The sequence below is a fragment of the Cricetulus griseus genome, chromosome 2 (assembly GCF_003668045.3).
Source record: "Cricetulus griseus strain 17A/GY chromosome 2, alternate assembly CriGri-PICRH-1.0, whole genome shotgun sequence".
Lineage (NCBI taxonomy): Eukaryota > Metazoa > Chordata > Mammalia > Rodentia > Cricetidae > Cricetulus > Cricetulus griseus.
The window spans coordinates 152,129,430-152,273,608 of NC_048595.1; the positions used below are offsets into that span (position 1 = coordinate 152,129,430).

At 41.2% G+C, this 144,179-nt stretch overlaps 1 protein-coding gene across 1 annotated transcript; it reads right to left on the minus strand.

Moving 5' to 3' along the window:
* Positions 1-14,641: 14,641 nt before the first annotated feature.
* On the minus strand, positions 14,642-83,163 carry Rab2a (RAB2A, member RAS oncogene family). Its single transcript, XM_027398893.2, has 8 exons — positions 82,887-83,163; positions 61,854-61,925; positions 54,623-54,690; positions 47,094-47,176; positions 46,653-46,745; positions 38,815-38,926; positions 17,672-17,740; positions 14,642-15,948 (listed from the first exon to the last, which is right to left on the minus strand). Exons 1-8 carry the CDS (start codon positions 82,930-82,932, stop codon positions 15,853-15,855), a joined length of 639 nt encoding a protein of 212 aa, XP_027254694.1. The 5' UTR covers positions 82,933-83,163; the 3' UTR covers positions 14,642-15,852.
* Positions 83,164-144,179: the final 61,016 nt, after the last annotated feature.

The window sequence follows — 144,179 nt, forward strand, 5'->3', positions numbered from 1 at the left end:
AACACATGTAAGGTGAAGATACTGTGAAGAGACAAGTGACAGGATGGCCAGATGCAAGCCAAGGAAAGGGAAGCCGCAGCAAAGGAATATTACATAGCATAACGCTCTCCTTTTAAGTCCTAAAGTGCATGCTACCCAAACACTCCTTTCATCTTGCATTGGTTGGTTCTGTGATACAAGCCCACAATCTTCCATCATCACACATTTCCTTCAGAAAGATCTGAGGAATAAGGGAATAAGTAGGTTTCTAGCTACTGCCTTTGGGAGAACCATCAAGTGGTTACAGACCTTAATGAATACCTATACAGCATCCATCTCCAAGATGATGCAAATACGGGTCTTTCCACACACGCTGTCAATCACCAACACAATGCCTATATGGGTACTTCCACACATAGCACCCATTGCTTGAGGGGAAGAGTGGAAGGGAAGGATTATGTCTCAGACCCAGACAATCCCCAGTTATCATCCATCTACAAGGAGGCAGTGGCTGGCTGGCTTTGTGGTCTTTCACTGTATTCCACAATGAGAATTCTCGGTAGCAGTGTTCTCTCTTCAGGACTGTGATGTGGCTATTTTAATTAAAATTAATTGTCAAACATAAGATTACATTGGCCTTCTCCAAGGTGGTTGCCTTGTCCTCCAGCTAGCCATCTCCACTCTTGTCATTAGTGCCTGTGCCACTTAGCAATATTAGGCAGGATCTCAAACAAGAAACATGCCACAGCCCCTTATATTCATTCTTTTTCCTTTATTTCTGCCACAGGATTAAAGTAATTTCTCCATTGCCAATGTTGTTTTCCCTGGACTCATGTGCATTTTACATGGTACCCTACAGTCATTAAAAATCCAAATAACAACAAATGCTGGTGAGCATATGGACAGAAGGAAGCCCTTCTGCACTGCTGATGGTAAGCTAGTCTAGCAGAGCTCAGGAGGAAAGTTTCTTTAAAAATGAACAACAGTGAGCACATTCCAGCCTACAACTCTGGCAGAAGCCCCCACTTTACCAGAGACCACTTCAGTTCCCAGAACCTCAGGGGGCACTCAGAATGCCAGAACCACAATGGAGACATCTTGCTGGACCAGAGGACTCACTGGCCACAAGAACTGCAGGCCATTCAGGCCAGAGACCCAAGAGGAAACAGAAACTAAGGGGGAAAAACACCCACCCAACAAAGGCAAACTCAAAAATTGGTGCCAAAACCTATAACTACCCCAAACCCAGAAACCTAGAGGCTAGCATAAAAACACAATCAACAACAGCAAGGGAAATATGTCGCCACCAGAGCCTAGATATCCTGCTACAGCAAGCCCTCAATATTTCATCATAGCTGAAGCACAAGAAAGCAACTTTGTGAAGATGATAGAGGTCCTTAAAGAGGAAAGAACAAGTCACTCAAAGAAATCCAGGAAAAGAAGAAAAATATTGGAGAAAATAACTAAATCCCTTAAGGCACAAGTATCATCAACAGAATACAAGAAATGGAAGAAAGAATTTCAGGAAGTTGAAGATATCATAGAAGAAATAGATATGTCACATTGGCCAAAGAAAATGTTAAATCAAAAAATTCCTGACACAAAACATACAGGAAATCTGGGTCACTAAGAAAAGACCAAACCTAAAAATAATAGAAATAGAAGAATTCAATCTCAAAGGCCCAAGGGCAGGCCAGTACAAATGCCTGAATACTGACAACTAAACTTTACACATTGATAGTGGAAGACTTCAATACCCTACTCTCACCAATGGACAGATCATTGAAACAAAAACTAAACATAGACACACTGGACCTAACAGACATTAAGAACCAAATGGACCTTACAGATATGTACAGAACATTTTACCCAAGCACAAAAGAATATACCGTCTTTTCACACTATACAGAACATTCTCCAAAGTGACCACATAATCACAAAGCAAGTCTCAGTGTGACTCCCTGCATCTTATCAGACCACCACAGATTAAAGCTGGATTTCAACAACAACAGAAATCTTACAAACTCAAGGAAAATAAAAAACTCCCTACTGAATGACTGCTGGGTCAAGGCAGAAAGAAATGAAAGGTTTCCTAGAATTCAACGAACATATCCAAACTATGGAACACAGTGAAAACGGTGCTAAGAGAAAATTTCATAACACTAAGTGCCTAGATAAAAAAGGAGATTAAAGGTGGCACACGCCTTTAATCCCAGCACTCGGGAGGCAGAGGCAGGCAGATCTCTGTGAGTTCGAGGCCAGCCTGCTCTACAGACCAATTCCCCTCATGAACATAGATGAAAAAATAATACTCAAATACTGAATCCAAGAACACATCAAGATTATTCACCATGATCAAGTAGGATTCATCTCAGAGATACAGAGATGGTTCAACATATGAAAATCAGTTAATGTAATCTACCATATCAACAAACTGAAAGGAAAAAAAACCCCACATGAACATCTCATTAGATGCCGAAAAAGCCTTTGACAAAATCCAACACCCCTTTATGATAAAAGTCTTAGAGAGATCAGAGATACAATGGAGACACTTAAACATAATAAAAGCAATTTACAGCAAGCCCATAGCCAACATCAAATTAAATGGAGAGAAACCCAAAGAAATTCCACTAAAATCAGGAACAAGACAAGGCTGTCCACTCTCTCCATATCTATTCAATATAGCACTTGAGGTTCTAGCTAGAGCAATAAGATAACTGAAAGAGACCAAGGGGATACAAATTGGAAAGAAAAAAAAGTCAAAGTATCACTATTTGAGGATGATATGATAGTATGCATAAGCAACCCCAAAAACTCTACCAGGGAACTCCTACAAGTGATAAACATCTTCAGCAAAGTGTCTGGATCTCTGTGACTCCAGGGCCACCTGGATCTACACAAGATTGATCCAGTCTTAAAGAGAAACATCTCATACAAAGATGATCTCAGCACCTGTGATCAGTTGCCTTTAATCCCAGCATTAGGGAGGCATATAAGACAGGGTCAAGATCTCAGCATCCAGCATTCATTCTCCAGCCACATTGAAGATAGGAGGGATTCATTCTCCAGCCACAACGAGAATAGGAAGACATTGAGTCTCAGGATTCTATAGCCATGCTGAGGAAAGGCAGCGAGATCAGCCCATTCAGCCTGAGGTAGTTATAAGAGCTAGTGGCCCACTACTTTGCTTTTCTGATCTTCAGCTTGAAGCTTGAACCCCAATATCAGTCTCTGGGTCTTTTTAAAAATTTTTCATTTTTTATGCATACAGCATTCTACCTGCATGTATGCCTGTATGCCAGAAGGAGGCAACAGATCCCACTATAGATGGTTGTGAACCATCAAGTGGTTGCTGGGAATGGAATTCAAGACCTCTGGAAGAGCAGCCAGTGCTCTTAACTCCTAACACTCTCCTGTGTTACATGCCTTCCTATATACAGATGACAAATGGATTGAGAAAGACATCAGGGAAACAACACCCTTCACAATAGCCACAAAGCATATAAAATATCTCAGGGTAACTCCAACCAAGCAAGTGAAAGACATATGTGATAAAAACTTCAAGTCTTTGAAGCTGGGCGTTTAATCCCCGGCACTCCGGAGGCAGAGGCAGGCAGATCTCTGTGAGTTCAAGGCCAGCCTGGTCTGCAGAGCGAGTGCCAGGATAGACTCCAAAGCTACACAGAGAAACCCTGTCTCTAAAAAACAAACAAACAAACAACCAAAAAAACCCCAAAAAACAAAAAAAAAACAAACAAATAAAAAACCTTCAAGTCTTTGAAGAAAGAAATTGAAAAAGATATAAGATGGAAAGATTTCCCACACTCATGGATTGGTAGGATTAACAGTAAAAATTTTACCAAAATTTTTACCAAAAGGAATCTACAGATTCAATTCAATCTCCATCAAAATTCCATCACAATTCATTTCAGATGTTGAAAAACAACACTCAACTTCATATGGAAAAACAAACAAACAAAAAAACCCAGGATAGCTAAAAACAGTCCTGTTCAATAAAAGAATTTCCAGAGGTATCACCATCCATGATTTTAAGCTCTACAACAGAGCTATAATAATAAAAACCACATGGTATTGGCATAAAAACAGACAGGTGGATCAATGGAATTGAATTGAAGACCCAGACATAAATCCACATAACTATTTTTGACAAAGAAGCCAAAATTATATAATGGAAAAAAGAAAGCATCGTCAACAAATGGTGCTGGTCTAACTGGATGCCTACATGTAGAAGAATAGATCCATATCTATCATACTGCTCTCAAGTCCATGTGGATCAAAAAATTCAACATAAAACCAGGTGCACTGAACTTATTAGATGAGAAAGTGGGGAATAGCTTTGAATACATTGGCACAGGAGACAACTTTCTGAACAGAACACCAATAGCACAGAGACTAAGATCAACAATTAGTAAATGGACATCATGAAACTGAGAAGCTTCTGTAAGGCAAAGGACACCATCAATAAGACAAAACGACGGCCTATAGAATGGGAAAGTATTTTTCACCAACTCCATGTCTGACAGAGGACTGATCTTGAAAATATACAAAGAACTTAATAAACTACACATCAAAATACAAAATAATCCAATTGAAAAATGGGGTACAGAGCTGAACAGAGAATTCTCAATTGAGGAATTTCACATGGTTGAGAAACACTTAAAGAAATATCCAACATCTTTGCCATCAGGAAAAGGCAAATAAAAACTACTTTGAGGTTCTATTTTACCCCTGTGGGATTGGCTAAAATCAATAACACAAGGGACAATTCATGCTGGAGAGGATGTGGAACAAGGGGAACACTCCTCCACTGCTGGTGGGAGTGCAAACTTGTACCATCACTTTGAAAATCAACATGGCAGTTTCTCAGAAAATTGCAAATTGATCTATCTCAAGACCCAGCAATACCACTCTTGGACATACACCCAAAGGATGCTCCATCCTACCACAAGGATGCTTGCTCACTTACGTTCATAGCAGCTTTGTTCATAATATCCAGAAACTGGTAACAACCTAAACATCCTTCAACCAAAGAATGGGTAAAGAAAATGTGGTACATTTACATAGTGGAGTATTACTCAGCTGTTAAAAACACTGACATCAAGAAATTTGCAGGCAAATGTATGGAACTACAAAAAAAAAAAAAATCATCTTGAGTGATGTAACCCAAATCCAGAAAGGCAAACATGGTTTTTACTCACTTATAAGTGAATAGTAGCTGTTAAGTAAAGGATAATTGTGCCACAATTCACAGATCCAGAGAGGCTAAGAAATAAGGAGGGGTAAAGGAGGAACACTTGGATCTCCTTGGAAGGTGAAATAGAATAGATTTTGTGGGGCAGGTGGGGACAGGAACAGGAGGGATTGTGCAGGGTGGTGGTGGTAGAGACATGGAAGGACAGAGTACTGGAAGAGACCGACTGAAATTGGGGATCACTTGGGGAGCAAAGTAGAAATTTAGTGCAGAGGAAACTCCCTGGATCATGGAGGGAGACCCTAAGGAACTCTCTAAGTAATGCGGGATAAGGAGCCCATGCTAGACATCTTCTATAAGCTGGCAAGGCTCCTAGCAGTGCGACTGGGACATCAGCCCAGCCACAAAACCTTTATTTTAAATCTGACTCTTTTGCCTGCGCTTGGGACACTTTTCCTCCTACTGAGTTGCTACATCCAGCAATGATATGAGAGTTTGTGTCCGGTCTTACTGCATCTTGTTAGACCATGTTTGGAGCTATCTCTAGGAGGCTGCTCTTTTCTTTGCTGTTGTTTTGAAGGGAAATGGGGGAGTTGATTCTGGGGATGGGGTGGGGGGGGCTAGGAGAACTGAAGGGAGGAGAAATTGTGGTTGGGACATAATATATGAGAGAAGAATAAAACTTTAAAAATTGAACAACAGATATGCCATTTCTGAGTATTTATCCCAAAGACTCCAAGTTAACATGTTGCAGAGATTCTTGCCCCTCGGTATGTATTGCTGCAGCACCATTCACAACAGGTGAGTCACAGAACCAACCTAGGTGTCCACCGAGAGAAGAGTGGCCAGAGAAAATGTGCTTTATATACACAATGGGAATTTTTTTCAGCTATAAAGAATAGAAAAGAATTAGACTAGAGATGATCGTGAACATGAGTTAAACCAGTCTCAGAAAAATGTCAGGTGTACGGCACCATATACAGCCTAAGAAGAATTTTTTAAAGCCATGTTTAGAAGGTCCTAAAGACCTCCCATCAAGCCTTTGTGGAGTTGACAAAGTGAGCACTGAATGGAGTGGCCATCAGGGCTCAGGTGGGGCTGGTCCAGCAGCACACCCGTATGACCGCATCATGATGGGGCTGTACTGGCTGCAGCCGCACCCATGCAGTGGAGCTGTTCTTGGGCTGTGATGCTGCCACGCCAACATCATGGCCAAACTGCCTTCCATAGTAACTGCAGACATGCTGGTTTAGTGCTGTCACTAGCATTGCACTAAGGACATACACAAACACATATTCATGCATGTGTGTATGTGTGAAATTTATTAATCACATTTTTTCAGTACTAGGGTTTAAAATCTAGGGACTTGTTCAGGACAGAGAAGTACTCTACCACTTACCTACATTGCAGACCCCCCCTTTAAGCTTCTTTTGAAGCAAGGTCCCAGTCACTTGCCCAGCTGGCCTTGAAGTAGCTCTGTCGTCTAAAGACTCATACTTGTCCTTCTCCTGCTTCAACTTCCCAAGCAGCTGAGATTACAGGTTGGTGCCAGTGGCCTGCTAAGTTCAAAGTATTTAGAAACATAGTTGGCAAGGCATCATGTGTGTGTGTCGGGGCTCTCACCCAGGGCCTGTGTTTACTGGACAAGTACTGTGCCAGTGAGTTACATCTTAAGCCCCAACTTTAGCTGTCTTCTGTTATTGTTAACAGACAGGCTCTTGACAGGGAGACCAGGCTGGCCTTGATTTCACCATCTACTTCTGCCTCCTGAGTTTTGATCACAGGCATACATCACCCTGTCTGGATCAAGTTTAATTTTTAACTATGCAAATAAATTGGTGATACAAACAGCCGAACAAATTGCCTAAGTTAATTACAGAGGTCTATAAAACGTTTTCTGTGTTGACCTTTCTTACACCCAACAGAAGTCACGCATTAGTTTTATGTGCATGGGTAAATATTTTGCCTGCACCGTGTTTGCATACCATGTGCAGGCACTGGCCATGGAGGCCAGAAGAGGGTGTCAGATCCTCTGGGACAGTTGTGAGCCACCATGTTGGTGCTGGGAAGAGTAACCAGTGCCTTTTATCCCTGAGTCAGTGGTGCTCAGCCTCCCTAAGCCTGTGACTCTTTAACACAGTGGTTCTCAGACTCCCTAATGCTGAGATCCTTTATTCCAGTCTCTCATGTTGTGGTGAACCCCCCAAGTATAACATTATTTTAGCTGCTACTTCATAACTATAATTTTGGTACCGTTATGAATCATAATGTAAATCTCTGTGTTTTTTCCTGATGGTCTTAAGTGACACCTGTGTAGTTCAACTCGTAAGTTGAGAACTGCTGCCCCGAGCCATCTCTCCAGCCCCTATTTACTCATTGTTAAAAAGCTTAATAAGGGCTAAAGATGTAGTTGAATGGAAGAGCACTTGTCTAGCATGCCCAGAGCTCTGGGTTCAATTCCCAGCACTGAAGTGTGAGTAGTTTAATAGAAGCCACTGGCTACATCTTTGTATCCCTGAGAGGAGTGCTTGATCCTTCTGGACATCTAGCTCTATGTGTTTTATTGGGGTTTACAGTAATTTTCAAGAGCTATTGAGATGCAAAGAGCCATTTGGGAACTAGTTATTTTTCCTATGCCACACACCTTTTTTTTTTTTTTTTAAATCTGTTCTTTAATCATGCATACATATGACATATGTGAACTCACTGAGATGTGAACATGTGTATACACATGACTTGAGGGGACTTGGCCCTCTTCCCCAGATGGCCAAAGTGGTTTCTGCTGTGTCAGAGCATTGGCTCTTTGTTCATCCTGTTGCCATGTCTACTGCCACCACTAGTTATGTTTCTTCTCATTTTTCCCTACCTCCACTCTCCTCCTCTTCTTATTAACAAGATAACCAATTGTGTGCATCTTAGGGACCCCTCCAAACCAACAGAGGACTAGTTCTATTTTGCATGGGGCACTGACCATTGCATAGCATGGGCTCCAGCTCCTTGGGATGAGAAATTGTTGGTATGGTGGTACATACCTTAAATCCCAAGACAGGGAAGGCAGAGGCAGGTGAGTTCTGTGAGTTCAAGGCCAGCCTGGTTTACATAGTGAGCTCTAGTCCAGCTAAGGCTACATAGAGAGACCCTGTCTCAAATAATAAATATAAATAAGAAATTAAGTTTGCTCATCAGTGGACTTTGGAAGAATTTATCTTGGATTATCTGGCTAAATCCATGAGTATCCTTACAGGGCAAAGAGAGAGAAGAGAGACAGTGTTAGAGAAATGTGGTATGAGAATAGCTTAACTGGCCATCAGTGTTGAACATCAGTAGAAGAAGATATACAAGCCAAGAGATACAGGCTGCCTTTAATTTGGGAAGGCAGGAAAATGGACCAGCCCTAGAACCTCAGAAAGAAACAAAAACACCTTGATTTTAGTTTAATGACACTTTCAATCTGTAGTCCTATGTGTTAATACAGCTTTCAGTCCTACTTTGGTAATTTGTAAGAACGGCAATAGAGAAGGACTGTACTGGATAAAAAAAAAATGATAGGATAACTCATTACACTCTTAAAACGGATAATGATAACAATTTAAAGCTAAACCCTGCTTTAGAAGCTCCACTAGGGGAAGTACTTTGATTACTTGAAGAGAATTTGGAAGAGTTTTCTTTCGTTTTCTTTCTTTCCTTCCTCTCTCTTTCTATCCTTTCTCCCTCCCCCCTCTCTCTTTCTTTCTTGCATAGCATGATGGTGGCGACTGTTTTCAGTTATACTTTGTATCTTCATTGGTTGACATCCCACTGCACAGAAGTGTGGGGAGTAGAGGAGCCCTAGTGAAGGATGTCCTGAATGAATCTATGTTGTTGATATGGCATGGCCATATTAAGGAATCTTATGCCTCAGCCCCACGGAGAGGCCCAGATGACAAATCCTTCCTTGGATCCAAGTGTGGATGTTGGTAGTGTGTCCAGAAAATGTTCACTGTGGCTTTCTTACCCTGGAACTCTATGGCCTGAAGACTGCTCCTACCAAGATTAGTTAAAACTGCTCCTACCAAGATTGGCAAAGTCTTCTCCTATCAAGATTAGCTAAACTCAGCTGTATACAATAACTCAACTTCCCTGTTGAACTACATATAATAAACATTGTGAGCTTTTTTTTTTTAAAGATTTTATTTATTTATTATGTATACAACATTCTGCTTCCATGTATATCTGCACACCAGAACTCATATCGGATGGTTGTAAGCCACAATATGATTGCTGGGAATTGAACTCAGGACCTCTGGAAGAGCAGTCAGTTAAGAGCAGCTCTTAACCTCTGAGCCATCTCTCCAGCACCCATTCTGAGCTTCTTGATACTGTGGCTTCTTCCTCATGGAGCCCAGGCCACCTGGTCCCAGCTTTTGTGTGTCCATGTCTGTAGTGGCTGGTTTTATGTATCAACTTGACACAAGCTAGAGTCACCAGAGAGGAAGGAGCCTCAATTGAGGAAATGTCTCCATGTAATGCATTTTCTCTTTTAGTGATCAATGGAGGAGGTCCCATCGGCTGATGGTCTTGGGTTCTATAAAAAAAGCAGTCTGAGCAAGCCATGAGGAGCAAGCCAGAAAGCAGCACTCCTCCATGGCCTATAGGATCCTGCCTTCCTCAATGATGGACTATGACGTGGAAGTGTAAGCCAAATACACCCCTTTCCCCCAACTTGCTTTTAGTCATGATGTTTTGTTCCAGCAAGAGAAACCTTAAGACATTGCCTGTCTTTTCTTCCTTCACCCACTCCCCAGTAAGGGCAATATCCCTGGAGTGGTGCAAGGATGCAAAACAGGTATTGCTTCCCTCCCCATTCACTGATTCATTTATTTCCATCATTAGAAGCCCACGGGGATTCCTTCCTAGGGTTTACAATCTATTCCCAGCATTAGCTTCTTAACTTGCCCACATTGGCCAGAAGAAGCAGAGACGGCTCCTCCATCCTCGGGCATGCCCCCTTCTCTCTTCTCTCAAACACTTTATTTTTCCTTGACATTGTAGGACATTCCAGGTGTATTTATAAATCTTTATGTCTAGTCCAGGAATATCTTCCTAATGAGCTCTCCTTATTGGAGGATGATATTTAGAGATTGGCATCTGGGCAGGTGTCCTACTGGAATGTCTGTTTCTAGGGCATCCTGGACAAAGATGGGAAATATATATACAAGGTATGTGCTCACTCAGTAGATAACAAAATTGATGCATCTGAACATGAAAACTGCAAAAGCCTTCTACCTTCATGCTGACATCATGGGCTTATTTTTGCCTTTGAATATTTATTTGTCTGAGAAATCACTCACCACTCATGTTTACTTGTTCAACCTTATGTAAAGAAAAGACAGCTCTAGAATTGCCAGCCTACACCACCTCTGTATAGTGTGCATAATTTATTTTGTCTTTAGCTTTATAAACATGAAGCCATGCCACTGTTTTCTATAACCTTTTTTTGGTTGGGTTTACTTCCCTACCCTTTTAGTGTGCCAATCAATTAATGCTCTTTTGAAATGTAGCTAGGCTCATATTAGTTTCTCACCTTGCATTCCTGGGGTGAGCACTGGTTTTAGTTACGTCTGGAAACATGACCGTATTTCCTGCATTATAGGAAAATGTGAACCAAGTGCCATTTCCTCTCCTCTACACTCCAGACCCCCAAGCCTGACTGCACTCCATATGCATCCATTCTTTGTAGAGAATCAGCTTCCAGTTTGTGGAGCTTTTGTACAGATGAGTGGGCACATTTGTATTTTCTTGAATTGCTTTACCATAAGGATGGTTTCTCACCTAACAATGCATGCTGGAAGTCACACTGGTTCCTGGAGATCAAGCGCTACAGCTGTGTAGGGCTCCATTGTGAAGATGCCCATTGCTCAGTCTGTTTTATAGGTCATTTCCACTGTTTGCAGTCATTCCTGGCACCATAGAGTATCTTGTGCATATGAGCTTCTATACTGCTAATATCAAGGTGGGGTCTCAGAAGAGCTCTGGATTGCTAAGACAACAAGAGATGGCTTTATATTGCCATGGTCCCCTTCAGAATGTCATAATTTGACAAGCTTCATGGGAGAAATTGGCAACTTGGCTTGAACTTGAATTTTTAATTTGATTAAAAGGTTTAAAGTACATTTTTGTGTGTGCATGCACATATGTGGTAATCAAAGGATGACCTGTGGGAATTAGTTCCCGACTTCTACCACATGCTACCTGGGGATTGAGTTGAAAAGTGGCAAGCTTGGTGATAGGTGCCTGTTGTGGAATATTTTAACTGGGTGAAGATCAGTTACATTTGTTTATGTAAAGATGTTGTTGTTTCACCTGCCTGCCTAAAACACCCGATTGATCTAATAAGGAGCAAAACAGCCCACAGCTAGGCAGAAAAAGGACAGGCAGGGCTGGTGGGCAGAGAGAATAATTACCAAGTTTTTGTATAGATGAGTGGGCACTTTTGTGTTTCTCTGAATTGCCTTACCATAAGAGGAGAAATCTAAAGAACAAGAAGAGAGAATGAGGGAGAAAGACAGGGAGACACCCAGGGCCAGCCAGCAGACCCAGAGTAGGGCATACAGAAAGGTAAAAAGTCCCAAGCCAAAATGTAGATAAAAAGAAACATTAAAATAAGAGCTAAGATAAGGCTGAGCATTCACAACTAATAAGTCTTCAGGTCATGATTTGGGAGCTGGTTGGTGGCTCAAAAGCCTGCTACAGGTACCTTTGCAAGAAGGTTACATTTTACTGGTCCTCTATCTGAATTAAAAAAAAAAAATCACGTGCACATCAGGTATACAATGTTTGAATGTAATCTCCCCATAATCGCACCGGGAGTAGCATTATTAGGAGGTGTGGCTTTGTTAGAGAAAGTGTGTCACTGTAGGGGCAGGCTTTAAGGTTTCCTATGATAAGGATACTGCCCAGTATCTCAGTTGATTTCCTGTTGTCTACAAGATGTGGGACACTTGGTTACTTCTCCAGCACCATGTCTGCCTGCCTGCCACCATGCTGCTGAACCTCTGAACTATAAGCGAGTCACCCCAAATAAATGTTTTCCTTTAACAGTTGCCATATCAAAGTGTCTCTTCACAGCAACAGAAACCCTAAGATATAATACTAGTAGGGTAAACATGTTAATATGGTGAAGCAAATCAACACATCAACTCACTTTATATTTAAAAACTTTTTTTTTGGGGGGGAGGTCCTAGGGATGAAACTCGGGCCTCACATTTTGCTAGGCATATGCTATACCATTGAGCTACATCCCCACACTCCATGCTTGTATTTAAAATTATTCTCAATTCTTATTATTTTGGTTTTTCAAGATGGTTCCTCTGTGTAGCTTTGGCTGTCCTGGAACTCAATCTGTAGGCCAGGTGTGCCTCTGCCTCCTGAGTGCTGGGATTAAAGGCCTGAGCCACCACCGCCCGGTCAGGTTAAATTTTTTAAAAAATATTTATGTACATCTAAATTGTTGTCGCTCTACCTCAATTCAAAGATATTGTTCTTAGGCCAGGAACACTTATTTTTCCTGAGTATCAGACACATTGTAGTATGGTTTACCCTACTATTTACCCCTTTGGCAAACAGCAAACAAGGCTTACTTTCCTGTTTTAAATTTTTTGTATTGTTTAATTTTACTGTGTGAGAGATGATGGCGGGCACATGAAGCTCCCAGTCCATGTGTAGAGAACAGGGGACAACCATGGGGAGGAAGTGTGTACCATTTCTTTCCACCTGTTGAGGCAGTATCGATATGTGTTACATGTTAGATAGACCATAAACTTCCAGGTAATTCTCTGGGACTGAACATATGGCAAGCAATTTTATCTATGGAGTTATCTTGCTGACCCTACTTTTCTGTTAACTGGTTATTTTAGAATGTCCTTAAAAACAAACTGAAAATGCCTGTTGGTTGTGGTTACACACAACTGTAACTCTAGCTAACAGGGAGGCAGATTATGAGTTAACAGCCAGCCTGAGATACATAGTGAGAGGTTTCAAACAAAACAACTGAAACACAGACTCAGTTCAGTTCAGATGCAACACTTGATTGCCTGGACAGTGCATCTATTGGATGGTACTCCTTCATCCATTTTTCCTTTTCTTTCTTTCTTTCTTTTTTTTTTTTTCGAGATAGGGTTTCTCTGTGTAGCTTTGGAGCCTATCCTGGCACTCGCTCTGGAGACCAGGCTGGCCTTGAACTCACAGAGATCCACCTGCCTCTGCCTCCCGAGTGCTGGAATTAAAGGCGTGCACCACCAACGCCCGGCCATTTTTCTTAAAGTTAGAAGACAAATGGCAACAAGGTCTTCATTGAAGACTGTAATTTTGGAGTGCTACATGTTGACTACTAGAGTTGCATTTGTTTCCATGACTGATTCTTATTAAAATATGATCACATATGCTATAAAAATTGATCAAAGATCAATCAAAACCACGATTATAGTATGATTCAACAGGATCCCAATACTACATTATTTGTAATAGACACAATAAACAAGCTAAGAGTGGAGAGCACAGACAACACTGTTTAAGTCACAAAATGCTCCGCTGTACACTGGTGGTTGATGAGTTCTGTAGACAAAATGGCAGTGAATGGCAGCAGCCTATCGTGTTCTATTGCCTCTGTTTCTGGTGGGGATTACAATACATGAAATACTGGTTCTTGTTTTTAGCCATCATATCAAATTGAACTCAGGAAAGAGTAGTGGTTAGGGGAGAAAGGATGCAAAAAAGTCCTTCATGTTCTGACAAGTTAACAAAGTTGTTAACCTGTCTAAGGGCCTATTCTCTCTTGGAATACAGCAGAACTCAGGCTGCCTGGACTTTTGCGATGCAATAGCAATGAGAAAGCAGCACTGTTAGTCTATTGCTATGCCCACGATGAGGGAGAAAGAGCTGAAATAAAAAAAGCTAACAAAACTATAGGTCCTCATGGCATAATGGCATATGCCTTTACTACCAGCTCTAGGGAGGCAAACAGGGCAGATCTCTGGGAGTTCAAAGCCAACCTGGTCTACAGAGAGAGTTCTAGGACAGCCAGGGCTACACAGAGAACCCCGTCTCAAAAAACAACAAAACAAACAAAAACACCCTCCAAGTTCTTGCTCTTTTATCTGTACCACACACAACAGCCTTCTAATAGCATCTGGTGACTCCCTGTGAGAGCAATAACGAGTCTGTGACAGGGCTGTTGGATCTCCAGGAAAACCGGCAGGAAGTAGAAGTACAGGGTCTAACTTGGAGCCTCTGAAGTTCTCCGGGCACACAGGCTCCTTTGTGCAAGGTGAGCAGCAAGAAGGGTTATACCAGTGAGTCCTACAGCTTCACAAGGGTTAAACATTCCGACCCTCTAGGAAAACATGCAGGAACACATGTACGAGGTGTTAATGGACTATAAAATATATTTAAAAATGTGCTCGTCATAGAAAGGACACTTTTATACATAGGATTTTATTTTGCACTGCTGTAACAATTCCATTCTAGACCAAGGGGGAAAAAGAAAGGATAAAACCACCACAGTGAGTAAACGACTAAAGCTTTTCTACTTTAACAGGATTTTCCATCTGGTAGATTTATTTTCATCATATCCCCTCAGAACAGACAGTAGGCTTACCATATTTGAAAGATTATAGATAGGTTGCACTGAAAGAAAAATTTTACACAGTCACTGTACATCAAGGCTGACAAACTGTCCTGCATGAAAAATATACTTAGAAATCGTGTGAATAGAAGGGAACATTATTGTGTCTAAGGGAAGATTAAAGTGGCATGGCATGCCCTCTCCATGTGGTACTCACTCTTGGAGTCTCTTAGTGTTGGGATTTCTGCTTCCGCCCTTCCCACCCATCACACTGTTTTTACCCAACAGTACTCATTAAGGCAAACAAATCCTTCTGTGAAGCGGTCTCAAGAAATTGTGGACAAATAGCAAACTTTCGGCATTAAAACAGGCTAACACATACACAGCCTTTAGTAATACACAAGCTTATTTTTCTTGGACTAGTGACAAGAAAAGATGAACATGCTCATTAACGATGTCAAAAAGTTTAGAAGTCAGTGTCCAAGCAATTCCTAACAATGCTTCTGTAGCTTCAAGCTCCGGACAGTGTAGAATTTATGCAAATGCATTAGACTTCAAGCTTGGCAAATCACACCCAAGCAGGTTATTAAACTATATATACAGAAAGCAAATGATAAATACAGAATTCAAAGAGTCCTTCTGTCTTTCTTTATATCCTTGAAAATTGACAAACTGTATGAGGACAGTCCTATAATATTAAACATTAGGTAACCACAGGTGTTGGGAAACCTAACTACACAAACTGATTTAAAATACTCACCATGACTTTGTAGTGTTTAATACAATTCAGCTCGTAGTTAAGGGCACAAGACAACATTTAACAAAAATAATCACATCAATTGACCTAGAAATCAAATGCAAATAGATATGAATACAATCTCCAAAATCTGTCTTTTTAAGTGAACATTAACCATTTATTCAAAGGTATACAAGAATCTGAAGGATTAAAGTCTCCTGTGACATAAAGCCATTTCAGATAGTTTCATGTCTCAGCTGAGCACGAGGAAGGAGGGGGACAGAGTGCGTGGTTCCACTGGGCAGCTAGCCGCTAAGAAGGGACTCAACAGCAGCCTCCCCCTGCCTGCTGTCCGCCTTGGTTGCCTGCGTGCGTTGCATTGGTAGCAGCGTGCTGAGGACCAATTTTAATGCCATTTGCCTGAAATAAAAGAAAACAGAATTGTAAATCAGAGCAGATCCAACCTGACCAGCCAGTAGACTAAGTAGATTCTTCTAAAGAATTCATCTAACTCTTAGTGATTTAATTTTGCCAAACTACTCTAAACACTGTTCCAAGTAGATTTTGAAAGCAGGTGGTTCCTTCTGTTAGAAAGAGCACAGAGGAAATGTCCCTGAGAAGAGTCTGACAGGACGTGAAACCTTCCCTCTAGACAGCATTTCTGCTCCATGTTGAATCAGCTGTGCAGGCTCAGAGGACATGAATGCTATGTGTCATCAATAATTTCTATGATCCCCAAAGACATGGCATGTTGCCAAGAACCCACACACAGAGTGGCTCTTTCATTCGTCAAACTCACACTTATGTCTTAACCCTCACTCCCTCAAGTGGATTTTACCTAAAAACACAACACTTTGAGAAAAGTAATACAGTAGCTCCAGAAACTAAGCTCTTAAGGAAACTTTGCGTCACAGTAAATCTCAGATTTATGGTGCTTGGCAGTTACTGTGCAGCAGGAGCAGCCTTGGGGCTTCTGGCACCGGCTCAGTATTGACAGCGGCTGATGTGGTTTCTTTTCGCTCTTTTGACTCCCCTTTAATAAAAAGCATGCCCTATGGCTCATTGGTTCTGCCCCCTCTGGGCTGGTAGCAACTTCTTGAGGAATCAAGAAGTCAGCCTTGGCATCAGGCCAAATAAATAGCATGGCCTGTTGGCTCCTGACAGCACATTACTGTCAAAGCCGCAGAATGCACAGCAAAGCAGTCAGCTACTATAGGAAACCAGAGAGAAACAGCACACGTGCCCTGTAAACAGAGGCCCAATTACTGTTCAGTTTATTACTGAATGGTGTCACCTTTAAATTAACTCAAGAAGTATTGCCATGTAAGTCTAAATGTAAGATTTAAACCCATGAGATTGCAAATTAAAAACAAAAAGCCAAGGCAAGCAGCTGATAGCCTTAAATGAGTACAGGCCAAGAGCATCTCTTAGATGTCTTAATACAAAGTAACAGAAATGCTTATATGAAAGTAACAACATGCTCTATTCACTTAAACATTTTGAAATAAGGATAAGCCCAGAGGGGAATTTAGGTCAAATGATAGCTAGAGGATATTCTCAATTATCTAAAATGCCACACCTTATCCTAATCATATTGATCAAATTGTGCTCAAAATAACACTAGGGAAAGCCATGCCAACTGCTAAATATATGCATTTATTTGGTCTCCTGAAAAATGTGTTTTGCTCTAATAGTCATTTCCAAATCGCGAATTGCCTTCTCTCCTACCAGAAGAGAGTATGTTGCTCAAGTCACAGGACATGCATTCACACACTAGGATATTACTCTCCAAAGCATAAGTACATCTGGATAAATGCCGGTTTTCTTTACAACTGAGGGAATTTACCTTATTTTTCCTTGTTTGCATTGAATAGACAAAAGGGCCATTTACTTTAATCCAATTTCACAAAGTGATCCTCTACTAGAACATGAACACTTTACTGCTGAACTACACTCACCAGGTAACTACTATAATACATGTACCAGGTTTTCAGCTGGAGGATTGCTAACTAATGTGGCAAGAATCATCAACTGACCCATTTTAGGAAAACTAAGTAAATAAACAACAAAATCATGGCTCTAAATATTAAGTAGAAGTTAACTTAAAATTAGTGTTTAGTCAACAGTATTTACATGTACATACCTCATTATTAATGTCAAAGACCCCTTCTTGGATTTTTTCATAAATTTCTTTTGCTGTGTTAATAAATGCCTGAAAAATAAAGTAGAGAAATAGGTCTGGATGACTCAGAATCACACGGAGTAAAAGAACATTATATATAAGCTCTATGTGACTGAAGAGATGGCTTAAGGGCTAAGAGAGTATGTATGCTGCTCTTGCAAAAGACTTCTGGTTCCCAGCACCCATACTGGGTAGTTCACAACCACCTGTAACTCCAACTCCAGGGGATCTGATGCCCTCTTCTGGCCTTTGTGGGCACCCTACTCTAACCATGACAGTGATAGTGATGAATTTTATGTAAATATTATTATGTAAATATTTTATGTATTTTATGTAAATATTACCAGTGCTACAGAGGGCATACAAATTCTGATAGGGTTTTAGAGAAAAAAAAATAGGTAAGAGTATTAATCAGTATTATGTGGAAAGGAATCTTCAAGTGGTATTTGATGGTGATGAGGACTAGAGCTGGTTCAGAGCGTAAAAATACTTGCTTAAAAACTTGACAATCTGAGTCTTATTCCCAAAAGGAGAGAACAGATTCCTGAAATATCTTCTGACCTCTATACACAAGCCATGATGAGCAAACACCACACACACACACCATAATGTTCTAAAAAATATCATAACATTTGGCACATGAAGTCATTTGTATATCCTTAATAAATGACAGAAACCATGATCGCCTCAACAGATGCATGAATATGACAATATCCAACATTTAAGCATGAAAACATTCAATAAAGTAGGAATAGAATGGAATGCTCCTGAGTGATAAGCATCAAGACAGTGGTTCTCAGCTTGCCTAAAACTTAGACCCTTTAACACAGTGGTCCTCAGCCTCCCTAATGCTGAGACCCTTTAACACAGTGGTTCTCAGTCTCCCTAACACTGTGACCCTTTAACACAGTGGTCCTCAGCCTCCCTAACACTGAGACCCTTTAACACGGTGGTTCTCAGCCCCCCCTAACACTGAGATCCTTTAATACAGTGGCTCTAAGCCTCCTTAATGCTAGGACCCTTTAATACAGTTCCTTGTGTCATGGTGACCCCAACCACAAAATTTTGTTGCTATTTCATAACTGTAATTTTGCTACTGTAATGAATTGTAAATATCTGATATGTGTCTCCAAACGGTTGGGACCCTCAATTGGTGATCTAAGAGGAGGCACATCTGACAGCATCCTCACTGGTGAAGAAAGAGTTTTTCCTGTAACCTAAGGGAAGCAAGGGCGCATGCCAAACCTCATTTGCATCATTAGCGTTGTTGTTCAAAACAGCCGGAAAACAAAAAACAACACGAGCTTTCACCCACTAGTGAGTGAAAACTAAAACATGGACTAGTGATTAACAGACACTTAGCCATTTAAAGAACAAAGGTTTGGGTTATAATGTAGATAGCCCTTGAAAACATGCTGCATAAAACAAATAGACACATATAAATCAACCCCATTTCTAGGAAATGTCAGAATGGTCAATGTCCATTTTCATGGGCAGAACATACATTATTGGTTATTAAGGATTTGAGGAGAAAATGAGAGTGACTGATTTCTTTGCAGGGTGATGGAGATGTTTTGAGTTATTAGACAACAGTGATAGTTGTGCAACTCATATACAAAGCAAATATGGCCAAGGAGGGGGGAGAGTTTCCTAGTGAAAAGTATGCACGAGAACCCATGTCAACTAGGTATTTCACATGTGCCAACATGTTTGCACTAGCTGATTTTCAAGGATGATTTCAAAGGACAATGTTCCACATGGCACTTTTGCCATATTCTGTAACCTGAATGACAGAGTCAGAGGCAGGGCAGGTGACGGGGCAGCAGGTCAGAGTGTCTATCAGGGAAGCCTAAGAACCTGAGCTCAATCCCAGGAACCCATTTCAAAAACCTTATGTGTTGGCCCCTGTGCTGGCCCAGCACTCCTACAGTAAGACAGAAGTGAGGGGCATCAGCTGCAAGTTAATGTATGTAGGATAGGAGCACAGTGGCAGAGACTCCTTTGTGTGGTCTCTCTCACACACATATTCTCTCTCAATACATCCTATCCTTACAGAGTAAAAGAATCAGATTCAGATGGTAAAGAGATACTGTTCACACACAACAGTTTTGCCCTCTCCTACCCAGTGTATTACTATATTGTCACAAAATGAAGCCTGTAAATTTTCCACAAGTATCCTATGCTTATGGAGACTATTTAAGGTATTTTATGTAAATATTACCAGTGCTACAGAGGGCATACAAATTCTGGTAGGGTTTTAGAGAAAAAAAAAGGTAAGAGTATTAATCAGTATTATGTGGAAAGGAATCTTCAAGTGGTATTTGATGAAAATTCATAGGTCTTTTCCTTAGCCACCAGGACAGATGTGATGGAAAATTTGAGAAGTAAAGGGCTCAGGGAGAGGAACAAATCACAGCTCCCCTCTTTTCAATACTGGAAACATGTGATTGCTGAAGTTGCTATCATAGCTTTTGTTTCCCAATTGACAAACTGATACCTTTTCACCTTTCAAGGCCTTACCACTTCCCAGAGTAATCAATCTACTGCAGCTCAATTACTGTACCAAGCACACCCCAGTCAGCAAAGGAGATCTGAATGACTGTGGCAGGAACACAGAGGTATGAATATGCATAAATTCTAAGTGGCTGTGTGGATTATCACAGAGGGTCATGAGAATTTGCTGCAAAATAATGAGAAGAATTAATCACTGATGATCCACAAGGCACTTAGGACAAAAGCATGCTTTTCATGTATGTGCTGGCATTGAAGTGAAGGAAGAAATTGGCTCTCAGTCAACTAAGAACGGATTCACATTCTTCAAAACTGGTTATCCCTATAAATAAGTAAAAATTGAACTTTATTTCTAATAACGAGCTAATTACAATAATGGCCTCAGAAACTTGGCTAACTGAATCAAAAGACAAAGACTTGTGAGGTTGCTATTCCTCCTATAGCATACCATATGTGTGCATGCCAACAATGCCAGATGGATTACCAGGTACCATGTATACAGGGCACCATGCGTGTGCACACCAACAATGCCAGATAGACTACAAGGTCCCATATATGTATAGCATCATGTGTGCGCACACCCCTAATGCCAGACAGACTACAAGGTCTCATCATATATGTAGGGCACCATGTGTGCAAGTGCTAACACTGCCAGGTAGACTACAAGGTTCTATATATGTAGGGTGCCCATTTGTGCATGATAACAAAATGCCAAACAGGCTACAAGGTCCCATATAGGTGGGGCATCATGTCTAAGAGTGCAACATTAGTATTGCTATATGGAATTATAAGGCCCCTCATATGGGCTGTAACTTCACAGAAACAAACAGCTCTAAGCCTGACCTAGTATACAAAGACTCTTCCAGTTAAGCAAACTGTTATTTTACCAACTCATCAAGAAATCATTTAAAAACTGGCATAAGAAAGCCATACTAACTTTATTCCCTAAGCAGTATTTAACTACTTTATTAAGCACTTTAAAAAGCATAGTTAGAACACATATTTGGGAAGTACTTCACATCTGGAAGACATGAAATTAATTTTCTTTGAATTGAAATACATAGATGGCAAAGGATTTTTCATTATAATTTGATCTGTCAATGGAGGAGTCTTTGGATAATGCCACCTCTATTCCAAAATTCTCTGATTTTACACTGAGGACACTAAAATGTGTGGACACTCATTGGTGGTCGAACAAACTTCTAGGTTAACATCACTGGGATCACAGATAGAATCTCTCCCTTCAATATGTAAAAATTTCAGTAATGAGAAATATAGAATGATGTAACAATAATAATAAACTAGCTGGGATTAAAAATGGTGATTTTTAATGGAGCTAGCTCAATGGTTAAGAACACTTAGTACCCTTGCAGAGAACCCAGGTTCAATTCCCAGGACCTACATGGCAGCTCACAACTGTCTATAACTTCTAATTCCAGGGGATCTAATGTCCTCTTCTGACTCCCACAGGTATCAGGGACATACATGGTGAACATATATACATACATGCAAAACACTCATACACTTAAGAATAAATCAGTCTTGAAAAATTAAGATCACTGAGGAGACAAGCCTTTGGGCATGCCTGAGAGGGATAGCCCAGATTAGGTTAGACTCTGGGCAGGTCTGATGAGTTATGTAGACTAGGTTGGACTCTAGGCAGGTTTGTGAGGGGTCATGTAGATTAGGATGGACTCTGGGAAGGCTTGAGAGGGGTATGTAGACTATGTTAGGCCCTGGACATGCCTGTGAGGGGTGATGCAGACTAGATTGGACTCTGGGCAGCACCATTCTATGGACTATTGTTCTGAACTGAATAAAGGACGAACACACAGCTGGGGTTTGATTCCCAGTGAACACCAGCATTGATCTTTCTGCCTCCTCACTGTGAACATATGACAGCTGCCCCAAGCTTCTGTAATCTAACATTCCTGCTATGATGCACTCTCACACGCTACACCTGAATAAACCCTTCCTTCCTGAAGTGCTTTTGTCAGGCAGTTTTTCCTGGCAACATGTAAAGCAGATAAAACAGTTTTTGGCTTTGTTTTGTGAGACAGCGTCGGACTATGCAGCCCTGCTAGCCTCATACTCCTGATTCTCTGCCGCTGCCTTCTGGAATTACATTCATATGCCACAGTGCCTGGCTCAACTGCCAGTTTTAGTTTACTTAGATCTTTTTGAGGGAAAATTCATTTAAGACCTAACTAAGGTGAAGGGGGCAAGCAACAAGGAAACATTAATAGATATTACTGTTAGCTAAGAAAATGATGTCAAATTAGTTCACTATAAGCATTGTAAAACAATGTTCTGCACATACATGAACCACAGACAATTTCCTTATAACCAGTGAATTTGGTAACCCTTTGCTCCCATGCACTGAGTGCCCTGTTTTAGCACTGGAACCCTGTGACACTCTTCATCTCCAGTCTTCCCCTCTCACCATTCTTTGATTAATTGCTACAGTCAGTCCTTTCCACTCATTTTCTTCATTGGCCGTTAATTTTCTTGCCTTCTACCTCAGGCACTAATCTTGTAACCCTTGGCAGCAGTTAACTGAGTGATACTAGTATAAGGCAAATTTTCAAGGACTTATACAACCAGTACAAATTCAATATATAAAACCACAGAACATGAGAGATGCAGGGCTATGGATGTAGCACAGCTGGGAAGCAGCATGCCTAGCACACACACTGCCTGGGTTTGATTCTCATACCCACATACGCTGGGGATGGTGGTGCCTGTAATCTCAGCACATGGGCGGTGAAGGCAGGAGGATCAGCAGTGGAAAGCCACCCTTGGCTTCAGAGTGGGTTTGAGGCCACCCTGGACTACCTCAGACCCTGTCTACAAATAGACCACCACTCAACCACCACCCACCCCACCCACCCACCACCCACCACCACCACCACCACCACCACCACCACCAGACCCACTAAAAATGGGGCATAATTCAAGTACAAACTCAGCTTCCACACATGATGATGTGTACTGCATGTGTCACTGACAAGGGCACCTAGTAAGTGTCAAGTGCAAGACACAACCATGAAAGGACATTTGTTTCCACTACTGCTGAACTAAAACCAGTTGGCTTGGAGAATCTAAGCACAAGAGCTTACATTTTAGGCCAAGACAGAGAGAAAGGGCTTCCTGCATTAACTGATAGAAGATGCATGCTGGGTGGCAGTGGGTGCTAACATACAAAGTACATAACACTCTGATAGCTAACTGGAGAGAGGCAGGGGTGCACAACACATTTTTATTATGGCTTTACCGCTTTTAAGTTAAAACACTTCAGCAGACTAACATTTATTTCCTGTGTACCATACTGCCACCTGGTGGCTGGACAGAAATGACAACATCTGTTAAGTCTGACTTCAGAAAAACTCCTAGTACCCTGGACAAAAGCTAGAGAACAAGGTGTTCTGCAAGACAAATGACCTGCAGTGTTCTCTTTGAACTGGGAAACATGATGTAACCAAATCCGTTGTCTAATTTTCTTCTCAAATGCTAAAAGCAACTACATGTATCAATTTGCCTGTGCAAAAATAATAACCAGTAATTATTAAGTGCTTATTATGGGAAATCACCACACTAAGTATTTTATATAGCTTTGTATTTATTGTTCCCTAAAAGAAATCCAAGCTATTTATGTTTAGAAAAATTGAAGATTTGAATTTCTTTCCAGAAAGCTTACAGGTGTGGGATGCAGTTATGTCTCTAACTCATAGTACTGAGGGCGGAACCAGGTTCTTCTGGTTCACACCTCTGCCCCTCCTTCCCTCCCATGGCTTGAGATGCACTGCTCCACAGGAGAAAGGGTGCAGGTGTTTCAGTCAGCAAGCCCTGCAAAAACTGCAGAGTAAATGAATGGTGGTCAATGCTCTTCAGCCAACCAAGTGTCTTGGTTAAATAAAACAAAACATTAAAAAAAGTGTATTAGGCCGGGCATTGGTGGTGCACTTGGGAGGCAGAGACAGGCGGATGGCTGTGAGTTCAAGGCCAGCCTGGTCTCCAGAGCCAGTGCCAGGAAAGGCTCCAAATCTACACAGGGAAACCCTGTCTCGAAAAACCAAAAAAGTGCAACAAAAAGTGAATTAGTTGTAAGTCATGCCTAGAGTAAGCACTAAAGAGTAAGATACACCAAGACAGGACAAACATACATTGACGGGATAGTCCTATGAAAGCACTAGGCAAATTTCATTATCATAGAGCTTAACTACAGACCTCCTCTGACTTCTGTAACTTTATTTGGAGCCTATGTAATTTACTTTAGTGCAAGAGGCCTCAGAACAGTGGCTTTCAAACCACACTTCAAGGCGGAGCTTCCGGGGCTGCTCTTTGGGAAGAGAACAGACATCCAATGGAGGCTAACTAAAGCCAATCTGCCTTAGCTTCTTTCTTTCAGCTTCCTGTTTTTCCCACAAGGCTTCAGTACACTACATTCCAACCAACAGTGGCCAAGGATGGCCTTTTCTCCATATGCTAGCATTTGCTGTGTCATGAAGATCAAGAAATCATGGTAGCTAGAGAAAGCATTCCTTCCCAGACAGAACTTTAAGCATTTCTGTACTTTTCTAGTTTCACACAAACTTCTAATCTTCTAAGTAAAATGAATACAGGGGAGAAAAAGAACTATCAAGTAGTTTAAAGACTAAGAAGAAAACTGGCCAGTGGTTGCACTCAGGAGGCAGAGGTTAAAGACTAAGAAGAAAACTGGCCAGTGGTTGCACTCAGGAGGCAGAGGCAGGCAGTTATCTAAGTTCGAGGCCTGCCTAGTCTATAGAGTGAGTTCCAGGACAGTCAGGGATACACAAGGAAACCCCATCAAAAATAAAATAAAATAAAAAGGAGGAACAAAAATTAAAACTACTTAGAGATTCCCAACCCAGCCCAGTTGAAATGCCCAACATAAAAAAACAAAACAAAACAAAACAAAACAAAACAACCCACTAACAACAAATACTGGTGAGGATGTGGGGAAAGAGCCCTTATACACTTACACTGCTGGTGGAAATGGGAGCTGGAACAGCCACTGTGGAAACTATTATTGGAGGTTTCTCAACAAGCTAAAAACAAACTACCATGTGACCCAGTCAAAGGACTCTTGGGCATATGGCAAAGTCAGATGTATTTACTTACTTGTATGAATGTTTTACCTGAATGTATATATGTGCACTATGTGCATGCCTGGTGCTCAGGGTGGTCAGAAAAAGGCATCAGATTGCCTGCAGCTAGAGTTACAAATCGATTAGGCCACCACGTGGGTGCTGGAAATAGAACCCAAGAATGCTCAAGTTCTACCAGAGACACTTGCACACCAAATGTTTATTGCTGTACTATTCTCAACAGTCAGGTAATGGGCCAGCCTAGATGTCCATCAACAGAAGAATAAACAAAAGAAAATGTGATACACACACAAATGAAATTTTACTCAGCTATAAGGAAAAAATAAAATCATGACATCTGTAGGCTACAAATGTTCATTAAATAAAATATCAGGATTCAGAAAGTCAAATTTTGTGTTTCCTGCTCTGTGTAGATTTAAGATTTTATGTATTTGTATATATGTGTGTATGGATACATGGATATAGTCCATAGGACTAGAAAGAAGACCAAGAGTAGAAAAGTGGTCTTAAGGGGAATGAGGTTAAGAGAATAAATACATGTGATATGAAAGCAGAATGGGGAACCTAAAACCTAAACCTAGACGTGGTGTGCTCATGTGTGCATGGGCTGGCAGTGGGGAAGACACAGCAAGTATCATAGAGGGCACTCCCAAGAAGACCAGCTCTAACCCTATCCTTGAAGCAGGACATTTCAAAAGCAGACAGCACTTGTGTGGAGGAGGAGACGCACTTCACTTTAAAATAGAGTACACTGTGGGGTGCTGGCAACCAAAGGGCCTTGGCTGTCAAAGTATGGAACCTCAAGCTCAGACTGTAGCACCACTAAAGTTTTAAAGAAACTGTAGAGTAATAATAATTTTTCACTCTTTGGAAGATCTCAGACAACAGTGTAGAAGACTGAAAAATGAAGACAGGAAGTCTAAAGGGAAGCAATTAGAACAAATGAAGCAATGGGTGAAAAAGCAATACAGATTAATGGAATGAGGGACTGCAGGATGGAATGAGGACTGAATGAGGAAGTATGAAGGAGAAATATTGGGGGCTGGGTCAGAACAGTAAGGACTCTAAGCTCAGGGTGGCCAGCCTATGCACACAGGTTTGAAGAACACTCACAAAGCACTCTCTAGGGGAGCTGAACTTTAATAAAAGATGATATCTGAACTTGGATTTAAGGAGAATCTCCACTCAACCTTGAAAAGTTTCGAGAGTCAGAAAGAAGAGATTGTGTCACTAAGCTAAAGAAGCTGTTTCTAAGAGTAGCCAAAGGCACCCAAGAGACTGTTCAAGGTAGGAATGGGAATCCATTTGTTAGCTATGGCAATCATAAAGGTAGATGAGTTCACCCATGGGGAAACACTAGGTTAAAAAAAAAAAGTGTGGTGACACTTTGTTTATGCTAAAGCAAATAAAGCTTGCCTGAAGATCACAGTGTAGAGCTAACCACACAGGCCAGGTAGTGGTGGCACACACCTTTAATTCCTGCACTCAGGAGACAGAAACAGAGGATCTCTATTAGTTCAAGGCCACCTTGGGCTACACAAAATTGATCCAGTCTAAAAGAGAAGCAGAGCTCATACAAAGCTGATCCTAGCACTTAGGATCCCACGCCCTTAATCCCAGAACTAGGGAGGTGGAGACTGGAGTGATATGGTTGGGTAGAGAGAGGAATATAAGACTGGAAGAGACAGGAACTCAGTCAGTGCAGTCTGGGGCAGTCAGTCTGAGGATGCTATCTGAGGATGCAGCCTGAGCAATGGTAGAGGTAGTGGCTGGCTGCTCTGCTTTTCTGATCTTTCAGATTTCACCCCGATAGTTGACTCTGAGTTGTTTTTACTAAGACTTACGTTAGGACGAGTGCTTAAAAAAAAAAAAAGGATTAAGGAAACTCTCACTGGAGACGGGAGAAAGAGAACATACTCAGAACTGGAGTGACAGGCTTTTAAGATAGTGGAGACTGATTATGTAATTACATGATGCTGGCAAGGAGTGGCTATAAAAGCAAGGGCTGGAGATCATGAGAGGAGGGTTCGAAACACTGTGCCTGAGGAGAAGGGTGCTGGCCTTTACTGTGTGGTAACTGAGCTGGAGGTGGCACTGCGGCAGGAGTCTTGGGCAATCTACACATACATTGTCACCGGAGACCACTCATCCAAGACAATCCATCTTTACAAAAGCCTGTGAGATATTTGAATCAGAAGACAGTAGTTTTTATGCTGCCTGCCACATATAAGTGGGACCATCAAGTCAGAGCGGAAAAGACATACTGGGCTGTGTTAACAGATTTATAATTTTCCCCAAACACACACACACACACACACACACACACACACACACACACACACACACACACACAGTGTGGGGGGTATGCCTAGAAAACTAGGAATTACATAAAACAACAATTTTCTCTCTGAAACAAGGTTTTACTCTGGGCCTAGGCAAGCCCCAAACTCACAGCAACTCTCCTACCTCAGCCTCCCGAGTGCAAATATTACAGGCATGAGTAACCACACCTCACTTCTTCATTAGAATTCTCTAATGAATACACAACTGTGAATTCTGGTTCTTGAAAACAATGGATAACACACATTAGCACACTTTAAGAAAACTCCCTCTGAATGGCCGACTGCATCACTATTATTAGCATGTACAGTCTTTGGACATTAAAAAGACCAGTGACAGTTACTGAATGTGTCAAAGGTGAATTATCAGGGGGAAAACAATAGAACAAGAATATTCATATTGAAACTGGTTTTCTTAGGTTTCTACTACTGTGATAAATGCCACAGCATGAAGCAGCTGGGAAAGAAAAGGATTTAACCTCATACAATTCAGGTGACAATCGGTCTATCACCAAGAGGAGGAAGTCAGGGCAGTAATTTGGAAGCAGGATCTGGAGCAGAGACCACAGCAGAGTACTGACTTTCTCCCATGGCTTGCTCAGCCTGCTATCTTTCTTCTTCAATTTCTTTTCTCTTTTTGGTTTTTTAAGACAGGGTTTTCTCTGTGTTACAATCCCAGCTCTATAGACCAGGATGGCCTAAAACTTAGAGATTCATCTGCTTCTGCCTCCTGAGTGCTGGGATTAAAGGCGGACATCACTCAACCTGCTTTCTTATACACTTCAAGACCACAAGCCCAGGGGTAGCACACTACCAGGGGTAGTTCACCATGGGCCTAAGGCCTGTTCATAGCAGCACTATTTGTAATAGCCAGAACCTGGAAGCAACCTAGATGCCCCTCAACTGAAGAAGAATGGATAGAGAAAATGTGGTACATTTACACAATGGAGTACTACTCAGCGGGAAAAAACAAAACAAAACAAAACAAACAAACAAACAAAAAAAACAATGGAATCTTGACATTTTCAGGAAAATGGATGGAACTAGAAGAAACCATTCTGAGCGAGGTAACCCAATCACAAAAAGACAAACGTGGTATGTACTCACTCATATGTGGATTTTAGACATAGAGTAAAGGATTGTCAGCCTACAATCCACACTGCCAAAGAAGCTAATAAACAAGGAGGACCCTAAGAGAAACATACATGATCCCCTGGAGAAGGAGAAAAGGACAAGATCTCCTGAGCAAATTGGGAGCAAGGGAGGAAGGGGGAGCTAGGAGAATGAGAAGGGGAGAAGAGGAGGGATGCAGAGGACATGAGGGAGCAGAAAGGTTGAGTCAGGGGAAGAATAGAAGAAAACAAGAAAGGAGATACCATAATAGAGGGAGACATCTAGGTTTACAGAGAAATCAGGCACTAGGGAAAGGTCTGGAGATCTACAAAGATGACACCAGCTAACAATCTAAGCAACAGAGGAGAGGCTACCTTAAATGCCCTCCCCTGATAATGAAATTGATGACTGTCAAAATGCCATCCTTTAGCCTCCATCCAGCAGCTGGTAGAAGTAGAAGTAGACACCCACAGCTAATCACTGAACTGAACTGGAATCCAGTTGCAGAGAACGAGTGATGAGCAAATGGGTCCAGACCAGGCTGGTGAAACCCACAGAAACAGCTGACCTGGACAATGGGGAGCTCTTGGTCCCCAGACTGATAGCTGGGATACCAGCATGGGACTGATCCAGACCCCAGGGTTTCAACGAGGAGACCTCGAAAATCTACAGGACCTCCTGTAGTAGTTCAGTACTTATCCCTAGCATAGGTGTGGACTTTGGGAGCCCATTCCACATACAGGGATACTCCCTGAGCCAAGACACACAGGGGTGGGCCTAGGCCCTATCCCAAAGGATATGATAGACTCTGATGACCACCCCCCATGGAAGGCCTCACCCTCCCTGGGGAGCAGAAAGGATATGTGATAGGTAGGGTTTTAGGTGTGTGGGGGGTATTAGGGGAGGAAGGGAGGGAGTGGGAACTGGGGAGTGACATGTAAAACAATCTTGTTTCTAATTCAAATTTAAAAAAAAGGATAAAAAAATTGTACTACTGATTTGCCTACAGGCAATCTGATAGAGGCATTTTCTCAACTGAGGTTTCTCTTCTCCTTTAACTCTACCTTGTGTCAAGCTGACAGGAAACCACCAAAGGCCCTTATATTACATTGCCATTTAGGAAAATGAAGTCTGAGGGGTACTTCTACCACATTTATGGATGTATTCATTCAGTGTTCGAAGTCACCACCATAAGCTGTATAGAATCTACTCCATAAGAACAATATACTCTCAAAAAAAAAAACCAATATACTGTCAGTATATTGCTATGTGAAATTATAATCTATGTGAAAATTATAACTTATAATTTGGAAAATACATAAAACCAGTAGTTTGCTAACAAAAACATGTTTATAATGAAGAAGACTTACCATGTTTGTGTGTAATTAATGTTTATGCATACATGTATTTGTGTGTGTATTATGTGACCCCCTCTTCACTTCTCCTTAGACACACCTGAGACATTTTACCTTCACAAGTATCTAATTTAGGCATAATTGGGTATCACTTTGTTTTCATCGTTCTTATAAATTAATTTGAAAGTATTATTTTGATGCTGTTTTAAATTTAAAATCCTAGTTTAAGGAAGATGCCTCAGTTCTGATAAGAAGGAAACAGTAGGCTCATCAGAGGCTATTATTAAAGAAAATGCACCAAGTAGAGCACTGCTAAAGAAGGATGCTGGTGGGACTTGGATCCATGGACTAGCATCAACAGGACATGTTATAATACTGCAGCATCTGTGTCAGAAGCAGCCCACTGAACAGAGTAGATGCTGTCTTTGTTCTTCTTTTAGGCCATCAGTGAAATAAAGCATTTTAAATATCAAAATCATAGTACCTTTTTACAGAAAGGTCCCATAAAGACTCCTAAGTGTCATACTTAACACAATTTTACTAACTTAATAATGTGAAAAGTAAATTCAGTGTTCAAGAATTCATAAAGTATACTTTAATCTTTATAGTCTACTAATAATACTTTATAAAGGACTACATTTAATGAAAGTTGATTATTAGCATTTTTAAAGATTCATTTATAGTTTTTGTGTTTAAGTGTAGTGCTTGTATGTGTCTAGTGTACCACAGGTGTGTAGGTGCCCACAGAGGCTAGAAGATGGCATCAGTTCCCCTATAACTGGATTTACAGATGGATGGGAACTCCCTCGTAGGTGTTAGGAACTGAACCCAAGTCCTCTGGAAGAGCAGCCAGTGCTCTTCACCATCAAGTGACCTCTTAACTATAGGTGGCCTCTTCACCACAAAGTTGATGGTTAATATTTCATCAATTTTTTTTTATTTTGACACAGCTGTCAACTGGTATGCAAGTGTATGAAGTAATATAATCACCTAATGTGGCTTCTCCTTAGTTTTCCCACTGGTGATTTCCTAGAAAATCATAGTACACTGTTACAACCAAAATACCAAAACAAACAAACAAACAAAAAAGGTAATTATTTTAAGACTGTGTGGCAGGTGAGTAAGAAAGGTCCCATAGGCCTATTTCACTGCTTAGTCACCAGGAGGTAGAACTCTTTGGTAGAATTAGAAGGACTAAGTAGGTAAGATGTGAGCTTGTTGGAGGAAGTGTTCTACTTCCTGCTGCCTGCAGATCAGGAAGTAGAACTCTCAGCTAATTCTCCAGCACCATGTCTGCCTATAATGTCCCCACCATGATGATAATGGACTAAGCCTCCGAAACTGCAAGCCAGGCCCCAATTAAATGCTTTCCTTCATAAGAGTTGTCTTGGTCATGGTGTCTCTTCACAGCAATAGAACAGTGACTAAGACATTCTTAACTTTTGTCTTTTTATAGCCTCATGCACTTCCTCCCATGAAACACCCTCCTTGGCCCTGGCAGTGACTCATCTGTTCTGTGGACTCTAATTTCATCACCTCAAGGAAAGGGGGCAGAAGGAATCACACAGTGTACTAGGCTTGGTGTTTGACTTCAGTGAGCTCACTTGCCTTGAGGTTCATCCAGTATTTTCACTTACCAACCGTTTCCCGCCCCCCTCCATTTTATTTTTTAGTAAGAAGTTTCCTTAGACCCAAAGGCACTAGGTTACCTCTATCTTGGGACCATTATGAATAAAGCTGTTATGAATACCAGTCTATAGTTTTCTGTGTAGATACTCATTTCTCTTCAGTAAGTGCCCAGGGGTATAACTGATAGGTTGTTTGGTAGCTCCATTTTAGTGTAGACTGCTAAAATGTTTTCTAGGGTGGCTGTGTCACTCAGTCCTACCAGCCATGTGTGAGTGATCTAGAGTCTGCATTCCCCACCAGCATCTGGTGCTGCCATTCTCTCACCTCTCACTTGAGCTATTTTGGTAGGTGTAGTGCTATATCTCCTTGTGTACTGACTATTTGTTTGAGACAAGGCATCATTATGGAGCATTAGCAGGCCAGGAACTTACTCTGTAGACTAGGCCGGCCTCAACTCAGAGATTCACCTGCCTCTTAAAGGTAGGCACGAGAGAGAGAGAGAGAGAGAGAGAGAGAGAGAGAGAGAGAGAGAGAGAGAGAGAGAGACTGACTCACTCCTTTGGAGGCAAATATGCCTAGGTCCTAAGTGTCCTACTTTTTTCTCTGCTGAAAGATAAACAGTTGAACATTTTATATATAATTGATTTTTGTATTTATCATGTATCCACCAACCTTGCTGAACTACCTTAATAATTCTAGACTTATCTTGTAAATTCCTGGAAAATTTCCCACTGATGTAATTATGACACTCACAGCTTTATTTTTTCTGTCCTGAGCTGTATGTACATCTTCCTATTTTCTAATAGTGTGCAGGCTAGACCTTCCATCAACATGCTCAGTAGAGCAGAGACAGGCATTTTTCCTTGTTCCTGAACTAAGGGGCAAAACATCAGGCTTTCTGTAATGAAGGACACCATTAGCCTTATTCAGATGTGGTGTGTGAGGAAATTCTCCTTTTCTGAGACACCCACAAAAAAAAGAAAAAGACAAAAGAAAAGAAAAAAGTAAAGTGCCCGAGTGAGTGAATAGTTTTATCAAACACTTTTTTTGTATCAACTGATATGATCAGGTTACATGATTCAATTTTGGATACCAAGTAAGCACTGATGATTTTAGAGAAATTCATTTGGGCATGATGTATATATTTTATATATACACACATACATGTATACATACTGAAATTCTACTTGCTTGCATTTTGTTGAGGACTTTTGTCTATGTCTCTATAAAGTCTGTACTTTTCCTCTATTTGTATTGTCTTTGGTTTAGGGTCGAGAAATGTTATTTTCATAAAATAAAAAGGAAAGTGTTACTTTTTGCTTTCTGGAAAAGATAGTCTAGAAGTGATATTCCTTTTTTTCTTAAACATTTAGAATTCTCAAAAAACAAAAACAAAACAACAAGAACAAGCAAAAAAAAAAAAAAAATCTGACCCCACAGATTTCTTCTGAGGAAGCCCTTTTCATTTGTTTGTGTATGTGTTTGTTTTTTCAGACAGGGTCTCTCTACATAGCCCTGGCTGTCCTAGAACTCACTGTGTAGACAGGGACTTTGAACTCATAGAGATCCAATCGGCCTGTCTCCCAAGTGCTGGGATTAAAGGTGTGGGCCACCACACCTGGCTCTAAGAAAGCTTTAAATTATGAATTCAACTTCCTTAACAGTTTAAATGACTATTCAAATTAATTATTTCAGGAGCTTTTACATAGCTGAACATATGAAGTTCCTGGAGTGTGGTGACACTCCCACTTTTCTCCTAGACTTTGAGGAAACACCTTTCCATCTACCACACCACTGTTTCCATAAAAAACAACTCCCTATTTTGTCTTGTTAGGTTAATCATAGTGAAAAATATGCAGTCAAGAAACTGCAGCTCTGGCAAAGACGCACACAGTTTAGCAATTCTTGCCAATATTTACCTCACCACTACTGTATATCCCACAAGGAAGTCAGAAGTCTGTATTGGCTCAGTGGTTCCTTTGACCTGGTTCCCCAAGCCCATATTTAAAGCTCTCAATGCTACCAGATGACTGTGGGATGTTTAAGTACTGTCAGAACATGATCACAAGGCTGGATACACAGACTGAAGAGAGAGGATCAGGATAGAGAGAAGCTGGTCCTTGATGATGTTGCTGGGCTGCTGAATCTTATCCAGGAGTCCCTCTATCTGAATTTACAGGAAATAGTCTTTTTTTTTTTTTTGGTTTTTCGAGACCGGGTTTCTCTGTGGCTTTGGAGGCTGTCCTGGAACTAGCTCTTGTAGACCAGGCTGGTATCGAACTCAAACTCACAGAGATCCACCTGCCTCTGCCTCCCGAGTGCTGGGATTAAAGGCGTGCGCCACCAACGTCTGGTGGAAATAAATAGTCTTAGTGGTTGTCAGTCTTCCGTTTGTTACTGATGTTGGTAGCTTTGTTTCTTCTGGACAGTCTTGCCAGATGTTTCTCAACTTTATAGATGTTTTTAAAAAATCCAGCTGTTTGTTTCACTGATTCTTGTTTTCAATAAAATTGATTTTTCCTCCCTCCCTTCACATAAGGTTATCTACACAGCCCAGACTGGCCTTGAACTGATGATCTTCCTGCCTCAGCCTGGGAGACATTACAAGTATGTACTACTATGCTGTATATCATTTCCTACAGGGCAGCCTCAACAGTTTGCCCCAAATTACCATACTACAGTTGTATTCATACCCAGTTCACTATGTTTTTGTATTTTTGAGACCTCCTCTTTGACACACAGATTAGAACCATACTTAGTTTATTTACAAGTGTTTCCAGCTATATGCTCTTGAGTTCTAGTTGAATTCTACTGTAACCTGGCTTCAATACTTTAAATTCTATTTTTTATTTTATGACCCAGTATTTTGTCTATGGTGTGAAGGCACTTAAGGGAGCTTATATTTTCTAACATTACCTGTGGACATAACTAGTTCTCCTTTCAATTGTACCGGTTTTGCCTTAGGTATCTTAAACTATGTCTGATAAAGACTTCCTGGTGAGCTGACCTATTATGGTTTATATATGCCTTTGTCTCTGGCAAATATTATTATTATTTTTTGCTCTTATATTTACTTCATTTGTTATTAACATAGCCATTTCTACTTTCTTTCCTTTTTTCCCCCCCCTCCTCCAAGACAGAGGAGGAGGCTGTCTGTGTAGCCTTGGCTGTCTTGGAATTTGCTTTGTAGACTAGGCTAGAGTAGAACTCACAGAGATTTGTCTGCCCAGGGACTGGTATTAAAGGCATGTGCTACCCACCACTGTCTGGTTTCCACTTTCTGTTATTTATGTTTAAACAGAATTTTCTCAATTACTTCACTTTCAATCTCCCTATATTGTTATATTTGAAGTTTCTTGTTGACTCCTCGTAGCTGAGATATATTATTCAATCCTCTCTGCTTATCTCTAACCTTTTATTGAGTTCTCTATTATTATTATTATTATTATTATTATTGACATATAAAGCCCAAGTCTATCATGCACCCCCTTCCGTCTTTTCTATGCATGTGTGTTTTAGCAGGGCTCACTTCTATTAGTCAAAAAATTCTAACATTATGCCAGCCCTTTTAAATGCCTTTATTTTGAAACAGTGCCTCCCCTAAATTATCCAAATTGTTATCCTCCTATATTGGCCTCCCAAGAAGCAGGGATTATAGGAATGCATTACCATGCCCAGCTTCCTGCTTTCTTTTGCTTTAAACATTTATTAGACTTAAATTTGATTTATATATTATTTATTTCTGGTGTAAGGTATTATAACATACACATATAACTAACCACTGTCTACTAGTGCTTTTGTTTTACCAAACCTAGTAAAGCTTAGAGACCTTACTTTCTGTGATGTGCCTTTATTATCTGTGGTTTAAAAGATTTGCCCTTGCCTACACTGATAATTACATTGAGCAGGGTTGCTTCAACCATCAGACATACTTTGTAACACTCAACAGTGCATCATATTCAGCTTTACTTTTAGTTATGTTTTCTTTTATTAGAATGCTCTATTTTTCTTTTATCATTTCATTTCCTATAGACATTCATCTGTGTTAGATCTGCAGTTGACTTATTTATCTGACAATGCCTTGATTTTTCCTTCATTCCTGAAAGATACTTGTGGTAGGTAAAAGATTCTAGGTTAACAATTCTTTCAATCAGTTCTTGAAAGATGCTCTACTTTCTTCTGGTTCCCATGGTTTCTTCTGAAAAAATCTTATGTATATGAGTGCTTTGTCTATATGTTTATACGTGGGAATACTCATAGAGGCCAGATAAGGGGGTGGGAACCCGTGGAACTGAAGTTACAGATGATGGTGAGCTGCCACATAAATGATGGGAACTGAACCCCAGTTCTCTGCAAGAGCGGCAAGTGGTCAAACCCTCAGAGCTACCTCCCCAGCCTGGTTTATGGCTTCTGATGAGAAATCTGTCTCTTGAATTGCTGTGGCCCATACTCCAAATACCCAGGGGTGTTGTTTCATTTAAAGTTTTCTTTTTCTTTCAGAAATTTGACCATACACAGCTTTCTTTGCTATGGATTTATTTGGTGTTATTCAGTTTGGGTTGGCTTAGCTTCCTCTGAGTATCTTTTCAGAGAAATATCCTTTCCCTTCTTCTTTCAGGACTAATAATACATAACTACTTTTGTTACAATCTCACAAGTCTATTTGGTACTATTCATTTTCTCCCCAGCCTATTTTGTTTTTCCTGTTGTTTTAGACAAGCCTCTTCAAAATATATTTTTTGGGATTCCAGGGATCAAAGCCAGAGTTTAATGCATATGGAGACAAATGCTATACCACTAAGCTACACCCTTACTCTATCTCTACATTTAAAATGGGTAATTTATATTGTTTTAAAAAATTAAAAAAAATTTATTTTTATGTTATACACTTTTATGCCTATGCACAACATGCCTGCATCATGTACAAAGGCCAGAAGAGGGCAGCAACTCCCTGGAACTGGATTAGGTTGTTGGCTTCCATGTGGGTGCTGGGAATACAGGTTTTCTGGAAGAGCAGCCAGTGCTTGTACCCCCTGAACCACCTCCCTGCATCAGCTTCTGTTGTTTAATCATGTCATTTGCTATTTCTTTTCTCAGTCTATTTTCTACACCCCATCAGACTAATTTCAATTATTATACTTTTAAGTTCTAAAACTTCTTTTTAAAGTTTTGGTAGTCATTCCTCAGGAGTACCCTGGCTTCATACTGATAACAGTTCCAGGGTCACACCAGTCCTCTATTCACCTACAGAGTCTTCACATGCCTGAGCCTATGAGGGAGCTGGAGGAGGAGTTGGGAGCTGGGAATGCTAGCAATTCATGCTTCTCAGTTGTGGGTGGGTGATGCAGGTATGCTGTTTGAGATTGTGACTGACACCCTTTGGAGTCTAGAGTTTTAGCACCCCTGTGGGCTTTATGAAGACACACATTTCATGACCTTGTTGGCCCTAGTCTACAACAAGCACCCTACAATCCACAGATTCCCTAAGAACTTTCTGTTGCATCCAGATGCCCCTTTTCTTTTTTAGTTGTACTTGGCAACAGGAAAGGTTACGCTAGTCTCGCTTGTTAGTAGCACTAGTAAGCTATCAGGTTAGTCTCAAACTCACAGCAATTCTGAGTCAGCCTCTAGAGTGCTGGGGTTACAGGCATTCCTCACTATGCCCCACTTGGTTCCACTCTTTTTAGATAACAGTATAGTCATCCATCTTATTAAAATACTTCATCACAGTATGTTTAGCTTTCGAGAAGCAAATTAGTTTTCACTGTTAAGTAAAATGCTACTTTGTTATGAGTAATGCAAATTCTTGCTCAGATGAAACTTAAACAATTAGTCTATAAATCATAAACACAGATTTATAGTGCTTCTCATCTACTCCAGAAACATACATTTCATTTGAATACTCAACTAACAGGTCAACAGCATTTACTACAAATGAACTCTGTTTGTTGAGGGAAAAAAAGCACACAAAGGCTAATGTAAACTTTTTGCCTGAATCGAAGCCTTGTTATCTGATCTCACAGTGTGATTCTTCCTTAATGCAGATATGTTTCAGATGTCCTGAAACCCTTCCCCACCAAAGACTGGCCTTCATGATTTCAAATGCAACACCACCAAGAGAGGAGAAGCTCCCTGAAATAGCTTCATATATATGTGTGCATTTCTACTTGAAGACTGACAAAAGGGTGGAAGAGATTTCTCACTGGTGTTCTGTGTGAAGGGAAATGCATGCTATTAATCTGTAATTACTGCTCCTAACAAGCACTAGTTAGTGCCTATAGGAAATACATTTAGAATCATCACAGGGGATCTCATCAAGTATCGATAAGTGTATCTTACCAAGGAGGACTTCTTCATTGAATAAACCATGTCACAGAATTACTACAGTTAATTTCTGAATTTAAGGGTTAATTTGAAGAACACCGAGCATTAATTTAATATTTACTAATGAGATACTGGGTCTAAAGTGCTATGCTAGCTGATGCACAAAGCCCTTTTCTTGGCTATACTTAAGGCAATGAGCTTTTCCAGCCACTATTTGCCTGGGTCTCTTTCATTTTTATAAGCTGTCCTCACACAGGAGGCACAAATTCAGCATTACTTCAAGGAAACTACTTAGTCTAATTTCCTCTTTTGATAAAATACAGAATATAGTAATTCTAATCATCTATGTGTAGTATATCCAAATAATATCCCTCACATGAAAATGTGTTCAGAAAACTGATATTTGGGCTGACTAGATCAATGAAAGAATATGAGATAATGTAATTTTCACCCATTAAAGACAGCAGGATTCCCACACAGCGATACTGCACACAGATGTACTGACATAGGCAGGCTGCAGGGCTTCAGAAGACAATGCAAGAGCCAGATAGGAAATACATGTCATAAAGCATTTCAAAGAAAAGCAACTGTTCTATTTTATTATATTCAACAACTACTTAAACTTACACAATAAAGACCAGTCGATACAATGTTAAGGACTATGGAATAGTCCTGTAAGCAAATGGATGAAGCCTCTCACTTACCTCCTCAACATTGGAAGCAGTCTTGGCAGAAGTTTCCATGAAGATAAGTCCATGCTCTCGTGCAAAAGCTTCACCTTCTTCTTTTTTCACCTCTCTCCTAGATTCTAAGTCACTGAACACAGAGAAGGAGTTATATTAGTTACTAACATAGTACAAATAAGGGAGTCAGTCAGTGCGAAATGCACCATGGGACTTGACAAGTGATCATATTTTCAACAACTGCGTACATAAGAATTAGCTGCATTATTCATAGTGTTATGAAGGTCAAAATGCTTGAAATACATTGCCTACTTTCAAGTGACTAGAATTCCAGCAGAAAAAGATTCCAAGTCCAAGTTCCAGAATGTTAAGATGTTGATAGCAGTAGCAGGAAGGCAGCTAGAGTATAGCATTCCATTTTCAAACACAGTGGGCTATCTAAGTGGAAAGTCACTTGGCTAAAAGGAACAGTTTAAAGGAGGAGGACTAGCCTGATCTCATTTACTAGCCACAGTGCCTCAGTTTCTAAGAATGTGATCAAAGTATCTGTCATTCAAGTCCCCCAACTTAAAGGAAACTTTATAAAATCCAAAGTGTTAAAGAAACATGGATTAGATTATTTATTTTAGTTTAATTCTCAGTTTCCTCTTAGAGCAAACCACTGGGAGATGGGAACAGACAGAAATCTAAGCTGCGAGGCTGGGTATCTCCTTGCAAGTTTTTCATAGAGAACCGGATTAGTGAAGGAAGGAGTTTCTTTAAGCATGCTTTATTATAAAAGTTCAGAACCTTTACTAATACTGTTTATGTAAACGCATTCACATGGTTAGCTAGTTGGTCTGTTTCACCATCTTTCACTCAGCATTATTATTCTGAGTATATATCAATAGTTCATTCCTACTTATTGATGAGTTACATTCCTGTTTTTGCTTCTTGGTCACCTCACACAGACTAGGTTTTTTTGTTTTGCTTTGTGTGTGTGTGTGTGGTGTGTGTGTGTGTGTGTGTGTGTGTGTGTGTGTGTGTGTGTGTGTGTGTGTGTGTGTGTGTGTGTGATGAGCTTCTGCTACAGTGTACTGCATTGCTATAGACCCAAAGCGAGAGCACTGAGCAATCTAATTGAAGTTGTTCTCACTTGAATTTGCTCTTCAGTTAGGCATTTTTCTCATAATAGGAATCTGACTAAAGTACTAATGTGATTATATGAGTCTTATTATAAACCTTGTTGGGCATGGGGGCACATAGCTGTAGGACTGGGGAAACTGGCAAAGGGTCACTGAAGTTCAAGGATAGCACTTCTTCTACAGAGTAAACTCTAGGCCAACTACAGAGACGTTGTGAAAACAAAAACAAAACAAAAACCAACCACCCCTCCCCAATTCAACAACCCACAACAACAAAAATCTTAAAATCTGTATCAATAAGACCAGTGGATCTTCCAATTTTGTTCCCTTATTGTTTTAGACTACATTTTCACACACACATAGACATACAAAAAAAAAAAAAATCTAAAATCAGATTGTGACTAAATCCGTTTAAAAATACATAAAATTTTGGTTGGGATTAGAATAACTTTTAAGATAAATCTTGAAAAAGCTACTATTTTTCATAAGCTAGAAGTGGTGGCTCATGCTTGTATTCCCAACATTTGTGGGGTGGAAGGAGGGGGAGAAGAGTTATTCTTGGCTACAGAGTGAGTTTGAAGCCAGCCTGAGTGTGGTGGTTTGAAAGAAAATGGCCCCCAAAAGGAGTGGCATTATTAGGAGGTGTGGCTTTGTCGAGTAGGTATGCCCTTGCAGGAGGAAGTGTGTCACTGTGGAAATGGGCTTCAAGGTCTCATATACGCTCAAGATATCGCCCAGTGTGTTGCCTGCGAGTCAAGATGTAAGGATTCTCAGCACCTTCTCCAGCACCATGTCTGTCTGCACACTGCCATACTTCCAGCCACCATGTTCCCCACCATGATGATAATGGAATGAGCCTCTGACACTGTAAGCTGCCACCCCAATTAAATGTTTTCCTTAGAAGAGTTGCTATGGTCCTGGTGTCTCTTCATAGCAATAGAAACCCTAAGTAAGATACTGAGATGCATGAGACACAGTCTTAAGACCTGTGGATGTGACATACTCTCTCCAATCTGTTCACAATATTTTTCTTCTCTTTAGTACCAGGGGGATCTCTAGTAATGTCACAGTTTAATTTCTGATTCTGATTCTGTGATCCTTACCTATTTTATTGATTTTCCAAACATTGGTTTTTGTAGCCAGGCATGGTGGTGCACACTTGTAGTCATATCATGAAGGAGGTTAAGACAGGAGGATTGCCAGTTATACAGTAAAAGTCTTGTTCTCAATCTCCTCAAACAAAACCACTAGCTTTTGATATCACTGTGTTCCTTTTTCTTTGCTAACACCAGTGTTTGTTTTTAAAACAGGTCTCACTGTGTAGCCTGGAGTGACATGAATGTGATCCTACTGCTTCAGCCTTGTGCAGTAATTGAGACTGTAGGCACACACTGCCACACTCGCCCATGTTCTTATTTTGTTAAAAAGATACAATGCCCCCTTGAATATATGTGTTCAGTGTTATAACCACCCTCTATCGCTACCACATTTTACAATTTTTTAAAGACTGTACAGACAGTGGTTTATTTGTGGAAATGAATAATAACACAATAGTTGCTACTAATAGCAATGTAGGAGGTGTGACCTACAGTTATCAGCCCATGAATACTCTTCAGTGTTCCTCTGTTTGTAAATTCATCTGGTGGCATTCCTTATCTTAAGATGTGTGGTATTCTGAGTTCTCTTTTGGACTGGTTTCTTCACTGATTAATGAAATATACTATCTGCTCACAGTATATATTTTATAACCCTGAAGAACAAATTAATTCTATTTCTACCACTTAAAAATACTATTATTCTCCAGCTAGGAAAGCAGTAGGCTAACTACAGATTTTCACCTTTCCCTCCAAATCCAATCCTCCAGTTTCATCCCTAGCCTTGCAGCAGACTACCTGCCAAGGAAAGCCTTCCCGCTACCCCCATCTCCAGTGGATCCTACAGATCTTCCCCTCCAAACTACCCTCCCTCTACACATTGCTTTATCCCAGCCCTCAATTCCAGGAGGCATTCCTAGGACACTCCAGCAAGGGAAGCAGGTATGCTAACTACAGCTCTTCACCTCTCCCTTTATCCCTCAAAATCCCATCCCCAGGTCAATAGGCAGACCACCTGCTGCAGCCTCTCCTGACTCTTGGTTCCCATTCCCAATGAATTCAACAAATCCTGGAGGAACACCCTGCTTTCCCTCCCTCCTGTGGACACCCTTGGCCTTCCACTAGCCCATCCCCATTCTTAAGTGTCAGGTCCCAATACCTAGAAACACATTTTACCTAGAAACTACAGTGGCCACACCTAGCAGGTTCCCAGAGGAATTTCTTACCAGCCACCACAGGCTCCTAACCAGAGAGGAAACAGAAACCAAGAAACAAAACACTCACCCAACAAAGACAAGACCAGACATTACCACCTAGGATTACAATCTTCCCAAGCCTAGATGCCTAGATGACAGCATGAAAACACAATCAGTAATAACCTGGACACTATGTGTCTACTAGAGCCCAACAACCCTGCCAGAGCAGACCCTGGACATTCTAACATAGCTGAAACACACACACACACAAAGACCTCTAAAAAGCCTTTATGAATATGATAGAGGCCCTTAAAGAGGAAATTAATAAATCTCTTAAAGAAATCTATGATAACACAAACAGTGGAAGGAAATAAAACTGTTCAAGACATGAATGTCAAAACAGAATCACTAAAGAAAACCCAGACTGAGGGAAATCTGGAAATGAAAAATACAAGAACCAGAACAGGAACTTGAGAGGCAAGCCTCCCCAACAGAATACAAGAGATGGAAGAGAGAATCTCAGACACTAAAGACATGACAGATGAAATGGATACCTCTGTCTAAGAAAATGTTAAGTCTAAAAAAGTCCTGGCACAAAACATCCAGGAAATCTGGGACACCATTGAAAAAAAAAATCTAAAAATAATAGGAAGAGAGAGAGAGAGAGAGAGGAAAAAAAACCTCTCAGGTCAAAGGCACAGAAAATATTTTCAACAAAATCATAGAAGAAAATTTCCTTAACCTAAAGAAGGACATGCCTATAAAAGTACAAGAAGCACACAGAATATCAAATAGAATGAACCAGAAAAGAAAGTACCCTTGGCAAATAATAATAAAAATACTAAATGCACAGAACAAAGAAAGAACATTAAAAGCTGCAAGGAAAAAACAAACAAACAAACAAACAAAAAAAACCAAGTAACATTTCAAGGCAGACCTAACAGAATTAAAAATGACTTCTTAATTCTCAGTGGAGAGTGTAAAAGCCAGAAGGTCTCTAATAACTGTAAGAGACCTCTGTGCCAGCCCACACTACTATACCCAGCAACACCTTCATTTACAATAGATGGAAAAAATAAGATATTCCATGATAAGTCTAAATATAAACAATATCTATCTACAAGTCAATCCCTACAGAAGGTGCTAGAAGAAAAACTCCAACCTAAAGAGGTTAACCTCAGCCAAGAAAACACAAGGAAGAAATATTTCAAAACCAGCAAATCAAATGAGGGGAGAAAAACACACCCACACACCCACACCCACACCCACACACCTCCCCTCTCCCTCCTCCCACCCTCCCTTCCTCTTTCATTATCAATGGTCTCAATTCCCAAATAAGAAGACACAGACTAACAGAATGGATCTATCCTTCTGCTGTATCCAAGAAACAATACCTTAACATCAAGGATAGACAATACCTTAACATCAAGGATAGATATCACCTCAGAATGAAATGATGGAAAAAGAGATTCCAAGCAAATGGACCCTAAGAAGCAAGTTGGTGTAGCCATGTTAATATTTGACAAAACAGATTCCAAACCAAAACTAATCAGAAGAGATTATATACATACTCATCAAAGGAAAAAAAAATCCTCCAAAAGGACATTGCAGTTCTCAACATCTATGCACCAAACACAAATGCACCCAAGTTGGTAGAATAAGCACTACTACATCTTAAATCACATATTGACCCTCACACACTGAAAGCAAGAGACTTCAATATCTCTCTCTCATCAATAAATAGACAGGCCAGACAAAAACTAAACAGAGAAATGCTGGAGCTAACTGATATTGTAAATCAAATGGACCTAACAAGTATTTACAGAACATTTCACCCAAACACAAAAGAAAATAACTTCACAGCACATCATAGAACATTTTCCAAAATTGACCACATACCCAGTCACAAAGCAAGTTTCAACTGATACATGAAAATTGGAATAACACCCTGTATACTATCTGACCACAGATTAAGATGGATATCAGCAAAAACAGAAACAACAGAAAGCTTACAAACTCATGGAAACTGAACAACTCTCTCTTGAATTGAAAAAATGGGTCAAAACAGAAATAAGAGAGAAATAAACACTTCCTAGGAATGAATAAAAATGAATGCACAATATACCCAAACTCATGAGACACAATGAAGGAAGTTCTAAGAGGCAAATTCATAGCACTACGTGCCTACATAAAAAACAAACAAACAAACAAACAAACAAACAAAAACCTAGAGCTCTTGTACTAGTAATTTAACAGCCCACTTGAAAGTGCTAGAACAACAACAACAAAATCACAACCTAAAGAAGTAGATAGCAGGAAATAAACTCGGGCTGAAAATCAGTAACATACAAATAACAACAACAAATAAGAACAATATTAAAAAAAATCAATGAAATAAGAGTTGCATCTTTGAGAAAAACATTGAGAAACACTTACATAAATTAACTAAAAGGAGAATATCCAAATCAACATAATTAGAAATGAAAAGGGGAGATAGAATAACAGATACGGAGGAAATCCAGAATTATAAGGACATATTTTAAAAACCTGTACTCCATAAAATTAGAAAATCTAAAAGAAATGGATAATTTTCTCAATACTTACCAAAGCTAAATCAAGATCAGATAAGCAATTTAAAGAGACCTGTAACCTCTAGTAAAATTTCCCAAAAAAAAAAAAAAAAAAAAGGCCCAGGGCCAGATACATGGCTTTAGAACTGAATTCTACCAGAGTTTCAGGGAAGAGTTAATGTCAATACTCTCAAATTATTCAACAAAATAGAAACAGAAGTTGCTCAATTTGTTTTATGAGGCCACAGTTAACTTGGTACCCAAACCACATAAAGACATTAACAAAGAGAATTAAAGGCCAATTTCCCTTATGAACATAGATAGAAAAAAATTTCAATAAAATACTTGCAAACCAAATCTAAGAACACATCAAAAAGACTGACCACCATGATCAAATACGTTTCATCCCAGGGATGTTCAACATACATAAGTCGATAGATGTAATCTACCATATAAACAAATAGAATGACAAAAAACATGTGATCGTCTTATTAGATGCAGAAAAAGCCTTTGACAAAATCCAACACCCCTTCATGATAAAAGTCCTGGAGAGATTAGGGATACAAAGACATACTTCAACTTAATATAGGTGATTTACAGTGAGACCATAGACAATATCAACTTAAATGGAGAGAAATTCAAAGCAATTACACTAAAATCAGGAACAAGACAAGGCTGTCCTCTGATGGGGGAGGTCCTTCTCTGATTATGTTTGTCCTATTGGTTGATAAATACTGAGCTAGTAAATGAGAAATCCTAGTCACTGTCCAGCAGTATTGTAATTAATGTAAGACTCTGTGTGTTATTTTGGGGCCCAATGTGGCAGGTGGAACTCAGGTGGCTGGCAGAGTTATCGTTACAGTCCTCTCTCCCTATCTATAAATATGGTAATTGAAGTCTTAGCAATAAGACAACTGAAGGAAATCAAGGGAATACAAATTGTAAATGAAGAAGTCAAAGTAACTTTCCTGGTAGATGATAAGACAGTATATATAAGTGACTGTCTTAGGGTTGCAATTGATGTGAGGAGTCACCATGACAGCAGCAAATTTTATAAAGGAAAACATTTAATTTCAGTGGCTTACTGTTTGAGAGGTTTAGTCCATTATCATCATAGTAGGAATCATGGTGGCATGCAGGTAGGCATCGTGCTGGAGAAGGAGCTGAGAGTTTATATCTTGATTGGCATGCAGAAGAAGTTAACTGTGACATTGGGCATAGCCACTTGTCCTTTCAACAAATTAGTGAATTTTATTTTATTTTGTTTTTTGAGGTAGGGTCTCACTATGTAGTCCTAGCCAACCTGTAACTCACTAGGCAGACTAGGCTGGCCTAGATAGAATTCAGAGATCTGCCTGCCTTTGTTGAATGCTAGGATTAAGAGAAAACAGACAAAACTTCCTTGGGCTGTTTTTAAAAAAATATACCTTCGAATAAATCCCATTTTAAATAATAATAATAAATAATAATAATAAATAATAAATAACAACAACAATAGTAATTTTAGGACTGGAGATGGCTTAGAGGTTCAGAACAAATGCCTGCTCTTCTAAGGACTTGGATTCAATTCCCAGCATGAACAAGGTGGCTTATAACTACAAGTTCCAGGGGTCTGATAGCCCTATCCTGACCACCTTGGGGCACATACATGGTGCACATAAACACATGCAGGCAAAACACCCATACACATAAAATAAATTAACTAATAAGCTAAACATAATGGTAATATCCAAAGAAATACCTCAGGATTTAAACGAAACTTTAAACTTAAGAAGCCAGTACTTTTATGCATAAAAATCCACAAGAAGAACAGTCACAAATAGTAACCACAATGCTCACCATGAATGCAAGCTAAGCTCTAGGTTAGTATTTTACCTTTTATTTCCAATAAGCATGATGACCATATTGGAATTGGAATGCTGACGGGCATCTTCTAACCAGGTTGTCAAGTGGTTGAATGTGTCTCTCCTAAACATAATGGTATGTGATTTCAGTATTTCTCTTCATAGCACACAATGAACAGCCAACACACCCCTAATATTAACCATATTAACCATATCCATTTACACTATGAGAACCATATTTAAAGCACGAAATCTGGGTTTAGAGCTCATTGAATACATTTCAGTTAGGATAAACACAACTGCCAGCACAGTTTTAAAAATCCCAATGACTATATAATACTACCAAATTGATCAATCCGGGAGATTACTTAAATGTAGCTGCATTTTGAGAATAAATTTAAATATGGTTCAAGACAGTTTTAAGGGAAACAGATCATTGTTATTGGTAATCACACTTACTGATCATACTCACCTTGTAATATCATACACTAGTAAAGCCCCCGCTGCACCTCTGTAATATGACCTTGTGATAGAACGAAAGGACTCCTGCCCTGCCTGCAAAGAAACAGAGGGTCAAGAAGTTTCCTTAAAAAACAATATCCTTTATATTTTCATATTATACCTACACTGAGCTTAAAGGAAAGGAAGTCCTAAATAGGAGAAAACCTCACCAGTCTAAGGAAAACGTCATCTAATAACACCATTGCCCCAATCACCAGGATGCCCAGGCAGACATTCCCACTACCTCCCCCCCCCCACCCTAAACAAGACCCCTAACCCTTTTTGGCAATCCCTGACAACCCAATTTACTGAATGGCTTCACAATACATGAATCATTATTAGAGCACAGAATGGACTCCTAGCAACTAAGCCCTGAAGACAAATTTGAAAGGAAGCAAATAACCCAGAGCCTCACATTTGAATTCAATAACCCACTCCCAAGGGCAGCTGTTGACACTAGAATAAATAAAGCCCATTGTAAATAAATGATGAATGACATCTTTATGCCCACCATCTGCTGGTGGAAAGGTTGTCAGAAGGCCAAGATGTAGATTTTTATCAGTTATACCATAAACTGCAGTGGGCTTTCAACAGTTACAAGATGGAATTCTTTGAGCAATCATTTTATGAAAAACAGAAAAAGGTTCTGAATTGAATTTATATAATTTCTCTTCACACAATCAATTTTCTCTGCATTTGATATACAATGCCTGTCAAGAGGCAACCAGATGTAAAAGTCATCTTTATATCTCATGAAACAGGCACCAGAGATTACATCAAGTTCAATAATTTCTGTATCTTGTGGTGTTAATATTCTGCTATGAAAGGCAGAAGGCTATGACTACAGAGGTAATTTTGTACTTAAAATATATTAACTTGAAAAATATTCAGGTTTCCATGTTCTTAGTCCTGATTTTCTGATGTAAATATAGTCTTTGTGTCATGTTCTGCTTTGTTCTAAAACTCAAGTCAGTATGTTCCAGCATCTTCTATGGTTGACTCTCCAAGAGAATATTCCCTGTCTGGAATACCACCCACTCATGATGCCTAGGCCTGGGTCTGTTATTCATGTGGCACTCAGAGAAAACTTGTTGAATGAAACTGTACAACCAAGTGCCTCAGCCACATGTACAAAATGGTCAGTCTTCCACTGCACATTAAGTGGACAAAATTCTTATTCAATGACTATAACTCCAGGACCTAAGTTAACAAGACCTCTCCTTGGAGCTGGTTCTAATAGTTAAATGTCATATGCTGAATGAGAGGACATAAGTCACTGCATGGAAAAACAAACAAAAAATAAGCTGCACAGTCAGTTCCTTTCACATAGTTTAAGGTTAAAAAAAATCAAAACAAAAAATCCTAAGAACATAAGCCAGCCACAGTGACTTATGTCAGTTATCCCAACACCTGGGAGGCTGAGATAGGAGGACGGCTGTGAGTTTAGGCTAGCCTAGGCTACATAAAAGGGCATGTCTCAAACACAGCAAAAACAAAATATAACATAACAAAAAGGCCCTAGATAGCTTACAGCTGCATTTACTGAGTTGTGTCTTCAACTATTTTTAACATGAAAAGTGGGAAATTCCTTCCTTGATTGCTTAATGTGGGAAAGCTAAGTATATCTTTAAGACATTCATTTTATTGTGAATTATGTATATCATGAAAGGAGTTTATGGCAAACAATACAAAAGGATATATATTGTAATTTCAAAATAAAAGTTGTGTGGTTGGAGTGAAAGGTTAAAAGTTTGAGGACCAGGTTCAGATCCCCAGCACCCACATAAAGCTGACAGCTTGCTTGTAAGCCCAGCTGTTGATAGGCAAAAACAAGGGGATCTCCAGGGCAAGCTGGCTAGCTAGACTAGCCCGATCATCAAGCTCCAAGTTCAGCAAGAATCCTGCCTCAGTAAAGAAAATGGAGAACCATCAAGGAAGACATCCAACATCAACCTTTGGTTTCCTGGTGCACACACATGGGCACATGAATCCTCCAACACGGGCATCTATTCAGAAGCATATAAAAACTACAAGCAAATGTAAAAATAAAATCCTATTTAAAACTCTTATGTGATCTGTGGCTGACCAGCAGCAAGGGGAAACATCCTTTAAACCAGTGGTTCTTAACTTGTGGGTCACAACCCCTTTGGGGGACACAAATGACCCCCTCACAAGGGCCACACATCAGATATCCTGCATATCGTATATTTACATTACAATTCATAATAAGTAGCAAAAGTACAGTTATGAAGTAGCAATGAAATAATTTTATGGCTTGGGATGACCACATCATGAGGAACTGTATTAAAAGATCCCAGCATTAGGAAGGTTGAGAACCACTTGCGTTAGACTGATTTTTTTGAACCATCCTGTGGAATGAAACACATTGCTAGAACAATATTACTATAAGCAAAAATGTAAAACTTCAGTTGAGGCAAGACACAGTAAAAATGAAAAAAAAATAAGGATGAAAGCAAACTTCTATAAATTATCCCCATCCTTCTCCAATTGCTTTGCAAGGAGCAAACAATGGTTTCCTATCAGAAATAACTTGCATAATTTACCACTTCACACTGAATTCACACAAACAACGAAACACATAACAATCAGAGACTCCTAATATATGTGCACTTGATCATGTTGTAATAAGCAGTTGATTTGCAATAGAAAAGACTGAGAACACTCTGGTCTAGTCTCTGGAAATGGCACTAGCAGCTGTAATTTACATCTGACCCAAGTGTCTTATTATGGCTTCTCCAATTACACACACACACACACACACACACACACACACAGTTATAAAGCTAGCCCAATGGTTAGTTCTCTTGATCAATCATATTAAAGCAAAGTAAATCTAGTGGGTTTTTTTTTTGTTTGTTTTTTGTTTTGTTTTGTTTTTGTTGTTGTTTTTCAATACAGGTTTTCTCTGTGGCTTTGGGGGCTGTCTTGGAACTAGCTCTTGTCGACCAGGCTGGTCTCGAACTCACAGAGATCTGCCTGCCTCTGCCTCCCCCCACCCCCCCCCAGTGCTGGGATTAAAGGCGTGCGCCACCACCGCCCAGCCGTAATCAAGTTTTAAAAAGTACTTTAATTCATAATGGTCTAAATTCTAAGTGAACTAGGGCTCTTTATAAGTGTTGGTTAAGAAGGATTTTGGAAACTTGAATGTAGTAAAACCAGAAATTTTTTGCAGTAAGAGATTCATGATAGGCAAAACTATAAAAGGGAAAGAAAATGTAATCAAACAGTTATCACTGGCTAAGTGAACTGCACCAGAAAGCAAAACAAAACCACTTGGGGACTACAGACAATTAGTTCACAAAACAGCTGATTTTAAAAAAAAGCCAGGTGATGGTGGCTTACACCTTTAATCCCAGTACTCGGGAGAAAGAAGCAGGTGGATCTCTGTGAGTTCAAGGCCAGCCTAGTCTACAGAGTGAATTCTATCTAGGACAGACTCCAAGGCTACAGAGAAACCCTGTCTCAACAAAACAAACACAACAACAACAGAAAAGTCAGCCAGCTATCTAACTATATAGGAGGGGTAGAGAAATGCAGAGTAAAGTAGGATCAAAGGGGAAAGTCAGCCAGACCTGCTACTTGGTAAGCTAATTCAAAACTAAAACATAAGAGAGCTAAAGAGATTGCTTGTCAGGTAAAGGCAAAAGCCTGACACCTGAGTTTCATCCCCAGAATCTACAACAGACAAGACTCCGTGGTTTGTGTCCACAATCCTAGAACTCCCATGACAAGATGGGAGACAGAGAATTGCCTGAAAGCTCACAAGCTGGCTAGCCCAGGGTACATAGCAAGTTCCAGGCCAGCCAGGGCTACAGGGTGAGACTTGTCTGAAAAGATTTCAGAAAAAAAGTTTGAAAAGAGTCATTCTGCATGAGTAGACAAAAGTGTCCCATCCAGAAGCCACAGGTCATTAGACAAAACCTTCAGTGCCAGGGGTAGACCATCTCCAAAGGATCTGTTGGTCAGGGAGGCCCCTGAAAGAATACAAGCTATTGCCCACCATAACTAGATGGCAAGACCATCTACTGCTGAAGACAACACATGCTTCAACTGCAGGACACAGAGAAACAGAGCTGTAACTGAGCTGGAAGCTTCCTTTCTACTGGCTGGCCCAGTGCCAGAAGGTGCTAAGTATCAAACCCTTCCATGCTTGGAAACAATGCATAAATGGAGTGCTGTGGAAACCTTCTTTGAGATGTGGCATAGTCAGTGCACTCTTGAACTCTTAGCAGCTGTGACTATCCACACATGGCTGCAAAAGATCAGACATTTAGAGAGTGGGTAGGAATCACAAGGCCCCATCTGTCATTAAGGATATAATGCAGCCAGTGGTTTCTGGGAAACAGACAATTTCTGCACTGGTATAGCTATTGGTAAGGTGCCGTTCTCCTGCAAACAATGCCTTACTCATGCTCCCACCAGCAACCCTAATTAAACTCAGGGCGCCTCTTGCTTCCCTTTCCTTCACACACATAAAAATACCCAACTGTAGGGAAGGGTAGATCCAATAGAGCAAGTCTGTTGTCTTGCAAAGCCCCCAAAAGAGGCACCATGACCAAGGCAACTTATGTAGAAGAGTTTATTAGGGACATACATGGCTTACAGTTTCAAAGCACCAGTCCATGCCCACCATGGCAAGAAGCATAGCAGCAGGCAGGCAGGATGCTTCAACAGTAGCTGAGAGCTTCCATGAGACAACAACCATGAAGGAGACAGAACTCACTGGGAATGGCATGGGCATTTGAAACCTCAAAGATGACCCCCAGAGACACACCTCCTCTAATAAGGCCTCACCTCCTAATCCTTCCTAAACAGTTCTACCAACTGGGGGCAAAGCAATCAAATACATGAGCCTATGGAGGCCATTCTCATTCAAACCATAGTGAGTCTTTGTGGTAAGATCACAATCATGGATGCTCATATACAAAGAAATCCCACTGCTGCTTCTTTTATGAGAGGATTGCTAACCCAAAGAAGCTTGACTCTTCGTACCACTTAAAACTCCTTCACAAGACTCAAATAGGCTTTCCCATGTGTCTGAGTTTACACCAGTTTTGTAGTAACCAGGATGTCAATAATGGCAAATTTAGCTTGCTTTCTTCTACTGCTTCCATGAAATTAAACTTTATATGGTACTATTCAAAAATTTCATAATAACTCTAGGAGACAGACTTTGTATCTTCATCATGATTTTCCTTTCTGCCTTCCTCCTTTTAAGAGGCTAGGGGTGGGACTCAGATTCTTATGCATGCTAGACAAACACTTCATCTATGAGATAGACTTTCAAGCCCTTCCATGTAGGTTTTGGTTTGTTCGTTTTTCTAATGTAGTCCACATTGACCTCTAATTCACCATGAAGCTGAAGATGGTCTTTATACCTCCTCATCTTCCTGCTTTCAACCAGAAGTGCTGGGATTACAAGCACGTGCCACTGTGTCCAGGCTTTCCACATAGTTTTGATTTGACATTATGTTGCCCAAGAAAATCTAAATCAAAAAAGTGTTGGGCCAGGGACACAACTTAGCTGGTAAGGTGCCTGCCACACAAGTAAGAGACCCGAACTCAGATACCCAGTCCTCATGTAAAACACTGGTTATGGTGGCACGTTTAGAACAATAGTGCTTTCGGGGTACAGGGGATATGGATAGTAGATCCCTGAAACTCATTGGCCAGCCTAGTACAAGTGATAAGCTCTAGCTCGACACAAATAAAAGGCAATGTGGACCATGTTGAGGGAAAACACCTGACCATGACTTCTGGCATCCCCAAACACCCACATGCACACCAACATGTACATACGCCACATGCAGTGCTAAGACTCTTTAGGCTCATGGAAGAAACCCTTAAGAAACAGATGTGTCAGCTCTCCGGTGAAGAGAGGCCAGAAAGCACAAGAATACACAGTCTACTAGAGAACTTCAAAACAGACGGGTTCAGTGTTGACCACCTAAGCACAGTTGTGGCACAACTATCCTCAGCAACTGGGTCTTGGGAATGCAGTCCTAGACTGGGTATTTTCTCTGATTACTTTCTCAATAGCTTCTGCATTGCCAAGTGAGAAACCACAACTGAGTTAAGAGAGGACAACAGACCAGGGGAATATGACATTCTCTGTATTTCATAAAGGCTCGTGCCAACTTGTGATTCTCAACTATCTCCTTGCCTGAAATGGGACTGTCTTTGTATACTTCAACTAAACACATGTCATACTTGATACAGAAGGAGACTAGGGACTCCAGTATCTCATACTAAGTAGATAAAGATGTTCAAAACCATAACACTATGTCAATCTTATCACTACAAAAAAAAAGTTGATTATTTTTGCTTTGGAAAAGTGGGATTAATTTTTGTAAGTGCTGCATAATTTATCCTAACAACTTGATTATCAATATTATTTTAGAATGAACTAGAGAATATGGATATTATAGCTTAGTGGTAGGACACTTGCCTAATATACACAGCACCTTATATTAGATTCCCCCAACACTACAAATTAAAGTAAAAAAGCCCGAATACCCAGTAAGTTTTTCAATTTTCATTTTTAAGACAGTACTATTTATACTGGTACCATAAAAGCAAAAGTGCTCTGTGGTCCTTTTTAAGTATATGGGGGTCTGAAAACTGCTTCCTTGTGGCATATACTGTAACTTTACTTTTTTGCACCGAAAAAGAAAATTCACTAATAAACAATATTTTAAAAATAAAAGCCAGGTTACTGAGTATAGTGCAAGAGAGCTCTCAAAGTGGGCAGCAAGTAGACTAGTGTTGGCAGCTCCAAATCATTTGCTTATTCTGGGTCCATACTAGACAACACCATTTAAACTATGTAGATTACAGCTAATATTTGTTCATCAAGTGGGGATAGTGATGGGAATATATGCTATTAAGTTAGGAGGCCTCAAGTAATCAAATTTAAATTAATAAATATTTTACAAATATCTATATAAAAGTGGTATTTTTATTTTACATCACATATGTTTCTTCCATTTTAATTTAGACTTGGCGATTATTTTTCTTAAAAACACATTTTCTAGGGGCTAGAAAGATGGCTCCATGGTTGTGAGCAGTTGCTGTTCTTACAGAAGATCCTGGGTTTGGTTCCCAGCATCCACATGGCAGCTCACAACCGCCTGTAGCTCTACTCGTCTTAGGGCAGCCAACGCCCTATTTTGGCCTCCACAGATGTGTGCTGCAGGTATGTGGTGCAAATTCACAGATACATAAACATAAATAAACACATAAAAGTATACATGTATACAATCCCTGGAGGGTTTCTATTCAGACCACACCACCTAAGGATTCACTCAGATTTGTATACCAATACTCAGTTCTTGCAAGCACACATCCCCTATCAAAATCACTAAATAATAATCTTACCTGGTCCTTCTCATTTTATGGCTATAGAAATTGTCTCTAACATATTTAACATTAAAAAAAAAAACCAAGTATGCAAGGCACTTTAATAAATGTAACACTTACTGTATCCCAGATCTGGAGTTTTATCTGTTTCCCATCAATCGTTATCATTCGAGCACCAAACTCTACACCTGAATAGAACAGAAAATAATTTGTTAAAGGAACTAGTCAAGTACTTCACACTCAACTACTAAAGCACAAATGTTTGTTTTCAGGATATGTGATAAACACAGCTGCTAACCTTGGAAAATATACAAGCTAAGTCAGAGGTACTCTGGAAGTTTTCAATCACTTAAAATGAATCATTATTTATACTCTAGATAATTCAAAGCATGTTTTACTGCTCTGCATATCCAGGTCAATATGGCCAGGAGTGATGACTCTGGCATGTATTGCCAGCACTTGGGAAGCTAAAGTGGGAGATACTGCTGTAAGTTCGAGACCATCTAGAATACACAGTATTTTTTTCTTTTTTTTTTTAATTACAGAGCTGGGCTGGTGGCATGTGCCTTTAATCCCAGCACTTGGAAGGCAGAAGCAGGTGGATTTCTCTTGAGTTCAAGGCCAGGTTGGTCTATATAGTGAGTTCTAGGACAGCCAAGGCTATATAGAGAGACCTTGTCTCAAACAAACAAACAAACAACCCACAACACTATAATTACAGTCAGGCATGATAGCACATACTTGTAATTCCAACATTGGGAGATTGGAAAATCAGGAGTTCAAGGCTAGCCTCGGCTACATAGTAAGCCTGGAACTATCTTGGATTATATAAGACCTTCTTCAAAAAACAAAGTAAAACAAAACAAGAAAAAGTCCCTTACAATTCATTTAGCTGTGACCAGGAAGGTGAGATAGGAAGGTAATTTGTCCCCCATGATATACAACTTGACACTTATTCTATTCTTGGGATGCATACAGTCAATAGTAGCTGATGTTGATGCTCATGTTTTTCAGGCTCAGAAATAATGGCACTCTAGAGAAAAGAGACCCTGGAGTCAGGACGGACTAGAATGAAAAATGTAAACTATAAAATTATGCCAAGAAAACATAATAGTGTTTACACATCTGCTCATCTATGCACACATGCATATTCACAGCGTATTACTTTCTCATATCTGTTCTTGCTACGGACATACATAAAACCACCACCCAATGCACAAAAGCCTTTCAAAGAAACCAACAGATAAAATTTTAAAAAATTTAATTTATTATGTATATGTGTATGTCTGTGTGTAAACATGTGGATGTTACAGAGTGCATGGAGAGGACCAGAGACAACTTCCAGAAGATATTTCTCTCCTTTCAACACTTGAGTCCTGAGATCACTCAGGTTGTTAGGCCTGGCAGCAAGAGCCTTCAATCACAGAAACACCTCATAGGCCCTATAAAATAAACCCATATCCACAACCCACCCCCAAAATTAACTGACAAGATAATAACCACTTTTTGTTGTTTTAAGAACTTGGAAAACAGTAAGCTGAATAAAAGCCAGGGTGAAAAGGATTCTTTAGCACACCCAGATGGAAACCATTTGGGATGCCTATTCAACACCTAAGAGAGGTATATATTTAGAAGTACAGCACGGGGAGGGTGGAGCTAATGAAAGAGTCCAAGAAAGAACACTTCTAAGCCTCAGGGAACATTGTGGAAGGGATTTCAAGAAGACTGCACTGGAGCAGAGTGCTGGAAAGAGTATTTCTGGACATAAGACAAGTTAACAGACTCCTGAATTAACTGCAGCTACACTTACTAGCCTAAGTCTAAGCCCATCAAATTTCTTCATGGAGGAAGGAAGGGCTTAGGAGGCGCCACCCCTCCCTGAAGGCCAGTTAATGGTGGTAGGAACCAGGGGTGTCACTTTCTCCAGTTTAATCACTGGTAAGTTACCCATGCTCCAGTAAATATCCTCCCGATGAGGGATGTACTTCTTTCTGTATGCTGTGAATATGGTTCTCTTATTGATTGATGAATGATGAATAAATGCTGATTGGCCAGTAGCCAGCAGGAAGTTGGGCAGGGCTACCAGACTAGGAGAATGATGGGAAGAGGAAAGGCAGAGAAACAGTCACCAGAGATGTCATGTAGCTACAGGAAAGGTAGGACACCCAGGCATTCTCAGGTAAAATAAGGCCATGTGGAAATACACAGCTTCATAGTTATGGTTAATAATTAAAAGACAGCTAGCCAGTAAGAAGCCTAAGCTATCAGCCAGACAGTTTATAATTATTGTAAGCCTCTGTGTGTTTATTTGGGACTAATGGGCTTTGGCATCTGGCTGGAAAGAAACTCCGTCTTCACCCTCCCACCCATGCATATGTAACAACCCTATTTAAACTCAGTGATCCACACATTAAAAAAAAAAAAAAAAAAAGATATGAAAGTAAGAGAGGGGGTTGCTGAGTAGAGTTTCAACAAGAAAAGAGGAATTAAATGGATTATGGGCAACAAGGGCTAATACTCACCATATATACATATACATACATATATATATATATATATATATATACATACACACACACACACACACACACACACACAAAACATACATGCATGCATGCACACATACATACATATAACTGTCAAAGAATAACAAATTCTAAAAAAAAGAAAAAAATTGTAAAAGTAAGATGTGAAAAAGGAAGGTATACCAACCAGGGTCTTATTCAGAAAAGCAGAAATCACACTTAAATATTTAAGTGCCTCGTGTACAGCATTAGTTACAACACAGAAGGAGCCAAAGAAGAGATGGGGACTCAGCTCAGAGATAAGGCACAGCAGGAAACTGCTGCTGTTTCTTGACCAGGAGGACACAGGGAGACACTGGGGTTAGAGCTCAGGAGCCGCACTAGCAGTGGCTTGCCAGGCAAGGAACAGGAGCTACAGCAATGGAGAATATAAGTCAATCCAGGCTAAGAGTGAAGTAGAAAACACTCTCTGACTTTTCTTTTCTTCTAGTCTCCAACTTCCCAGTATTTACCATAAGCCAACAATCTAGAGTGAAGCTACAGAGTGAAGCTAGCTGGCAGCTGTATTCTCTTCACAAGTATATTATATGCCGGTTTCTGACAGGTTCAGGTCCATTTTCTCTACTGGGTGCACTGCAGCAACTTAGATATTTATGCATATGAATCAATAAAAAGGAAGAACAGAGCTGGGCATTGGTGGCGCACACCTTTAATCCCAGCACTCAAGAGGCAGAGGCAGGCAGATCTCTGTGAGTTCCAGGCCAGCCTGGTCTCCAGAGCGAGTGCCAGGATAGGCTGCAAAGCTACACAGAGAGAACAGTTTTTAGAAAAACTCTTAACAACAACAATTTGGTTAGTCATTTTAGAACATACAACTGGCTATCAAGGTTTCAAATTCATTGAGCAAAGCAAAGAAATGAAGAAGAAAAAAGGTCATGGAACTAGCTTTAAACAGTATTTCCAGTTCCACCCACCATCACTATATAGACCTGAAACTATCAAAACAAGTGGTTTATAGATATTCCTGTGATACAAGTTTTTTCTGCTGTGGAGGTTTGAAGGAGAGTGGCCTTCCAAGGCTCATATCTAAATACTTGGTTCCTAGTTGGTATAACTGGGAAGGATTAGGACATATAGCTTTGTTGGAGGTGAATTAGTAGGAGTGGGCTTTGAGATTTCAAAAGCCATGTGCCAGTGTACTCTCAACCTCCTGCTTGTGGTTCAAGAAATGAGCTCTTAGCTGTTATCATGCCTTCATTCTACCATCAGGGATTCTAACTCTTTGATGTGGTGATAGGGTTTTTCATGACTAAGAAAAACAACTGCTCCTGGCAGCACCAATTATATCAGAGAGGAAGGTGGACATTGAAGAAACTCATTATGGAGTTTGCCTGCAACATGGCAGAACTAGCTATCTGGACAAGAAACTGCTCTTGCCTGGACTGCTTAACGGTATGCTGTATAAAACTGGACTTGCAGGACCCACAGGAAAGTGACTGCTAAACTTGCCAAAACAAGATGGGACAGTCCTTCAGAGTTCCTGCTTCATCAAAGAGTCTGCCAGAAATTCTGGGCAGGACAGAGAAAAATGACAGACAAACTGCCAATACAGGAGAGACAGTTTCAAATTTCCTGGTTGGCTGAGAAGTCTGCCAGACACAGTATAGTCTGCAGGATGAAGATGGATGCCCCAACATTACAGAGGAACTTTGGGTAACTGTCCAGGCACCTAGATATCTCTGTCAATTCCAGAGTTTATATATTATCTTTCTGGGGTCTTTGATGGAGTTGAAGACAGATAGTTATGGTTATTGTTTTCCTTAGTAATGATAAAAGATAAGTTACATAATATGACTTTAGACTCACAAAGATATGATAGATAATATTTTCTTTAAATTTTGCCAAATGTTAATGGACTAAATATTGCTAACTATAGTTCTTAACTTTCTTTTTTTTTTAGACAGAAAAGAAGAGATGATGGGGATGTCCTTCTGTATATATGTTTCTCTTAGTGGTTCATGAATAAAACATTGATTGGCCAGTAGCCAGGCAGGAAGACAGGTGGGGCTATGAGACGAGGAGAATTCTGGGGAGAGGACCCAGAAAGAGGTAGAGAGGGAGACACCATGTAGCCTCAGAGGGAGTAACATGCTGGAGCCTTCTCAGGTATGATAAGGCCATGTAGACATACATTGATTAATAGTTATGGGTTACTAGTTAATAGAGAGTTAGTCAGTAAAAAGCCTAAGCCATCGACCAGTTTATAAATAATATAAGTCTCTGTGTGTTTATTTGGGGGCAAAACAGCTATGGGACCAGGCAGAACAGGAACCTCCATCCACACTTTGGAACCATAAGCCCAATCAAATGCTTTCTTTTATAAGTTGCCTTGGTCATAGTATTTTTATCACAGCAACAGAAAAAGCAACCAATCCATAAAAAAATATCTTTTATTCTTTGACAGTTTCATACATACAAACAATGTTTCATGATCATAGGCACACCTAATTCTCTTTCCCCACTGCCAAACACATCATTCCCTTTTCAGATGCATGTCCTTTTAAAAAAAAAAAAAAAAAAAAAAAAAAAAAACTCTGACTGAATTCATTTAGTTTAGTGCTGCTTACTAGAATGCTGACTAGTCTTGTTTGCTTGATCTTATGTAGGTCACCATAGCTGCAGTGAGTTCAGGAGAAAAATGGCCATGAGGTGTCCAGAAGAAACTGCTTCCTAGCAATCTTGTTCATCTTCTAACATTCTTTAACCTAAGCCAGGGGTAGGGATGGGTGTTGATACAGATGTAACATTTAGGGCTGAGCACTGATAGTCACTTATTCTCAGCACTTTGACCAGTCATGAGGCTCTGCATTAACTGTTAAGGGCAACACTAAAACAGCTTGATACTACAGTAATATGCCCTTCTATAACCTTCCTAGCCATAGGCTTTTGACCAAGTTTATCGTATCAGATATGAATTCCCTCCTGTGGAGCAGGCTTCACATATGATCCAAAACCATATAGTTACTGCCATAACCTTTGTGCCACTGTTGTACAAGTGGACACATCTTGTCTGAAAGAACAGTGCCATACTATACATGGTTTGTTGCTGGGTAATAATAGCATTGATAGCTTATCTCCCCCAGAGGCTTGCATGGCACCTTCCAGCACTATGAAATTAATCAACCAACAGGTAAGAAGGTCAGATCTGTTCCAGTTTGATTTCTTTATGTCCTGCAACAAAAGTGTGTTGTGTCTTTAGCAACAGATTTGGTCATACTATTAAATTCTGGTGGGCAATCAAGAGAGATGGCAATACCCCTGGAGCCTCCTTGACCAATAAATAACTCACAGGGATTTTCATTTAATCATCCATGTCTTCTGGAGAAAGCACTGTCTGCCCATGTATGATACCTGTGTTTAAACACCGTAAACAAACAATAATAACAAAAAACTTGACAAAGTAGTGGGTTTCTGAAAGAGTTTTTCACACAACCTTACTTTTGGCTGACCTACCCATCACCACTCCTCTGGTTTTGTTTTTTGTGAGACAGGGCTACACATTGTAATCCTGTAAACTCACTATGTAAATGAAGTTGGTTAACCTTGAACACCTAGATTCTCCTACATTTGCTATTAATGAAAAACAGTAATCAGTAAGTAATAGAATCAATAGATTTAAGAGGTTGGGTGTGGTAGAACCCCAGGATTCGGGAGGTAAAAGCAGAAGAACTGCAAATTCAAGGCCTGTCTGAACTATACATTTTGAGATCTGCATGAACAAACAGTAACAAAACAAACACAACTCCCAGACAGGAATAAACAGTTAGTGACTGTTACTAAGCAAAATAATTATGGGATTTCCATTTATTGCTTTGATATTCAGGATATCTGATATGCAACAAGTGTGAGAGGGCTGGCTGACTCCCAAAAGGGGTCACAACCCGCAGGTTGAGATCTGCTGCTCTAGATTACCCATCCATCCATCCATCCATCCATCCATCCATCCATCCATCCATCTGTAAATAATTTATTTATTTTTAAGAGACATCTTGCTACATAGCCTTGGCTGGTGTGGAACTCACTATAATGACGTTAGCTTTGAACTTGTGGTGAGCCTCCTGCCTCTGCTTCTCAAGCACTGGGTTTGCAAAAGCATGCCACCATGCCTGGCCATCATCATATTTTTTTTTTTCAAACAAACTTGACTAAAATATTTAGTTTTTTACTCATTTTAAATTTGCAGCTTTACATATTAGTAAAAAAAGGAGTAGTAACACTATGCAAAATAACAACAAATAACACTATTTGCTACTAGTACCTACCTCATTTACAATTTATACTCTGCTGATGGTCCTGGTTAATAATAATAGGCAAGCATGCAATATTTACCATACTGCAGGGCACTGTTCCAATGCTTTATATTTACAGTTCATTTACTGCTCACAGTAACTCTGTGGAGTTCTTACTATTATCATCTCTGTATAGACAGAAAAGCTGAAATTCGGAGTGGTGATGCAGCTTGCCCAGTTACTGACAGACTTAATTTAATTTCCAGTAAGCTTCTACCACAGTGCAGTATTGTCTCTTAACTGTATGATTCATAGTTAATATAATTGAAATCTTAAGTACTAATGTCTTTTGCATTCTAACCCTGTATGAAAATTTAGTTAATATTTATTTTTACTATATGTATTTCTAAAAAGTAATGGGGACTAAATTCTGCACAATACATCTGCTTTCACTGTTTTTGCAATGGATCCATTAGCATACTGCACATAAGCTATTGAAACATTTAAGGTTTCATTTCATTCTTTTATAAAACTTACCAATTGTGAGGTCATGCACCGGCTGAAACCTCTTGTCTGTAAACTGTAGCAATAAGCACGATTTACCAACACCTGTAAATTAAAAAATGAACAAATAATCAGAGGAAAATAAAACCTACACAAATTAAGGGTTTTTGCTGCTGTCATCCAGTAAGCCATTATTTGCAGTTATCTCATTTTTAAAATAACCCTTTTGCCCTTGCTTATTCATTAGCTTTACATGCAAAGGAGGCATGGCAGCTAAACTCCTAGAATAGCAACTAGGCCTTAGCAGTCCCCACCACAGCACCACCCAGGGAAGTTGGAGAAGACATGTGTCCTCGGTGTCATTTACAAATGAGGATAAGAATGCATCTAAATCACAGAGCTAGGAGAATCCAATCATTGAATTACAAAGCACTCAGAACCCAGAGTAAGCTTAGAACTTATTTATTATCTCACTTAATCAAAAAGATTAAACATTCATTCTCCAGCCGCACTGAGGATAGGAAGACACTGAAGTCTCAGGATTCTCCAGACACGCTGCGGAGAGGCTCAGGTTTGAGAGAGCTCATGGACCAGCCATTTCAGTCTGAGATAGAGCCAGTCCCCAGCTGCTTTGTTTTTCTGATCTTCAGCTTGAAGCTTGAACCCCAATATCAGTTTCTGGGTCTTTTATTTATTGAGCAACATCAGGTCTTCAGGCTCTGTTTGTTCATATACAGTGATCACGCTACTGACCTAATGACATCTACTGTGAGAAAGAAGCATGAAGAGGATGGAATATGGCAGCATGCTGGTGCTTTTCCCTTCCCCAGCACCTAAGGACAGCCTGACCTCTTAACCACTCAGGCCTACCTTCTCAAGCACTTAGCATTCCGTACCTTCACTATCTGTGTGCACATCGGGCTTTCTTCCACAGTACAGTAACATTCACTTTTTGGTCATCTGAAAATTGCATTAGTAGTCAACAGACTCAAAAAGCAGACACTCTGTAAATGCTGAGTTAACGACATGTTTGCTAAAGAGAACATAGAGACTACTCAATTCTCTATGACAAATTTAGTCTACACTTCAAGAAAACTATCACTTTTTCAAAATTTAAATGGAACATCTGTCAGAGAGGAAAATACTCTAGGGAATAAAAGTATGACTATGATACATTAGAATTCTGTGTCTGGAGTGAGCTATCCTGAATTTACATGTGATTTTCCTTTGAAAAGGTCAGCTCACAAGAGTACACTAGGGTGGGAGTCAGCAGACTGGGCACAACTCAGCTTCCTGAGGGTGACAGCACGCGGCATCAATCTGTGGCCAACTTTCCCAGCACTCTCAGCTGTTTCTGGAGTTCCTGCACAACACAAGCAGCAGCCTTACAGCCCATCTAAGTCCCTCAGTAAACTGCTAAGGGCAGACCCCTACCAATGACATCTAGGTGGCCAGATCTGTTCCTTCATGCTCTGTCTGGATGCAAAGTAGAGTCACCACACCCCAGTTCTTGCATTGCACATGTTTTACCAAATGAGCCATCTCCCCACAGCCCCAGCCCCTCCAAGGTTTCCTGAGTTCAATCCCCAAAACACATATAAAAAGGCCAGTATGCTGGCATGTGCTCATAAACTGGAGAGGTAAGGCATGAGGATCTCCAGCTGGCTCATTGGCTTACCAGCCTAGTTTAATCAATGTCAGGCTAATGGAGATGCTTTTTCAAAAAACAAGGGCAGCTCCTGAGGAAGGACACCTAAAATCATCGTCTGACCTCTACATACATACATACATACATACATACATACACACATACGCACGTGTGTGAAATATCAAACACCAAACACCTTGGAAATAAATCCAAACTGCAGCTAATGAAAGGTCTCATCCACACTATTTTTGCTATGATTCATGATAAACATAAATCAGTCACGAGGAATCTAGAATACTTCTCTTTTGCTTAATTAAAACATCAGTGGTGCAGAATAGTGGCCCATACCTATGAGCCCAGTACCTGGGAAGCCAAGGTAGCAAAGCTGCAACTTTAGAAATCTGCCAGGCCACACAGTGAAACCATGTCTCAAAAAATAATAAAATAGAAAAAAAAAGTGCGGCCAACTGTACTCTACTGTAGACCTCTTAACTAAAACTTCCAGAGCTGGTAAATAAAGCAAAAGAAACAACACAAAAGTGGACATGAGGCTCCCTCCACTCTTGTAACCTCAGAACACAAGAAGAGAGGTACAAGGATCATAAGGGCTCAAGGTCAGCCTGGGACACTGTCTCAAAACTAAGTAGCTTAAAAAGAAACTTTTTTCCCCATGATGCTATGAAAAGAAGGTAGAAATATATGTGCAATATTACTATTATGGACTAAAATTTATTGCACATGACCTATAAGAAGTATGCTAGGTCATAAATGATTTGTCACAAAGTCAAAAGCTGTAAACAAAATAAACTTTTCACGTAATTGACAGATTAAGATAAAACCAAAGGAGTTACAGTAACAAAACCAAATTGCTGAATTAGGAAAATACAGACTAGGTAGTTAGTCCACATAATTAATAGTCCACAATTAATGCTTAAGTAAACTTGCTAAATTTAAGAATATGAAATATGTAAGAAGTTCAGATTAAACACCCCAAGACTGTACGAAAGCCATTGGGCAACATCTATAAAAATGCAAATGCAAATCTAGAAATCTGGTTTCTGACACAAATGCACAGATTACCAATAACAACACTGAAGACAACAGTTTAAGTGGCTGGGTGTAAGTGACACACATCTTTAATCCCAGTGCTCTGGAAGCAGAGGCAGGAGGATCTCTGTGAGTTTGAAGAGAGCCTGGTCTACAGAGCGAGTTTCAGGACAGTCAGGATGTACACAGAGAAACCCTGTCTTGAAAAACCAAAACAACAATAAACCACCCCCTCAAACCAAACAAAAATACAAAAACTAGGGGATATTTGTTTTTGGCAACCTGGTGTTTTAAGTACCTTCCTCTGATCTCTTTACAAGTTGTTATGAAAACTGATAGTGGCTGGGCCAATCAGATGCTACTTCTTAGAACCTGGAATCTTGGGAGGGTGCTACAAAGCCAAAAGATATTGGAGAACAGTTCACAGTGGCTACAACAGAGATCAAAGAGCCCAACAGAGGCCACTGGCATGTGTCTAGCATCTTCTTAAGGATGCTGTAGTGATACCATGTCCTATCTTCCTTGATCTTGAACATTTTGAAACTTGATTCTATACTACCTTCTTGCAAATTCTGTGAACTATCCAAGTTTTTCACTAAGATCTTGTTTAAACAAAGCTGGTTTCTATTACACAACACAGAAGAGAATCAGAAACAGATTTAATTATGCAGAAATTTTAAAAAAACTAAGTTAGACTTACATGTGATGTTACAGAAGGATACCTAAAAGAGTATAATAGTAACTTACATAATTCTGTTGATGGAATTAGGATACAAGCATAAGCATACAATAATTTATAACTGATAACTCATTCTGCTATTTATTATTCTACCAACTGAAGCAAAGTTTTTAGCAGAAGTGATTTGTCCATGCACACTTTTACTTCCCCCTTTCAAACTGAAGGAGTGATACTTTATCCAAACAGATGGGATAGCTCTTTACCAACACATTAGGTTCTATAAAAAAAGGCCAGCTGCACTACAAACCTCCTTTCAAAAAGGGGTTCAAAAATGAGAGAACTCTTTCACGCAGTGTTTTAGGATTTCTATTGCTCCGATAAAACACCATGAACAAAAGCAACTTGGGGAGGAAAGGGTTTATCTCTTGTTCTACACTGTAGCTGCCATCATCCAGAAGTAAGGGCAAGAACTCAAGGAACCTGGAGACAGGCTATGGAGGAGTGCTGCTTACTAAAAGCCTTTGCTCCCTCATGCCTTGCTCTGTCTGCTTTCTAATAGTACCCAGGACCACCAGCCTAGAGGTGGTACCACACACAAGGGGCTAGGCCCTCCCACGTTAATCACTAAGAGAGTGCACTACAACTTGCAGTCTTGAACTTTTCTTGTTTGTTTTGTTTTTCGAGACAGGGTTTCTCTGTGTAGCTTTGGAGCCTATCCTGGCACTCGCTCTGTAGACCAGGCTGGCCTCAAACTCACAAATATCCACTGCCTCTGCCTCCGGAGTGTTTCTATTGCTGGGATTAAGAGCTGGGATTAAAGGCGTGTGCCACCAACGCCAGGCTTAGTCTTGACTTTTTTCACCTGAGAGCCCTGCTTCCCAAAAGAGGTTTCATTAAGTTGATGGAGAAATAGCCAGCACTTGCGGCACCATAGGAGGAAACAGACAAGTCCAAATAGGTGACAACTGTGCCCCTCATTTCCTGAAGATTAGTGAAAACTAGACTCTTCCCAATCTTGAGTGGCTCATGAAGACTTCTCAACAGAAAAGAACCTTTTCAAGTTTACTGAGTACAAAAGACTCAAGGTCAAAATAGCTACTATTTTGTGATTGACATGTGATCTTGTTTTCTTAAACTCAAGTGGTTTGAATAGGCAAAGCCAACCCCACTAATTTAACTTTAGGAAGCTCAATGAAGAGAACAATTAACTTCAAGTACTATTATTAGTTAAGCCACTTTGTAGCTTATAAGGCACCTGTACATAGTTTTACAACAAGCTCAAAAACCAGTTAAGGCAGTTAGCCTGGCATTACATGAAAAAAATGAAGATGAAGATATCTGAACTTAACAAAGGTCATACAAAAGAGACACCACACCAATCAAAATCTTCTAATTATAAATACTACACTCTTGGAAAATGCCCAATAGTGTGGTCTAGGCCAAAACAACCATAGGGACTTGTGATACCATTAGATTTCTAAACGGATCCAGCAGATTGTACACATGTTAAGTATGTATATGTAAGTGTAATAAAAATAATTAAATAATAAATCTAGAATTTGAAAGGGATGGGGGCACATGAGGAATTAAGAGGATGGGGTGGAAATGACATATGTTAATACTGCACTCATATGTTTACAAATTTTACTTAAATTTTATGTACACACACACACACACACACACACACACACACACACACACACACACACACACACTACTTTTAAAAAAAATATGCTTTAAAAATAACCCTGCTTGAAGGGATACACTCTGGCCCTGGACACATGGGGAAGGACCCAGGCCCAGCACAGGAAGATTTGGTGGACTTTGCAGAGCCCCCTTTGAGGGCCCTACCCTGCCTGGGGAGTGGTGGGTAGGATGGAGGTGGGGGAGGAGGGATAGGGGTGAAGGGAGGGAGAGGGAGAAGGGACTTACATGTGAAACAAGCTTGTTCCCTAACTTGAATTAATTTAAAAAAAAACCAAAAACAAAAACTCTGCTTGCCACACGACAGTGACACATGCCTTTAATCCTAGCAGTCAGGAAGCAGAGGCAGACATATATCTGAGTTCAAGGCCAGCCTGATCTACAAGAGTGATTTTCAGGACAGCCAGGGCTACACAGAGAACTTTTCTGTTTCATAATTAAAAAAAAAAAAAAAAAAAAAAATTGACCCTGCCAGGCCTGTTGATGCACTCCTGTTATGCTATCATCTGGAAGGATTCTTCTTCAGAGGTAAACTTAGGCTACATTGCAAAAAATAAAAATGGTGTTAGTCAGTGGAAAGACATCAACTGATAACAGTTTGGTAAGTGATTTAGACAGGCTGAATAAAGCTAAAGAGGACATTCCTTCAGCTCACACTTTCCTTGCAAGGGCTGCTTTTGGAACCCTACCACATGCTGCAAGAGGACAGAAACAAGGAATATCCAGGCAGCATTGTCCTTTATGATAAAAATAACAATTAGCCATGCATGAAAGAAGAGCAAAACTGTGGCATATTGGACAATAAATTTAATTAAAATTAAATCATTCAAGCAATCATACTGATGTAACAGGGCAAGACACATTAATGCAGGTAAATCCCTCAAAATTATACTGAACAAAAAAGCTTCAGAGCAAGAAAGGCAACACTGTGTTAATACAAAGTTGAGAAAAAAAGCAAAACAACTACATACTCTTACAGATGTAGACATACATACAAACATGCTAAACTTTCACAGGGATAATGAACACTACAACGATACCTCAAGGGACTGCCTCTACAAGGAAAAGACAAAGGGCTTAGGGTATATAAAGAGGCCTCAATTCTACCTGTCATGCTTATTAACAAATAATACTAATTGCCAGAAGAGGGGGGTATATATTAAGAAATTAGTAGCCAAAAGTTAATTTTCAAAAGTAGTGTCAAACAGGAAAGTTTGCTGACAAGGAAGTAAATATGCAGGGTCCCAGAGCCTATGTGTACCTTATACATTAGCCTTAAAGTAAAGAGACGAAGAACCAACCTGCCAGGATTACTAGAAAAACCCCTGGGTCACAAGAGGAGATCCATAAGCATCTTTTCTTTAAACCCACAGAAAAAAATGGCAGATGTACATGCATGGAAATTTGAATCCACCACGCTCAAGAACACACCTGCACACACTCACAGAACATGTATAAAAAGTGAGCAGATACTGGGCTACAAAATTTGTCTTGAACACTAAAGAATCAGTATGGACGTCTACATAACCTGGTCTAAGTGACAAAAGTCCTAAGTGTTGCATAAAGCCATTCAACTGTGCTGATAAAGCCATCTTGAATTAAAGGATGGAGTCTGTGAATAGCTGATTAGGATTAGTCATAGAGTTTTTGGAAGACTGAGGTCAGCTAGAGGGACACAGAGAGAACACAGGGGTTTCTGGGCATGGTGGATGGGGAAAATCATGGAGAGGGTCAGCCAATTGACTCTCTGCAGCTCCTTGGATTTATTAGGTCTTTATCTCAATTTCTGACTCCTAAGTTTTTATTGTACTGGAACAATTTAGGTAACTGGTTCATCTGCTGACCAAATCTGGGTCCTATCACACACTAGGCAGCAAAGGTTCCATAGCAGCAGCATTCTTCTCCCCCTCGGCCCAGCTGGCTGTTGGCCCTGCTGCCCAATACACTACCACATCAGTCTCCCCTCAGTCCCACCTCTGCATGAGCAGATGTCTTCTGCCCAGCCTCCAGCCTTGCAGCACAGCAATGCCAGTGGAGAACACTCCCTGTCAGCCACCCCCATCGATGCTCCCAGCAGGTAGCTTTGTTTTCTCCCATGCTGTGCTCTACCCCTTGGTACTAGCAAGCTGATAATATTCCAGGGACTAGTTGAACATTTAGCTATTCATGTACCAACAGCAAGCCAGGCTGTGTCCAGCCACACAGATTTCTCCTACTAGTTTCCTTCTATTAGCTCTACATACAACTCACCCTGCCACAGTGGCCCCCAGCCCAAGTGTGCAATTAGCAAGGCTCAGGATACTCTCTGTGACCGCTCTGTGAGGTGGTCAAACATCATCACTGCAACTGATCACCCTGCACAGCTCTGCCTATGCTGTCAGCGTCTGCTAAGACACTTGGAAATTTTTAAATGCCGAATTATGTTTAAAAGGGGGGTGGGGATGGGTTGGAACAATAGCCTTTGACATTGTTATGTTTGAAAAATTATAGGCACTAGAACAGTGGTACATGAATAGCTAAATGCTCAACTAGTCCTTGGAATTCCCCTGTATTGGTCATTAAAAAGAAATCTGGAAAATGGAGAATGTTAACAGCTTTAAGAGCCATAAATTAGGTGATTCAGCCAATAGGCTCTTTACAGCCTGTAATGCCCTAACTTCTCTATTACCTAAAGGATGGTCTATTATAGTGATTGATTTAAAAGACTGCTTTTAGCCGGGTGTTGGTGGCACACACCTTTAATCCCAGCACTTGGGAGGCAGAGGCAAGCGATCTCTGTGAGTTCAAGGCCAGCCAGGTCTCCAGAGTGAGTGCCAGGATAGGCTCCAAAGCTACACAGAGAAACCCTATCTCGAAAAACCAAAAGACTGCTTTTTTTAATTATACCTTTACAAGAACAGAATAGAGAAAATTTTGCCTTCAGAGTCCTACCTACAATAATTTGGGAATTATTATAACTCAAAGGTATCAGTGGAAAATTCTTCCACAAGGGATGTTAAACAGCCCCCCCCCTTGTCTCAGTATTTAGTACATAGCCACTGGAAATAATTCATAAACAGTTCTCTCAATCTATAATTTACCATTATATGGATTATATCTTACTAGCTGATTCAGAGGCAGATAACTTAAGAAAAATTAATAAAGAAAGGAAAATTTTGCCTTTTGGGGATTACGAATTGCTCCTGAAAAAAAATACAAAGATGAGACCCTATTAATTATTTAGAATATAAAATAGGTTTATAAAAAAGTCAACCACAGAAAGTACAAATCAGGAGAGATCAATTAGGAACTCTTAATAATGATTCTCAAAAACTGTAGCCACTTAATATCTCACAGCAGTTTTGAGAATCATTAAGTGGCTACAGTTCACAACTGGATTAACAACTTGAGAGCGAAATTACTTCAAACCTTACAAGTTTATAAGGACTTAAATAGTTCAAGAAAATTATTAGCTGGGGTTGAGAGAGAATTGGCTTTGGTAAAAAAGAAACTACAGGCTGTACAGTGGATCACTTGGATCCAGAGCCTGACTGTATCCAAGTTCTACTATGTTCTATGCTTTCTCCTACAGGAATTTTTATGTAGAGAGCAGATAATACTTTAGAATGGATATTTTTGCAACACAGAGTAAAAAATTAAAGACCTATGTCTAAAAAGTTTCTGAATTGATTCTGAAAAGAAAATTGAGACTTTGTCAATGAACAGAAATAGACCCAGCAGAAATTGTGGTACTAATGCTGAAATTGCCTCATTATGGACAAAAAAATGAACAATGGCAAAGAGTTTGCAATAATTTCTTGGGAGAGATTAAAACAAATATCCCCAAAACAAAAGACGTCAGTTTATTTAAAAAAAAAAAAAAACTAATTGGGTTCTTCCTCACATTGTGTAGCACACCAATTTCTGGAGGTCCTATATTCTATACTGATGGAAATCAGGAAAACCAGGTTGTAATTCAGGAAATTTAAGTAAAGTGGTTCAATGCCTGTATGATTACATTCAAAAGTCAGAATTATATGCTACTTTCATGGTATTATTAGATTTTCCAGAACCTCTTAATGTAGTTATTGATTCTCAAAATTTAGAAAGTTTTTTTTTTTTTTTGCATACTGAAGCTGCTGAACTTGTTATAGATGATTCAGAATTAACTGAATTAATTGTCATTTATTCAATTCCAAGAAATAATCAGAAATAGAAACCACCCCCATATATAACGCATATCAGATCCCATACTGATCTACTCTGTAGCACAAGGTAATGATTAAGTTGATCAGCTATTGGTAGGAACCGTGTGCTAGAGGTCTCAGAATTTCAAAAGAAACAGGTTAGTATAAGGGTTTTTCATCACTTGGCAACAAACCAAGGAAATTATAAGGAAATGTCCTACTCGTTCTTCATATAACCAAGTCCATTACCTGCAGGCAGTATTCCAAAGGGTACTCAAAGAAATGAAATTTGGGTTGGAGAGATGGCTCAGGTTAAGAGCACTGACTGCTCTTCCAGAGGTCCTGAGTTCAATTCCCAGCAACCACATGGTGGCTCACAACCATCTGTTATGAGATCTGGTGCCCTTTTCTGGTGTGCAGATATACATGGAAGCAGACTGTTGTATACATAAGAAATAAATAAAATCTTTAAAAAAAAAAAGAAATGAAATTTGGTAAATGGATGTTTCATTTTATGGAGTTTGGAAAATTAAAGTATGTGCACCATACCATAAATACATATTCAGAATGTCAATGGGCAACTGCTTTGAGTTGGGAGAAGGCTGACTTTGTAACCACATATTTATAAGTTATGGCCACTATGGGAATACTTGTACAAATTAAGACTGACAGTGGTCCAGCATATGTCTCTAGTAAAATGAAACTTTTTTTTTGCATATTACAACATAAAGCATATTACAGTTATACCACACAATCTTACAGGACAAGCAGTTATAGAAAGATCTAATCCCACTTTAAAAGATATGCTTAATAAACAGAAAGGGGGTAATAAAGACCCACAGAGATTGATTGCACAGTGATTTGTTGACTTTAAATTTTTTAGTGTTAATAAGAAAGGAACAGCAGCTGTAGAGAGACATTGGATAGTAGAGAGAGAGAGAAAAACCAAAAAACAAAATGCTGAGTTAAATCAGTCTGCATACTTTAAAGATGTACTGACCTCAGAATGGAAACCAGGATATGTGTTACATTGGGGAAGAGGTTTTGATTTGTTTGCACAGGAGAAGAAAAGCTATGGAAACCATCGAGATCGATAAACATTAGATTTGAACAAGAGACCTTTTGATTACGAGAGGTAACAGTTCATCAACAGCGTGGACATTCAACCTGCCAAGAAGTGAAACTCTCCAAAGCTAAGGTTGGGATAAGGTTTTGTTTTGTCTTTCCAGGAGAATAAAAGCATCCAACTAAGGAATCTGAGCCAGGCGGTGGTGGTGCATGCCTTTAATCCCAGCACTCGGGAGGCAGAGGCAGGCAGATTTCTGTGAGTTCGAGACCAGCCTGGTCTACAACAGCTAGTTACAGGACAGCCTCCAAAGCCACAGAGAAACCCTGTCTCGAAAAACCAAACCAAATCAAACCAAACAAACAAACAAAACAACCAAGGAATCTGAAGACCACTGGATAAATAAGAAGGATGAATCATCCTGAAAAAAACGTAAGAGAAAAAGTAAATTAGCCTAATGGTATAATACATTTCCAATAGGATAAAAATCTCATAAATATTCCCAAATGTTTGTTTCCACTGTTCTCTACAGACATATAATGCAAATGGGTCTTTCTGTAGTCCCAATTCAATTAAAAATTAAAGCTGGCTTTGGAATTGGAGTGTGGCTCTCTCCTTCTCTAAACCCAAGCATATTTGTTAAAAGGAAAACCAAAAATCTCTCCTCTCATGTCAGAAGAATCACCTGGTATAAACAAAAGAAAAACCAAAATTAGGGACTATTACTGCCATTAATCTCATAATTCTTTGGTTTTATTTTGATTCTTTAAAACTTTTCTTAAGGTATAAATATTATCTCTAAAATTTTAAGATATTTTTGTGTGTATATATATAAACCTTCTGTTGTAATATTAATGGTCATATAGAGTACTAATTTTAGAAATAAGCTCCATCTAGCTTCCTGTACATGACTATGGGCTTGAGTTTGAAGCAGGTAACTAAGCATTAAGTTTGTTTACCACAGATGTATTTAATTGATTGTGGTCTTTTAACTTCTCCAATATCTGCTGCATATGACGTTTAAAATGTTTTAAGTTTTCTGCAGTGAACTATGACCATTCCTAACAGCAAACTTTGAAGTCTCCAAAAAGGATATTGGGGCCCTACAACAATGAATCCACCTGGATTGTGGTAACAGTCAAATACTACACAAAGATAATCTTTGGACTACAAACTGCTCAGGATAACTAGCTCAGGTTAGCTAAGATGGTTCAGCCTCATAAACTACTCCAGTCAGGACTTCAGATAAGCTTGCACTTTTCCATCAAATTAAGACTAGACAACCGCTAGCTCTCCCAGGACTTGACCATTATATCCCAATTTTCTCAGAGTCCCCTAAAGATGCCCACAGACAGCAAGAAGTAATTTTAAGAACATATGCCCACATTCCCAAGAAGTGGGGTGGATGGTTTTTGGTCTTTGCTGGGTTATAGATGTTTGTCATTGTTTGGGGGGGGGTGTTAGTTGCAAGTTGTTATTTATTGGTCATGGTCAGGGAAGAAACTAATCAAAAGATTAGATTCTGGGATCCCTTTCTGAAAGGAAAAAGGGAAGATACAAAAATAATGATAAAAGGGTAGATTATTGACGCTATCTTTAAACTATAGCTATGTCTTGTTTCAGGTATTGTACTTATGTAGCTCATCTAAAAATGTGAAGTTCTAATCCTTGAAAGCTATTTAGAATAAAGAAATACAGGTTAGTAGTTAGCCATCTATAAAAAACTTAGTCATGTTAATTGTGTTTTCAAGGTCAATCTGAGATATTTTAAATAGATAGATGGAAACCTACAGAATATGGCATTTTGATGTTTTAATAACATAAGGCTTTTCATGACAGTGAGACACGTCTGCCCCTGGCAGCACCAATTTACTTTAAGAGAGGATGACAGGCATCAAAGAACCTCCATATGGAGTTTGCTCTCATTTCAGAAAAGTTAGCTACTAGGTAAAGAAACTGCCCTTATCTTGACTGCTGACAGAATGCTGTTCAAACTGATCAAGCAGGACACAAAGAAAAGTATGGTATTAAAATAAATTAAGTACTGGTCTTAACTTTGGATAGATCTGACCCTGCCCTAATTGTATGAGTGCACTTACAATTTCTTTAAAGAAAGCGACTAAAGGACTTTGTAGCACTCAACAGCAACTCAACAAACCAAGAGAGCTGCAAACACATAGAGAGCAATTTGACAAGGTGCTTTGGAGAATTAAAAGAATGTGTACAATACAGGGGAAAGGACAGACTTTGAAATCAGAAAAACCCAGATTTAAAATCCAGCTTAGTCAGTTACGAGCATCATTGTGTTATGACAGTTTCCCATTCCCCAACTAAAAAAAATAGTCTCTCGGTGGATGTTATTGTTCAGATACAATGAGTTATAACAGCAGAGAGACTGCCTTATACAACCAGTTATAGCAGCTGGATATGGTGGTAAGTCCATGCAAGTCCAGCACTTGAGAGGCTGAAGGGGGCTCTGCAAGCTAAAGATCAGCCTTGACTACATAATGAGACCTAGAAAGAAACAACCAACCAACGAAAATAAAAATCAAGACCTGGAGAAGGAAGGGTTACTTTGGTTATCCAGTTGAACCCAATCTAATTACATGCATCTTTAAAAGTGGAGACATCCCAGAGATGGGATGACAGGAAGTTTTAGAAAGACACAGCCCAGGCATGCCTGGACACAGCCCACCATGCCTGGTAGCACATACCTTTAATTGCAGCACTAGGGAGGCAGAGGCAGGTGGATCTCTGTGAGTTCAAGGCCAGCCTAGTATACAAGATGAGTTCTAGGACAGCCAGGGCTGTTACCAGGACACAAGAAAAATGTAGACAACTGTCTGTCCCTACCCTTGAAGAGAAAGAAGAACCAATGCTCTGTGTCGCTCTGCTAGTGCATGTGTGGCTATTATGTATATATGGATATGAAAAGTTGGGAAAAGCCCTTAAATGACAGCTAGCAAGGAGACAGGGATAGGAGCCCTATAGCTAAAGCTATTTGAACTAAGTTCTGCCAACAACCTGAATGATGAGGACTCCCCAGAAAAGAACCCAGCCTTGCCAAAGACTTGACTTCTGCCAAAACAGACACATACATCTAAACTGTAAAATGCTAAGATAAATTTGTTTTGTTTGAGCTGCTAATTTTCTGGTGGCTTATTACAGTAAGAACAGAAAATTAATATATCCCATAACTCTCATTTACATAAAACACCAATTTCTTTATTTGCCCTTTACTATTTCTAGAAATGAAAAATAATTTGGTAAATGTCATGCTGCCTGCCCAGCAAAACCTACATATCGCACATTTATCACTCACGACAGTACTGACTGCGCCAGGTACCATCTTGCCTTCAAGGAGTTGGCTGCAATGACACAGCCATCCATATTCATTTTCACTGTCTCTCCCAATTTGGTCTCAGCTAGCTATACCTGAAGATGAGAATATTTAAGATAATTGGGAGAAATCTAAGCTTTATCATAGCTAATAATAAAAGCAAAACTGAGGGGTCTTGCATAGTGGCACACCCCTTTAACACTATCACCTAGGAAGCAGAGGCAGGCAATCTCTGTGAGTTTGAGGCTAGCCTGGTCTATACAGCAAGTCCCAGGTCAGGTCAGACAGGCCACATAGTGAGACCTTATCTCAAAAAAAAAAAAAAAAAAAAAAAAACCAAAAAAACAAAAGGTAAAACTGAGGTAGGATAGGGATGTCAAACGGAATGAAGCCAGGTCACCACAGTATACATAGTAGACAACCCAAAGTCTTTGTTCCACAACATACTAAAAATAATTCTTTCTAAACAACTAGCTTACTGGGCACTGGTAGTTCACACCTTTAACCCCAGCACTCAGGAGGCAGAGACAGGCAAGTCTCTGAGTTCAAGGTCAGCCTGGTCTACAGAGCAAGTTCCAGGACAGCTTCAAAAGCCACAGAGAAACCCTGTCTCAGAAAAAAACAAAACAAAACAAAACAAACAAACCAACAAACCAAAAAAACATAGCTTGCTTTTCTTCATCTGTAAAATAGAAACCAAACCAATGTGTTGAAGTATTAAAAGATAACAGACTCAATGGTACAAGGTAGTAATTCCAACATTCAGGAGACAGAGGCAGAAGGATCTGAAGTTGAGGCCAACTTATTACAAAACGGAGACCATAACCAAAAAAAAAAAAAAAAAAAAAAAAAAACCCTCAGGCTGGGCCAAATGATCCTTGGCCTGTAATCCCATACTCGGAAGGTGGGAGCAAGAGGATCTTTTCAACATCATCCTTCCCCACACCAACAAAGGTCTGCTTGGGCTATGTGAAATCTGACTATAAAAACAAATAACAAGCTGGTGTTGGTGGTGCATGCCTTTAATCCCAGCACTTGGGAGGCAGAGGCAGGTGGATCTCTGTGAGTTCGAGACCAGCCTGGTCTACAAGAGCGAGTTCCAGGACAGCCTCCAAGCCACAGAGAAACTGTCTCAAAAAACAAAAAACAAAAACAAAACCCCAAAACAGGATCCCCTACTTGTAGCAGCATCTTGCCTGTGAAACCTGTAATGATGGCTACACCCCTTTGGGTGTGGCTTCAGGAGGATGGAAAGAGGGAAGCCTAAGGTGTGGTCTTGGTTGCCTATTCTCTCTATTGGGTCAGCCGATCCAATAGGAAGGGCAGAGAAATGCTCTCTTGGTTCTTTATTATTAAACAATATTTATCATTTATCTTGAGTCTAGTGAAATTACACCCTCACCTTCACCCACACACAGAAAAACAAAAACAGGGACTAGCTGAGTCTGTAATCCCAGCACTGAGTAAACTGGAGCAGAAGAACAATTTGACCAATTTAGGCTATGTAGTGAGATCCTACCTCAATAAATAAGCAGTAAAGGAAAAAAAAAAACAAAAAAACTCCAAACCATGGGCTAAGGGTAAGCAACATGGCTGATATTACATAGAAACTATAAAAAGTGTTAAGAATTCTTTACGACAATTTACCACCTAGAAAGTGCAAAAAAGCTAAAGTGATAGAAAAGGCCATATAAACCTGGTCTCAGTATTCCTTAGGGAGTGTTTAAAAAAGAATTCAGAAGTCTATCAACAAGAAAAGAAGAGTCAGTTTAGAAAAACTAGTATAAAGGACCGCCACTGACCAGGAGAGGTATAAAAGTACTACTGCTAACAAGAATTTTTAAGAATAAAAAATCAGCTGGGCGTTGGTGGCACATGCCTTTAATTCCAGAACTAGTAGGCCAGAGGCAGGTAGATCTCTATGAGTTCAAGGCCAGCCTGGTCTACAGGAGCTAGTTCCAGGACAGGCTGCAAAGCCACAGAGAAACCCTGTCTTAAAAAATAAAACAACAACAACAAACCAAAAGAATAAAAAGTCACTGTGGAACTAGTAAAACATCATCCCAAGAGAAGACCCAAGTGGTCTAAATAAGAAACACGCAGGAACTAAAAGAAGGTGACTGACTGTGGCAGCACAGGGAATCCAGCATCTTCTTGGCAAACATCTAAAATGTAGCATATTTCAAAGCTTGTAAATAAGCAAAGTGAATGAAATCAAGGAAAAGAGATGAGGAGGCTCCATGTCTTCTGCAGTAAAGGACACAGCCTCCAAGACTGAGTGAGGATGAGCAGAGAACTGAAACGGCTAAGCTCTGTGCATGGTAGTATAGTAGTAGCCCATGAAGTTTATTCAAGGACTGATTATTACTAATTGGAAACTTTCCCCAAACACTCAATGCCATGAAATACATTGAATACAACAAAACTGACAGACATTATGGAAACTTGGTGGGGGTACGCATGCAGAACAGAGAACATGGACACCTAATATTACAATATTAAAACTTAAAGGATAAAAAAAATACCACAATATTAAAACTTAGAGGACAGCTGGACATGGTAATACATGCATATAATTCCAGCACTCAAGAAACTGAAGCTGGAGGACTCCCACAAGCTTAAGGTCAAAATAGGCCAGCCAAGACCTTGTCTCAAAAGCAACAACAAAAACAAAAAAGACAATATAGAAACCTCATTTCACTAATACCAACTTTTCCAATACAAGCTGAACTCTCACCTCTCCAGTTTAAATAAGTGTTAAACAGTGTTTAGGACGTTTTCTACATATGTGCAATGTATTTAAAATGCATCCTCAAAGAGCAGACATACAAGCATAGCTTACATTTCTGTGACTTGCCTGGTGCAGTGCATTTACCTCCCAATCCAGCAGTGTGCAAAGTGCTCACATCACACCATTTTGCCAAGAGTCTGACTGCTGCTGAATCTAATGCTGGTGACCACTCCTCAGTGGTCACTTAACCTTCTTAGCCCCTTTTCCTGCTCACTAAAGAAAGCTCACTGCCCACTTCATTACAGAAGGGTGACTGTCAGATCCCCAGGTGTCAATGGTTTTACATGTGAACCAATGCTCCAAATTGTAGGGGACAGTGAAACCACGCCTGCTAGAAGCTGGCTACAGGTGTGCCTGACCATGCCTGTCAGGTCGTGGTCAAGGTGAGGTCAGGATGACATGTGATAGGGTTTTAAGAGACAGCAAGGCACATGGGAGCCCCTTCTCTCTGGCCTCCCTGCTTGCTGCCCCTGGCACGCTCTGGCTTGTGTTTGGCTGGTGTTTATCCAAATATAGATGTCTTAACCTTACAGATTCCGAATCTTCTTGTATTACCAAATGAGTTTTACCAATAAGACTTGGAATTCTGGGGTGCAGGATCTGTAATTTCACTTTGCAATTATCTGACCTAGGCATAGTCATCAAATCCTTATGTCAAAGAAGGAGTGTGGGGAATAAATGAGGAACTTTGGGGAGAAATTTATTAGAGTGGGAGCATATTAATAAATACATTCATGCTATGATGCTTTTTTCCTTCCCTGTAAGACTTCTTATTTTGGGGCTTGGAGAGAGAGCTCAGTGGTTATAGGTACTTGCTGCTCTTTCAGAGTTCAAGGGTTCAGTTCGAAACACCCATACACAGTAGTTCACAACTCCAGTTCCAAGGGATCTGACACCCTCTTCTGGCCTCAGAAGGCATCAGACATATACAGGTTTACACACACACACACACACACACACACACACACACACACACACACACACACACACACACGCTTTTTAAAAATTTGAAAAGACTTGGTAATTTCAACAGTTCAAATAATGAAATCATGGACAAAGAGGATTCCATTTGTGATTAGCTCTCAGATGTCTAAACCAGGGCACTTATGCTTCAAGTATGTAATTCTTTTGAACTGTTGACATTCTCTCTTGCTCATATGGTGAACCTGTGCTCATTATTTAATTTCAGCTCAAATGTCACCTAAAGAAGGTCCTGCAGCACCTCCCTCAGGGCAAACAAACTTATTTAAAAACTAGTAAAAAAAAAAAAAAGGCTTCTAATAAAAAAGATGATTTAAAATGAAAGCTTCAGCGGGGAAGAACAGATGAACAGAGAATGGGGGAGGTGGGGAAGAGACCACTATATTCAACAGTGAGCAGTGCTGTTGTTTCTCACTATCTTCAAATGAAAAGGAATTGGTCAGACAAGAAAGTATTAACATAATCTAGGCAAAGAGAAAAAGGGGGAATTCTAGATAGGAGTAAACGCAACTGGCTTGTGCATTTGAGCACTGGATGGGGGGTGGGAACTGGTGATAAGGTTAAAAACTCTGATGCCAGATTTCTGAAACATGTTTTTTCCACTGATAATTATCTACTTTTATTATTATTATTACTATTATTATTAGGTCAGACTTCCTCAAAACAAAAACTTTCCACTTTATACATATGGCACGTTTTGTAAATGATTTCTCAGAAAGATATTACCAATGAAAATAAAAACTACATTTTAGCTGCATTTGGCATTACACTAGGAAAACTGCACCTTGTTCATGCAAACATTAAAAAAGAAACTCTCTTCTATGAAAGCAGCTCTAGAAGTCACACTATGCTCAGTGGGGCCCTTTCTTTTGGGAAATCAAAGTGCGTCTTACATTTTATCTTCATCTATTTCCATATTTCATCGATTTATATTTGTGTATGCATGCAAGTGGAGGTCAGAAGACAACTTGTGAGAGTCAGTTCTCTCCACCACGTGGGTCCCAGGTATCAAACTCAGGTCGTCAGTGATGGAGACAGCTGCCTTTATTCACTGAGTCATTTCACTGGCCTTAACCTTATTTTTAAAACACATACGACTCAGAAAAAAAGCCCAAGAATGATTATTTTACAGAAGAATATACATAAGTATTTGCCTTCATTCACAATAAATAAGACAGATCTAAACTGATGGAGTCAATAACTTTTTTTTTTAAGAGCGAAACCACATTACACCTATTAGTATACTCTCAATGAAAATATTGGTAGAAGATTTTGAACAAAACCAATAGGCAAAAAGGTAGTAGAATTGGGGTAAAAAAAAAAAAAAACCTGAAATTATTACTGTATATTAACAGAACTAGAGTGGTCTGTTTGACTCCTGGTTAATTTACTCAAATACATGAGACCTACCATTGACTAGGTCCCTCCTAAAGCACAGAGCCACACCTTTTCTACCCTCAAGAAGTACATAAGTAAATTCAGATGCCTGTACAAATACCAATAAAATCAATCTGGAATTAACTTGGAGGGGGGGATGATACAAATTGAGAAACATAATCCAGAAACTAAGCAGTCACTTCTCACCATATATAAGAGACAAGATGTGTTGATTTTGAAGGCATCTGGAAGACCTGGGCAAGGCTTTTATTAGAAGACTAACAAAATTTCAGTCGGACAGTGGTGGCGCACGCTTTTAATCCCAGCACTTGGGAGGCAGAGGCAATTGGATCTCTGTGAGTTTGAAACTAGCCTGGTCTACAAGAACTAGTTCCAGGACAGCCTCCAAAGCCACAGAGAAACCCTGCCCCAAAAAACTGCCCCCCCAAAAAAAACTAACAAAATTTCATAGGGAAAGACTGTGATAGAGAAGGCAGGCCAAACAGAGGGAGGAGGGACCACGGAAAGCCTCAAAAATTAGCCACTGGGCATCACAGGCAAGAGACGGTGAAGTAGTGGGAAAGAATGCTCCAAGAGCAGGCAGGTACTTTATATTTCATTGAGGCTCAAGTAAAAAGGCAAAGGCATGAATGGCAGGAGTTTGCCTCTTCACCCAGATATTTCAGGAAGATTAAACTGATGTTAAACTACACTAGTTGAACTGGAGTGTGGACAAAGTGCTACTCTACAGCCCAGTGTCAAGCAGTCAAGTGCCTGAACTAGGTCAGAACAGAATGCCAAGAAAGGCGTGCCTTCCCTTCAAATGCACAGGAACTGCTTTTGGATGGGGACAAATTTCACAAGAACAGAGCACCAGCTTGCTCATGTTTGCAGCCCCATTATTCCTTGCACATTACTTTATTAATCCACAGTAGATTCCCAATAAAAACAAGATAGCCTGCAAATTCTAAACCAATTTTTGCTATTGCTGAGACAAACAATTAAGTGGTCAGTCATTTCTGTTTCACAAACCCAGGCATATGGTATTTAATCTGACACCTCCAACTCTTTATTTATTTATTTATTTATTTATTTGGTAACTCAGTGGTTTCGGATGCCTCCTTTCCAAACAGTTTACAGCATTTACCCAGTATCTTGCATTAAAAAAAAAAAAACCCTGCTGAAAAACTGTATTTACAGCAGCAAGTTTTTTTTTAGGCAGCAATCAACATTCTTCCACAGTTACTTATAGAACCTACTGCATCATAGGGCTGCTTCTACATTTACAAAGTTGTGCAAAGGGTCCAGAGTTGTGCAACAGTCACCACGGAAATCAGACTCTGGTGTATTAATAGTTTTAACACCTGAACAAGCTCTAGGTTTATTATTAGATTGGAAGCAAGGCCCAAATAGCAGGTATTCAAAGTATTCCATAAAGAGCTTGTGTATTTGCTTGAGAAACTTATTAGGGTCAAATCTTTAAGTGGGAATTTATTTATTTTTGCTCCAAATGTACACGAGGTTACCTGAAAATCAGCAGCTGTGACTTGACACAACTGGAAAAAAAAAAATCAGTCTTCAATCAGCATACCACAGTATGCTCACAACCTGAGCACTGACCCGCCTTGCATTACTATCAAATCAAATAACCCCAGCATACACGTGGCAAAAGTCACCAGGCTCTACAGTGCTTTAATGACCTCGAAAGGAACAGCCCTGTCATCAAGTCATGTGATCTGACTTATTCTGACTTGGAAGTTGAGAATGTTTAAAAAAAAAAATTTTTTTTTAAATATTTTTCTTTCCTTAACAGGATGTCCCACTTCAGGGTGCGCCTTGTCCAGGCCTAGGCGGAAGCGTGCAGGTCGGGGAGGTGGGACCAGGGACAAAAATCCGGACCAGGGCCCGTCACGCTCCGATTCGCTCGGCTTCCCTCTGCCTCCTCGGGCCGCGGAGACAGTCAAGGCGGGGACCCGGGGGACGGCCGCCCTGCTGTCACATCCTCCGGGAGTCGCAAACGGCTGCCGCAGGCCCGGCTGCAGCGGGCCCGAGTGGAGCGGGGAAGGCCCGGCCAGGCCGCGGCCGCTCGCAGCGCCCACGTCACCAGCGCCAGCACTGCGGAAATAGAGCGGCGGCCAGGGAACCGAGGGAGGATGGGAGGAAGGGAGGCGCCGCACCGCCCGACCCGCGCCGCCGCCGCCACCGCCGCCGCCGCCGTTTGCCTCGCCTGCCCGCCCCGGTCTGCCGCAGCCCGCCGGCGGCCTCACCTGTGTCGCCGATGATGATGTACTTGAAGAGATAGGCGTACGCCATGGCCGCGGCCGCTCCGTGCCTGGCTCACGGCTCCTCCTCCCGCTGTGCGCCTCCTCCGCGCCCTCACCGGCGCCGCCTGGCCGCGAACCCGGGCCCCGCCCGCCGTCGGCCGCCGTCAGAGCCAGCAGAAAGAGCCGAGGGGCAGCGGGATGAACTGACAGCGCCGAGCGCGGATCCCAGCGGCCCAGCCCTTCGGAACAATAACAGCCGCGGCGCCTCCGCCCCGCCTCCACGCCGACCCGGAAGTGCTGCCGCCGCCGGCGCCGCCGGAGGAGAGGGGCGGAGCCGTGGCCGCGCCCGCCGCTCCGAGTCCTGCCCACCCCGGAGCCCCGCCCACCAGGCCGAGTGCCGGGAGGTGCCGGGAGTCTCCGGGAAACCGGAGCCCGCTGGGCTGGGCCGCCGCCCGGCGTGGCGGGAGGCCGGGAGGGCGTTCGGTGCGGGGCCGCGCCCGACTACTGAAAAGGCGTTTGGGAATGTGGGAGCCCCGCGTACTCGGTGGCGTTGGTGTTTGGGGTAACTAAATCGGGCGGAAGTACTTGTGGTATGTCCCAATAATGGAATAGTATGCCGTGAGGCAGCTCCTACAAATATGCAAAAGCAAATCTGTATAAATATTCAAGTAGATGTGCATTTGCATGCCATATGTCAGGCGGTGATTCTAAGCGCTATGTAATGCGTACATATATGGCTTACTCATGTTCTGTGTATGTATTGTATGCGCAGAAGCAATGTGAAAGGAAACAGCTGATATTAAGTAAGTTACATGATCGAAGTGAGGAAAAGTCATTGGCGTGTGTGTGTGTGCAGTTTGAAGTTTTTTTTTTTTTTATTTTTTAGCCTTTGAGTGTACTCTGTGTGTATTGCAAGTAGTATCAACTAGAGGCAGACCCAGGTTTTGAGGAAAGTGGAGGACAGAGTTAAAGTATCTGAATAGTTTTCTAAAAGTTTTCTAGAGAGATCATGTCTGAACCAGATATGAGTAAAAGTGTATCGAAAGGACAAAGGTTACTACAAGCCAGCCACACATTTATAATTTTAGCACTTGGGAAATAGAGGCAGGAGGGTCAGGAGTTCTAGATCATTCTTCACGGCACTGGGGGTTCTAGCATGAGACCCTGTCTCAAAAAAAAGTGTATCCCCAAAATAGCTGAGCAGATAAAGCACTTGCCATGCAAAGCCTGACTGAGTTCATTCTCTGGGAATCACAGAGGAAGGAGAAAGTCTGTCTGTCTGTCTCTCTCTCTCTCTCTCTCTCTCTCTCTCTCTCTCACACACACACACACACACACACACACACACACACACACACACACGAGCATAAGGAATAAGGAGATATTCAACATTCATAGATCTGCTCAGGGAATTTTAAGTTATATAAGGAAGCTAATTTAATGGTTCCGCAATGGAAAGAAACATTGCTGGAGGAGGGATGAGTGGGATTTAGTGGTCCACTTCCTGCTAAATGATACTCTCTCTCTTTGGGAATCTGTCATTCTGTGATTACTGTTGATGCCATCATCCTAGGGTGGCTGTAGTTGGTTACCACAGCGTTTGCATGGCTGCCAAGCAGGAACTCAATAGGTTTTGCTGCAATACTTGGAGGTGATTTGCCCAAGTTTCAGGAATAGGACAGAATTTGACATGAAAAATTACTGGAATTGAAAATCCTATAGGATGTTTATAGAAACTTAGCCTCCTTTGGAAATCAGGAGTATTCCCCTAGAGGAAATAGCTAGCCAGAGAAGTTGTCTGTGCCTAGCCATGCAGGGCCTAGTGTGCCAAGGTATATACATATAGTGCTTTATACAGGTGACACAAGGGAAATTATGAAGGGAAGGTTGGGTATAGAAGAAAAACACAGAACTATATACATAGCTCTAGAGGGGAAGCTTTTGCTAGATTGTCGTGTTCATCTATGACTGTGGGCATGTGTATGCTATGGCACCCTAGTAGATCAGCATACGACTTCCTGGAATTGGTTTCTCCCAAAACATATGGGTCCCAGGGATCAGAGGCGGGTATCTTTATCTGCTGAGCCATCTCACCAGTCTAAACACTTGATTTTCAAATCTTCCTCTGAGCCTCAGTTTAATTCTCTGGAAAATGTGGATGATGGTGCTTTGAAAAGCCAGTGTGTGGGCTGAAGGCTTGGTTTCCTGCACACACATGAGGACTTGAATTTGGATCCCCAGTGCAGGGAGGACACGAGCTGGTCTTGCTGAGGAGGGAATCCAGCTGAGTTATCAAGCTGCAGGTTCACTGAGAGACCCTGCTTCAAAAAACAAGGTGAAGAGCAATTGAGGAGGACACCCAGAGTTGGCCTCTGGCTCTTGACTCGTAGATGCACATGTACTTGAACACACATGTATATGTGTACACATGAAAACAAAATGAACTGAAGATCAAGTAAGAATATGTGTGTGAAAAAATTAAAATATTTTAAACATTATAAAAACTAAGGCTTAGGGTTGAGGCCCAGCATGCTTAAAGCCCCAAGGTTCCATTCCCAGCACAGAAAGAACTTTAAAGATTTATGTTATTATTTTTATTTGTATATGTGTGTGTGTGTGTGTGTGAGAGAGAGAGAGAGGGAGAGGGAGAGGGAGAGAGAGAGAGAGAGAGAGAGAGAGAGAGAGAGAGAGAGAGAGAGAGAGAGAATATATGTCATGTGTTTGAGGTTCCCTAAGGAGCTGAAGCTGCAGAAGGCTGTGAACTGCCGGGCATAGAAACCAAATGTGGGTTCTCTGGGAAAACAACAAGCTCTCCTAACTGCTGAGCCATATCTCCAGCCCACAGTTTTGTGTTTTACTAAAAATATAAAATTCCTTTTTTTTTCTAGGTTTTTCAAGACAGGGTTTCTCTGTAACTTAGGACCCTGTCCTGGAACTCGCTCTGTAGACTGGGTTGGCCTCAAGCTTACAGAGATCTGCCTGCCTCTGCCTCCCAAGTGCTGGCATTAAAGGCATGCACCACCAAAGCCTGACTAAAATAAAGAATTCTTAAATACTCATACTTTCTAAAAACTACTTTAAGGAAATAAAGATCTAAGTACTACATGAGTTCATGTTCAAAGTCAGCTTGGCAGCTGGGCATTGTGGCACACATCTGTAATTCTAGCACATTGAAGCTTGAGGTAGAGCATGGTTTGGAGTCCAGTCTCAATTACATAGCAAGACCCCAATCTCAAAAGGAGGAAGCATTCTTCCTTCTGTGTCTTTCTTTTCTGTCATTTATACATGTTGCCTTAAATCTTCTTGTAAATGGAGATATAAATATATGCCACATAAATGTCAGTTAAGATATTTTATTTAGCCTATATAAAAATCAAATGTATTTTCCAATAAAACTTCCCCAAACTAAGTGGTAGTAGATTTCCTGGGTGTGAAATGAGCCCACCAAGGAGCCTTCCTTGAAGGATGTTAGGGTATCACTGCCCTTGGTGTGAGTAGATTTGGCTACTGAAGGCTATAGGAGATAGGCTGCATTATCTCAGAGACCTTTGATTCTCCTGGGAAAGGGGAGTGGGTTTTAGAGAAGGCATACCTTCAAAGTGTGACTGCTTTCCCTGGTCTCCAAGTGCATCAGCCCCTTTGCTCTGCTTTGCTTTTTTGTTCACTTGCCTGCTCCAGTGTAGTGGGGCAACATTTATAGTATTCTCTCATTCATGTCTTGTCTTAGCTGCTTTTTTGCTGCTGTGAAGAGACACCATGACCAAGGAAACTTACAGAAGGAAGAGTGTACTGGGAACTTGCTTACCATTTCAGAGGGTTAGTCCATGACCATCATGACAGGGAGCATGGCAGCAGGCAGGCAGGGCACTGGAGCAGTAGCTGAGAGCCTACCTCAAGGCAAAGACACAGAGATAGCTGGACTTTTTTTTTTTTACCTTAAAGCCTGCTCCCAAATGATTCACCTCCTCCAACCAACAAGGTCTCCTAATCCTTCCCAAACAGTTCCACCAATTGGGGACCAAGTATTCAAACATATGAGCCTATGGGGGTGATTCTCATTCAAACAACCACACTTCCCTTTTCATGACCTATTGAAACCATTTTATTTTTCTGTCTACTGCTCCATTCTGCTCATCTTTCAAAAAGCCTACTTGAAGCTGGGTGTTGGTGGCACATGCCTTTAATCCCAGCACTCAGGAGGCAGAGGCAGGTGGATCTCTGAGTTCGAGGCCAGCCTGGTTTCCAGAGTGAGTGCCAGGAGAGGCTCCAAAGCTACAGAGAAACCCTGTCTCGGAAAAAAAAAAAAAGCCTGCTTGAAAAGATGTGTGTGTATGTGTATGTGTTTTGTTTTGTACTGCTGGGGGTTGAACCCAAGGCTTTATACATATTAGCAGTCGCTCTACCACTGGGCTACAGCTCCAGGTTCCAAAATCAGAAATGGCAAATTCATATCCTTAATCAGTGTGTTTACATAGATAAGAAACTTTCTTTTATGTGTAAGCTATTCTTTCACCTATAAATTGATAGTTCCAAGAGAAGTTCTAGGGAGTGGAATAAGTGCATGGATCAGAGTAACATTCAATCCTGAAATAACAGTAATCTCATTTTTATAAGACAGCAATTTCTAAATATTTGAAATGATAATTAGTAAAAACTTAAAAGTGAGTTAAAATTGTAATTTTACTATGTTATTTTAATATAGTAAGCACTTTATTATTAAATAATAATTCAATAATTATAATAACTGCTATTTTACTATGTTACCATTGCTATAATAGTAATAATTGAGAATAGTATTGACTCATTTTTCCCCTGTGACTCTGTAAGAAGCAGCCAGGAGATGGCCCACTGTTTGGATTCCAGGAGACCTGAGGTAAAGTCTGTTTTTTCCAGTGACTAACTGACCTTGAAAAACTCCTCTTGGAACCTTCCATCTATTCAACAGAGGTAGTCTAGCTGCTCACATACTACAGACTTTAAAAAGCACATTACTGCTAGGAGAAAACATGTATACTATATTGCACATGTATGATTCTCTACAGTGTATCTGACTATATTAAGAGACCTGTTTCTTTCAGGGATCCTGAGGCAGGAGACTCTCCATTTCCAAGCTGGGTTACATAGTAAGACCCTGTCTTTAGAACAACAACTGTAACACTAACACTGTAATACAGAACCTTTATTTTTTATTGCTTGATTCTCTCTCTCTCTCTCTCTCTCTCTCTCTCTCTCTCTCTCTCTCTCTCTGTGTGTGTGTGTGTGTGTGTGTGCAGAGGTCAAAGGTTAACCTCTACCCAGATGTCTTCTGGTTCATCCACCCTGTTTCTATGAGACAGAGTCTCTCACTGGGACCTGGAGCTCATTGGTTCAGCTAGACTAGCCTGCAGGAGGATACAGAGATTTGCCTTTCTGCCTCCCTAGTGCTGGGATTACAATCACACACCACTTTTTAAATAGATGGTAAGGATTGACCATGGTCCTCATGGCTGTGTGGCAAGCACTTTACCAAAAATAAACTATCACCCCAGCCCATTTTACAGAATCTTGTAACACCAAAAAAGTTTCTTCTATGCCTTGGTATCAGCAGACATCAGACCTAACAGGTGTTCAGATGCCTCTCCCATTTGCCTCATCTGTGTTAAGCATGGGCAGGACTGTTGAGCTGTCTCCCTCAGCTACCCACCCTTGCTTTGTCTTGAGTATATGCTCCACTTTGTGTTAAACTCTAGATATTCTTTGATTTGGAAGATTGGGGTTTATGATGTGGCACATGAGGAACATACCTCACGTGTGCTCTGAAAGGTTCAGGCATTATGCTGGCCTACCCCTGTTACCTGGTGAAACAGGCAGTACCCTGGTCAGCCCAAGGTTCCATGGGAACTAAGTCTGCACGCAGGTTCAAAGGACCCCTTTAAAAGACAGGTCCCTGCCCATTTACGCTCTCTCTGTTTCCTCTCTGTTTCCCCGCTCTGCTTTGTCTCTGCTTTCTCTCTACTCTGTCTCCCACCTATGCTCTTTCTCTGCCTGTCTATGGTGACCGACCATGGCGGTCAGCCATTACCCTGTTCCTCTTCTCTTAGTCTCCCTACTCTGCCGGGCCTTATAATAAACTTATAGTCAATATGTCTCATGTCGCAGCATTTCTCTTTTCTTCTTTTTAAACAAAACAATAACATGCTCCAAAATGTTTTCTTTTCTCTCTTGTGGCTGCCCTCTGTAGTAGCCCCACGTTGCAGGGCAGTCTGTTGTAGCCCGTCTTTGTGGGCCTTCAGTCGGATCCAGCCAAATTGCCAGGTTTGTACTTGAGAGGGGAAGTGTGGCTTGAGAAAGGGCAGATAAAGACACTAAGAAAAAGACAGAGACACATGATAGAGTAAGGGGGGCAAATCCAGTGAATACTGAATGCCCCAAGTTTATTCTTCAACATTCTTTTTGTTGTTGTTTTTGTTTTGAGACAGGGTTTCTCTGTATACCTTTGGAGCCTACTATCATAGAACTCGATCTGTAGACCAGGCTGGCCTTGAACTCACAGAGATCCACCTGCCTCTGCTTCCCAAGTGCTGGGATTAAAGGCATGCACCACCAATGCCCAGTCTTCTTCAACATTCTTAAGTACCCCAACCAAAAGGAGTAGATGGCAGAAGACTTCTTTATCACATATAAGGAACAAGCAGAATTTCTTTCCTTAATCCTCCATAACATTTGTTAACTACACCTGTTATCTGGCCTTGAGGGTCAAGAGTGAATACACCTCAGTCCAAGTCTATTGTTACTTATATAAGACATCCACAACCAAGACCAAAACATTCTACAGTAGCCAAGCCTCAGACCTTTAGGTCTTTTGTCTTTAACCTTGGAAGACTAAGCACAGGTTTGAACTCTCCAACCTTGAGTCAAGATGAAGCAGAGCCATCTTTATGGGCCCTGACACTCTCACTCTCATTAAAGATAGCCAAATGTAGGCCCGGTGTTGGTGATGCACACCTTTAATCCCAGCACTCGGGAGGCAGAAGCAGGCGGATCTTTGTGAGTTTGAGGCCAGCTTGGTCTCCAGAGCGAGTGCCAGGATAGGCTCCAAAGCTACACAGAGAAACCCTGTCTCGAAAAACCAAAAAAAAAAAAAAAAAAAAAAAAAAAAAAAAAAAAAGATAGCGAAATGTCGGTAAAAGTGGGCCCAGAGTTTCTCTGATGTTATTTGTATGAGACAAACGTTACAGAGATCTGTGACATCACACTCCAGCACTCTTCTATCTCTTGTTTCTGCTGTATTACCCTCTCTGCTTCAAATAGTCCTCAAGATTCTCAACATATGGAATGAGAGGAAAATGACCACAACAATATCAAAATATCCTTGTAGCTTGGGGAAAAACTGATACTCCTCCAAATTGTCCTCTGACCTCCATGTGTGCACAGTGGCATGCACACATAATAGATTAATAATTTAAAATTTTTACCAGCATGTTTTTATTTAAGTATGTATCTACATATTATTTCAGATTTATGCCAAGAATCATTACTGTTCTCTCTTCTCCCTCCTCTCCGTCCCTGCCTCCCCACCCCTCTCTCTCTCTCACACCTCCAGTATCTAGCTATAGTAGCCCAGGCTAACCTCAAACTTGCAATCCTCCTACCTCACTGTTCTGAATTCTGGGACCAAAGATATTTGCTGTCATGCCTGTCTTTATTTTGCACTCATTTACTAATTTAAGGTGTCTGGAAGTCAGTTTTTGAGAACGCTATAAGCCAGATGGGGTGATATATGCCTTCAATCCCAGTAGCTATGAAGCTGAAACAGAAAGCAACCCTAGGCTTCATAGTACTAGGCTAGCTATGGCAAGGTATCAAGACCTTGCCCCACTCCCAAAAGGAAACACAAATGAATAGATTATGAAAAAGTAAAGCATAAACTCTATAGACAATAAGAAAAATTTGTTTTTTCACATACTTTTTGTGTATCAGGAATCCATGCTGGTGGTATCCCCCTGTCATCTTAGCACTTGGGGAATAAAGGCACAAGGATGAGGAGCTCGTCCTCCACTACATAGTGGGTTGCAAGCTACCCTGGGCTATTTGAGACCCCATCTCATTACATCAACAAACAAAATAAAATCCAAAACAGAGATCTAAGAGTAGTCTTGCAGCCGGGCATTGGTGGCACACGCCTTTAATCCCAGCACTTGGGAGGCAGAGGCAGGTGGATCTCTGTGAGTTTGAGACCAGCCGGTTTACAAGAGCTAGTTCCAGGACAGCCTCCAAAGCCACAGAGAAACCCTGTCTCGAACCCCCCCCCCCCCGCAAGAGTAGTCTTGCTGGGAGTTCTGCTTTAAAGTATCATTGGGTGCACTTCATCCCTCAGCCAGGGCTGAAGATGGCAATGGGTTGGTAATGGCCACCGGCAAGGGCTTCAGTTCATTACCAGGTGACTCTGCTTAGGAGCACTTGAGTGTTCTCATGGCAAAGTGCTGGATTCTTCCAAAGTGTGCATTCCAAGATAGAACAAAGTAAAACCTTCAGTGTCTTTTTATGACCTTGCTTCAAAAGTCACATTCTACTAATTCTCTGTCCACTTGCTCCCACAGAGGCATTAAACTAGAGGCATGGGTCACTGGGAGTCATCTTGGTACCCTGGCTGTCACAAGTCTGAGCACAGAGATATGAGAGGTGGTTTTGAGCTGCCTAGTGTGGGTGATAGAAACTGAAGTCAGGTCCTCTATAAGAGCAGTGCATGCTCTGAACTGCTGACCTGTCTCTCCAGTCTGGCATTGTCAATATTTTAAATAAAATTTGAAAAAAAAATACTTTATTCAGTTCTGTGTACCTCTTCATTCTAATTTATTTTTTTAAGATTGTATTATGTTGATTGATTGGTTATGGGTTGGGGTGGGAGATGCATATGCCACAGGATCTAGGAATTGAACTCAGACCACAGGGCTTGGGGGCAAGTTCCTTTCTCTACTGAGCCATCTTGCCAGCCCCACTCTAACATCTGTTACTCCTCTCGTGTTTATGTGTACAGTTTTTATAGGTAATAAGGAATAGTTAGGGCTACATTTAGATCTGCAGATTATATTTACTCAGTCACTTGTATGTAGAGTTGGATTATTCTGAGTTATTCAGTGTATAAATGACTTCTGGAAACACTGACCCTATGTGCTGCTCCACACAATATCACACGAGGAGGGCTCATATCTTCATGCCCTAACATTTACATTTTCTTTTTTTCTTCTTTCTTTCTTTCTTTCTTTCTTTCTTTCTTTCTTTCTTTTGGAGACAGGGTTTCTCTGTGGCTTTGGAGGCTTTCCTGTCACAGAGTTTCACCTTCCTCTGCCTCCCGAGTGTTGGGATTAAAGGCGTGCACCACCACTACCCAGACTAGCATTTTTTTTTTAAAGATTCATTTATTTATTATGTATACAACATTCTGCTTCCATGTATATCTGCACACCAGAAGAGGGCACCAGATCTCATTACAGATGGTTGTGAGCCACCATGTGGTTGCTGGGAATTGAACTCAGGACCTCTGGAAGAGCAGTTGGTGATTTTAACCTCTGAGCCATCTCTCCAGCCCAGCATTTTCTTTCTTATCTCCATTCTTTCCTTCCTCCCTTCCTCCCTCCCTTCCTTCCTTTGTCTTTTCTTCCATTTTCTTCCCGCCCTTCCTTAGGGTTTTCTTGGAGATATAGTCTGTCAAGTTTTCTAGGCTTTCCTTGAGCTGATTTGAGCTAGGACCTAGGTTAGCCTTGACCTTAAATTTATGTTCCTTTTTTCTCCAGGGCCCAAACCCTTGGGTTACAGGCACATGCCACCATGCCGTCTTTTTTTCAAGGACTCAACTGATTAGGTCTGGCTTACTCAAGAGAATTTCCTTAGTTTAAGGTCAACTGGTTAGGAAAATTCTTAACAGTTCACAACAGCACCTTATTTGGTGTTTGAACAGTGGGAATACCAGGAGACAGAACCTTGGAACTGTTACATTTCTGCCCACCATGTCAGCTGTCTGCAGCATTGAGTGTACTTGGATTAGTGGAAGTTATATCTAATATAAAGATGTTAAACACAAAATGTTTTCAAAGAGGAAAAAATTTCAAGCACCAGTGGAAGGAAAATGTGTCCAGAAGGTTCATGTAACTCAGATGCCACTTAAACTGCAAGATTTCTATTAAGGTCAATAAGAAATTACTAGCTTCAGCCGGGCGTTGGTGGCACACGCCTTTAATCCCAGCACTTGGGATCTCGAAAAACCAGAGAGAGAGAGAGAGAGAGAGAGAGAGAGAGAGAGAGAGAGAGAGAGAGAGAGAGAGAGAGAAAGAGAGAGAGAGAGAGAAGAAATTACTAGCTTCAGGCCAGGCAGTGGTGGCGAATGCCTTTAATCCCAGCACTCAGGAGGCAGAGGCAGGCGGATCTCTGTGAGTTCGAGACCAGCCTGGTCTACAAGAGCTAGTGAAAGACGCCCCCCCACACGGAGTGGGACCCCAGGGTGACCACTAGGGAATGACTCCAATCACCAGGCAGAGGCGAGGACTTAACTGCAAGAGGTTTTATAAAGACCCTGAGAAACCCAGAGATAAAGATCTTATAGGACAGCAGAAGGGGAATGTCTAGGGGTACATACAGGCTCAGGATTGTGTGCCTCCAGGCTTGGAGGACTTGCCCTGTGTTGATTGGTCAACTGGTTGTTATGGCCCATAGGCCCTCCCAGGGTGGTTGCTATGCTCTGCGCATCATTGCTGTGCACTTGTCTGTAAAACGCACCCAGAGCCATAAAGCATAGTGCCACCAGCTAACTTCTGATTGGTTCCTTGCCACGAGGCAGGCATCTGACCTCTAAGTGACCAAGGCAAGGTTATGGCAAGCAGGTGTTCGGCTGTTATGGCTGCCGAAAGGGAAGCTGGTCCCTTCACAAGGTCTTTTGTTTTTGTTTTCGTTTTTCAAGACAGGGTTTCTCTGTAGGTTTTGAGACTGTCCTGGAACTTTCTTTGAAGACCAGGCTGGCCTTGAACTCACAGAGATCCACCTGCCTCTGCCTCCCGAGTGCTGGGATTAAAGGCGTGTGCCACCAATGCTTGGCTCTATTTTTTTTTTTAAGGTCTTGTGGGAGGCCATCCCCTATTCTGAAGGATAGCCACTTCAAAGATCTTAGTAAATTCAAATTACCAGCAAATTCTGGCCATGGGCCCTGACCTGTATCTTCAGTTTTGCAGTCTGTAAAGCACCCACTTTCATTAATTACTGCCTATACAACTTAGCCACACTATGAAGCCCATCTGTGCCTCAGTCTCTTATCCCCAAAATAGGAGAAATAGCATCAAAGTCTCAAGGTTAATGAGGTGGGGCCTCTCAGCACAGGTATCACAGATGTTTGTCATTCCTATATTCTGGCTTTGAACACTAATTATTGGTGGACGAATTTACTGCCAACTTAATAGTTGAAGCCTTGTTATAAGGTCCGATGACCAGGGATAGTGAGCTAGTACAGCAGGTAAAGGGGCTTGTGGCCAAGCCTGACAACCTTAATTCAGTCCCCCAAATTCACTTGGTGCAAGGATAAAACTAATTCCAGTAGGTTGTCTTCTGACTTCCATATGTGCACTGTGGCACCTACACACACACACACACACACACACACACACACACACACACACACACACTGAAACAAACAAACAAACAAACAAACAAAGACTATATTGTCAGTTACAGATTTCCTTGAAGCCCAAAACAGGGAAGCAGTGATTCAGAATTGGAATGGGGAGGTAGGTGTGGTGGTGCAAGCCTATAATTTCGTCACTTAGCATGCTGGGGCAAGAGGATGGAGCATTGAAGGGTAGTAACCTGAGCTACATAGCAAGATGCTCCTCACAACAAGTAAGTAGACTGAGAAACTATACATTTTCTCCTTAATGTTTTTCAAAAGGTTTATTTTATGTGAGAGTGTTTGGTCTGCTTGCATATACATGCACCCCATGTGTGCTTTGTGCCCACGGAGGTCAGAAAAGGGCATCGGATGCCCTGGAACTGGAGTTACTATAGATGCTTGTGAATCACCGTCTGGGTGTTGAGAACTGACCCTGAGTATTCTGCAAGAGCAATAAATGCCTGTAGCTACTAAGCCATCTCTTTAGCTCCAGGTTTTCTACTTTGTAATTGGGCAGTGGGGTTTAGGGTATAGATTAATGGTAGAACATATGCTAAGCATTCTCAAGGCTCTGGGTTCAAGTCACCAGAAAGAAACATTAAACAACATTTTATTTATTTTCTTTCATGTTCTCTTCCTTTTTCTTCTTTCCTTTCTCTTCTCTTCCCCCTCCCCCATTACATGTAGCCTAGGCTAGCCTCGAATTCCAACTCTTCCTGCTTCCATTTCCTTAGTGATAGGATTATTTTTTCTTTGTAACAACAGCCCCTTTTAGCCCCTATATGCAAAAGCTCCTGGCGGCCTTATCAAAACAACTGAGGGATCCGGCACAGATCATGTTGAAATCACCCAAATATTCCAGGCACAAATTTATATCAGTGTAATCTATGTTTTGCTTCTTATAGTCCTTATCCTTTATGCTCCTTCCTCTTCTAGGCATTGACCTCAGGGCCTTGCATATGCTAGGCAAGTGCTGTAGCACTGAGCTATACCCACTCTCAAGGGAGGCTTGTAAAGACAAAAATGAGGAAAAGTACATCAGATATTTTGAAACAATAATCTTCAATCATGTGGTTTGTAACAAGCGTGTTCTTTGGTCTGGTGATTAGTGACAAGGGTGGTGTTGGTCTGAGGTTGAAGAGACAGTTGCTGGGTAGATGTATTTTTGCAGAATTCCTTTTCCAGCAGGCTTTCTGTGGCCTCTGTGCAAGCCTGTGGGTTTTTTCTTTTTCTTTTTAATACAGTCTTGTGAGTCACCACAGCCACCCTTGGTAAGCAGCCTTACTGCGAAATAAGGTCTCACTTCTTTTGTTGCTTTGCTATGATGTTTTGAGATGAGTTTTGTGTTGCTCATACTTGTCTCAAACTGAGTAGCTAAGGCTGACCTTGAACTTCCTCCAAACAGCTCTAGGATTAGACATAGGTACCACCAGGTCAAGCTTTAACTTTTTTTTTTTTAACTTTTTTTTATTTTGTAATTTGCTTAAAAAATTATATAAGTCGGGCTGGAGAGATGGGTCAGAGGTAAAGAGCTGCTATTTCAGAGGTCCTGAGTTCAATTTCCACATGGTGGCTCATAACCATCTCTAATGGGATCTGTAGGCATACAGGCAGACAGAATACTACTTTACATAAAATATATAAATAAATATTTCTTCAAACATCACACAAGTGACACGGATGACTTCCATATTCTTCCACATGTTAAACTTTGATTAGGGCTAATGAAAGGTGGAATTACTTCCCACTCCCATCCACAATGTCCATGGACTCCAATTAGGCAGAACCTATTATTAAAGAACCAAGTTCTACCCCATTAGTTAAAAGATATTGATTGGCTTTAGTTTTGATTCCACAATCAAGTAACATGTTATTCCATAAAATGCAGTCAGTCTTCTAGTGAGGAAGCAGAAAGGGATGGTCTTTCAGAACTTGATCTGGTGTGGTGGTCCACAACTGTAATCCTAGCCCTGGTGGGGTAAAGGCGAGACAGTCAGAGTTCAAGGCTCTCCTCAGCTACAGAACAAACAAAAACAGTAGCCCACCTCCACCAAAGCCAAGTGGCCATTTTAGCTATTCCCTTACAAGAATTAAGAAAAAGCAATAGAAAAGCAACTGGCTACTATTTCAGGTTATTTTTTGTGTAAGGATTAAAGTAGTGAGAGTGTCCTTATCGCCACTGTGGAAACTGGCCTGTTTGGGAGATTTGGCTGCAATTTCTCTCACTAAACATGATACTGCAGAGGTTCAGATAAGCAACTTAGTTTCAAGTTGGTCGTAAGCCAGGTTAGGAGGCGGGGGACTCTGTCTTGATTTTTAGCTTGCTCTGTTGAGACTCACAGTAGGACCTTAGTCCAAAGAGTCACCTCCTATACGTTTTACTTAGTCCCATGCAAGAGGTGGTAGAACAGATACCACAGGAAGAATGTTTGTTTGCTTTTAATGATGTATGCCAGTCTGGAACTCACTATGTAGTCCCTAGAGAGAGGCCAAAAGAGACATTGGTTTCCCCAGAACTGCAGGTACAGACTTTATTAGCTGTCATTTGAACCCAGGTCTTTTGGAAGAGCAACTGGTACTCTTAACTACTGAGCTATCTCTCCAGCCCTGAAGACATGGTTTTTGGAATAGTCACTGGTCAATACACTTAGTAGAAAGAAGACACTGTGATGGTCAAAATGAGGACAGGTTTATCATTTAGAGATAACTGGTAAGCACTGCCTGAATTTTGTTAGAGAACTCAGTGTCGACAAAGATATGACCGTGTTGAAGGATGGATTGGAAGGGCTGCAAACATGAAAAGGCAGAGGAGCAGGCCAAGATGTCACTTTGAAGGTAGCCAGCTGTGGAGGACCAGAGGAAGCATCTTAGAGAAAGGCATGTCAGTGTTAGCCTGAGGGAAGGTTGGCTGTCCTGGGAGAGGTCTGGCCAAACACTATAGTGTAGAAAAGGAATAGGGGAGGAATCAGGACCAAGAGGACAAGCAAAGGAGTCCACCTGGTCCAGAAGAGAACATCTTCTGTGGCAAAAAGGGAGTAAGACCATGCAGAAAAGACAAATTTCTTAGTTTAGTTTCCACTTATTAGAAAATACCCTGAACACATGAAATTCAAGGGAGAGAAAGGTATTTTATAGGCCAGTTCCGGGCTGCCGTCCAGCATGGTGAGGGAGTCACAATAGCAGAATCTTGAGACAGTTGGCCACACTACAACTGGTCACACTGCAGCTGGCCACACTGCATCTCCAGTCTAGAAGCCAAGCCCTTCATCAGCACTCAGCTGTTACATTTAGTCATGGTTGAGAGGGTGGGGGATGGAGGAGTGGGAGGACCATTAAGTGGTGTCTGCTCACATTGAGGGTGGGACTTCCCACCTCATTAGCCCAATTTTAAAAACCTCTTACAGGCACGCCCACAGACCACCTAATCTTGACAGTCCCTCATTGAGACTCTCTTCCTGATTGATTCTAGCAAGTTGACACCATCAAAGCAAAGAAGGAAATGCACACACACCCACACACACACACACACACACACACACACACACACACACACACACAAAGACAACCAAAACTGACATTCTGAACAGAAAGTTCAGAAAGTTATGATACTTTGAAAGTACAAACTTTCTGTTTATAGATTCCAGGCTAGGATACCCTGAGCTGGGAAGAGAGAGGGCATGGGGTAGGGGTGAGGAGGGTAGGGGGCTTGGGAAGGGCAGGTGCATCCAGGCACTCAGAAGGTAGGAGAACCAGCTTTGAGGGTAGTCTCACAAAGCTCAAAAAAAAAAAAGTAGAAGAAGAGAAAGAAGAAGAGGAGGAGGAGGAGGAGGAGAAGGAGAAAGAGGAGGAGGAGGAGGAGGAGGAGGAGGAGGGAGGCCTAGAAAGATAGTGCCTTAATTAAGAGCATAGTGCTGTTCTCTCAGAGGACCCAGGTTCAGTTCTCAGTATTCACATCAGGTGGTTCATAACCATCTGTAACACAAGCTCCAGGGGATTTGTCACCCTCTTCTGGACTCTGCAGGTACTGCATATACATGGTACTGTAAGACCGTCGGAAAGCCCAGGCTTCCAGAATCTTAGCCCAGGACCTCGGCCACCCCAATCACAGAATGGAGGCGAAAGCTTGATGCAAATTGCATGAGGCTTTATTGTAGTTTAACGAGCTAACCCCATGTTAGCTCCGGTCTTTGACCCACCCACCATGGCGGATGGCTAGCAAAGACAGTTCGAAGCCGCTGCGTACAGATCTTTATAGGGCAGCGTAAGGGGAGTGTCTAGGGGTATGCACAGGCTCAGGATTGGCGTGCCTCCAGGCTTGGAGGGTTTGCCCTGTGTTGATTGGTCAACTGGTTGTTATGGCCCATAGGCCCTCCCAGGGTGGTTGCTATGCTCTCTGCATCATTGCTGTGCACTTGTCTGTAAAGCACACCCAGAGCCATAAAGCATAGCGCCACCAGCTAACTTCTGATTGGTTCCTTGTCACGAGACAGGCATCTGACTTTCTAGTGACTAACTAACTTCTGATTGGTTCCTTGTCACAAGGCAGGCATCTGACCTCTAAGTGACCAAGGCAAGTTTATGGCAAGCAGGTGTTCTGCTGTTATGGCTGCTGAAAGGGGAGGTGGTCCCTTCAGTACACATACACACACATGCATACACATAAAATGAATTTAAGAAATTGTCAGGCAGGGGTGGTGCATGCTTTTAATCCCAGGACTTGGGAGGCAGAGGCAGTTGGATCTCCATGAGTTTGAGGCCAGCCTGGTCTATAAATCCAGTTTCAGGACAGCCAGAGCTACACAGAAAAACCCTGTTTTGAAACAACAACAATAAAATAACCAAGCACACACAAATCCCATGGAGTCACACTGTGATGAGGTGTGGTTACTATGCCACTATGTCATGAGTATGTGTGTGTGTGTGTGTGGTGGAGTGGCAGGACCAGTTAAACAAGTATGTGTAGCTGTCCCTTTGTGGGATGGTCACCAGAAGCAGCTGGGTGTAGCACTTGAGAGAAAGTTTTAACTAGAAATCTGTCTGTTTTCTGCCCCTGTGAGGCTTCTCTTGGCTTAAGCGCCCCACTCCCCATTGCCTTTTCAAGACAGTCTCATAGCATTGAACTAACTATGTGGCTTAGGATGACCTTGAGCTGATCCTCCTTCTTCCCTGTGCATCCTGCATGCTAGGAAAGTGACTTACCAACTGAGCTACATGCTCAGGTCAGGCTTAGGGCCATTAAAGGGGCGATATTAGGTAAAGTATTTGCCTTGTTAACAACTGAAAGCCCAGTACTGGGAAGTTACTATTTACTTTCTTTGCCTCAACAATATGTTAAATTGCTGGGTCATTCACCTGAAAAAGCCTCGGGATTCATGAGTGACTGCTTCATGGCAGCTGTCTTCCGGAGAGGCTCAGCTTGCTTCTAGTATTTCCCTTCATTTTCAGGGTGGGGATGACCTCCCTGCCGAGGAACCCTCCAGGGCTGAGGAGCTGTTTCTTTCAGCTTTCCTCTATCCAGAGTGCTTAGTGCTGTGCACAGAACTGCCCAGCAGATGTTCCCTTACATCTCATTGGTCCAAACATCTTTCTTATTCGGGGCTGACCATTCCTTTCAGCAGAGAAATTCCTTTTGATGTTTGGCTTACCAACTATCAAGTAAACCACTGAACTCATCTTTGGCAGAAACCACAACACACCCTGGGGAGCAGGCATCCAAAAGCAAAACTCATGCAGGAATGAGTGGGCATCTGGGGTTGGTGGAATGATTACAACACAGTTCAGGGATGCTAAATATCTCAAAGTGCACGGAACGTTCCTGCAGAGGGAAGAACTGACCAGCTTCAAATGTCAATTGAACCCGTTGCCAAGAAACACTCTATAGACAAAAGACCCACTCAAGAAGGTAGCCCACTGGCTGCCTGGGAGAATCTAACTAACATCTAGAAGGAAGAACAGAATCCATCAGGGAAGGCAGCCAGCAGCAACTACCATGGAGATTACAGATTTTGGAAGGATGCACCCTAGAGTTTAAATCTTGGCTCTCGTGTTTTTTTGAGTTCTGTGATCTTGGGGAAGTAAATAAACCTTGAAAGGCTTACTTTCTTGAGTAATAAAAATGAGTAATATACCTGCTTATGAGACTACCAAGAGGATCAATAACTAAGAGACTGTAGAAGACCCAGGTCTATAGAAGGGGCTGAGGGCATGTTGCTTCGTTTCTTCCCTCTCTTAATGGAGATCCATTTATATTGAGTTGCTTCATATAGGGCAGAGTAATCAGTGTCTTGCCATTTGCAACAAATGTTTTTTTGAGGTGCTAATATCTTCCAATGAGGGCATGAGCCATCCTTTAAAACCATTAGATTAGGAACATTACAGATGGTCTGAGTACAACGAGTTCATGGCACAGATGGCTCATAACAGCAAGTCTATATTAGTAAGCAAAAACAGAAATAGCTGTTAGCTCTGGGCTTTCAATTCCTGCTCAAATATGCTGTTACTATAAAAATAAATGTGTATGTACACGTGCTTATATGTTTGCCTTTTTGTATGTTTCATATAAGCTGTATGACTTCCTTAAGGCATCTTCTTTCCTTCAGACACAGGCTTTGCTCTCTTGGCCTGAGCTCACAATCTTTCAGATTCCATGCAAAGCCTTGATTATTATGGGAAGGCTTCTCACTCCAGGCAAGCGGCTTGTCTAAGGCTCCTTAGGTTTAGGCTTCCATGGTCTTGTGTTTGTGTTGCTCAGTGCTGTTTCTTACCACTCCAAATATCATTTCCTACCATTCTTGTGGCTGGTCACATGCTTCTTGTCTTTTGGTGTTGGCTGGTGTGCTGAAATAGATTATAAGACTGTGGATGGTGCTGGCTACCTACCTGGAGCTCCCTGGGTTGTTGGCCAATGCTGCTAGGTTGTTCTTCACAGGGACCTGTATGTGGTCATTGGGCATCCCCACAGCATGAAACCTGATTCTAAGAAACTGCCCTTAACTCATCAATCTTCTGCTTACATTTCTTATAGCATGTGAGTTGGCTATATGGCCCAACTCAGAGTTGGGAATACCAAAAAGCAAAATGCTAGGAGGCAGGGTTCATTGAGGGCCATTAAAGCCTATTACAACTTTATACCTTTCTTTCTTCCCCTGTCCTCTCCCTCTCCCTCTCCCTCTCCCTCTCCCTCTCCTCTCTCTCTCTCTCTCTCTCTCTCTCTCTCTCTCTCTCTCTCTCTCCTCTTTCTTCCTCCCTTCTTCCATTCCCCTCTTTGTCCCTTCTCCCTCTCTTGTTTATTGTTGAATAGACCCTTGTCCTGGATAGTTTTATGTCAACATGTACACTCATCTGAGAGGAGGGAACCTCAATTGAGAAAATGCCTGCAAAAGATCGGGCTGTAATTAAGCCTGTCGGGTATTTCCTTGATTAGTGATAGATGGGAGAGGGCCTAGCCTATTGTTGGTGGTGCCATCCTTGGGCTGGTGGTCCTGGGTTCTTCTATAAGAAAGCAGGCTGATCAAGCCAAGGGAAGCAAGCCAGTAGGCAATACTGCATGGCCTCTGCATCAGCTCCTGCTCCCAGTTCCTGCCTTGTTTGAATTTCTCTCTTGACTTCCTTTGAAAATAAACAGTCACGTGAAAATGTAAGCCACGAATGAACACAAAATAAAGATAAATTATATAAATGTGCACATGCACATACTCACAGAGAGAACAAGAAAGTCTAAGCCAAATAAACCCTTTCCTTCCCAACTTGTTTTCCTTCATGGTATTTCACAGCAATAGTAACTCTAACTAAGACTTTCAATGCAACTTGCAGGCTTTGGCAATGTTCATGTGGCTGAGAAACCTACAAAAGGTGCCACTATTCATTGTGTGTGACGGGAGTTAGTCCGAAGCTACTCTGTCCAGTGTTAGCTGTTCATCCACCTCCTCAATATTTTGAGAAAGTTGCAGGTATGTTTTATCCCCTCCCCCCAGACACATAGGTGAGGAGACAGGGTGCTTCACTGTCACCTGGTGGTACATCTTCACTCTGGAGAGAGGAGTTAGAGGTGGAAATCAATCGTGTGGTCATTGATGTAATCAACCATGCTTTCACAATGAAATCTCAGTAACTATACAGGCACTGAGACCTGCTGGGACTGAGGTTTCTGAACACACTGTGGGCTTAAAGTGTGGTGTTCCATGTTCTCCTTTGGATCTCATTTTCCTATGTTTGCTTAAGAATCTACTAACTGCCTGGCGGTGGTGGCGCACGCCTTCAATCTCAGCACTCGGGAGGCAGAGGCAGGCGGATCTCTGTGAGTTCGAGACCAGCCTGGTCTATAAGAGCTAGTTCCAGGACAGCCTCCAAAGCCACAGAGAAACCCTGTCTCAAAAAACCAAAAAAAAAAAAAAAAAAAAAAAGAATCTACTAACTATGTACATTTACGTGGGCACGCATGCCTTGGTAGTGCACATGTGGAGGTCAGATGACATCTTGTAGGAGTCTGTTCTCTCCTTCTATCATGTAGGTACCAGGGCTCAAACTAAGGTCAGCAAGTACCTGTATCTACTATGCCACACTGTTGTTCTCACACACACACACACACACACACACACACACACACACACACACACGGGGGTGAGGCGTGGGGGGAGAGAGAGAGAGAGAGAGAGAGAGAGAGAGAGAGAGAGAGAGAGAGAGAGACTTGCTATTAGCATAAGTTGGCTTTGAATCCTCCTGCCTCAGTCTCCATATAGGTTTACAAGCCCACATCTCATGCAGCTATGTGTGCATCCTTCATAATAAAATATTACTGCAAACACCATCCTCTAACAAAGGATCAGATGTGAGGTTATGGAGCCTTTGGATTTAAATGGTGCCTAAGAAGGGAGGCTATCCTAAGGACCTGACTGTTGGAAGTGAGGGTTGTCTTGTAGAGGACTTTGTCCATGACCTGTAGGGTCCCTGCCAGTTCTGCACAGTCAGTGCAGACATTCTCTAGGTGCAGTTGAAATGAAATGTAGTATAATTAGTCATCCAAATATTAGTTGTTTAAAATAGTTTTAAAAATACCAGGCAGTGGTATTGCATGCCTTTAATCCTAGCACTTGGGAGGCAGAGGCAGGTGTTTCTCTGTGAGTTTGAGGCCAGCCTGGTCTACAGAGTGAGTTCTAGGGAAGGCTCGAAAGCTACACAGAGAAATCTTGTCTCAAAAAACAAAACAAAAACAAACAAACAAACAAAAAATCCAAAAAAAACCCAACCAACCAACCAACCAACCAACCAAACAAACAAACAAACAAAAATAAGTTTCTCAGCTGCATGTGGTGGGTTCATTGTCTTTGTTCTGTTGGGGAGAAGAGCTTGCTCTTCTGCCCCAGGAGGATACAGCAATAAGAAACCAGACACAATCATTTTGATCTTGGACTGTTGAGAAACACATTTCTGTTCTTTGTTATTTACTAATTTTGTGATATGCAGTTATAGTCACACGAAATGGGCTGAGACAGATGGGCTCTTCCTTTCCCTGCTACTTATCCGCCTCCTCCGTTTGCCTCTCATTACTCACTGGCAATAAAGATCACCACCACCACTCTCATGACTTCAGCCACCACCTTAAAGCTGAAGATTCCCTGGCTGTAAAGTGTTACTCAAACTTTCTGACTCACATAGCCAAGGGCCTGTCACAACATCTAGGAGAGGTGACTAGACAGGCTTTGCATTTCTTTCAGGCTCCCACTCACCCATACCCAGAGCTGTAAATGTCATAGTAAAGTTGATTGGTTTTTCTTTGTATTATTGTCCTGAGAGTCTCCTGTTTCTACCCAGCTAGTATCAATGTCATAGAATGCAAAAGGATCGCAAAATTATGGGAAAGCAGATTGGCCACATGAGCAAGGTACACACAAACATTTACAACATTGGCTGTTAATGACTTCTAGGTTATTCAGCTATATGAAGCATAGTTCTTTATCATAGTTGCATTTTTTATAGTTGAAAATGAGCAACTTTGGTCTGATCAGACCCTCTCTTACAGTGTGTACTGACATGACATTCAAAATAAACACAAGTTAATAGTTGTCCCTCAACGGGCAGTGGTGGCACATGCCTTTAATCCCAGCACTTGGGAGGCAGAGGCAGGCGGATCTATGTGAGTTCGAGAACAGCCTGGTCTACAAGAGCTAGTTCCAGGACAGCCTCCAAAGCCACAGAGAAACCCTGTCTCGAAAAACCAAAATAAAAAAAAATAAAAATAAAAAATAAAAAAAAAATAAAATAGTTGTCCCTCTAGATAGAAAAATAGATATAGATCAGAAAGACTGCTGACATTAAATACAAAAAAACAATACAGTATGAACACTGTTGAAATAAATCTTACCTATATTATATCTACACTTGAGTTAGGTGTGGGTAGGAGGATTTATGTTTTAGAAAGAATGAATGTAGTTTCTTTTCTATAATTGGTTTGTATCTGGGGCTAATCTAGTAATTAGCGCATTGCGCATTGTACAGTATTCAAGTTCATGCTATACCTGGATTTGGGTCTCACAGTCTAATGCTGAGGGCAGTGAGGCTCTCTACTCAGTGCCTGGGTGATGTGAAGAACCCTAAGGAGTTAAAATTAGCCCCAGAGAGAGTTGGGGCAGTACAATGGGTGTGTCAAAGGGATCCAGGTAGGGTGGTAGAATACTGGGAGGAGAGAGAGGTGGGGCAGAACATTCCAGAGGGCCAGAAAGGAGCAGAGCTTTGGAGAGGGGTGTCCAGGAAGTGTTGCAATGAGTAAGCCCTGAACTAGCACATGAGCGGGTGCCAAGGAAAAGCTGAGCTCCTTTCTGTCCGCTTGGGTGAAAAGGGGCTCTGTATGACCAGCCCAGTGCTGTTCCCTGCTGTTCCCAAGGAGTGCTGTGTCAGGCCCTGGTTTTTCCTAAAGGATAACTTTCTAAAACCACAAACCCCTGTCCTGTGCTTGATTCATCCTCCTCCTTAGCTTTTAAAGAAGCGGAGTCCCACAGAACACAATGGAAGCTGTCTCTGATCTTTCCAAATGCCTTGTCTTTCCATTTTCTCTACTTCCTACCCCTCCCTCTTTTCCCCCACCCTATTCTATCCTTTCCCCCACAGACACTCCAAATGTCATTTTTATTTCAAAAGACCAGTATTTTTTGAACACTAAAGGCACATAATGTCTCATTAGGTTGTCACCTAACTCAGTGATGCTGCTGACCTAATAGCAGGCAATTTTTTTTTTTTTTGGCATAAAAAACATGCTTTTGCTTTATCTGGATGATCCCTTTTGTTAGTCTGTTAGACTTGTCTATTTATTTTGTGTGCATAAGTGTTTTGTCTGCCTGTTTGTCTGTGTACCACATGCATGCCGGGTGCCCACAGAGGTCAGAAGAAGGCATCAGATCCCCTAGAAATAGAGTTAATGATGGCTGTGAACCACCATAAGGGTGCTGGGAACTGAATCCTGGCCCTCTGTAAGAGCAGCAAGTTCTTTTAATGGCTGAGCAGTGTCTATAGCTCCTTCTTAGAAGACTCTTACTTTAGTGTAAACATTCAATTCCTTTGTGCCAGTAGACTTTGTAATGTCAATTTGTAAAGCCTAGTGCATTGCTTTCTTGTAATTGTCATATACAAACCTTGGTTATTGTCTTTTAATTCTTAGTTCCTTGCTAAAAATTATTATTGAGGATAGTAAATCATCACTATAGTCATTTGTCTTTTTTTGAGACAGGGTCTCACAAAGCCCCAGGCTGACCTCAAACTCACTGTACAGAGACGACGACCTTGAACTTCCGACCTTCTGTCCTTTATCTCCTGAGTGCCTGAGTGTGGACCATCCATGGCTTATATGGTGCTGGGGATAGAACCCAGGACTTTGTGCATGGTAGACAAGTGCTTCTATCAGTTGTGCTATAGCCTCAGCCCTAAAATTTTTATTAGGGTATATTAATTAAATAAAGCAGTGAGTTTCATTGACCCATTTCACCCATGCATGTAATATGCATATAATGCATTTTGATCATGTTTAATTCCCTGTTGACCTTTCCTACTTCTCTCCTCTAATCCTCTACCTCTTCCCTAGTTGATACCCTGATCCCCTCAGTACCACTTTTTGGTAATAATTAGTTTTCTCTTCACTATAATCCAATAGTCAACAAAAGGAAGAAGGTAGGGACATGTTAAGGGTGTCTTATATCATGGCAGGGGAGGTATGGCAACAGGAGCTTGAGGCAGCTGGTCACATTACACCCCTAGTCAGCGTTGTTGCTCAGCTTGCTTTTGCCTTTTCATCAGTCCAGGACTCCAGCCCATAGTGGGTGCTGCCCACATTCAGAGTGGGTCTCCCTACCCCAGTTAACCTGATCAAGAAGCTCCTTCACAGACATGCCCAGGATTTTGTTATCTTAGGAAACCCTAACCATATTGGGTTGACAATCAAGTTAATCTTCCATCATTATTCCATCTATCTCGTGCATTCTTTTATACTCTGAAGTGTTTGCTTTTTTTTTTTCCTTCCTATTTTCTTTTTGCTGTTTTTGTTTGGTAATGCTAAGGGACAAATTCAGGGCCTTTGTGCATGCTAGGGCCTGAGCTACATTCCCAGTTGTGGAATATATACTTTAAAAGCCTTGCATTTGTGGCTGGAGTATCATATTTACTGTTTTCTGTTTTTACCCACCCCCACCTCTCTCTCTCTCTCTCTCTCTCTCTCTCTCTCTCTCTGTGTGTGTGTGTGTGTGTGTGTGTGTGTGTGTGTGTGTGTGTGTGTGGTGCTATAGCTCAAACTCAGGGCTTCATGGATACTAGGGTCTGGGCTACATTCTGAGATATGGGATGTGCTCTTTAAAAACTCTCAGTTTGGGGTTGAAGCATAGCTCAAAAAGTAGAGGATGTGCCTAGCATTCACAAGGCCCTATATTTAATCTCTAGCACAAAAATGAAATAAAAAACAACCTTTAACTCTGGCACTATCATTCAAAATCCACTTTAAAATTACATAAGATACATACTTACTATAGCAAATTTATCTGAGTGTGGTGGCACACAACTGCAGTTTTATCCCTTGAGAAGTGGAAGGAGAAAGATGAGACATTTAGGGTCCTCCTCAGTTACATGGTGACTTCAAGGCTGATCTGGCATATTTGAGACCCCGTCTTAAAATTAACAAACAAACTAAACTAAAAAAATAATTAGAAATTACAAATGTTTAAAAGTATAATGTTAGAATTCACTGTCTTAGTTACTTTTCTATTGCTGTGAAGAGAAGCCATGGCCAAGGCAACTTGTAAAAGAAAGCATTTAATTGGGGTCTTGCTTACAGTTTACAGTCCATGACCCTTATGGCGGCAGGGAATACGGTGTCAGGCAGGCATGGTACTGTTACAGTAGCTAAGAGTTGACATCCTAGGCTAGGTGCAGTAGTGTACAACTTTAATCACAGTACTTGGGAAGCAGAGGCAGATAGTTTCTGTGAGTTTGAGGCCAGCCTGGTTTACAAAGTGAGTTTCAAGACAGCCAAGGCTGTTTCATAGAGAAACCTTGTCTTGAATCCCACCCCACCCCCTCCACACAAAGAGTTTACATCCTCCTCCCTAATTTGGAGACAGAGACTAGGCCTGGAGTGGATTTTTGAAACCTCAAAGCCCATCACCAGTGACACTTCTCCTCCAACAAAGCCCCAACTCCTAGTTCTTCCTAAACAGTTCCACCAACTAGGGACATGAGCCTATTGGGGGCCATTCTCATTCAAATCACCACATTCACTCATTACCTAATGCTTCAACAGTTATTCATTCAGCTGACATTTCATTTTTGTGTTAAAACATCATTTATGAGCTCTGTCCATAAAAGGTTTGGTTTGTGTGCTGGCTAGTTTTAGGTCAAGTTGACACAAGCTATAGTCATCTGAGAGGAGGCAATCTCAATGTTTTCATAATATCAGGCTGTAGGCAAGCCTGTTGGGCATTTTCTTAATTAGTGATTTATGGGGGAGGATCAAGTTCATTGTTGGTGGGGATACCCATGGGCTGATGGTACTGGGTTCTATAAGAAAGCAGAATGAGCAAGCCAGTAATCAGCATCCCTCCATAGCCTGTGCATTGCTCCTGCCTCCAGATTCCTGCCCTGTTTGAGTTCCTGTCCTGACTTCCTTCACTGAACAGTGATATGGAAGTGTAAGCCAAGTAAACCCATTCCTCCCAAACTTGCTTTTTTATTGGTCTTGGTGCTTCATCGTAGCAATAGTAATCCTAAAACAGTTTGTAGAAATAACTATAGAGTATTTTATATTTTGTCCTGTGGTCTGAATATGAAGTATCCCCTCCCCAGCTGATAGTGTCATTTTGGAAAGTTGTAGAATTTTCAGGACTTGGCCCCAGGCAGAGCTGTGTCCCCAGGATGGGCAGTTGAAGGTTACAGCCTGACCTTGATCGTGACTCTGTTCTCAGCATCCCATCTGATGTGAGGAGTTCCGCTGTACACATGACTGCCAAGGAACCATTCTGCCATCTTTTCATCTGAAACGGTGAGCCAAGCAAAATCTCTTCCCTTCAGTTAGTTCTCACATATTTTGTGGTAATAATGAAAAAAGCAACAAAATTGGCTGTTCATTTATTTAAGTAGACTCATAGTCCAGGGCAACTTTAGATTCACTGAAATCTTCCTGCTTCGTTCTCCTGGGATTCTAGGTGTGGGCCCCTGGATCCAGCTCCATCACTGTTTAATCTGTGTCTGCCATGATGGCTAAGTCTGATTGTCACTTTGGCTGAACTGAGATATGCCTCTAAAGGTAGCAAAGTGCACTCTGCATTTGTCTGTGTGAGGGTTTTTCTAGGCTGCTGACATACGAGAGGCAGCATCTGGGGGTGAAGGACCTGCCCTGTACCTGGGCAGTACCATTCAATAGGTTGGGGCCCAGGTGGAACAAAAGCAGCAGCAGGAGGCCAGTCAGGTATGCAAGTGCCACTCCTCCTGATGAACACATCTGTAGCTGTTGTCATTGCCTGTGGGCGGCAGATGCTTCTTCAGATGCTCAGCAAGCACATCACATACCAGTGTCTCACTGGAATGCTTCAAGGCTTTCCTCCTGGATTAGAACGTAATCACTGGTCCTCTTGTTCTGAGGCTTTCTGCTGTTTGGACTGAAGAGCAACCAGGATTTCTGGCTCTTTCACATGGGGCCAAACATCTGTAATGTGAGTCAGTGTGATAAATGCTTATTTATGTGTGTGTGTGTGCACTGATACACACTCAAATGTGTATTTCCTATTGGTTTTGTTCTTCTAGAGAAACCTGGATGGTATAACCTCTGTTTCATGCCATTTAATGTTTTTCACAGCTTCAATTTTGTTTTTGAGACAAAGGTACAAACTGTAGTTCAGGCTAGCCCAGAACTATTGAGGCCACGATAGCCTCAAAGTCTTGCAGCTCTCCTATATCAGTCTCTAATCATCAATGTTGTTGGGTATATTGGTATCTCATTTTTATTTATCACAGCATAGTATTCCTTTGTGTGAACATACCACACATTTATTTATTCATTCACCAGGCCAGGGACAGTTGAGCTATTTCCAGTTTGGAGAAATCATAAATACAGTGGCTATAAATATTTATGCACAGGATTTTGTATCAATACACTTTTTCATAAGAAGGTGATAAACTTTTTTTTCTCTCAAAGTGTGCTAATATTTTCTTTCTATCCAGTAATATAGAAAATCTTAATTTGCCCCACATTTCCATCAGTATTAAATTTTTTTTGAAGATATTAACTGTTGTTTTAACTTTGGCACAGTGTCTGCACCTTAATCTACTGTTCTGTCAGGCAGCAATTGCATCTCCGCAGTTACTGGCCTGCTTCTCTAGCAGCCTGGTAAGAATTCTGTTCCCACAGGCACCAGCACTGTTACTGCCACTAAAGGTAGCATTAACTAAATCTCTATCACTGTTTATAAATAAGACTCCGGATTCAAAGGCTGGGGTGAAAACCTGCTAGCTCAGAGAGGCTGAGTAGCAAATAGCTAATCCTCTCTCCTTGCTGGCATCTCCAAGAAAGACCCATGCTTCCTTTCTACCAAACTAGAAAAAGCTGTGTCATTCCAAATCCCTCCTTATTACTTCCTGTGTCTCTCTATCTCTCCTGGAGGCTCTCTGATGCTCTATGATTATTTTCTCTCAACTAGTTGCTAACTCAGCCTACTGACCCAAAGGTAGTTTTATTTTATCAGTACAAATACAAACTTGGGGTTCACAGTATCATCTAATATTCCCCAACATTTAACTAGCCAAGTGCTTGCCTTTAATTCTGGCACTCAGGAGAAGTGGCAGGTAGATCTCTATGAGTTCAAGGCCTGTCTGATCTACACACGTTCCAGGACAACCAGGGCTATTTAGAGAAACCCTGTCTCAAAAAACAAAAACAAAAAACAAACAAAAATCAAAAAGCCCAAAATAAGTCAAGGCAGTGGTGGCGCATGTCTTTAATACTTTAAACCTTTCTTACTTTGACAAAAGGGAGACATGTGGAGTATTCATTTACACTGTATAAATATACGTCACTGAGATTGGTTTAATAAAAAAGCTAAACAGCTAGTAGCTAGGCAGAATTTCCAGGGCAGAGAGAATGCTGGGGAGAAGAAGGGCAGAGTCTAAGAAGTCATGTGCCAGGGGCTGGAGAGATGGTACAGAGGTTCCAGAGGTCCTGAGTTCAATTTCCAGCAACCACATGGTGGCTCACAACCACCTTGAATGAGATCTGGTGCCCTCTGCTGGCATGCAGGCACAAGACTGTATACATAATAAATAAATAAAAAAGTCTCCTGCCAGACTTAGAATCAGTAGCATGGAAAATACATAGATGAGGCAAACAAGTCTTAGAGCAGCACATAGATTAATAGAAGTGGGTTATTTAAATTATAAGACCTAGCTAAAAACAAACCTAAGCTATCAATCAATATTTCATAATTAATATTAAGTCTCAGTGTGGTTTCTTGGGAGCAGCTGATGGGATAGAGCTAATCAGTGGTTCCAATAAAAAACTCCACCAACAGTTCAGACAAAAAATAAACAGAGAAATAACAGCAGTAACATGTCATGACTGGACCAAACAGATGTCTACAGAACATTTCACCCAAACACAAAAGAATATACCTTCTTCTCAGTACCTCATAGAACCGTCTCTAAAATTGGCCATATACTTAGACACAAAGCAAGTATCGACAGATTCAGGAAAATTGAAATAACCCCCTGTATCTAACCAGACCTTGTGGATTAAAGCTGTATATCAACAAAAACAGAAACAACAGAAACAACAGAAAGCCTCATGGAAACTGAACAACTCTCTACCAAACGATTCCATTGTCAGGGCAGGAATAAAGAAATTAAAGACTGTCTAGAATTCAATAGAAATAAATACACAGCATAAGCAAACTTATGGGACACAATGAAAGTGGTGCTAAGAGGAAAATGCTTTCATAAAGAAATTGCAGAGATCTCATACTACCACCTTAACAGCATTTCAGTTCTTGAAAGTTGTAGAACAAAAAGAAGTAAACACACCCAAGAGGAGTAGATACCAGGAAATAACCAAACTGAGGGCCGAAATCAATAAAATTGAAACAAAGAGAACAATACAAAGAATCAATGAAACAAAGAGTTGGTTCTTTGAGGAAGTCAATTAGATAGACAAACCCTTATCCAAACTAAAAGGCAGAGAGAGAATATCTAAATTAACAAAACAAAATCAGAAATGAAAAGGGGGACATAACAACAGACACTGAGGAAATCATTAGGTTATACCTCAAAAACCTATACACCACAAAATTGGAAAATCTAAAAGAAATGGGCAAAGTTTTTGATAGATACAACCTACCAAAATTAAATCAGGAGAAGATTTACAATTTAAATAGACCCCTACTTAACCCCTAAAGAAGTAGAAGCAGTCATTAAAAGTCCCCCCCCCCAAAAAAAAAAAAAAACCAACACAACACAAAACAAAAAAACCCAGGGCCAGACAGTTTTAGTACAAAATTCTACCTGACTTTCAAATAAGAGCTAATAGCAGTACTCCTCAAATTATTCCACAAAATAGAAACAGAAGGGACATTACCAAATTCATTTTATGAGGCCACAGTCACCCTGATACCAAACCATACAAAGACTCACCAAAAAGAGAATTATGGATCAACTTCACTCAAAATGCTCAATAAAATACTTGCAAACTGAATCCAAGAACACATCAAAAAGATCATCCGCCATGATAAGTGGGTTTCATCCCAGAGATGCAGGGATGGTTCAACATATGAAAATCTATCAGTGTAATCCACCATAACAAACTTAAAGAAAATAAAAAACACATGATCATCTCATTAGATGCTGAGAAAGGCTTTGACAAAATCCAACATGCCTACATGATAAAAATTTTGGAGAGATCAGGGATACAAGGAACATACCTGAAAATAATAAAGGCAATATATAGCAAGACTATAGCCAACATCAAATTAAATGGAAGGAAACTCAAAATAATTCCCCTAAAATCAGGAACAAGACAAGGTCATCCACTCTCTCCATGTCTATTCCAATATAGCACTTGAGGTTCTTTTATTTTTGTTTTTTTTTTTTGTTTTTGTTTTGTTTTTGTTTTTCGAGACAGGGTTTCTCTGTGTAGCTTTGGAGCCTATCCTGGCACTCACTCTGGAGACAAGGCTGGCCTCAAACTCACAGAGATCTGCCTGGCTCTGCCTCTCGAGTGCTGGGATTAAAGGCGTGCACCACCAAGGCCCAGCGAGCACTTGAGGTTCTATTTAGAGCAATAAAACAACTAAAGGAGATCAAGGAGAAACAAATTGTATACAAAGAAATTGAAGTATCACTATTGCAGATTATATATATGGTATACATAATAAATATGCATACATAATCGATTCTGCCAGGAAACTCTTACAGATGATAAAAACTTTCAGTGAAGTTGCTGTATACAAGATTAACTCAAAGCGATCAGCAGCTTTCCTATATACAAATGATAAATGGGCTGAGAAAGATATGAGGGAAACAACGCTGTGGTGGTTTGAAAGAAAATGGCTTCCAAAGAGAGTGGCAATAATGGGAGGTGTGGCCTAGTTGGAGTAGGTGTAGCCTTGTTGGAGGAAGTGTGTCACTGTGGGGGTGAGGTCTTCTAGGCTCAAGCTACACCTAATGAGATATAGTTCACTGCCTGTTGCCTTTGGATCAAGATGCAAGGACTCTCAGCCTCAGCACCATCTCTACCTGCATGCTGCCTTGCTTCCCACAGTGATGATAATAGTCTAAATCTTTGAATTGTAGGCAAGCCACCCAATTGAATGCTTATCTTTCATAAGAGTTGCTGTGTTTACAGTGTCTCTTCATAGCAACAGAAAGCCTAACTAAGAGAAACAACCTTCACAATAGCCACAAATAATATAAAATATTTTGGGATAACTCTAACCAAACAATTGAAAGACCTATATAACAAGAATTTCAAGTCTTTGAAGAAAGAAATTGGAGAAGATACCATAAATGGAAAGATCTCCTATGCTCATAGATCAGTAGGATTAGCATAGTAAAAATGGCAATCTTACCAAAAGCAGTCTATAGATCCAACACAATCCACATTAAAACCCCAACACATTTCTTTACAGACCCAGAAAGAACAATACTCAACCTCATATGGAAAACCAAAAGAAACCCCAGGATAGCTGAAACAATCATGTACAATAAAACAACTTCCAAAGGTATCACCATCCCTGATTTCAAGCTCTACTACATAGCCATTGGTATTGCCATTAAAACATATACATAGATCAGTGGAGTTGAATTGAAGGCCCAGACATAACACCTATGGACACCTGATTTTTGACAAAGACACCAAAATTATGCAATGGAAAAAAGAAACCATCTTCAACAAATTGTGCTGGCATAACTGGATGTCAAAATGTAGAAGAATGCAAATAGATCCATATCTATCACCGTGCACAAAATTCAAGGCCAACTGGATCAAAGACTTCAACATAAAAACACACTGAACCTAATAGAAGAGAAATTGGGAGGTAGCCTTGAATTCATTGGCACAGGAGACAACTTCCTGAACAGAACACCACTAGCACAGACACTAAGATCAACATTTAATAAGTGGGACCTCACGAAACTGAAAAGTTCTGTAAGGCAAAAGATACCATCAACAGGACAAAACAGCGGCCTACAGAATGGGAAAAGATCTTCACCAACCCCACATCTAGTAGAGAGATGATTTCCAAAATGTATAAAGAACTCAAGAAACTAAACATCAAAAACCCAAATAATCTAATTAAAAATGGGGTACAGATCTAAACAGAGAATTCTCAACAAAGGAATCTCAAATGAATGAGAAACACTTAGAGAAATATTCAATATCTTTAGCTATTAGGAAAACGCAAATCAAAACTACTTTGAGATTCCATTTTATACCTGTCAGAATGGCTAAGATCAATAACACAAGTGACAGCTCATGGCGGTGAGGATGTGGAGCAAGGGAAACACCCCTCTTATTGCTGGTGGGAGTGCAAACTTGTATAGCCATTTTGGAAATCAATATGGCAGTTTCTCAGAAAATTGTGAATTGCTTTACTTCAAGACCCAGCTATACTACTCATGGGCATATAGCCAAAGGATGCTCCATCCTATCCCAAGGACACTTGCTTAACTATGCGCATAACAGCTTTATTCTTAATAGCCAGAACCTGGAAACAAGCTAAATGTCCTTCAATGAAAGAATGGATAAAGAAAAAAAGTGGAGTATTACTCAGCTATTGCAAACAATGACACAGGAAATTTGCAGGCAAATGGATGGAACTAGAAAAAATATATTCCTGAGTGAGGGAACATAGACCTGGGAAGACAAATGTAGCATGTACTCACTTATAAGTGGATATTAGCTATAAAATAAAGAATAACTATGCTACAATCCACAAACCCAGAGAGGCTTGATAACAAGGAGAGTCCAAATGGGGACACTTGGATCTCCCTGGGAAGGGGAAATAAAATAAATTTCATGGGTGGACTGGGATTGGGTGGGCATGGGAACATGAGAGATCAGGTGGGGTGGGTATAAAGGGAGAGAGTGATGAAGAGATGACTGGAAAGGGGGGGCATTTCAGGGTGAGCTTTACTTAATGCAAGTAAACTCTAAGGAATCTATAAGGATGACCCCAGCTAAGACCCCTAGCAATAGGGGATATATATTCTGTACTGGCCATCTCCTGTAAATTCCAGAGAGGGATTGGGACACCAACCCAACCACATAACCTTCAACCTACAGTCTGTCCTGCCTCTGGGACATGCTGGGGGTAACAGAGGCTTAGAGATTGAGGGTCCAGACTCAGACCTCTGCCAGCAGAGTGAGCCCACGCCTGACATTGTCTATAGCACCAGGACCCAGAGGCTGGACAGTTCAGAGACCTAGGATAGAACCAAACATGACTGTAGAAAAAAAAAATGTCAATGTAATGACGCCTAATGATATTCTGCTATAAATTGGCGCCTACCCCAATTGTCATCAGAGAGGCTCACCCAGCAACTTAGGGAAACAGATTTAGAGATCCACAGCCAAACATCAGGCTAAGCTTGGAGGATTCTGCAGAAGAGGGGGAGGAAGGATTGTAGTAACCAGAGGGGTTAAGGACATCACAAGAAAACCCACGGATTCGACTAACTTAGGCTCATAGGGGCTCACAGACTGAGTCGACTATCAGGGTGCCTGCATGGGTCTGACCTAGACTCTCTGAATATATGTTATAGTTGTGTAGCTTGTTCTTCTTATGGAACTCCTAACAGTGGGGACAGGGGCTGTCTCTGACTTTTACTGGCTTTTGGGATCCTGCTCCTCATACTGGGTTGCTTCATCCAATCTTAATACATAGGGAGGTGCTTAGTCTTACTGCAGCTGCATATGTCTTGTTTTGTCGATATCAATGGGAGACCTGCACTTTCTTTTAAACAATTTTTTTTATTAATTTATTTTTTATATTCCAATACCAGTTCCCCTTCCCTCTTCTCCTCCCACTCCCTCCACTTCCCTCTACCTCCCATCTGCTCCATGGAAAGGGCAAGGCCTCTCATAGGAAGTCTACTAAGTCTGTCCCATCATCTAGTTGAGGCAGGGCCAAGGCACCTCTCCATCCTGACACTCCTATGTCTAGGCTGGGCAAGGTATCTCTCCATATGGAACGGGCTCCACTAAATCAGTTTGTACATTAGTGTTAGATCTTGGACCCACTGCCAGTGGCCTCATATATTGTCCCAGTCACACCATTGTCACCTATATAAAGAGTGTCTAGTTCAGTCTTATACAGGTTTCCCATTTGTCAGACTTGAGTCAGTGATTTCTCACTAGCTTGGGAGACCTGCCCTTTTCTAAATAGAAATGGAGGAGGAATGGATGGGGGCACAAAGGGGAGTTGGGGGAGAGGGTAGGAAGGAAATTTCAAATGGGATGTAAACAGATTAATTAAAAATATAATGAGATAAAAGTTAAAATAAGAAAGGGGAAAGAGAAGGATAAACAAAAGTATGATAATGCTCTCTGGGCCCTCAAAACTCGAGGACTGCTAACTCTATGCACATGAGTGTGACCTGAACTTTATGTTGCTGCTGATTGTGCATTGGACAACTGTCCTGTGTACACTGTAGCTGTCTTCATGTTAGAATGGGGCCTCCGGGGCCTCACTGCTTTGCAGTTTGTGAGTGGGCAGGTCCTGGGTCTCCTTCGATTGCCCTTCGGGGAGTGGCTACTCCACTGACTGGCAGGTGTTCCGGGAATGTAGGAAGTAACTACAGCACTAAGTCTGTACGGGAGAAGAGCTGTGTTTGTACTTTAAAGATGTCTTCCGTATGAATCGCCTTGTTAGAGGGAGGCACTTCAGAGTCCTCAAGCTCTTCAGGGAACGGCAGATAGGTGGTGGCAGATGTTGATTCACTTGCTGACCTCAGGCTCAGGGCTGTCTAATTTCTGAGTTACTCTCAGTTGATGAGGTAGACTCCTGGTTGACAGAGACAGGAACATGCCTGAGCGGAGCCTCTGTAGCCTGCACTTCTCAGCCTATCAGGGTCTACCCCTCTAGCTCTCTATCTATATCAGCCTTCTACTACTGTCTCTCACAGTAGGTTTCCTGTCTTCTTATTCACCGTTCTCAGGGCCAGGATAGCTTCCTTTTAATCAGTAGGATTCTTTTAGACAGGATGTCTGGCCACTACCCTCAAAGTCTTAAATAGAATGACAATTCAGATTCCTTTACACCTTTGACCCTTCCACCAAGTATCCACAAAATCCACATATGGACTTGAGGCTTGTGAATGCCATGGGCTCTCTGGAAGGCAGGCTGCTCTTTTTTCACCATGGCCACTTGGCTTCTTTTTGGGTGGGATTTCTGTTCCCCCTACACATGCACACGCAGTCAAGCTGCTGGAGTTGCAGTTGGCTCTGCTTTTCTGTGAATCACTTACCTTTTCTGGGCACTTTTCAATTGTTTCCAAAGCTGTTTCTTTGGCTTTGAATAGTCCTTTTCTTCCTCCTTTTCTGCATTTTAAATGTTCTGTGTATGAGTGTTTTGCCTGCACATGTATGTAATTGTACAACATGTTTGAGTGGTGTCCCAGTGAGGTCAGAAGAAGGTTAAAATATTCTGGAACTGGAATTGCAGACAGTTCTGAGCTGCTACATGGCTGCTGGGAATTGAACTCAGGTCCTCTGGAAGAGCAGGTGGTACTCTTTTTTTGGGGGGGGGGTGTTGAGACAGGGTTTCTCTGTGGCTTTCCTGGAAAGGAGGCTGTCCTGGAACTCATGCTGTAGAACAGGCTGGCCTCAAACTCACAGAGATCTGCCTGCCTCTGCCTCCTGAATGCTGGGATTAAAGGCATGCAACACTAACGCCCGGCTTGCAGGTGGTACTCTTAAGCACTGAGCCATTTCTGCGGTCCCGTTCTTCTTTCTTTTTGTGTGTATGTAGTGCTGAGGATCAAATCCAGGGCCTCATGAATGCAAAGCAAGCCACCTGCTGGTTTTCTAGCCCTGACTTTATTCTTTCTTATATCAACTGTCCATATTAACCAGGCCTTTAGTCTTAGCACTTGGGAGGCAGAGGCTGGTGGATCTCTGTGAGTGTGAGGCCAGCTTGGTCTACATAGAAAGTTTCAGGCAAGGCTACTGTCTTAGTCACTGTTCTATGGCTGTGAAGAGACACCAGGATCACAGGAGCTGCAAAAGAAAATGTTTAATTGGGGCTGGCTTACAACTTCAGGTTTAGTCCATTTCATTATGGTGGGGAGCATGGCAGCACACAGGCAGACATGGTGCGGGAAAGGTAGCTGAGAGTTCTACATGTGAATCCACAGGTCTTTAGGCTTAGAATGGGATTTCTGAAACTTCAAAGCCTACCCCCACTGACACATTTCCCCCAATGAGGCTATACCTTCTAATTCTTTCAAATTTAGTGCCACTCCTTGGTGACCAAGCATTCAAAAATGAGCCTATGGGGACATTCTTTTTTGTTTTTTTGTTTGTTTTTTTGTTTTTTGAGACTGCGTTTCTCTGTGTAGCTTTGGAGCCTATCCTGGCACTCGCTCTGGAGACCAGGCTGGCCTAGAACTCACAGAGATCCACCTGCCTCTGCCTCCTGAGTGCTGGGATTAAAGGCGTGTGCCACCAACGCCTGGCCTATGGGGGCATTCTTATTCAAACCATCATAGCTTCCTTGTGAGACCTAGTCTCAGAAAAACAAAAACAAAAACAAAAACTAAACAAAACATCAAGAAACCCAAACAAATAAAGAACCTCAAATAGAGGAATTTTAATTCCTTGGATTCTCATTTGCACAACTGTTCTTCCTGCTTAGTCATATCTTTAGAGCTGTGATAAAGAGACCATATAGGTACACACAGAAAGTTCTCAGTGATATGCAGAAAGCACTAGCAACCCAAGTTATAGGTAGGCCCAATGCTAAATGAATGACTGTCTTAGACAGGCGAGATCTAGTCCAGGATGGGGAATTCCAAGGTAAGTTGAGTATCCCATAATTTTCTTTTAAAGAGGACCACAAACATAAATGGAGTCTACCAACTTTCCTACGGGAAAACCCCAAGTTAACTGAATATTCCAGGTTTTTCCCTTTTCTCGATTTACTTTTTTCTTTTAGGTATTACAAGCATAGAAATCTCTGTACAAAAAAAACCAAAAACAAAAAAAAAAAATCAAAAAACAAAAACCACATACAAAAAAACAAAGTTTACTCTAAATATCTAAGAGCAGACATGGATTTAATATATTCATGTTTTGTGTTCTTTTACTTTCTTGTTTGTCTGTATTCATAGTAATTATTGATTTTATGTAATTACTCATGTGCAATGTTGTCTGTTGGTCTAGGCATTAGTCTGTATCTATGATTTGATAGTTTTGTTGCACACATGTACTTGTACGAGAGACAACACTTAAACATGTCTTTAACAAATAAGTGAAATTTGCTAGTTAGATAAAATAATGTCTCCAGGACTGTTGACATAAATTTTGCCTGCATTTATGTTTACAACGGTTAGATGCTTAAGATAGAAGTCTATGGTTTGTTTCTTTGCATGTGTGTGTTTCAAATAATTCTTTCTGGGTTTTCATTAAGACACAAAGAATTATTCTATTCTTCTAGAAAAGTGCTTTTCATTCCAAACTTTTAAGAAGAAAGATCAGACAAAAGGAACCATCAAATATAAGATATAAAAGCATAGTTTTGATAAAGAAGGTTAAAGAGAAAAGGAACTGCTTTTAGATGAGAAAGTATTTTATAGGATAAAATAGTTTTTCCCTAAAAGTAAACACATTTTCAAAATGAAAAAAAGAATAGTTGAAGACAAAGCCAGAAAGCTTAAACCCATTGCAGAAAGTCTTATTAAGGTGTAAGAAAGTTTATACAATATTTGTCTTAAAGATGATAGATCTAGCTGGGCATTGTGGTGCACCTTTAATCTCAGCACTCCCGATGCAGAGGCAGGTGGATCCCTGAGTTTGATGCCAGCCTGGTCTACAGGGCTACATAGAAAAACGTTGTCTTAAAAAACAAAACAAAGAAAAAAGATGGCATATCTATACTTGTTAATGGTCACTAAAATCCTAATAATATTAAAGTTTACTAGGCACTTATTTCCTCAGCTGTTTTTATTACAGATATTAAGAGAAACCAGAAAAGAAGGAAGATAGCAGGACACCCAGACATCCCCAAAGCAACTTTTACATTTGGCTTTTGGGGCTTTCAGCAACAGAGATAAAACAGAGACCATAAAAAAGCACAGGGGATAAAAATAAGCCTTGTTGATAGTCTTAGCTTCTGGGAATAATAAATTTCCCCAGGCAAATGAACCTACTTCCCACCCGAAGGAACTCCAAACAGAAGAAAAAGGATTCCAAATGGGCCAGCACTCACGGCAGTTCCAGAACTGGGCACTCATAATGCACTGCTCCCTGAGGGCTCTGAATGCAGGGGGACTTCACACACACAATACACATACACCAGGGTACTCAAACACCTCATAAAGAAGGCGGTTCTGTTTTTAGTGATAATCCTCGGATTAAGCATAACCCTTTGTTGTTTGATAAGTTGTTTATGCAGTTTGACATCTCCAATAATGGCACCTACTCTTCCGGGTTCTCATCAAAAGAGGATCTGCTGTGCTCCAGACTCAGACACTCATGCTCCCTCTCCATCAGAAAGATTGAGACTTGTGGTCCCTGATAGACAGTTTCTCCATTCCTGATTAGTCTAATGAAGCTTCAGAAAACAAATCCTTGATCATTATCAACTCATAAGATTAAGGGGTCAAAAGTCAACTGTGAGACTTTATAGTTAGGTCCCAACACTTCCTGTTTACTCTCTGTCCCCAAGTATGGCCACAGTGTGACCAGACAGTTTCTGCTCCTGCCTCCTTCCCCACTGTGATGGACTTTATCAACCAGGAATGTAAGTAAATCTTTCCTTCCATGAGTTGCTTTTGTTAAGGTATTTTATCATAGTAACAGAAGAGTAACTAAGACAATCCTAAATGAGACTTTTCTTACATGGCAGGTACCATTGTATTGTGTCTCAGTGATCTTATTTGCCTCAACATTGTTTAAACAGACTCCCATGTTTTATTATGGAGACTGCAGAGTTTTGCCATCCACATTAAGACCTGTGGCTCCATTTCCCATGGAGGGATACTCCCTTAGACTAGATACACAGGGAAGGACATCAGCCCTGCTTCAAATGACTTGACAGATTTTGATGATCCCTCATGGAAGGCATCCCCTTCCCTGGGGAGTGGATGGGGGATGGGATGCGGGGTTGGGGTTGGTAAGGGACATGGGGGGGAGAGGGAACTGGGATTGATAATATGTAAAATAAGATTGTTTCTAATTTAAATAAAATTTATATAAAAAACCTGCGGCCCATTTTAGTTTAATTTAGTTTAATTTCACATAAAATTGAAGGCTCAGTTTTTAATAATACTTATCAGTTACATTTATTGAGAATGCTTTTATTAAATACTGATTTTCTTTGATGGTTTGTCAAATATCAAGCTACATTCAACCCAGTTTCATTGTTCTGTTTATTCACCTGTACTCTGTTAATACCGTGTTGAGTTTCTGGCGCTTTAGAGTCAGCTATCAGGTCCTCCAACTTTGTCCTCCTTTGAGATGGTTTTGAACATACCTATACTGCAGCGATAAAGATTTTACGATCAGCTTGTCTATATACACAATAAAGCCCAGCAGAGGTTTGATGAAGATTCTCCTGAATTTATAAGTCAATTCGAGGAGAGCTACTATATTAACAATGTTGAATTTTGTAACCTAAGAATACAGCATATTTCTTAGTGATGCTTTCAAAAAGTCTAAACCCCACAACAGTGATCACCCATTTAAAGACTAAAGTCCAATGGTTTTTAATGTAATAATGGGGTACAACTATCATTATTATCTAAGCCAATCTAATTCCAAAACTGCTTCTTTTACCTATTTATTTATTTAATCATTTTTGAGACAGGATCTCACATAGTCAGTTGGCCTTAAACTTATTAGGTAACTGGGAATAACTTTGAGCTCCTGATCCTCCTGCCTCTACCACACCAGCACTGAGAGTATAAGCATGCACTGCCATTCCTGGCTTTAATTACACAGCCCTTTCCTTACCCATCAGCAGGAATTCCTATTTCTCTGTCTTATTTCCCCACACTCTGTCAACGACTAATCTACCTCCTGTCCTGATACATTCTCCCACTCTGGATACTTCATATAAACTAGAGCAAGCAATATGTAGTGCTTAAGTGTTTGGTCTCTTTCACTTAGCATACATCTCCACTCTTGATTTTTATCATAGCATACATTATTAGATCTTCCTCTTTTTTATAGCTAAATAATTATTTCATGGGTATGCTATATCTTGCTGATCTATCAATTGATATTTGAGTTGTTTCTACATTTGGGTTATTATAAATAATATTACAATGAAAAGTTATATACATATTATGTAGACATGGGTTTTTAATTCTACTGGGTATATATGAAAGAGTAGAATTACTGTATCACATGATAATTCTATATTTTGTAGCCTAAAAAAACTGATAATTTTTTTCCAAAGGGTTAACACTTTTATGTTAACATTGCTAGCTACACCCAGCTCATGTCTATATCCCAGCACTTGAGAGGTTCTGGTAGGACACTAATGAGTTTAAGATCACGCAGCAATACATAGTGAAGTTCGGATTAGCCTGGATCTTATATTGAGAGCATGGATCAAAAGTAAATCCTACTCTCATTGTCTTCATATCTTTTCTAACATGTGCTGTGCAAGCTAGTCTTATGTCAACTTGATAAAGCTAGAGTCATCTGAGAGAGGAAACCTCAATTGAGGAAATATCTCCATAAGATTGGAGTATAGGTGGGCAATCCTATAAGGCATTTTTCTTAATTAGTGATTGATGGGGAGGGCCCAATCCATTGTGGGGAGGGCTACCTCTGGGCTGGTGGTCCTAGGTTCTATAAGAAAGCAGGCTGAGCAAGCCATTAGGAGCAATCCAGTGAGCAGGGTTCCTCCATGGCTGATGCATCAGCTCCTTTCTCCAGGTTCCTGTCATGATTTCCTTCAATGATTAACTATGATACGGAAATGTAAGAGAAAGAAACCTTTTCTTCTCTAAATTGCTTTGGTGATGGTGTTCCATCATAGCACTAGCAAGCCTAACATATGCTACTATTTGCCATTCAGATGGCATTCATTGAGCTAGTATAATATCTGTGGCCTTAATTTACCTTTCTCTAATAGCAAATGCCATGAATCAGTCTTTAATCTTTCTTGGTCTTTGTTTATCTTCTTTGGAGAAATGTGTATCCACTTCATTTACCCATATTTTTGTTTGTTTTTATTATCAAATTATAGGAATTCTTTTCATATTATTTTTCCCTTTGCTTGCTATTTTTGTTTTGTTTTGAGACAGGGTCTTGTGATGTTTTATTAACTCAATGGAGAGTAAGAAAAGGAAGACAGACCTTGAACTCCTGGTCTTCCTGCTTTCTTTTCCCCAGTGCGGGGATTACAGATGTGTATCTCCATGCCCTGAATAATTTTTTACTTATTCTTTTTTTTAAAAAAAATTATTATTGGGACTGGAGAGATGGCTCAGAGGTTAAGAGCACCGCCTGCTCTTCCAGAGGTCCTGAGTTCAATTCCCAGCAACCACATGGTGGCTCACAACCATCTACAATGAGATCTGGTGCCCTCTTCTGGTGTGCAGATATATATGGAAGCAGAATGTTGTATACATAATAAATAAATAAAATAAAAAAAATCCTATAGTCAGCCAGGCAAGGTGGCACACACCTTAAAAAATTATTATTAAATTACATTTTTTACTTAGTGTGTGTGAGTGTGTTGGTGTATGCACACAGACTTGCATGTACTAGATAGAGTACTAGTGGAGGCCAGAGGACAATTTGAAGAAGCTGGTTCTTTCCTTCCACCATGTGGGTCCTGGGGACTGGGTTCAGACCATCGGGCTTGTTGGCAGGCACCTTTCCACCATCTTACCAGCCCTCTTTATATATTTTGGATACTAGTCTTTTATAGAATATGTAATGTGCATACATTCTACCCTTCTCATGGGTTGACTTTTTGCTTTTTTGATAGTTTCCTTTAGGTGGTGTGTGACTTGTCTTTTATTGTTGTTTTTCTAAAAATAAATTTTTTATTTAAATTAAAAACAATCTTATTTTACATACCAAATCAAAGTTCTCTCTCCCTCCTGTTCTCCCATGCCCCCTCCACCAAACCCCATCCCACTCTCCATCCACTCCCCAGGTAGGGTGAGGCCTCCATGGGGTATTATCAAAGTCTGTCACATACAGGCCCTCCCCTACGTATCTAGGCTGAGATGGTATCCCTCCACAGGAAATGGGCTCCCACAGTCCTTGTACTAGGGATAAATAGTGGTTACACTGCCAGAGGCCCCATAGACTTCCCAGGCCTCCCAACTGACACCCACATTCAGGGGACCTGTTTTGGTCCTATGCTGGTTCCCCAGCTGTCAGACTAGGGTCCGGGAGATCCCACTTGCTCAGGTCAGCTGTTTCTGTGGGTTTCCCCAGCACGGTCTTGACTCCTTTGCTCATCACTCCTCCCTCTTTACAACTGGATTCCAGGAGTTCAGCTTAGTACTTAGCTATGGATCTCTGCTTCTTCCATCAGCTACTGGGTGAAGGCTCTAGGATGGCATTGAAGAGTCATCAATCTCATTATAGGTGAAGGGCATTTAAGGTAGACTTTCCACTATTGCTTAGATTCTTAGTTGAGGTCATCCTTGTGGCTCCCTGGACATTTCCCTAGTGCCAGATTTCTCTTTAAACCGATAATGGCTCCCTCCATTAAGGTATCTATTTTCTTGCTCTCCTTCTCTATTCTTCCCCCAACTTGATCTTCCTGATCTCTCATGTTCTCTACCCCTCTCTCCTTCTACCCTCCTCTTTCTCCTACCTCCCTCTCCACTCCCACCATGTTCCCAATTTGCTCAGGAGATGTTGTCCCTTTCCCCTTCTCTGGGGGACCATGTGTGTCTCTCTTAGGGTCCTCCTTGTTTCCTAGCTTCTCTGGGGTTGTGGATTGTAGGCTGGTTATCCTTTACTCTATGTCTAACATCCACTTATAAGTGAGTATATACCATGTTTGTCTCTCTGTGTCTGGGTTACCTCAATCAGGATGGTTTCTTCTAGTTCTATCCATTTGCCTGAGAATTTCAAGATGTCATTTTTTTTAACCCATTGAGTAGTATTCCACTGTGTAAATGTACCACATTTCCTTAATCCATTCTTCGGTTGAGGGGCATCTAGATTGCTTCCAGGTTATGGCTATTACAAATAATGCTGCTATGAAGATGGTTGGACAGATGTCCTTATTGTATAAATGTGCCCATATATATATACCCATATATCTTTTGGGTATATGCCTAAGAATTGAATTGCTGGATTTTGTGGTAGACTGATTCCCATTTTCCTGAGGAAACACCATACTGATTTCCAAAGTGGCTGTATGAGTTGGCACTCCCACCAGCAGTGAAGGTGTGTTCCCCTTTCTCTACATCCTCTCTAGCATAAGCTGTCATTGGTGTTTTTGATTTTAGCCATTCTAACAGGTGTAAGATGGTATCTCAGAGTTGTTTTTATTTGTATTTCCCTGATGGCTAAGGATTTTGAGCAATTTCTTAAGTATCTTTCAGTGATTTTAGATTCCTATATTGAGAATTCTCTATTTAGTTCTGTACCCCACTTTTTTTTTTTTTTGAGACAGGGTTTCTCTGTGTAGCTTTGGAGCCTATGCTGGCACTCGCTCTGGAGACCAGCCTGGCCTCGAACTCACAGAGATCCGCCTGCCTCTGCCTCCTGAGTGCTGGGATTAAATGCGTGTGCCACCGACACCAAGTGTATTGTGTTTTTTTTTTTTAAGTGAGAAGTTTTATTAGAAAGGAAAGGGAAGTGGGAAGGAAAGAGAAAAGAGGTAAAGAGACAGACAGGGAGGACAGAAGAGAAGAGGGAGACAGGAAAAGTCCTGTCTATCCCAGGGGAACATCAGGAAAGAGAGAGGGAAAGAGTGGGTATTGTTTAAATCTGATTTTGTCATGGAATATTTTTTTCCCCATCTATTGTGATTGAAAGCTTTTCTGGGTATAGTAGTCTGGGCTGGCATCCTAGGTCTCTTAGTGTTTATAGAACATCTACTTAGGATCTTCTGGATTTCAGAGTTTCCATTGAGAAGTCAGGTGTAATTCTGATAGGTTTGCCTTTATATGTTACTTGGCCCTTTTCCTTTGTTGCTCTTAATATTCTTTCTTTATTCTGTATGTGTGGTGTTTTGATTATTATGTGGTGAGGGAACTTTTCTTGTGTCAGTTCTATTTGGTGTTCTGTAAGCTTCTTGTACTTTCATAGGCATGTCTTTCTTTAGGTTGGGAAAGTTTTCTTCTATGATTTTGTTGAATATGTCTTGTGTACCTTTGAGCTGGGCTTCTTTGCCATCTTCTATATCTATTATTCTTAGGTTTGGCCTTTTCACGATGTCCCATGTTTCCTGGATATTTTGTGTTAGGGATTTCTTGGACTTAAGATTTTCTTTGGTTAATGAATCTATTTCCTCTAGTGTATCTTCAATACCTGAGATTCTCTCTTCCATCTCTTGTATTCTGTTGGTTATCCTTGCATCTTTAGTTAGTTCAGCAGGTAAAGGCGCTTGCTGTCAAGGGTGGTGACGTGACTTTGATCTTCCAAACCCATAGGACAGAAGTAAAGCGCTGATTCCTGCAAATTTGTCTCTGACTTCCATGTGTGCCATGGCACACTTGTGTTTCCTGTCCCTTAAAAATAAATGAAATATAATTAAACTTGCGTTATATTATCTGTGTTTTACTTTGGACTTTTAAATACATTTAAAATGGTTACTTCTAGTCATTTTAAAGTTTGCATCTATTAACTCCAACACCTATAACTGTCGGGATATTTCTACTTACTGCTTTTGCCCTTGAAACTGGCTTACATCTTCCCGCATGTCTCATAACTCTTGTGTGCCAGGTATCATGCACAAAAGACAGTAGGAGATAATATAGACACTCTCCAATCCTTCTTTTTTTCTTTAGATTCAGTGTGCTCTCTATAGCTGAGCTGAGAATTTGAGACTATTTAGCTACTGAGATGGTTCAAATATGAAATGGCTACCAAGGACTTGTGTGTTTCACTGTTTGGTCCCTAGTAGTTGTGTTGTTTTGGTGGGTTCTGGAAACTATAGGAAGTGAGATCCAACTGGAGGAAGTATGCCACTGGGGAAGGTCTTTGGGGATACCTTGTCCCTGGATCCTTCTTGGCTCATTTGATTTACTTTGTGGCTGCTACACTGTGACCTGTTCTATTCTGATATTCCCTCCCTCTGCCATGGACTGACATCTCTGAAACTGTCAACCCAAAACAAACAAACAAACAAACAAACCCCCCCAAAACAAACAAAATAAAACAACATCAACAACCTCCCTTCAAGTTTTTTTTTTTTTTTTTGTTAAGAATTTGGTGCCAGCAAAATTAACTAACATCACTTAGTTGGCCAGATTTTGTTTACTCTGGCTTCTGATATTTTAAAAAGTATATTCAGATTCATCCCCATAGAGATTGGGATATAGGTGCTTTAGGCTACAGATTTTATTCGGTGTTGCCCTTGGTCTCCAAACCATTATTCACCCAGAGTACAGTGTAATAGAATTCAGAAGTTAGAAAGATTGTTTGGCTTTTCAAGATTCACAGCATCACCGATTAGCGCACAACTTGTTTCGTTCTTAGCCCAGCAGCTCCCTCTACTGGCTGCTTCCCATGCTCATGTAGGCTTAGCCTGTAACTTGGTCCCTAAGAATGAAAATACTTGGTCTTTGCTCATTGAGGAATTACCATCCTACTCTACAATTGGTTAGGTTGGACTTCATGCATTCAGGGATTTACAGTAGCATAAAGAAAAAATATTTGGGTTTTACTGATTTGTTGCTGCTTTCTTGTTTACTTGCAATGGCATCCTTTCTCCACTTTCATTTCTAATCTTTACCTGAGGTAGACTCAAGGTTAGCAGACAGGTAGTATACGTCAATATGTATGTGTGTACATGCATGCAGATATACACACACACACAATATCCCGGTAACTATTTTTCTAGCTACTAAACTTAGGCTTTAGGCCCAGTCAGCTCCTGAATCTATTACTCTCCAACTTTAGAGTACACAATATATCTAACCGAAAGCAGTTTTGATATTCAGAATGGCCTGTTAGGCTATAAAAACCTGAAAATATTTTTCATAGTCTAAAAGCCATAGTAGCTGATACAATCCCTTCTATCAACTGCAGGAAATATTTATGAGACATAGGCCAAAACCTTTTAAATCATTATTTGGGAAAATTTTGGGCCTTGTGTCTGCTGCATGATATAAATTTGGACAATTATTTTACAAGTGCAGAAATGATGAAGCAGTACACAACCCAGTTGTGAGCCGGAGGACGCAAGAACACAGTGTGAAGGAAGAAGATATGGCTCAAATCAGCAGAGTGTTGTAAAACCACCCCTGCCTGAGAGCCCCAGCGCTCCCCAGGGAGGAAGGATGAGTCAGAAATACGGGAGCAGACCCTGCTACCACATTTTAATTGCATGTTTTTGCTACTTGTATTGCTTCTTTCAAATACTTCATTTACATCCAAATCACACACCTATCATCCCAGAACTCAGGAGACTGAGGTAGTAGGATTGCAAGTTTGAGACTCATTTAATCACTGGTTGAGCACATGCCTCCTGATACCTGCCACTTGTTTCAGGAAGTGGGGTGTCTGGTGCTAATTGAAACCACAGTAGAATCTCTTCCTAACCTTATTGTATATGCCTGATTCCATAGTAACAATTTTTATTAAACCTTGTGCTTTCATCATAAAATCCCAAGTTTTGTTCTAATGTGTTATCTTCATAGCTTGATTGGGAGCAAGTTATAAAATGTATATTCTTGCACTGGGCCCCAAAGACCAGACTGAAAACCAAAATGAGTCAGTGGTTGAATTGCCAAGTCACCAAACTGAAACAAAGCTGCCATCTGACCCTTTTAAAGGCCAGGAGAGAGGTCATACTAAATGTGCATAATCCTGCTTTCATCTTCATCGAAAAAGCTCCTGGGGGTGAAGTGGGGGGCTAGATTCTAACCAGGTTGATTGTCAGTATCCATACTCCCACCTTACATGGAAAGGAGGTTGAAGTGCCAGATTCTCTTTTGTTATGATTCTGCTTTCCCTGGCTTATGTCTGTGTGTGAAACCAACCTCCTCCTCTCAGCTCATTAGAACATTTATTTTATGGAATGAAGTATTGTCTGATTCTAGAATGCCAAATAACACCAATTAAGATCTGTATGGTAAATTGTTGCAATTTTGTCTTTTGACAGTAGCTAGCCTATAATTTTCATCTGTGTAATCAAAACCTAGAATGATTCATTGCTCTTGGACAGCTAGGAAATGTTTGTTGATCTTACTCAATGTCTGTTGTTATGACGTTCGAGAGTCATATTTGTTAGCAAACCTGACATCTACAATGCACCCTGTCTTAAGTACGTGGGTACCTATGGCATTCGTGTGCTTGCAGAGTAGGGGGTATCTTGTGCAAGCCACTTCATGCAGTGCCAGCACTGCACTAGGTAACCCTCCTAGGATGCTGTTGGATCCTAGTTTATTTATCACAATACAATTCACCATGCACTGGCTGTATACAAAGAAGCATCCAGCCAGAACAGCAACCTTCCTGCCCATTGCAGATAATATCAGCTTGTTGCCTTTCCAAGATTGTCCAGTGTCTTTTATTATTGATGATTTTTCATATATAACTATAGCTATACTGTTTTCTATAGCCATACTAACTTAACTAACTATAATAAACTTTACCCTTTCCAAGCTTCCTATTCATTATCTTATTCCACACTTCAGCAACACAATATTTTTGATGTCGTGGATATAGTCAAGAAATGCCTGAACTTTGTCTACCTGTGCTTGCCCTCTGAATATCCTTTCGATGGGGGAATTTGACTTTGTGTATAGAATTCACAGTGGGGGCTTTTGTCCCTGGCATAGCACCTTTCTCTATAGATAAAGGTAACTTGAACACTGTTCAGTCACATGGGCAGTATGAACCATTATGAATCCTGGCACCAGCGATTCTGATGAGCTTTCCTGCTGGTAAACACTCTGTGTGTTGTCACACGTTGTATCCAGGAGGAGATAATGGTCTTCCATGAGGGGACAGGTGAATATGCTCAAGTTTACCTTTAGGAGTGGATGAATGGGGAGAGGGGGCACTTGGGAAAAAGAGGCAGGAAGTTCTCAAATTTGAGACAAGTCCAATCTACACATATAGAGACTGTATCTCAAAAAAAAAAAAGTGAGCAAGAGGCCTGGAGAGATGGCTCAGAGGTTAAGAGTACTGACTGCTTTTCCAGAGGTCCCGAGTTCAATTCCCAGCAACCACATGGTGGCTTACAACCATCTGTTGTAAGAGATCTGGTATGAGATCTGGTGCCCTCTTCTGGTGTGCAGATATACATGGAAGCAGAATGTTGTATACATTAAAATATTTAAAAAATGAGCAAGACAATGAAATAAAAGTAGAGTACTTTGTGTAAATCATTGTCCTCTGAAGAAAGCTCTATGCCTGCTTTCTCAATTTCCTCCTTCCTAATGTTAGCTATTGTCAATGGCCTTGGTGGCCCTGTTTCACTGCACATGTGTTGTATTCAAAGATCACATATGCTGTCTTTTTGCAACTCATCCATTTTTTTAAACACCATATATATATATTATGTATACAGTATTCTGCCTGCATGCATCCCTGCAGGCCAGAAGAGGGTGCCAGATCTCATTACAGATGGTTTTGAGCCACTATATGGTTGCTGGGAATTGAACTCAGGTCCTCTGGAAGAGTAGTCAGTGCTCTTAACCTCTGAGCCATCTCTCCAGCCCACTCATCCATTTTTTAACTGAGTATGTTTATTTAGTACCATTCTAAGTCCAGCATGATTTTGGGCTCTGAGTAGTTAGTGATGACCAAAAGACACAATCCCTGACTGGCTGGTACTTAACAGTACAGAAGGGAGTGAACACAGTATGTTATGGGTAATCCAGGGAACCATGACTAACTTGTAGGGGCCAGCTCTTCACAGCATTTGATACCTACTGCCCAGTCTGCTTCTTCCTTTCTCTGGTGACTTCTATTTTTCTCCTTCTTCATTCTCTTACCTGCTCTCTACTATTGTTATCTAATGAGGGTCTCAGGGTCACTTAGCCTAGCAATGGACTCATGACAATTCTCTTGACCTAGCTTCCCATGTCTGTTCTGGGGTAACAGACCTGAACTGCAGTTCCTTGCATCGATTTCTTCTCATATCTTCTGCTTACAGTTTCCTTTGCCTACTTCTAGAACCTTCTGTTTTCTAGCATCTGGGCTCAGCGTTTCTTTCACTCTCACTGTGCCCCCACTGGTAAGATCTTCACTTTTGCACCTGGAGTTCTGCAGTGATGCAGCTCACTGAAGTTCTCACATCTGTGACTTCCATAGAGGCAATTTTCCTGAACTGCAAGCTTGAATCACCAATTCCCTTCTGGGTGCATTTAATATGACTCAAGGGAACAGCATGCTTCTCCCTTCAAAGAGCTCTGCCCTCTGGGTTTCTCACCTTGATGAATAAATAATATCCCCATCCACTTAGACTCACATGTTGGACACCTGCTGTTAGGCTGCAATCTCCTGCTTTATTATCTCATCTGGTTCCCAAGGTGCTTTGTCCTTGTGGTGCCTGGACCACTTTCTATTTTCTTGATGGTTCAGAGTCTCACTTCCCTTCCTGTTTATGGGAGGTGTTCTGCTGCTACATGCAGTGGCTTGGCCCTCCGCTTTGGTAGGCAGTGTCACTCTCTTTATCTGGGGTTGGTGGCTCAGGTCTATAGTAGGAGGCTGAGGCAGGAAGATGCTAAGTTCAAGGGTTGTCTGTGCTACCTATTGAATTCAAGTCCTGACTGGGCAACTTAGTGAAATATTGTTTTAAATCTGGGGTCAGGGTGGGTAGCAAAGAAACAGGGCTGAGGATATAAATCAAGTAGAACTCATCTGGCACGTGTGAAGTCCTAGGTTCATTCTCAAGCAACTCTCTCTCTCTCTCTCTCTCTCTCTCTCTCTCTCTCTCTCTCTCTCTTTCTCTCTCACACACACACACAGACCACATAATCACTCTCTGTTTAAAAATTTCTAACAGCTTTCTGTCACAAGAAATGTCAAACAGTATGTATTGTGGCCCATCAGATCCTGCACAGTCAACCCCTTGCTAACTGCCCCCTCCTTACCTATTGTTCTTCCCTTGTTCACCAGATCTAGATCCTGGTTCCTGAAGCTTGCCAAGTACATTTCCGCACTCAGATTTTTTAAACTCCTTCTCGTCGACTTTCCCATAGTGTCTCATTATTAGATCATTACTCAAATGTTTGCATCCTGCTATGTTAATAGCCACAGCCCAGGTCACTATGGTCTCTGCCTTCGTTGTTCAACACTTCCTACTGTTAGATATTCCCTCATTGAATGAGTTGTATACTGGCTCCTTTTCTATTTTCAAGAAAATAGCAGGTAAGCACCACATGGCCAACTGAGGCCATGGCCAACCCACAGCACTCCTAGGTCATCTGACTGACAGAACTATGTAAATCATTCTAATCCCTCTTGAAGGGAAGTGCCCTGCAGCCCTTGAGAACCAGGGCTTAGAGGAAGCAATTTGGGAAGCACAGGAGGGTGTGGCTACCTGTTTCCATCATAGCCTGTTTCATTTTTGTGGTCATATGTTCAAGGCCTCTGTATTAATCAGGGGAACACAACAGAAATATATGTAGCAATAGTAACAACAGTTGTCTCATACCTGAGAGGCTGACAACCTGGTGGGTGCTCAGCAGTCTCAGTCAGATGCTGAAAACTTTGAAGGTTCCTGGAGAGCCGCTGATCCTCAGTCAACAATGAATCTGAAAACACTGGTTCTGATACCAGGGTGGGCACCAGTGGGAGTGGCAATATAGTGAATCAACTCAGCAGCAAGAGGGAAGGGCCGAGTAGGCAAAAGGTAAATAATCTTCCTTCTGCCATTGCCTGGTTTTAGCTGGACTGCTACCAGAATGGACTGCCTACCACAGGGGCAGGTCTTCCTGCCCCCTATTAAGGCATTTAGGATTTTTTCTCACCTGAGGCTTTCTACTCAGCGAATTCTAATTGTGGCAAATTGACAGCCAAGCCAACCATCATTGCCTCTCTGAGAGAAGGTTTGTCTAGGGTTTGATCCCATTTACAGAATATACATACATACATACATACATACCCACTTCCTCCCACTGGACTGCTCAGCCTTCACAGATTTGAACTTCTTGACCACCTCTGAGCATCCTAGTGCTGATCGGGTGCCGTAAACCAGTAACTCTGAGTTTGCAGGCATCTATACACCTGCACTTGCCCAGCCCAGCCTAGAATCCAAGAGACGCCTGTCATTCAGGACCTGATCATCTCCACCATCTCCATTTCATAGGAGTAAGAAATCAACATCATGTTCTTCATCTGCAGCTCATAGAGGGAAAATCAAGTGGCCCCTGTCACCTACATTTTGCTGTTGCCTGTGAAAAATGAAGCTCAGTCCTAAGTTGTGATTTTAAGGAAAAGGCCTTCCAGCAATGCCATTATTTCAGGGGAGATTACTGATAGACCTGCGGTCCTCCACTTGCTCCACACTGAAGGAGAAGACTTTGATTTAAAATCACCAGGCTGACAGCACCTGCTGTCATTTGCAATCAATTTTGCTGCTCGGTATAGCGAGACCTTATGTAACCCACTCATTCACTGCCCTAATTAGTGACATCCTTGGCATTGGAACTCCTTACCACAAGGTTCCCTTTGTGCTTGGTGTCTTTTTGACTTTTTTGACTTTGGCATAGTTGTGACTTTTTTTTTTTTCAAGACAGGGTTTCTCTGTGGCTTTGGAGGCTGTCCTGGAACTAGCTCTTATAGACCAGGCTGGTCTCGAACTCACAGAGATCCACCTGCCTCTGCCTCCCGAGTGCTGGGATTAAAGGCGTGTGCCACTGTTAGACCCCCGAAAACCTCAAGTATCCGGGGTCCCAGGCCACGTTCGCGGTCACCCCAATCACCAGGCGGATTCGAGAGCTTGCTGCAAACTGCACTAGGCTTTATCGTAATTTAACGAGTTAACCCCATGTTAGCTCGGGTCTTTCACCCACCTGCCATGGCAGACGGCTAGAAAAGACGGCTCCTACAGGCTCCCAAAAGATCTTATAGGGCAGCGTAAGGGGAGTGTCTAGGGGTACGCACAGGCTTACGCACAGGCTCACGATTGGTGTGCCTCCAGGCTTGGAGGGCTTGCCCTGTGTTGATTGGTCAACTGGTTGTTATGGCTCATAGGCCCTCCCAGGGTGGTTGCTATGCTCTCTACGTCATTGCTGTGCGCTTGTCCGTAAAGCACACCTAAGGTCGTAAAGCATAGCGCCACCAGCTAACCTCTGATTGGTTCCTTGTCACAAGACAGGCATCTGACCTCTAAGTGACTAAGGTTCCTTGTAGAGACAGGCATCTGACCTCTAAGTGACCAAGGCAGGTTTATGGCAAGCACGTGTTCGGCTGTTATGGCTGCCAAAAGGGAAGCCGGTTCCTTCACCACCAACGTCTGGCCCTAGTTGTTTGTGGCTTTTGTCAGTCAGTTGTTCTCATCCCTGGCCATTGAGTGGATTCACGTTACACAGAAGGCAATTCCAGTTCACCCGTCTTTTGTTGGCTTTTGAGACAAAGTCTTGCTATGTAGCCTGGGCTTGCCTTGACCCTGTGATTCTCCTGTCCCTACCTCCCCAGTGTCACCACACCCAGTATAAACATGCACTGCTTGAGACCTTTTGTGCCCATTACCTGTGCCTTTCTTCCCTGGGCTAGGGCACAGAGAAACCTCCTGGACTCTCATCTTTCAGTGAGTGGATCTGTGGGCTTTCATTCTGTTCATTAACCCACACCCTTCCTATTGCCCTGAGGCATGAAAATATGAGTTCTTGCCTTTTAGGCTGGAAGCAGAGTTGCTGTCTTCCCACAGTAGTGTTTTAAACTTAGAGGATTCTAGAACTCATAATGGCTCAATGAGCCTAAAAGTATAAAATAAAATAGAACCAAATATAAAAATAAAAGTCATAGTGCTCGCATATGAAATTCTTTCAGCTCTTTGCATATGAATGTGAGTGAACATGTGTGTACTGGCAAGCAACTTGAAATCCTTACCATTGCACTTTGGAGTCAAGGAGAGAGGTACTCTAGACTTTCAGGTGATGACTATAATTTGACAGCATCTATTTGAAAGCTCTTCTGCTCAGTCATTGGACAGAAGGGTCAGGGAGTGTGTTTTCAAACTTCCTGACTTATTACGACATAACTCTTTCCATACCTCTCCTTGACACACGCTGTCCTGCTGGTAAGGACAGCCACATTTCCTCTCCTGGGCCCTTCTATGATTGAAGTGGTGTCTAGCACCCAGAGGGCCTTCATCAGACACAGCTGGCAAATGAATGTGTGAAGGTTAAGGCAGAATCTAGGTAGTTTTCCTTCATTATATTAAGCATACATCTGGCACTTGGTGAATGCCACTTAGCATGGTGATAATGACTCATGGAAAGTAAACCATAAGAGTCCAAGTGATGAAAAGACACAGGTATGGTGAACAGCCAGCCACACATCCTGACTGGTCTTTTCCGTAATGGAATCGGAACCGAGCTCTTTCTCCCTCAGTGCATTGGAACAAACCAATCCAAGCCAAGAAACCTCAGGGAAGGAGTGGCTGTCACCTCCCTAAGCAGCAGAGCCTATCTCCTCTTAACCTTTGTGACCCTCAAAACCCAGTAAATTCCTTCTTTTATCTATCTCAAATCCTTTCTATTACCCTCTAAGCCAATTTTCTCTTGTACTGTATTCAATGGGAATTGAAAACAGCTGGTCACCATCTGCTGTAGATTAATTCTTCATGTACTTGAAGCCTATAATTAGGTCATTCCTCAGCCTTCTCTTCTCCAGGCGAAATAGCTTCTTTCCTTTAACCCTTCCCTGAAGGTTTTGTTTTCCAATTATTTAATTGGTCTTTGCAGTGTTGCCTCCGCAACTCTGCACTCTCCACACATCTCCAGCGAAGGGTCAGGGGTGTTGAAGTCACCAGTGCCACTTTCCAGGAGTCTTTTCCTGAATATTTTCAGAGGGCCATTTATTCTTTTAAATTTATTATTACTTAATTTGTTTTATTTTTAAATAAAACACAATACATCATCTCCCTCCCTCTTCTTTCATGTTACCCCCCTCACCTTTAAAATTCCTGGCCCTCTTTTTCTTCAATTATTATTGTTTCATATATACATGCACATGAGTAAATAACACATAAACTCAATCTGCTGAGCCACTTCGCTATGGCTTGTGTGTATGTGATTCTAGGGCTGATCACTTGGTACTTGATAGCCATTAGGGGTCTTGCCCTTGGGGAAGACCGCTTCTCCCTCTCTCGGCAGTTGTTAATTGCTTGTAACTCTTCATCTAGGGGTGGGGCCCTGTGAGATGTTCCCCATTCACATTGGTAGGTATGCCCACTGATTTGATCATTGTTCAGGCTTTGTTTAGGCAGCCATGTTGTTAATATTTCACAGGTGCAGCTTCCTTGTCATATATAGAAGACACAATCCCACGGCCGACTTCCTGGTCCTCTGGCCCTTACAGTCTTTTGCACCCTCTTCTCTGAGGTTTCATAGGTCCATTTACATAGGAAACAGCAGCCTTCAACTCAGCAGGCTCCCACTGTGTTGAAACTGGAGCAAAGAGGTCAGAATGTCCTATTTTGCTCTTCTCATCACATGGGAGGACATGGGAGGAGCTGGAACACCGTATGGCCTTTGCTTCTTGGTGTCTGTAAGCTGGTCAGTGCTGACCCCCAAAGCATAATCCTCCTCTCAGTTATGGATGCAGCATTGAGATAACACCTCAAAAAGAGAAAGACCTTTCTTTTTGAATGTTACAAACATGTTAATTATACACAATAATGGGTTTCATTATGACATTTTCACACATGTATGTAAGTATTTTGATCTCGTTTACCCACCATTGCCCTCTCTTGTCCACCTCCCAATTTCAATGACCCCCTTCTCCCTAGCCAGTGTCTCAGTAGAAAGACACTTGACCAGTCCCAGGTCTGGCTGGGAGAAATATTGCTCTCCTCTAAAGCTTTTTGTTTGTTTGTTTGAATATTTATTTGTATGTGTGTAGATGCACATGCCACAGTACATATATGGCAAGGACAACTTGGGGGAGTTGGTCCTCTCCTTTTACCTTGTGTTTGTTTGGGGGCAGGATTTAACTCAGGTAACCAGGCCTGGTGGCAAGTACCTTTACCCACCGATCCATCTTATCTGCCCCCCAATTTCATCTTAATTACTTTTTTTTTTAAAGAGAAAGTTTTGCTCTGAAGCCCATGTTGGCCATGGAGTTACAAGTTTCCTGCCTCTGCCTCCTAAGTGCTGGGAATACAGGTATGTATCACCACGCCTGGATCTTTCTTCCTTTGAAGTCCTGGAAATGTGCTAATATTTTCTTGTCACCAGTGATGCTTTGTGGGAGTCTTAGTTGGCTGGCAGGCTAGATGGGACAGTAGTGGCCCAGATCTCTTGCTCTCTAAATGTGGAAATAAGCAATTGACTGAGGAGAGAGTGGGAAGCTCTCACCTAGAAATGGAAGCTGCCTCACCAGGCAGGTATCTACGAAAGAACATAGCCCAAACTGAACGACAAACAGCCATAATTTGAAATCCAATTCCAGCATTGCATTTGATAGTGGAAGTAAAGCAAAGGGTGACTCTTCGTGATGTCATAGCTACATAGTTGTAGTGTTGTCTTGGCAACACAGCAGGGAACTCACAGTCAAGAGAAACAAGAACAGATGGGCAGGGTGTCATTTCATTGATAACATAGGGGACATTAAAATATTTTCTGTAATGAGCAACATAAAGACATGTGACATACTGAGCAGCACAGTGACAGAAAATGAGAACTTGAAGACCTGATTCTCTGAATAGATTTTAAATCTACAAATTATATTTTAACTATAGCAATAGCAGGAGGCTGGCAGATGTCTGAGAGAGCTGAATTCTATAGACCTCATTTGCAAGCAGTTCTCGAGCAAATCACAAGTTGCACCAAGTGCTCACAGTGCATGGGAAAATAGTATGGTGTAAGCACTTAAAAGCTGGAGGCAACAAACATGACCAAACCGTCCCTTGACTTCAAGATAGTGGATCAGATTCAGCATTGCAATTGGTGTTTGTGAGAGGCAGAAGATAAATGCAATTTTGAGGGCTCATACATATTTGTAGTTATATTTCAAAGTTACATATTATATGTAATTATATAATATTTATAGGCAATGTATATATGAGTATATGTATGTATTTATTTTGAGACAGGTTCTCCCTGTGCAGCTCTGGAAGGCCTGAAAGTTACTATGTAGACCAGGCTAACCTCAAATGCACAAAGATCCACCTACCTCTGCCTCCCAAGTGCTGGAATTAAAGGCATGTGCAACAACCCTTCAATAGGCAATGTTTTTAAACAGTGCAAGTTTTAATTTCATGTTTTAAAATTTCCAAATATTTATTCAGTTCATTTTGACTTTTTCTTTTCTATTCAGGGAAGAGATGATGGAACAGAACCAAGGCCTTGAACATACCAAGTAAATACTCTACTGCTAAGCTGCATCCCAGCTTAATATTTCAGTGTCTCTGGTCATCATTCCTCAGTTTCACGATAACCTAATCAAAACCCCTCTCTATTCCAACCACGGAAGCACATTAGATCTTTTCATACATAATTCCAAACCTGAAACAATTTAGCAGGAAACAGATTTATGCACTCCTCAATTATTCCTATTTGGGTTGGTTTCCAAGCAGTAATGGAAAAGCAATAAAGAAAGAAAGTCAGTTGTGGCTGGGTGCATGTGTGAATGAAGTCCTCTTAAGATGGTCCTTGAGATAAATTCCTGAGAGATCCACTCCTTCTAAAGACACACATATTACCAATTCACTTTATGCTTCGGTGTGGGTCTGTGCCACTGCCATGGGTTCTGTGTTCTCTTCCTCTCACACTGTCCAGATGATCTGAGCATCTGTTGGCTCCTCATGTGGCAGAGAATGTGTGTGATCTCTACATGCAAATTTATGAATGCTGTGTGTATAAATGCTTCCTGCTAAACTTTTAATTTTGGAATTATGCACTTAATGCACTTCAGTTGTAGGAGTACAGAGGGGTTTTGATTAAGTGGTTTTCCTGTCCAAATGTCTTCTTTTGCTTCACAGTCCTGAACAATGGGACTCCTGCCAATGTAAGTAATGAGGGCTCTATCTGTCCTCTCTTGTTTTGGAGCATCTGCTGTTGCCTTCTCCTCATGTAGCTGGTTGAAGCTGTGGTTCTCTGTGAACCACATTGTCACATCTTCATCTCACTGATGAGCATCCTGGATGGCTTCCTCTAGGCCCAGACTTCCTGAGGAGTATGGCTACTGAAATCCAGGTCTGAAGCAGGAAGACTCACTTGGAACTCACTTAGGAGCTGGACTAAGTTCTGTGCTGTATAGGACCAGATGTCTTCTCTGGCCACCAAGTTTCACCCTTTTCTTTCTGCTGCTTAATGAACCCAGGGCCTCAGACATGTCAGACAAGGACTCTATCACTGACACACCCATGCCTAGCCTGTTCTGAAGTCACTGATGGACAAAAATGAGGCTCCACTTTTAGAGGAAATTCTATTCGACTATGAGAAAATTCTAACTTCCTGATAGAAATAGGTTGAGAGAGCATGGTCAGAACGAGCCAGTGGTCTAATTAATGACCTGCTTCCTTCTTCAGTCTTTTTAGGTTGTCTGAGTTTGTAACAAAGATCAACCTGGCAGACATGAAAGTCTCAAAATGGAGGCCATGAGAAAAACATTCTCAGTTCAAAACAATTCAGTAGTCAGTGCTGGTCCAAACTTAAGGAGTCTAACCCCAATTATTTTATTGTAGGCATATATAAGCACAGCACAATTTGGTCAAAAATTTCCTGGTGATAATTAGCTCAATTTTGTGCACACACTAAAACTTAAGATGTAGCTACATGGAAACTCTTTGTAAAAAGTACATGTGACATTTTTCATAAAGATGGGTTCTATAAATTGACCACATGTGACATCTTCTTTAAAGATGGGTTCTATACATTGACAAGCTTGTGACAAGGGTCTGGGGGAGGATCTGGTCTACATGACATAGATAGCACAAAAATAACCAAGCTATGAACCTTGTCTTTTGCTCTGCTCTGGGCCTTCTGTGTGGATAACAGGCCATGCACTTCTCCCTTTGTAGGAACAATCCTGTGTGTTTAACATTCCTGGTTCCGCTAGAGCTTGTCTGTGAGCACAGGAACATTTGTGTCTCCTACAGGATGTCATGTTATTCCTGAGGATTCCATTAATTTTAAATAATGGAAGTAAGTGTGAATTACTCCGAGCAAAAAGGGGGCCTTTTGTTTTTGTGGTGAGGGAGTGAAATAAAAGGGCAAGAATATAACTTACCATCTTTTTGGTGCTGAGGCATTCCTACCATTCAAGACTTTCATCATGGAGGGATGCTGAATATTGCCAAAGACCTTTTCTGTATCAAAAAAGATGATCCTGTCATTTCTGGCCTTAGATCTATTTGTGTGATGAATTATACTTATTTGGCTTACAGACCATAGACCATCATCAAGGGAAGCCAAATCAGGAGCTCTGAGCAGAAATCACAGAGAAACACTGCTTTGTGGCTCACTTCCTCTGGCTTGCTCAGCTTCCTTTCTTACAGAGCTCAGGCCTACCTGCACCACCCATAGTGGACTGAGCTGGGCCCTCCCACATCAACCAGCAATTAGGAAATACCCCAGGCCAATCTGATGAAAACAATTACTCAGGTGAGACTCCCTTTTCCCAAGTTGGTCTAGGTTTGTGTCAACTTGGTAGATGAAGCTAACTATGACATGGATTTAAAATCAGTTACATCTCACTGACACATTATCAATGGCCATATAAGTAAAAGCTGAACTACTGTAGAATATATTATGAAGTTAAAAATTCCTTAAGTTAAGTAGGAATTACAAGTGAGTGAGATAAAGGAAGGAGGCAGGCATGATGATTAGTACTGATGGTCACCTTGACAGGGTCTAGAATCGCTGAGAAGAACATGGCTCATACCTGTTGTGAAGTATCTAGATTAGGTCAGTTGAGGAAGGAAGGCCCACCTTAACTGTGGGCAGCACTGTGCCATGGGCTGGGGGCACTGTATGGATTAAAAAGGAAAAAGCTAACTGATATCAACACTCCTGTGTCTCTGTTTCCTGACTGTGGATGCAAGGTTTCTAGTTTCCTCAAGTGCCTGCCGCTGTGCCTTCCCCACCATGACGGCCTGTACTACCACACTGCATAAAAACAAATGCTTCTTTCTGTAAGCTGCGTTTACCAGAAGAACAAGACAAGTAACTAGGAACACAGTGGTGAAACATGCTAAATAAATGAAAAAAGGAAAGAAAAATAAAAAGAGGGGAAAAAAACCAAAGATTTCCTGATAGTAGAAAGGGTCAAAATCAGACTTAGATAAATATAAGAAGTAATGGTCCCCAGACCTTAGCACAGCTGACTCCTGATGGAATACCATTCAGGCTGTAAAACTCAGCAAGCAAAGGCAGCAAAGACAGCACCATCTGCCAAAAAGTAAACAAAGACCTAATCCATCAAAGTCCATAGTTCTGGGAAAGTCTGAAAATCTACTAACCTTGCTTTTGGGCTTCTGTAGTTCTGCTTCTGGCTGACATTTCTTGTTAACTGAAGTATGGCAGCCCAGAACATGGTTTTTGTGCTTAAAAGTTCACTCCAAGAAAGGCTCAGGCCTCATTGGGATCCCAAGCATCCATTGTCATCATTGGTCTTCTAATAAAGACTTTCTTTTGGCTTAAACCCATGTGCAAGCAGTATTCTCTGGTGAATGCCCCACATCAGAGGGAATAAGAAATAAAACAAGAATATCTTAAAGAAAGCCAGTAAGATATACTCAGAGTGCTAGATGTAGGGATGTCATAAGAATGAAGTAAATCCTTGGGCAAAGTATAAGAAAAAGAAACTAAGAAAAGAAAAGAAAAAAAAGAACAAAAACAAACACGGCCCCCAAATTGGAAAAAAAAATAACCAAAATTAGACAGATGTAGGAAAGGGGATAAATAAAAGAATGACAAAAATACAGTAAAAATTCTGCTTAATCTGTATAAAATGAAGGTCTCACATGGGGGAAAAAAGGAAAAAAAAAAAAGAAAAGGGAATTATTAACTTCTCCTGGGACTTCAGAATGGAGAGCTCTCCTTTTAACCGGATGGAGTGAGGTGAGAGCCAGCAGCTACTGAGTCTGTGTCGGATGAGCGGCTGATGTCTGCCTGAGCAGTCTGTACAGCAGCCCTTTTTCTTTTTTGTGTGCATCTGGGGCCTCTGCTGGTCTCACTTAGCTTTGCCTTCTGTGGGATGTTCTGTCTCTCAGCCTTCCTTGACTCTCCAGATCATAGCGTCGGGGGCATCTGTTTCAGCTGGAAGCTGTCTCCCAAGTGCACCAGCAGTGTGGGAAGCAAACACAGCAATGAGATCACACACGTGGGCCGCCCCTGTGCTCTCCAGGCCTCTTGTTTCCTAATCATCCTGCCGGAGAGAGGCCACTGTGGTATCGTGGTATTATGTACATCTCTAAAACTTCACGGCCTCACAGCAGTGAGTGACAAATCACCAGTGAGTGGCTCCAGAATTTGATCCATCCAAGGACTTCATGCTCAGTGCTATCAAACACCAGGCTGATTCTCGATTCATTAGATCTATCCCAGCCACAGGCTACTGAAGATAAGGCTTTCTGCCCTTTTGTACTGCCAGCATGAGTCAAGCTCCTGCTGCCCACAACCCTTTGGCCCACCAGTGTCTGGCCCAACTGCCACTCTTGGCTATTCAGATTTTTGGGTGTTCCCTTATCTCAGGCCACTGGGATAGGTCAGTGGTTAGCGATAGACTCTATTTCAAGAAGGTTGCCGACCCCCAAGTAAGTCATGCCATGTGGCAAAATGGGATTTCTCTCCCCCCGTGGACCCATCTCATGAGGGAATCTCTTTCTAACTGCAACCTGCAACTGAATTTCAGGCTGGCGAGGGCCATGAGCTTGAACTGAAGGCAGGACTGCTCGTCATTATCTGGCTTACCTTTTGGGGTCAGGTTTTGAGCTCCTTAGGCCTGTCACTGCGCAGGGTGTGGGGTGAAGTCTGTGTTTGGTTTGCTTCTTTGTTGCTTGTCTTTGTTTGTTGTTAGTTTCCTGGCATTGTTTCACTTCTTTCATGAATGTCTGAAACTTTCCTTCTGTTTTGATTTTCACAAAAATTTCCTTCTTTCCTTTCTTCTTATTCAGACTCTCTCCTCAACTGACTCTCACTGAAGTAGCCTTTAGTAG

What these genes read in the sequence shown, in the direction of transcription:
- Rab2a (XM_027398893.2), bottom strand. Translation starts at nt 82,932, where the DNA reads ATGGCGTACGCCTATCTCTTCAAGTACATCATCATCGGCGACACAG. An exon ending in CATCATCATCGGCGACACAG is followed by an intron (nt 61,926 to 82,886) that starts GTGAGGCCGCCG and finishes TTTAATTTACAG; the next exon opens with GTGTTGGTAAATCGTGCTTA. An exon ending in CTGCTTCCAATGTTGAGGAG is followed by an intron (nt 17,741 to 38,814) that starts GTAAGTGAGAGG and finishes TTTATTTTTCAG; the next exon opens with GCATTTATTAACACAGCAAA.